Source organism: Mobula birostris, chromosome 5 (genome assembly GCF_030028105.1).
Source record: "Mobula birostris isolate sMobBir1 chromosome 5, sMobBir1.hap1, whole genome shotgun sequence".
NCBI classification, from domain to species: domain Eukaryota; kingdom Metazoa; phylum Chordata; class Chondrichthyes; order Myliobatiformes; family Myliobatidae; genus Mobula; species Mobula birostris.
In genome coordinates, this window is record NC_092374.1 from 9,014,429 (window position 1) to 9,119,446 (window position 105,018).

General features: G+C 43.8%; 1 protein-coding gene across 1 annotated transcript; it reads left to right on the forward strand.

Annotated features, from left to right (window-relative positions):
• Nucleotides 1–22,807: 22,807 nt before the first annotated feature.
• On the forward strand, nucleotides 22,808–81,160 carry LOC140197474 (uncharacterized). The gene is made up of 12 exons (XM_072257435.1): nucleotides 22,808–23,165; nucleotides 26,057–26,419; nucleotides 27,818–28,177; nucleotides 38,561–38,941; nucleotides 41,842–42,204; nucleotides 47,604–47,957; nucleotides 52,040–52,111; nucleotides 61,513–61,602; nucleotides 70,076–70,147; nucleotides 71,701–71,778; nucleotides 77,153–77,224; nucleotides 80,097–81,160. Exons 1-12 carry the CDS (start codon nucleotides 22,808–22,810, stop codon nucleotides 80,156–80,158), a joined length of 2,625 nt encoding a protein of 874 aa, XP_072113536.1. The 3' UTR covers nucleotides 80,159–81,160.
• Nucleotides 81,161–105,018: the final 23,858 nt, after the last annotated feature.

Genomic DNA, 105,018 nt, shown 5'->3' on the forward strand with positions numbered 1-105,018 from the left:
CGGTTTTCATTCCTAAATCCTTTTTTGATTCTCTTGACTCTATTATATCTTCTTATATGTGGAAGAGTAAGCGTTCTAGATTAAATAAAATTCATCTTCAAAATGATAAGATGAATGGAGGATTAGCCTTAACAAATTTTAGATTTTATTTTTTTTATTTTATTTTATTCTTATCTTAGATTTTATCCCCCCTTGTTCAATCCCTTCCGACCTATGTTCGTGACACTTCTCACGCTCTTAAACTTTTCGATGATTTTAAGTTCCCTGGCCCTCACCGCTTTATTTTCACCATGGATGTCCAGTCCCTATATACTTCCATCCCCCATCAGGAAGGTCTCAAAGCTCTCCGCTTCTTTTTGGATTCCAGACCTAATCAGTTCCCCTCTACCACCACTCTGCTCCGTCTAGCGGAATTAGTCCTTACTCTTAATAATTTCTCCTTTAGCTCCTCCCACTTCCTCCAAACTAAAGGTGTAGCTATGGGCACCCGTATGGGTCCTAGCTATGCCTGCCTTTTTGTTGGCTTTGTGGAACAATCTATGTTCCGTGCCTATTCTGGTATCTGTCCCCCACTTTTCCTTCGCTGCATCGACGACTGCATTGGCGCTGCTTCCTGCACGCATGCAGAACTCATTGACTTTATTAACTTTGCCTCCAACTTTCACCCTGCCCTCAAGTTTACCTGGTCCATTTCCGACACCTCCCTCCCCTTTCTAGATCTTTCTGTCTCTGTCTCTGGAGACAGCTTATCCACTGATGTCTACTATAAGCCTACTGAGTCTCACAGCTATCTGGACTATTCCTCTTCTCACCCTGTCTCTTGCAAAAACGCCATCCCCTTCTCGCAATTCCTCCGTCTCCGCCGCATCTGCTCTCAGGATGAGGCTTTTCATTCCAGGACGAGGGAGATGTCTTCCTTTTTTAAAGAAAGGGGCTTCCCTTCTTCCACTATCAACTCTGCTCTTAAACGCATCTCCCCCATTTCACGTACATCTGCTCTCACTCCATCCTCCCGCCACCCCACCAGGAATAGGGTTCCCCTGGTCCTCACCTACCACCCCACCAGCCTCCGGGTCCAACATATTATTCTCCGTAACTTCTACCACCTCCAACGGGATCCCACCACTAAGCATATCTTTCCCTTCCCCCCCCCCCTCTCTGCATTCCGCAGGAATCGCTCCCTACGCAACTCCCTTGTCCATTCGTCCCCCCCCCCCCCCATCCCTCCCCACTGATCTCCCTCCTGGCACTTATCCGTGTAAGCGGAACAAGTGCTACACATGCCCTTACACTTCCTCCCTTACCACCATTCAGGGCCCCAAACAGTCCTTCCAGGTGAGGCAATACTTCACCTGTGAGTCGGCTGGGGTGACATACTGTGTCCAGTGCTCCCGATGTGGCCTTTTATATATTGGCAAGACCCGACGCAGACTGGGAGACCGCTTTGCTGAACATCTGCGCTCTGTCCGCCAGAGAAAGCAGGATCTCCCAGTGGCCACACATTTTAATTCCACATCCCATTCCCATTCTGACATGTCTATCCACGGTCTCCTCTACTGTAAAGATGAAGCCACACTCAGGTTGGAGGAACAACACCTTATATTCCGTCTGGGTAGCCTCCAACCTGATGGCATGAACATTGACTTCTCTAACTTCTGCTAATGCCCCATCTCCTCCTCGTACCCCATCTGTTACTTATTTTTATACACTCTCACTCTCCTTTTTCTCCCTCTGTCCCTCTGAATATACCCCTTACCCATCCTCTGGGTCCCCCCGCCCCTCTTTGTCTTTCTTCCCGGACCTCCTGTCCCATGATCCTCTCGTATCCCTTTTGCCTGTCACCTGTCCAGCTCTTGGCTCCATCCCTCCCCCTCCTGTCTTCTCCTATCATTTTGGATCTCCCCTCCCCCTCCAACTTTCAAATCCCTTACTCACTCTTCCTTCAGTTAGTCCTGACGAAGGGTCTCGGCCTGAAACGTCGACTGCACCTCTTCCTAGAGATGCTGCCTGGCCTGCTGCGTTCACCAGCAACTTTTATGTGTGTTGCTTAGATTTTATTATTGGGCAGTTAATATAAGAAATCTTACATTTTGGTTATACTATATAAATCAAGAGGATTGCCCGATGCAGGTTTTCTTAGAAGCTAATTCTGTTAATAAATTCTCTATTATTTCTCTTCTTGGATCCTCACTTCCTTTATCTTTGAGTAAGTTAACTGATAATCTGGTAGTTAAACACACTATGAGGATTTGGATACAATTCCGAAAATATTTTGGCTTATTGACATCTTCTCTTCCGAGTTCAATTTTTTCTAATTTTTTTTTTAAACTCTCTATGATTGATGTGGCTTTTAAAGAATGGGATAGATTGGAAGAATGGGCAGAGAAGTGGCAAATGAAGTACAATGTTGGAAAGTGTGTGGTTATGCACTTTGGCAGAAAAAATAAACGGGCAGACTATTATTTAATTGGGGAAAGAATTCAAAGTTCTGAGATGCAACAGGACTTGGGGGTCATCGTACAGGATACCCTTAAAGTTAACCTCCAGGTTGAGTCAGTAGTAATGAAGGCGAATGCAATGTTGGCATTCATTTCTAGAGGAATAGAGTATAGGAGCAGGGATGTGATGTTGAAGCTCTGTAAGGCGCTGGTGAGACCTCACTTGGAGTACTGTGGGCAGTTTTGGTCTCCTTATTTAAGAAAGGATGTGCTGATGTTGGAGAGGGTACAGAGAAGATTCACTAGAATGATTCTGGGAATGAGAGGGTTAACATATGAGGAACGATGGTCCGCTCTTGGACTGTATTCCCTGGAGTTTAGAAGAACGAGGGGAGACCTCATAGAAACATTTCAAATGTTAAAAGGCATGGACAGAGCGGATGTGGCAAAGTTGTTTCCCATGATGGGGGAGTCTAGCACGAGAGGGCATGACTTAAGGATTGAAGGGCGCCCATTCAGAACAGAAATGCGAAGAATTTTTTTTACTCAGAGGGTAGTGAATCTATGGAGTTTGTTGCCATGGGCAGCAGTGGAGGCCAAGTCATTGGGTGTATTTAAGGCAGAGATTGATAGGTATCTGAATAGCCAGGGCATCAAAGGTTATGGTGAGAAGGCGGGGGAGTGGGACTAAATAGGAGAATGGGTCAGCTCATGATAAAATGGCGGAGCAGACTCGATGGGCCGAATGGCCTACTTCTGCTCCTTTGTCTTATGGTCTTATGGTCTTATGGATAGATTAGGTATTACACGAGGAAATCTGCAGATGCTGGAATTTCAAGCAACACACATAAAAGTTGCTGGTGAACGCATAAATGCTTTCAGGACTTGCTTGTAGAGGGAACAAGCTTTTTTGTTTGAACAAACATTAACTAAATATAGTTTACCAAAAATTCATTTTTTTCGATATCTACAAATAAGAGATTTTTTTATGGTCTCAAATAAGTACATTTCCTAAAAGTCCTGATAAGAATCTACGAGATGTAACTTTTAATCTGAAACCTTTTTATAATGGATCTCTATCTAATATTTATAATATGCTGTTGGGAATGAGAAGTGTTCCTTTAGATAAAACTAAAAATCTTTGGGAACAGGATTTACAGACTTCAATTTCTGAGGAAACTTGGAATCAAATTTTTAAATTGGTCAACACTTCATCGTTATGTGCCCATCACTCTCTCCTTCAATTTAAAGTGGTCCATAAGACCCATATGACTAAGGATAAGTTGTCTCGTTTTTATTTAGATATATCGCTGTATCGTGATAAATGTAATAATGGAGAACATAAAACATAGAATAGTGCAGCACATTACAGGCCCTTCGGCCCACAATGTTGTGCAAACCCTCAAACCCTGCCTCCCATACAAACCCCAACTTAAGTTCCTCCATATACCTGTCTAGTAGTCTCTTAAACTTCACGACTGTATCTGCCTCTGCCACTGACTCAGGCAGTGCATTCCACGCACCAAACACTTTCTGAGTAAAAAACGTTCCTCTAATATCCCCCTTGAACTTCCCACCCCTTACCTTAAAGCCACGTCCTCTTGTATTGAGCAGTGGTGCCCTGGGGAAGAGGCACTGGCTATCCACTCTATCCATTCCTCTTATTATCTTGTACATCTCTATCATGTCTCCTCTCATCCTCCTTCTCTCCAAAGAGTAAAGCCCTAGCTCCCTTAATCTCCAATCATAATGCATATTCTCTAAACCAGGCAGCATCCTGGTAAATCTCCTCTGTACCCTTTCCAATGCTTCCACATCCTTTCTATAGTGAGGCGACCAGAACTGGACACAGTACTCCAAGTGTGGCCGAACCAGAGTTTTATAGAGCTGCATCATTACATCGCAACTCTTAAACTCCATCCCTCGATTTATGAAAGCTAACACCCCAGAAGCTTTCTTAACTACCCTAACTACCTGTGAGACAACTTTCAGGGATCTGTGGACATGTACCCCGAGATCCCTCTGCTCCTCCACACTACCAAGTATCCTGCCATTTACTTTGTATACTGCCTTGGAGTTTGTCCTTCCAAAGTGTACCACCTCACACTTCTCTGGGTTGAACTCTGTCTGCCACTTCTCAGCCTACTTCTGCATCCTATCAATGTCTCTCTACAATTTTCGACAATCCTCTACAGTATCCACAACACCACCAACCTCTGTGTCGTCTGCAAACTTGCCAACCCACCCTTCTACCCCCACATCCAGGTCGTTAATAAAAATCACGAAAAGTAGAGGTCCCAGAACAGATCCTTATGGGACACCCCTAGTCACAATCTTCCAATCTGAATGTACTTCCTCCACCACAACCCTTTGCCTTCTGCAGGCAAGCCAATTCTAAATCCACCTGGCCAAACTTCCCTGGATCCCATTCCTTCTGACTTTCTGAATAAGCCTACTGTATGGAACCTTGTCAAATGCTTTACTAAAATCCATATAGATCACATCCACTGCACTACCCTCATCTATATGCCTGGTCACCTCCTGAAAGAACTCTATCAGGCTTGTTAGACACGATCTGCCCTTCACAAAACCATGCTGACTGTCCCTGATCAGACCATGATTCTCTAACTGCCCATCAATCCTATCTCTAAGAATCTTTTCGAACAGCTTTCCACCGCAGACGTAAGGCTCACTGGTCTATAATTACCCGGACTATCCCTACTACCTTTTTTGAACAAGGGGCTTCACTCATTCATATGTTTTGGACATGTCCGATTCTTGGAAAATATTGGAAAGAAATATTTCAAACCTTTTCAATGTAAAAATAGTGTAAAAATAGCAATGAATAATACAAAGCAAAAAAAAACTGGAAAAAAATCATGAAGAAGAAAAAAAAATAGAAAAAAAAAACCCTATCCCCCCAAAAATTGAACTAAACAGAATTAGTCAACTAAACTAAAAGACTTGGGCAATACTAACAACTTAAAAATAGGAAAGAAGAAAACCTTAGTGTCGACGACTCCATTCCTCTCAACCAACAGTACAGAGAGATTAAACAAGTTTGGAAATGATCAAATTACATCAAATGAAAATGCTGAATGAATGGCCTCCAAGTTTTTTCAAATTTAATGGAAGGGTCATAAACCGCACTTCTAACTTTTTCCAAATTCAAACACACCATAGTTTGTGAAAACCAATGAAATACAGTAGGAGGATTAATCTCTTTCCAATTCAGCAGAATGGATCTTCTAGCCATTAAAGTAAGAAATGCAATCATCCTACATGATGAAGAGGTTAAATAATTTGAATCTATCATTGGTAATCCAAAGATAGCAGTAATTGGATGAGGTTGTAAGTCTATATTCAAGACCATTGAAATAATGTCAAAAATATCTTTTCAATATTTTTCCAGCAAAGGACATGACCAAAACATGTGAGTTAAAGAAGCTATCTCGAAATGACATCTATCACATATTGGATTAATATAAGGATAATAACGAGATAGTTTATTTTTGGACATATGAGCCCTGTGCACTACTTTAAACTGTATCAATACATGTTTAGCACATACAGAGGATAAATTAACCAATTGAAGAATTTTTTCCCATTTTTCAATTGGTATAATAATCTTAAGTTCTCTTTCCCAGTCAGCTTTAATTTTATTAGAAGCATCAGGACATAAATTCATAATTATATTATATATAATTGCCACAACACTTTTCTGAGAAAGATTTAAATCTAATTTTTTTTCCAAAGTGTCCATTGGATATGGGCATGGAAAATTAGGAGAAACAGTAATTAAAAAGTTTCTAATCTGTAGATATCTAAAAAAGTGAGATCTGGGTAAGTTATATTTATTAGAGAGTTGATCAAAAGACATGAAACAATTATCCAAAAATAAATCACGAAAAGATATTATACCTTTGGTTTTCCAATCAAAGTAAGCTTGATCCATAGTGCAAGGTTGAAAAAGGAAATTAGATATAATGGGACTTGCTAGAATAAATTGATTAAACCCAAAAAATCTCCGAAATTGAAACCATATACGTAAAGTATGCTTAACTATTGGGTTATTCATTTGTTTATACAATTTAGAAGAAGTAAAAGGAAGCGAAGTTCCTAAAACCGAACCCAAGGAAAACCCTTGTAAAGAATCACATTCAAGATTTACCCAATGTGGGTTCAAATATACATCCAAATCTCATAACCAAAATTTTAAATATCGAATATTAATTGCCCAATAATAGAATCTAAAATTTGGGAGGGCAAGTCCCGCCTTTCCTTTTTAGATTTCTGTAAATACCTTTTACCTAACCTAGGATTTTTGTTCTGCCAAATATATGAGGAAATTTTTGAGTCTACATTATCAAAAAAAGATTTTGGGATAAAAATTGGAACTGATTGAAATATATATAAAAATTTGGGCAAAATGATCATCTTAATAGCATTAATCCGACCAATCAAAGACAAGGAGATTGGTGACCATTTAGTAAACAAAAGTTTAATCTGATCAATTAAAGGTAAAAAATTAGCTTTAAATAAATCTTTATATTTTTTCGTAATTGTTATCCCTAAATATATAAATGAATCAGTAACCAATTTAAATGGTAAATGTCCATAAATAGGTACCTGCTTATTTAAAGAGAATAATTCACTCTTATTAAGATTCAATTTGTAACCAGAGAAGTTACTAAATTGAGCCAACAAACCTAGAGTAGCAGGAATTGACTTCTCCGGATTGGAGATGTATAACAACAAATCATCTGCATATAATGATAATTTATGTATTTCGTTTCCACGGGTAATACCAAAAATATTTGGCGAGTCACAGATAGCAATTTCTAAAGGTTCAAGGGCGATATTGAAAAGTAAAGGACTAAGAGGACATCCTTGCCTAGTACCACGAAAAAGACGAAAAAAAGGAGATCTATGATTATTAGTACAAACCGAGGCTGCCGGGGAGTAATATAACAATTTAATCCAAGATAGAAATGTCAAACTAAAATTAAATTTCTCAAGAACATTAAATAAATAAGGCCATTCAACTCTGTCAAAGGCTTTCTCAGCATCTAATGAGATAATACATTCCGGGGTAGTAAGTGAGGGGGTATAAACAATATTCATTAACCTCCTAATATTAAAGGATGAATAATGATTTTTAATAACACCGTTTGATCCATAGGTATAATTTGAGGTAACACCTTCTCCAACCTAGTTGCTAGAATTTTTGAAAAAATTTTTGAGTCTACATTCAAAAGAGATATCAGTCTGTATGATGCACAATCAGTAGGATCTTTATTCTTTTTAAGAATTAGAGAAATAGAGGCTTCATAAAACGATTGTGGTAATTTACCTAAACTGATTGCTTCCTTGAATATTCTAGACAACTTTGGAGAGAGAATGGAGGAAAAGAATTTAAAAAATTCCATTGTGATCCCGTCCAGACCGGGTGCTTTACCAGAATTCAATGATGAGATTGCAGTTATTATTTCTTCCTCTGTAATGGAAGTTTCTAAAGATAAGCAATCTTCGGGTGATAATTTCAGAAAATTCAACTTACTTAAAAAGTCATGCATGAAATTAGAATCATGAGGAGAATCAGAGTGATATAGAGAGGTATAAAATTCTTGAAAGGTTTTGTTTATCCTAGCATGATCAACTGTGAAAGTATCATCATGTTTACGAATCTTATTTCAATTGGTTAGCCAATAATTTACCCGATTTATCACTATGAATATAAAAATCACTTCTAGTTCTCATTAATTGATTTTCAATCGAGGATGTTAATAATAAGCTATGTTCCAATTGAAGTTCAACTCTGTGTTTGTATAGCTCCTTACTGGGAGAAACAGCATATTTTTTATCGATTTCTTTAATTTTATCAACCAACAGAAGTATTTCATTGTTAACACGTCTTTTCAAACCAGCCAAATAGGAAATAATCTGACCACAGATATAAGCTTTAAAAGCATCCCAAACAGTTCCATTGGAAATTTCTTCTGTAGTATTAGCTGAAAGGAAGAAATCAATCTGCTCCTTTATAAACTTGACAAAGTCCGAATCTTGAAGCAAAATAGGGTTAAATCGCCATTGTCTGTTAGTACAAGAGGTGTCCATTAACTTGATGGAAAGTTTCATTGGAGCATGATCTGAAATAGCAATAATGTCGTAATTACAATCAACTACAGATGGAATTAAATAAGAGTCAATAAAAAAAATAATCAATTCGGGAATAAGAACGATGAACATGTGGAAAAAAGAGAATTCTTTATCATTTGGATGTAGAAATTTCCAAATTTCTGAAATCCCAGAATCAAACATAAAAGAGCTAATAAGAGTAGCCGACTTATTCGGTAAAGCTGGACTACCTATGGATCTGTCCAGCATGGGATTCAAACATAAATTAAAGTCACTGCCCATTATCAACATATACTCATTTAAGTTAGGAAAGGAAGTGAATAGGTGTTTAAAAAATTCAGGATAATCCACATTCAGAGCATAAACATTAACCATAGCAAAGTACCCCAGTGATTAACAAAAATCTGCCATTAGGATCTGAGATAATGTCTTGATGAATAAATGTAATTGAGGGATCTATAGAAATTGAAACACCTTTAATTTTGGCTTGAGTGTTTGAATGGTATTGTTATTCTTTCCAAAACTTAAAGAAGCGTTGATTATCCTCTTTCCTTACATGAGTTTCTTGTACAAAAATAATATGAGCATTCAGTCTTTGGAACACTTTGAAAATGTTTTTCCGTTTTATTGCATGGCTTAAACCATTTGTATTCCAAGAGACAAAATTAATAGTATGAGCCATTATTTAAAATCAACCCTTTGGTAAGTAAAGGGTTAACCATAATGTAACCTCATGAAATCGGAAGGGGAATACATGATCAGAGAGGAATCGGAAATCTAGACACTGCGGACATCTTTGTAGTTCTAAATCAGCCCAGTAGAAAACATTTAAAAAGACTACCCCACCCACCAACCCCAAGAACCCCGAACTAAGCTAGAGAAGGCTGAAGAAAGCACTAACTAAAACTAACTCTAACCCCATTTTTGCAGGAGGCAACTCCAAAAATATATGTTATATAGGTGACCCCACGGAGACTAATATATATAAAAACTAAACACTATAGTAAAATAGTCTACATAGTATAATTACTAAAGTATAGAAATAAAAAAATTAGTGTCAATACGTATAATTAAAAAAGAAGAAGGATTATGGGGAGAAGAAACATAAGAACACGGCGTCCCAAAAAGAACAAAGGAGGTTATGCAAAAAGAAAGACAAATCGCCATGTTAATTACACGGAAACCAAAAATAGGAAACATATAACTAAAAATGATTGTCAGATCAAATTGTTAATAATAATAACGAAAAACAAAAAGTTAAAGAAAAAATTAACTAAAAGAAAATGATGTTATTCACAAGAAATAAGTATTCTATATAGGTTATAGAATAGTAACTATAGTAGTAAGCAGAGAACAAAAATCTTGAGCTTCTCAAAAACCTTCATCGTACGGTGGTAGAAGGTTTATTTTTAAAGAAAAACACCAGAGTAAAAAGCTGGTGCTGGAAGCACCGGACACAGATTAAGGGAGGATGTCTGTGTCAGATGGGTAATTATCATCCAAAACGCTCCGAGCGGCAGTTGTAGAGTGGAAAACACGACGAGATCCATCGGGAAGAGAGATTCTGAGTCGTGCAGGATACAATAGTGCCGGTTTGAGATTTTTTTTGATAGCATTCCGACATTAGAGGTTTAAAAGTCAGTTGCTCCTTCATCACTTCGGGACTATAATCTTGAACTATCCTGAAGGAATGCTGGCGATACTTGACCATCCCTTGTCGACGAGCAGTCTGGAGAAGCTGTTCTTTAACATTAACATAATGGAAACGAAGAATAACTGGTCTGGTTTTGGATACAGCCGATGCTGACTTTATCCACAGTATACGATGGGCGCGGTCCTGTAATGGAGGATCGTTGGGAAAAACTGAACCGAACGAATCCTTTAAAAGTTGAGCAAAGAATATTGCAGGGTCTCCAATCTCAACATCCTCGGGTAAACCAATTAAACGTAAGTTTTGTCTTCTCGATCGATTTTCAAGATCGATAACTTTGGATTTAAGGTGTTGGAGTTGTTTAGTAGTCGAAGCTAGATTCTTCTCTAAATTCTCAACTTTTGTATCCGTCTTCTGAGATTTAGTATCCAGTTCAGAAATTTTACCATCGTGTTTTTGAACTTCACAATCCAGGGATTTCAAAGATTCCGTGATTGATTTTAAATCTTCATTAAGGCTTTGGCGATGTTGTTCGAATTGAGCAGATAAACTTTAAGATAATTTTTGCCGTTGTTCCTCCAACTTTTCCTCCAGACACTTCATCATAACCTCGTAAGTTAATTCTGTTTGTTTGGAATCACCTTTCTTCTTTCCTCCGTTCCCGTCAGAGTCTTTCCCATCTTTGGCTTTGGATCTCGTACTCATTTCTTTAAGCTCGAGAGTTACAATTTACAAAAAAAAAATCAATTATTTAGTGAATCAGTAAGATAAAATAAATCTTCTGGTGTAAATAAAGTTGATTAGATCAAGGAGATCATAGGTTAAAAAAGATAACGGGAATGGAGCGAAGCCAGAGACGACCTCACTCCATGAGCGCTCCCTGCAGAATCCGATGTCATGTTTAAATTTAGAGAAGATTCGATGTTCAATCTTTGAATCTAATCAAGACTTTCAAACATTGTGGGGACTTTTTCTGAATTATTTTAAAAACCTTTGATTTGCTGTTAAAGCACACGTGATGACTAACAATCTTTTTTCTTTTTTTCTACTAATCAGCTTCGGTCTTGGTGGGTTAGGTGTTTTATATAATAAAATTATTATTTTTCAGTGTTACGAACTAATTGACTTGTACGAATATAGGGTAAGGAGTCTTTATATGTGATTTAGCTTGATGTATTGACAAATATATTTTTTCCTCTACTTTGTATTCTTATATATAAATTAATAAAAAATATTGGAAAGGAAATGATGAGTAATGTCTTTAGCCAGAGAGTGGTGAATCTGTGGAATTCATTAGCACAGACTGCTGTGGAAGCCAAGTCATTGGGTACATTTAGACCAGATGAACATAAGAGATTGGAGTAGAATGAGGCCATTCCACCCATTGAGTCTGTATTGCAAATTCATGATGGCTGATCCATTTTCCCGCTCAAATCCATTCTCTTTACTTCTCCCTGTAACCTTTCATGCCCTGTCTAATTAATAACCTATGAATTCCACTTAAGTACTCCAAATAACCTGGCTTCCACATCCACTCTGTTTCCTCAGCACTACCTGCCCCTCCGCCTATCTTCATCCTATCTACAAACTTGGCCACCAAGCTATCTATTCCATCATCCGAATCTTTGACACAGTCCCGAAACCGACTCCTGTGGAACAACACTAGTCACTGGGAACCAATCTGAAAAGGCAAGAAGCATTTGCCAAGAACAATTATGGTCAAAGATCATGAAAATCATGCCAGGGTTAAATTCGGGAACATTTCAAGGAGCAGAATTGTAGGGATTTAGGAGTCCTGCTCCACACACCCTTCCGTAGCAGAATCACTCTGCCCAGTTTGAGTATGGAAAGAGGAATCATGCCCAGATGATAAACAGGAAAATACAAGTGTTACATAGTCCACCCGCCCAGTAGAAAAGACCTGTACAGGAAAGCTTTCTCACCTTTGTGTCTTTGACAGGTTCCCATCAGCATGGATGCTGTTTTGATCCAGATAGCGAGTGGTGTGAAATGGCATGGGGTTTGGGGGGGGTGGAGGTGCGGATGGGATGGGGAGGGATCTGCTTTCACATTGAGGATATTCTTGATAAAGAAGAGCTGAACACAAATACGTAATTAATCACCATCTCTTCCAGTGTTACTCCCCAGAAGCCTCCCTCTGAAGTCAGCTGTGTTGTAAACAGTAGTGTGTGGGATCTACTCCGGACTGCATGCTGAGTGGTTGCATCAGAGTTTGGTACAAAGCCTTCAATGCACAGGATCGCAAGAGGCTGCAGAGGGTTCTAGAGTTTACAGGTTCCTTCCCTGCATCGAAGACATCATCTTTAAAATGTTATTTTGCAATCAACGTTTATGTTGCAATCTTTAGTTTACTTTGTATTTGATCATAAATAATGACTAACAACAATTTTGCTTGTTCCTTCCTTAAACTGCAAGGAGTCTTTTTTCCACCGAGCCTGCAAAGAGACCAGTGGTGCTTGAGAGCTTACCGAGAGAAGAGAATGCTATTCTTTCTACTTAGCGCTATTGTCCTGGGTATCTCTGCAATGTGTAAGTATCTTGAAATAAAAAGCAGTGAATGGTTTTTCTGACTGTCTTATCTGTGAAAAGTGTAGGAGCTGGAATGAGTTCGGAGTGGCAACTGAGCAGGTTCAATTATGGGTCTCATGGACACACACAGTCTTTCAGAATCTGTGTTCTGTGTGTGTGTGTGTGTGTGTGTGTGTGTGTGTGTGTGTGTGTGTGTGTGTGTATAAAGGAAAACTTGAAAAATCTAATTAGAATGTAATGGTTGGAGTCACCAAGGCTGAAGCCTGTTCTACAGCAGTTATAATGGGTGACTTCAATCTACATGTAGATTGGGTGAACCAAATTGGTAAGGGTGCTGAGGAAGAGGATTTCTTGGAATGTATGCAGGATGGTTTTTTGAACCAACATGTCGAGGAACCAACTAGAGAGCAGGCTATTCTAGACTGGGTATTGAGCAATGAGGAAGGGTTAATTAGCAAGCTTGTCGTGAGAGGCCCCTTGGGTAAGAGTGACCATAATATGGTGGAATTCTTCATTAAGATGGAGAGTGACATATTTAGTTCAGAAACAAAGGTCCTGAACTTAAAGAAGGGTAACTTTCAAGGTATGAGACATGAATTAGCTAAGATAGACTGGTAAATGACACTTAAAGGATTGACGGTGGATATGCAATGGCAAACACTTAAAGATCGCATGGATGAACTACAACAATTGTTCATCCCAGTTTGGCAAAAGAATAAATCAGGGAAGGTAGTGCGCCTGTGGCTGACAAGGGAAATTAGGGATAGTATCAATTCCAAAGAAGAAGCATACAAATTAGCCAGAAAAAGTAGCTCACCTGAGGACTGGGAGAAATTCAGAGTCCAGAAGAGGAGGGCAAAGGGCTTAATTAGAAAGGGGGACAAAAGATTGAGAGAAAGCTGGCAGGGAAATAAAAACTGACTGTAAAAGCTTTTATAGATATGTGAAAAGAAAAAGATTGGTTAAGACAAATGTAGATCCCGCACAGACAGGAACAGGTGAATTGATTATGGGGAGCAAGGACATGGCAGACCAGTTGAATAACTACTTTGGTTCTGTCTTCACTAAGGAGGACATAAATAATCTCTGGAAATAGTAGGGAACAGAGGGTCCAGTGAGATGGAGGAACTGAGGGAAATACGTGTTAGTAGGGAAGTGGTGTTAGGTAAATTGAAGGGATTAAAGGCAGATAAATCCCCAGGGCCAGATGGTCTGCATCCCAGAGTGCTTGAGGAAGTAGCCCAAGAAATAGTGGATGCATTAGTGATAATTTTTCAAAACTCTTTAGATTCTGGCCTAGTTCCTGAGGATTGGAGGGTGGCTAATGTAACTCCACTTTTTAAAAAAGGAGAGAGAGAGAAACCAGGGAATTATAGACCGGTTAGCCTAACATCGGTGGTGGGGAAACTGCTAGAGTCAGTTATCAAAGATGTGACAACAGCACATTTGGAAAGCGGTGAAATCATCGGACAAAGTCAGCATGGATTTGTGAAAGGAAAATCATGTCTGACGAATCTCATAGAATTTTTTGAGGATGTAACTAGTAGAATGGATGGGGAGAACCAGTGGATGTGGTATATTTGGATTTTCAAAAGGCTTTTGACAAGGTCTCACACAGGAGATTAGTGTGCAAACTTAAAGCACACGGTATTTGGGGTAAGGTATTGATGTGGATAGAGAATTGGTTGGCAGACAGGAAGCAAAGAGTGGGAATAAACGGGACCTTTTCAGAATGGCAGGCAGTGACTAGTGGGGTACCGCAAGGCTCAGTGCTGGGACCCCAGCTGTTTACAATATATATTAATGACTTAGATGAGGGAATTAAATGCAGCATCTCCAAGTTTGCGGATGACACAAAGCTGGGCGGCAGTGTTAGCTGCGAGGAGGATGCTAAGAGGATGCAGGGTGACTTGGATAGGTTAGGTGAGTGGGCAAATTCATGGCAGATGCAATTTAATGTGGATAAATGTGAAGTTATCCACTTTTGTGGCAAAAACAGGAAAACAGATTATTATCTGAATGGTGGCCGATTAGGAAAAGGGGAGGTGCAACGAGACCTGGGTGTCATTATACACCAGTCATTGAAAGTGGGCATGCAGGTACAGCAGGCGGTGAAAAAGGCGAATGGTACGCTGGCATTTATAGCGAGAGGATTTGAGTACAGGAGCAGGGAGGTACTACTGCAGTTGTACAAGGCCTTGGTGAGACCACACCTGGAGTATTGTGTGCAGTTTTGGTCCCCTAATCTGAGGAAAGACATCCTTGCCATAGAGGGAGTACAAAGAAGGTTCACCAGATTGATTCCTGGGACGGCAGGACTTTCATATGATGGAAAGCTGGATGAACTAGGCTTACACTCGTTGGAATTTAGAAGATTGAGGGGGGATCCAATTGAAACGTATAAAATCCTAAAGGGATTGGACAGGCGAGATGCAGGAAGATTGTTCCCGATGTTGGGGAAGTCCAGAACGAGGGGTCACAGTTTGAGGATAAAGGGGAAGCCTTTTAGGACCGAGATTAGGAAAAACTTCTTCACACAGAGAGTGGTGAATCTGTGGAATTCTCTGCCACAGGAAATAGTTGAGGCCAGTTCATTGGCTATATTTAAGAGGGAGTTAGATATGGTCCTTGTGGCTAAAGGGATCAGGGGGTATGGAGGGAAGGCTGGTGCAGGGTTCTGAATTGGATGATCAGCCATGATCATACTGAATGGCGGTGCAGGCTCGAAGGGCCGAATGGCCTACTCCTGCACCTATTTTCTATGTTTCTATGTTTCTGCGCCCTTCGTCTCTGGAGGGAGAGATTTTCTCCCGAGTGGAGTTGTAGGGCGGTGTGATCCTGGCACTGCGAGTGAGAGATTTTGAAGTTGGAACAGACTCTGGGTGATTCCTTCAGGAAAGGGGGTCGTGGCCGGGCGGATTACCAATAGTGTCTCTGATAGAAACGTTCAACACCGGAATTGGTGAGGGCTAAAGGAAGAGGAAATTTCAGTGTGAGGGTCACTGAAGCTGGAAGCACGGGTAGATAAGGTTAAGGAGGCAGACAGGAAACTGGCCTTCATTATCCAGTGCATAGAGTATGAAAGCAGAGAGGTTACGGTACAAATGTATCAACTATTGGGTTAGCCACTTGCTCTGTGTGCACGTCTGATCACAACTGACAGGGAGGACACAATTGTCCCGGAAACGCTGTAGAGGAGACTCAACACTCTGTCTCCTGAGATGGAGCATTGGGTGACATCGTTCAAGTTGAAGTTTGATTACAGTTTACCCATACATAAACACCTCCAAACAGAACAGCATTACTCGGGGGCAAGGTGCGAAACACAGTACCAACACGCTCACACAGCACAAGGCACATATAAGATAGAAAGCACATATAAGATATCAGTAAAATATAGACACTCAAAAAATATATCGTCCAAGACCATGAATGTTGCAGCACTCTCCAGTTGAACACAGTTTAGCTTGTCTTCTGCAGAGCGAACACGAGGGGTTGCTGGTGGTGGGGGGACATTTCTGATTGCAGTTTGGGCGCCGCGCACACAGCCCTCGGCACTCCGGTGGGGCACACGGACTCAAACGCCTCTCTCCTGGGCAGCCGTAAATAGGCGACACCGGGTCTTGTCCTCGCGATGACTGTGGTCACCCAGCTCCCCCGAAAATAAATCACTGAATCGGACTTGCAGCATTCCACTTTAACAATGTCCAGCGGGGTCTTGCGATCACAAGTAAAGCGACAAAGACCGACACTCGCTGTTGGACTGCACACTTTCACGCAGCGACCCCTGCCACCCGGCTCTAACAGCAGGCAGCAGCACGATCCCCATCAGCAGGGAAAACTGCTGAGACGGGGGTCACTGGAGAGACATTGCTGTTGTTAGTGAGGGGACTCAGCGTTCAGTGATTCACTTTTATATCAAAGACAGTAGGAAGAGACGGAGTAAAACCTTTCTCAATATCTGGTGACCGATAGTGAGGTGGGAAAGTGATCTGGGACCCGGCACAGCGAGTCTGCAAAGGGACCGAGAGAGAGGCAGGAGAAGAAGGTACAGATGGATACAGTATAATGAGGGAGAAAGCTGCTTGTTTGAAGAACAGAACAGAATGCAGTGATGCAGCGAGTAAATGCGGGTGTACGGACGGGTCTGGTCTGTTTTTTCCCGGCACAGAGAGGAAATAGAAAGCTGAAAATGTTGGAAAGCCTCAGTCTACGGCATCAGATCGCGAGTGCGCATGTGCCCGATCGACAGCACTGTGGAGAGATTTGGCTGTCGGTTTGAGCTGATTGGGGACTTCAGAAAGGGCAAGACAGTTGAACATGAACCAATCGTCACAGAGGGATCAGAAGTGGAGAGCGAGTGAGCAATCTCAAGTTCTTGGGTGTCAAAATCTGTTAGGATCTAACGCGGGTCCAAAATACCGAGCGATGCAGCAAGACAGTGGCTATATTTCATGAGGAGTTTGAGGAGATTTTGTCTGCCACCTAAGACACAGGAAAACTCCTACAGCTGTACCGCGGAGAGCATTGTGCCTGGCTGATCATTGTCTGGCATGGTGTGGACTGGGCACAGCGTCGAAAGAAGCTACAGAGACTTGTAAAATTAGTCAGCTCCATCTTGTGTATTGGCCTCTGTAGTATCCAAGACATCTTCAAGGAGCGGTGGGTGAGAAAGTTACGCCCATTATGAAGGACGCCCATCATCCAGGACCCGGCCTCTTCTCCATATGACCATATAACAATCACAGCACGGAAACAGGCCATCTCGCCCCTTCTAGTCCATACCGAACGCTTACTCTCATCTAGTTCCACCGACCTGCACTCAGCCCATAACACTCCATTCCTTTCCTGTCCATATAGCTATCCAATTTTACTTTAAATGACAATATCACACCTGCCTCAACCACTTCTGCTGGCAGCTCGTTCCACACAGCTACCACTCTCTGAGTAAAGAAGTTCCACTCATGTTACCCCTAAACTTTTGCCCCCTATCTCTCAACTCATGTCCTCTTGTTTGAATCTCCCCTACTCTCAATGGAAAAAGCCTATCCACGTCAAATCTATCGATCCTCCTCATAATTTTAAATACTTCTATCAAGTCCCCCCTCAACCTTCTACGCTCCAAAGAATAAAGACCCAACTTGTTCAACCTTACTCTGTAACTTAGATGCTAAAATCCAGGTAACATCCCAGTAAATCTTCTCTATACTCTCTCGATTTTGTTGACATCTTTCCTATAATTCGGTGACCAGAACTGTACACAATACTCCAAATTTGGCCTTACCAATGCCTTGTACAATTTTAACATTACATCACAACTCCTATACTGAATGCTCTGATTTATAAAGGCCAGCATACCAAAAGCTTTCTTCACCACCCTATCCACATGAGTTTCCACCTTCAGGGAACTATGCACCATTATTCCTAGATCCCTCAGTTCTACTGCATTCTTCAATACCCTACCATTTACCATGTATGTCCTATTTTGATTAGTCCTACCGAAATGTAGCACCTCACATTTATCAGCATTAAACTCCATCTGCCATCTTTCAGCCCACTCTTCTAACTGGCCTAAATCTCTGTGCAAGCTTTGAAAACCTACTTCATTATCCACAACTCCACCTATCTTAGTATCATCTGCATACTTACTAATCCAATTTACCATCCTATCATCCAGATCATTAATGTATTTGACAAACAACATTGGACCCAGTACACCACAGGTCACCGGCCTCCAATCTGACAAACAGTTATCCACCACCACTCTCTGGCATCTCACATCCAGCCACTGCTGAATCCATTTTACTACTTCAATATTAATACCTAACGATTGAACCTTCCTAACTAACCTTCCATGTGGAACCTTGTCAAAGGCCTTACTGAAGTCCATATAGACAACATCCACCACTTTACCCTCGTCAACGTTTCTAGTAACCTCTATAAAAATTCAACAAGATTTGTCAAACCTGACCTTTCACTCACAAATCTATGATGACTGTTCCTAATCAGACCCTGTCTATCCAGATGATTATATATAACATCTCTAAGAATACTTTCCATCAATTTACCCACCACTGATGTCAAACTCAAAGGTCGATAATTGCTAGATTTATTCTTAGAACCCTTTTTAAACAATGGAACAACATAAGCAATACGCCAATCCTCCGGCACCATCCCCATTTCTCATTCTTTCTGTCAGGAAGGAGGTACAAAAGCCTGAAGGCACACACTCAGAAATTAAGGCACAGCTTTATAAACCCAAATAATCTGATTTTATGAGAATCCAAATCTTTAGCCATTACAGAGAGTAGACATTGATGTTGAATTTACCTCCGAACCCGTACCCGAGAGTCATGGAGTCTTGTCTGTTATGGTACACAACTGACCATGCCAGTTTCTGGAGAGTAGACGCTCTGACTCTCCAGATTATGGCTAGCTTGCATGGCTCCTTTAAAGACTTAGGGCTGCCCTGCCAATTCGTGGCCAAGTATTGGCGCCAGGATTTTAATATTTAAAGAGAACCTGAACTGAGATTCAGTGCTCAATCATCATTTCAACTTTGGACTCTCATCTTGCATCTCGTTTCTAACCCTGTTCTTATCTCAGTCTCATATGATGTGTCGATTCTAGTCTCAGATATTCCAACACAAGGGTCCAAACCATCCTTGCCATGGTCTCTTGTCACAATCTCACTGGGAAACTTACTCTTCACCCCATCAAGTTCATGCAAAAAAATGCACCCACTGACATTACATCTTCATTGATCTCAATTCATTTTCCTCACACTCCCCACAATTCTCCCAGTTTCTATTTCTCACCTACACAAGGGCAGTTTAGAAAAGACAGTTAAATAACAACCCACTTCTTCTGGATTTGTGTGGAGGGTCTGAGTAGAGACACATCATTTCATCATGTTTATTCATTTCCATAGATGCTGCCTGACCTGCTGAGTTCCTCCAGCATTTTGTGAGTGTATGTCTACATCTGCTCCACTGTGTGTAGCCATGTCTTACTGTCAGGTAATTCATTGGAGGGAGCTTCCAGGGAAGTGATGTAAATACGAGGTCTCTCTCTCACCTCAGCTTAGAGCTGTGAGAACCATGGCTCCAGTGAAGAGCTAGCATGGCACAGGCAAGGAGAACCTCCTTGGGTTCACAGCCTCCCTTGTTCTATTTCTCTGCACTTTTGATCTCTCGGAAAGTGACACTGCACAACACTGTCATAATTCAGCCCCCTTTCAACAGGGCAGAGACTCAGGGTGGGCACATAAATCACCCATGATGGAATGATGGAGCAGAGTCGATGGGCCAAATGGTCTAGTTCTGCTCCTGTGCCTTATAGTCTTAGCACAACACTGTCGAGGGGTATACTCCCTGCCACCCGACCACTCGTGTCGATTAATTTATTTGTTACATGTACATCAAAACATACAGTGAAATGTGTCATTTGCGCCAATGACTAACACAGTCGGAGGATGTGCTGGAAGCCGCTTGCACGTAAGGCGTCACTTTACAGTACCAGTGACACAGATTCAGTTCCCACTGCTGCCTGTAAGGAGTTTGTACTTTCTCCCTGTGACCACGTGGGTTTCCTCCCACAGTCCAAAGACCTGCTGGTTAGTGGGTTAGCTGGTCATTGTAAATTGCCCCATGATTAGGCTTGGATTAAATTGGCGGTTTGCTGGGTGCCATGGCTCGAAGGGCCTTTTTTCACGGTATCTCAACAAATAAATAAAAAGTAACGCCATGTCCCAGCGCCAACATGGCATGTTCATAACTCACTAACCCTAACTGGTATGGCTTTGGAGTGTGGAGGGAAACTGGAACACCCAGAGGAAACCCACAGTTTCAGGGTGTTTGAGAGACAGGGTGAATGTACAAGCTCCTGAGAGAAGGAGGCAGGAATTGAATTCTGAACACTCACACTGTGCAGCATTGTGCTAACCACTATGTCACCGTGCTGCCCTTTCAAATCTGCTCTGATGTCAGTCAGTTATACTGGGACGTGGTGAAGTGGCCAAACTGTATTGAGAGAGAAAGAGAGAACATTGGCAGGCCAGGTTCCTGTACAGATGGGAAGTGGAAAATGTTATCTGCAGTCAGAATTCCAAAATCTTGTTGGTGTTGAAAAAAGCTTGTTCTGCTTGCAAGGATGAGAGCCAGATGGGAGATCAGTGGACAGGTGTGAAGGGACAAGGGAGTCACGTGGGAAGTTCTCCATAACTTCCACCATCTCCAACAGGATCCAACCACCAAGCACAGCTTTCACTCCTTCCCACTTTCAGCCTTCCGCAGGATTGCTCCCTATGTGACTCCCTTGTCAATTCATCCCTCCCCACTGATCTCCCTCCTGGCACTTATCATTGCATTGAACTTGCATTGAACCCAGGGGTTCTCTCTTCACCACAGTGGCATCTTCCTCAATCAGTATTACTGTTCAGTCTGTTGTCCTTTTCTCCTTTCTGAACATCTTCCTTCCAGGAATATCGAGTGCCCAGCCCTACCATTACTGTGAAAGATGCTGGTAGTCATTGTTACATCTTGTTTTCACACAGCCATTTCTGCCTTTGACTCACCAGCCCCGCTCAAGAACCTTCTGTCTACACTTGCTTCTCCAGTTACATCTGCCACTCCCAATTCTTTATTCATCTTCATTGTCTTTCTGTTGTCACCTGCCCAATTAGTTCAACCTTTCCCCCACCACATCAGTGACCCTCTCCCTGATACCCGCTCATCTTGCAAGGGTTTCTCCTGCCCCAAAACTGGTCCAACACCCTACAATTAGAGCAGTAACATTTCAAGGAGCCCTCAAGTGTTCTAAAGATCTTTATGGTGGAGCAGATGAGACATAAACACAAATAATCTGATTTTATGAGAATGCAAATCTTTAAACATTCCAGAGAGTAGACACTGATGATAGATTTACCTCCGAACCCATACCCGAGAGTCATGGAGTCTTGTCTGTTATGGTACACAACTGACCATGCCAGTTTCTGGAGAGTAGACACTCTGACTCTCTGGATTATGGCTAGCTTGCATGGCCCCTTTAAAGACTCAGGGCTGCACTGCCAATTGGTGGCCATGTATTGACGCCAGGATTTTAATATTTAAAGAGAACCTGAACAGAGGGTCAGTGCTCAATCACTATTTCAACTTTGGATTCTCATCTTGCATCTCACTGAGAACCCTGTCCTTGTCTCAGCCTCATATCCTGTGTTGATTCTAGTCTCGGATACTCCAGCACAAGGGTCCAAACCATCCTTGGCATGGTCTCTCGTTACAATATTACTGGGAAACTTACTCTTCACCCCATCAAGTTCATGCGAAAAAATGCACCCACTGACATTACATCTTCATTGATCTCAATTCATTTTCCTCACATTCCCCACAATTCTCCCAGTTTCTATTTCTCACCAACACACGGGCGGTTTAGAAAAGTCAGTTAAATAACAACCCACTTCTTCTGGATTTTTGTGGAGGGTCTGAGTAGGAGAAGCATCATTTCATCATGTTTATTCATTTCCATAGATGCTGCCTGACCTGCTGAGTTCCTCCAGCATTTTATGAGTGTATGTCTACATCAGCTCCACTGTGTGTAGCCATGTCTTACTGTCAAGTAATTCATTGGAGGGAGCTTCCAGGGAAGTGATGTAAATACGAGGTCTCTCTCTCACCTCAGCTTAGAGCTGTGAGAACCATGGCTCCAGTGAAGAGCTAGCATGGCCCAGGCAAGGAGAACTTCCTTGGGTTCACAGCCTCCCTTGTTCTATTTCTCTGCGCTTTTGATCTGTTGCAGAGTGACACTGCACAACACTGTCATAATTCAGCCCCCTTTCAACAGGGCAGAGACTCAGGGTGGGCACATAAATCACCCATGATGGAATGATGGAGCAGAGTCGATGGGCCAAATGGTCTAGTTCTGCTCCTGTGCCTTATAGTCTTAGGACATGGGTCCTCTAGTGTCTGTGGCCTCAGCTCAGCATTAATACCACACCTCTGTCTTCACAGCCACTGATAATAATGGATGGACCATGGAAATTCCGGACAAGGTGACAGGGAGAGAAGGGAAGTCCTTGTTTCTGTTTTGCTTTTTCGCTCCCCCTTTCAATGAATACAAGGGGAACATCAGCATCATCTGGAAGAATGCGAAGGGAAACGTGACATTTTTACATTACACCAATTATCCATCAGCACATGGGTTTGAAAATCACATTTGGAACAACAAAGACAGTCGCTACCAAATTCTGGGGAACCCACGGAAGAACGATGCTTCAATAGTCATCAAACAACTGAGGAGCAACGAGAATGGAAAGGGATTCTGTTGTCAAATTGATTTCACAGAAGAATCAACAGGAAAATGTGAAGAAGGTATTCGAACCAAAATAACAGGTGAGGAGCAGAATCATTGCATCTGAATTCTGTTGAAGTAAAGAGATCACTGACCTCCCCCATCACTCAGTGTATTCTCCACCACTCCTGAGATCTGGGTGTCATGAGCAGGGCTGGCAGTTGTTGTCCATTCCTGTGTCTGCTCGGGTACATCAGAGGACAATAGCATGTTGGAATGCACTCACATCTGCAAAAGAGAATTTCAGAAAGAAATTGGGAGGGAGTAAAAATGGGATTTGAAATGTTGGCAGTCAGTATAAAGGACATTCCATAATGATTGACAGGTTTATTGGAAGTAAGAGAATGGCTAAGAAATGAGAAGATTCCTTCAGGGACGTAAAGGGAAACCTGTCAGAGATGAGTTGGGTTCCATGTAAATGAAGACTTCTTATTGGTTTCCACCAGAGGGAATGACATGGAGGGTGGAGAGTTAGGGGAAGAGTACACTGAGCCTTTGGAACATGTCTCTATAAGGAAGGAGGAGATTTCACTTATATATTTTATTTAGCGATAAGGCTCAGAACAGGCCTTTCCTGCCCAAGGAGCCACACCATCCAGCAACACACCTATTTAACACTAGCCTCATCACAGGACAATTTACAGTGACCAACTAGTGTATGAAGCAGTCTGTCTTTGGACTGTGGGAGGAAACAGGAGCCCTGAGGGAAACCCACGTGGTTCGCGGGGAGAATGTACACACCCCTTACCAATGGAGCTGGAATTGAGCTCTGAACTCTGGAACACCCCAAGCTGTAATAGCATCACGCTAACTGCTAGACCTCTATGGTGTTGGCACACATTAACGTGAACAAATCCCCAGGGCCTGATGGGATTTTCTCAGGATGCTATGAAAAGCAAGGGAGAAGACTGAGGCTCCACATTCGTTCCTACATCTTCATGAGAAACACCTGCAGTCCCAAACGGCAGTCGAATAGATAATGCTCTTTCTTTAAACTACACACCACTCAGCCTTACATCAGTAGTCTTGAACTGATGGGAAAAAGTTCTGAGAGACAGCATAAATGTTCACCTGGAAAGGCACGGACTGATAGACACAAGTCAACATGCTTTAGTTCAGTGGAAATGATTTGTTACAAATCCGAGTAATTTGAGCTAAGAAGGCCGATGATGGCAGGGCAGTAAACATGTTTTACATGGACTTGAGCAAAGGTCTAGAACAAGTTACAAACGCTAGTCTAGTACAGAAAGTTAGGGCAGATGGCTTCCAAAGTGTTTTTTTAAATATTTTCTCTTCAGTGATAAGCATGGTAACAGGTCCTTCTGGCTGAATAAGTCTGTTCCACTCAGTTACACCCATGTGGCTAATTAACCTGCTAACCTGTACGTCTATGGACGGTGACTGTGGGAGGAAACTGATACCTTGGTGGAAACTCACACAGTCATGGGGAAAACATACAAACTCCTCACAGATAGCAATGAAATTGAACCCTGGTCCCTGGCACTAATAGCATTACGCTCACCGCTACGCTCTTGTGTTTGGCAAACTGGATCCAAACTTCACTTGTTCGGAGACAGAGTGTAGTGGCTGAGCAAAGTTTTTTGACTGCAAGTCTGTAACCAATGGTGTATCTCAGGGACCAGTGCCTGGACCACTGTTGTTTGTCATACATATTTTATATGTGATTAACTTGGATGAGAATGCAGAAGGATTGTTCAAGAAATTTACTGATCATACTAAACTAGAGGAGCAGTATGTTGTGAGGAATGTCTTGAAAGGGACATAGTTAAGTTGGAAAAATTGGCAGAGCAGTGATAGAAGAACTTAATAACTGTTAGGTAATGCATTCTGCCCCTCGTTCTTCTCTGTCTTCCATGGTCCACTCTCCTCTCCTCGCAGATTCCTTCTTCAGCCCTTTACCTTTTCCACTTATCACCTCACTTCATCCTCCTCCCCACTTCCACCTGGTCTCCTCTATCATCTGCTGACTTTACTCCTTCGCAGACCTGCCTTCTTATTCTGGATTCTACCCCCTTCCGTTCCAGTACTGCTGAAGGATCTTGTCCCAAAACATTGACCGTTTATCTTTTTCAATATGATGCAGCCTGACCTGCTAAGTTCCCTAGGATTTTGTGTGTGCTATTCCAGCATCGAATACAATAAAACTGTATTGTTGTTGCTCAAAGTCAACGAGATTGTGGTGCTGCTCCAGTCCGTGCAAAACACATATTTACAATGTATACAGTATGACTGATTTTTTCAAACATCCCGTACTAGTGATTTCCTTCGTCCACAATGCTCAAAGTCCATTGGCAAGTCAGGGTGAAGCATTTGTCACGTGAACAATGGCCCTCTTCACTCACTCTCTCCCCTCCCTGGCAGAACAAGGAGTTTCTTTGCCTCTAATGCCCCTCCTCTTTCCCTTTGGAGCAAGGAGTGTATTTGCTCCCTATTTTTCCATCCTGGAGAGGATTGGATAAGACAGAGGGAATATGTCTGAAAGGGTGAGAAGGTTTTTGATGAGATCTCTGGTTGGTGAATGAAGGGAGAAAGCTGGAGGGAGAGCACAAAAAGTGGTAGATATTTGAGCTGCAAGATGCCAACCAGAGCTCCAGAGTTACCCAGTAGATCAGGCAGAGGCCGTGTAGAGTACAACTGAACCAATAGAGCAGGAGTGGCCCATCCTGATACAAACCGAGAGAACTAGTTTGCTGAGACAGTTGTATTCACGAACACTCCATCTTGTGCACACATGGCTGAGGTGCTGTTTCCCAAGATTATAATGGGCTTCGTTAGAACAGTGCACGAGCTCAGGGACAGATGAGTCAGAGTAGGAAGTAGATGAAGAATTAAACTCATTAGCAGGGATGAAATATTGTTCAATAAAATGTGGCGAATGCAATAAACTAATCCAGATTGTCCTTACATAAAGATGTCCAAGGTGCCAGATTATCACCAGTGACTGTAAAGGTGGGAGATTCTGCAACACTTCCCTGCAACTTCACACCTCCTGACAAGAAACCCAGTTCCATCGGTATCATCTGGATGAAGGGGAATCTTCCAAATGTATCCATTGTCTTCAATCAGACTCGTTACCGCTCTGCCAACCGACCCTACGCCAACACTGTAAATGAGGGAGATCGATATGAGCTGGTGGGAAACCCAGAGCAGGGAAATGCCTCCATCAAGGTGACGGACCTCAGACTGAACGACAACAGCAAATATTTCTGTCATGTTTGGTTCAAGAATGCCAAAACAACAGTGATTCAGGATGAGACAAGCCTGCAGGTTGAGGGTGAGTAAACATCTATCTCAGCATTCTGGGAACGATATAAACACATTGAACTTTTGTCAGAAGAAATGAGCTTGCAGTGAGGAGCTGGGGCCGAGACTGGCTCAATCCCCTTGGGCTCCATTCCTAGTCCTGGGCTCCCCAACCCCCTCACTCAGTACCGCCCCCAGTGGACAGAGACAGTGGATTCCAATCCAGGATAGGTGGAGCTTCCTGCCACAGGTTTAGAGGTTCAGACACTCATTTGGCTGCTGAATGACCAGACTGGCCTGAGCTATTTACATCTGTGTCTGGTATTAAAGACCCAGAAGCTTCTACAGACAATCACCAATCAGTTTCCACACTTAGAATTTGTCGTCATTCTCCTGATGGGTCTCTCCCATTCTTCACCTTTCCCAGAGCTGAGGGACTTTGTTCCCATGTACTCGAGAATAACGCTCCCCAAGTCACAGCCACAACCCTGGAGTTGTCCCTTGTAACTGATATTGTAATTGGAGGGATCTCCCTCTGCTCTGTCAAGGGTTTCCTGCTGTCCAATCGGCGTTTCAGTTCCCTATTCTGCCACTGAGATTACTGGCGCGGTGTTGCAAGGTCCACAGCCGACCTGGGTAACATTCATCCACCTTCAGCATGAACGGTCACCGTGGGAACCATTACAATCAGGATCCAGTCTGCTTGCTGATGGAATATCTCACTCCAGTTTAGCTTACCACAGTAGTGTAGTGGTTTGCGTGATGCTATTACAGATTGGTGTGTCGGAGTTCAGAGTTCATGTCCAGTGTCCTCCGTAAGAGGTCTGTACGTCCTCCCTGTAGAATGCAAAGGTTTCCTCCAGGTGCCCTGGTTTTCTCCCTCGGGCCAAGATGTACTAATTAGTAGGTTAATTGTCCTGTGATTATGTTTGTGGTAAATTGGGGTTGTCAGGGTTTGCTGGGCGGTATGGCTGGAAGGGTGGAATGGCCTATTCCACACTGTATCTCTAAAATTACGTCTCTACCAAAGGGGGTGTAAGGAGCTCCGACCCTCTGCTCACCTGCAAATCACCCTCAGGCAAGGTGTAGAAGCCGGTTAGTCACCCTAACACCCCCACCCCCCAAATCTGGAGCAGGTGGTGGATGGTCGTACGAGCAGCTGGTGCAGATCACAAACCCTGGCTATTCAAACAATGACACCAAGCAGACAATCTCTGAAGAGTATTGATAATATCAGGGGTCACCCATCTTGTAAAGACACTTCCCAGAAGAAGGCACCTAGGCAGAAAACTTTGTGAAGACCAATCATGATCATGATACCATGATCACCCAGGTCCTGCGACACGTCACATAATGAAGTTGATGTTTTCTAAAATAAAAATTGTCAAAATTTCAATGAATTTAATTTGATTTTCTTTCCTCCCCCAAGTCCCGGCCACCATCCTGAGTCTAACTCTTGTGACTGATGATACTGGAGCCACTCTCGTGTGCAAGGCTGAAGGGAACCCCCCTGCAAACATCACGTGGATTGACCTTGAGAACAGCACACTGCCCATGAGCAGCAGCGAGATGAGAATCACCGGAGATCTGGAGAGTGTGGGAAAGCTGGTGCTGCCCAGGCCGAGAGGGAGCTACCGCTGTGTGGCTGCGAATCAGCACGGAAATGACACCCGCGAGATCCACCTAGCCAAGAAGGGAACAAGTGCTTGGGTGCTGGCTCGCTACATTGTAGTGTCCACTTTGACACTCGTTCATCTGGTTGTTTTTGTTGTCTGGTTTTTGAAGAAAGGTGAGCTGTCCAGTGATTGGTCCATTCTTCCAGGGTCTGGGACATTTCACAGAGGGGGATAGACACAGAGGCCATTCAGTCCCATAACCCAGTTCCACCATAATTGTATGATGGCCCATATCTACTTAACCTTCTGTCAGCCCCCTTTGTTCTGGGCACAAACGCATCGGCTCATTGAAATATACATTCATCGCAATTTATAAATTCTCCCATTAGATGTGGAGAAAGTCCATCTCCAAAGAAAAGAAACAAAATTTATAAGCATGTCCACTTACCTGACTGGGAGGAAGAGCTTCTTGCCCTACTTCTGGATGGACCGGGTCTGGTCTATACTAAGTCCCTTTTGATCTGAAATCTGTGTCACAAATTGAACTGTCACACTTTCTCTCTCTCAGAATTTCTCTCATTCATGCTCTGTCTCTTTTGCTCTCTCTCAGATACATTCTCTCTCTCATTTTCACTCACTCTCACTCTTCCTCGTGCTCTCACTTTCTTGCAGTCTCTCTCTCTCTTTCTCACACACTATCTCTCTGTCTCTTGCTCTCTCTCTCGGGAATGCTTTCTCATGCGTGTATTCTCTGCTACATGCACCACATTCTCTCTCCCTTCAGCCCTTTACTTCCGCCGCCCTTTCGTCCAACTGGCTACGCGCTCCCCAAAGGTCCTTTTATCAATATTGAAACAAGTTTGATGCATGCGAGGCAGCACACAATGCTCTGGAGGAAGTATGCAGGCCAGGCAGCATCTACAGACGGGAATAAACAGTCAATATTTCGGTCTGAGATCCTTCCTCAGGACTGCAAAGGAAAGGGAAAGGCGGTCCGAATAAGAAAGTTGGGGGAGCGGAGGAAGAAATCAGGTGATAGGTGAAACCAGGAGAGGGGGAAGGGAGCGGCATGGGGTGAAGCAAAGAGCTGGGAGAGGGTTAGAAAACCATGGAAGAAAGGAAAGGAGGAGGAGCAGCGGATGGAGATGATTGGCAAATAAGAAGAGAAGGTGTGGGAGGGAAAGAAAAATGGGGAATGGTGAACAAAAGGTGGGGAAAACAATTGCCGAAAGTTCGTGAAATTGATATTCATGTCATCAGGTTGGAGGCTATCCAGACAGAATATAATGTGTTTCTCCTCCAAACTGAGTGTGGCCTCATTGTAGTAGTAGAGGAGGCCATGGACTGACATGTTGAAATGTTAATAGGAAGTAGAATTGAAATGGGTGGCTCCCGGGATATCCTCACTTTTCTGGCAGACAGAGTGTAGGAATTTGGCGAAATTGTCTCCTAATCTATATCGGGTCTCAGTAATATACAGGAGGCCACACCAGGAACAGTAGATGACACCAACTGACTCACGGATGAAGTGCTTCTTAACCTGGAAGATTGTGATTGAGGAGATCTAGGGGCAAACATGCCACTTGTTCTACTTCCAAGGAGAGGTGTCGGTGGGGAGATTGGTCAGGAGAGGTGAGTGGACAAGAGAGTTGTGTAGGGACCGATCTCTGCGGCAAGTGTTTGCGAGAGAAAGATGTGCTTGGTGGTGTGATCCTGTTGGAGATAGTGGAGTTACAGAGAATTATATGCTGGATGCGAAGGCTTGTGGGGTGATAACTGAGGACAAGTGGAACACTATCCCTGGTGTGGCAATGGGAGGATGAGGTGAGGGCAGATGTGCACGAAATGCAAGAGATACAGGAGAGGGCAGCATTGAAGGTGGAGGAAGGGAAGCCCCGTTCTTTGAAGTAGGACATCTCAGTTCTTTCTAGAAGGTAAAGCTTCATCCTGCGATGCAGTGGATACAGAGATCTGAGAAAAGGGAATGGCATTTTTACAAGAGATTGTTTGTGAAGAGGTATAGTCAAGACAGCTGTAAGAAACAATCAGTTTATAAAAGGTATCAGCAGATAGATTGTCTCCAGAGATAGAGAGATTGAGAAAGGGGAAAAAGGTGTCAGAAATAGACCAAGTGAGTTTGAGGGCAGGGTGGAAGTTGGAGCAAAATTCATTAAATTGATGAGTTTAGCATCAGTGCAGGAGGCAGCTCCAATATTATCGTCAATGTAGTATTGGAAGAATTGGAGAGCAGTGCCGGTGTAGGCTTGGAAAATGAACTGTTCCACGTTGCCAATAAAAAGTCAGGTATAGCTGGGACCCATGCAAGTGCTGTGGTTATACCTTGGGTTTGAAAGAAGTGGAGGAGATGAAGGAGAAATTGTTGAAGGCGAGGACCAGCACTGCCAGATGAAGGAGAGTGGCGGTGGAGAGGCACTAGTTGGGTCTGTTGTCCAGAAAGAAATGGAGAGCTTTAAAGTTTTCCTGATGGGAGATAGAAGTATATAGGGACTGGACATGCATACTGAATAAATACATGTGTTCTTTTATAGATATGGAAACATTTGATAAATGTATTTTGTGCCCTAACATTTAACTGTTGTAGTCCTAAGTAAATAGAGTGAAGAGGTGTAAGGAATGCTTGCCTTCATCAGTCAGGACATCGAGTATAAAAGTTAGGTTGGGTCATATTTGTGGTACTGTATGCAGTTATGGTTGCCACACTACAGGAAGTATGTGGAGGCTTTGCACAGAGTGCAGAAGACGTTCACCAGGATGCTGCCTGAATTACAGAGATTGGTTAAACTTTAATTGTTGCTCTGCAGAATCAGAGGCCAAGAGGCAACCTGATAGAAGAATATAGATTTATGACTGGCATTGAATAAGTTGTAAAGTTCTTTTTCCAAGGGTGTACATGACACATATGAGAGTGAGGTGAGAGAAGGAAAGTTTAAAGGAGATTTAGAAGATAAATCTGCAGATGCTGGAAGTCTTGAGGAACACACATAAAGAGCTTGAGAAACTCAGCAGGTCAGTGATAAAGGGAGGAATAAAAAGTTGATGTCTGGGGCTGAGAGCCTTCATCAGGAGGTTTTTTTACACAGACAGTGGCAAGTGCCTGAAGTGCACTGCCAAGATGATGTGGTAGAACCAGACAAGATATGCATTTGGCATAATCATATGGGCACATGAAAAGGCAGGGAATGAGGGAATAGAGAGGTGTTGATCATGTTCTGGCAGATGGGATTGGATTAATTTGGTAATCAGTGTTAGTGGCTCGGTGTTCTTTGTTCTTTTCTAGGGGATCTGCTCTGCACCTTGGAGAAGGTTCAGAGGAGGTTCATGAGAATTGTCCAGAGAATGAAACAGTTAATGTATGATGTCTCTGTGCCTGTACTCACTGGAGTTTAGATTGAGTCCTGATTGTAACCTATCAGATATTGAAAGGCCTAAGTAGAATGGACGGGCAGGGTATGATTTCACTAGTGGGATAATCGAGGACCCAAGGGCAGAGCAGAGCCTCAAAATACAAGGATGACCCTTGAGAACAGAGCCCCTTCCCTTAATAAATTGGAAACCAAACTCATTAGGGAAAAAGCACCAGATTTTTTAGTATTTTTTCCATGATGTATTGGGTAAATTTTATTTTCACGGAGAAATCCATCTTTGTGTACAAGTCAAGAAATACTAGTTTACAAGTGCATGTTTGAAGGGAAAGATGATCCTTCAGTTGCTACTGTTGGGGCTCCAGTTAAAGGAACCGATGTAATTTTCACATTGAACGCCATTCAATGTCATTGGGAACTAGATCTGCTGGGATCTGCTCCCCTACTAGAACTCCCGCACTCCTTTCACTCAAGAACCCGCACCCGTGGTTCACTTAAGCCCCTCTGGACATTTTGTTCATTTAAAGTGACCTTTCGATGCTTACGCAACAGCAAACACTTCCATTGCATACTTGCACGGTAGAATATCCCTCAAACCCCTCCGGACACTTCGTGACCTTATGGAACAGCATCAACAACAAACGCTTACACGGCATACACGGTACTGTTGCGGTTAGGACAACGCTTTACAGCGCCAGCGACACGCGTTCAATTCCCACCACTTGTTCATTCTCCCCATGACCTCAGGGTGTTCCAGTTTACTCCCGCATTCCAAAGACGTACTGGTTAGTAGGTTAACTGGTCACACAGTGTGACTGGACTGCGCGAATTTGGGTCAAAAGCGTCTGTTACCGTGCTGTACCTAGAAAATTAAAATTAAAGTTAAAAATGTAGCATTAGTAACACAGTCAAACGTCTCCAGGGTCCAGACGGGATCTATAGCTGAACTTGGGAATACTGTGAACATACATCTACTGTTGCTTCTGGACACATCTTCAGTGATGTTCCTGGAATCATCGGGTGTTTTGGGTCTTTCAACATCATACACCCTCCTCCAGGTGACCCAGCCGGGGCTGATCAGACCACGTCTCCAGTGTCCAGACGGGTTCGATAGCTAAACTTGGGAATAGATGGTAGTGGATGATTAAATTCAGCAATATTTCAAGGAGCAGTATTGGAGTGGTTGGGAGATTTTGGAGTCCTGCTCCACCCTCGCGTCAGCGGAAGAATCACTGGGCCTTGTTTTGGCGCCGGAAATAGTTGATAAACAAGAAAACAGAAGCATTACACAGCCCACCCACCCACAAGTGAAAACCTCAATAGAAATGTTTTTCACCTTTGTGTCTTTGACAGGTTTCTGTCAGCGTGGAATCTGTGTTGATTCCAGTGTAGCGATGGTGTGAAATCACAAACAGAGCCAGGTAATGGTGAGGGGGATGGGGGGGGGGGGTCGGGTGGAGGGGAAAATCCGCCTTCACATTGAGGACATACTTGATAAAGCAGAGCAGAGCTCAAATACCTGTTTATTCACCATCTCTTCCAGCGTCACGCCACAGGAATCTCGCGGCTGGATCACCAGAGCCACTCCCCCTGAAGTCAGTTGTTCGGTCGGGTTATAAACAGTAGTGTCTCGCATGTACCTTGCGCTGCATGCTGAGCGGTCGCATCATCGGTTGGTATGAAGGCTTCAGGCACAGCATCGCAAGAGGCTGGAGAGTGTTAAAGCGTTAGCCGCTTTCTTCCCAGCATCGAGGCTATCTTCAATGGGCGGTGCCTTGAGGAAGGTGCATCCATGCGGGGGGACATGACCTCTTCGCCTTACCACCATTGTACAGCAGGTCCAGCAGCCTGAAGGCCCACACTTCAATGAGGAACAGCTTCTTCCCCTCCATCATCAGATTGCTGAATTGTCCACGAACGCAAATTTACTTTTCCTCCCTTCTGCAATTTATTTAGTAGTTTTTATGTATTCATGATATTGCCTTGTACTGCTGCCAAAAAACAGAATTTCGGTATCAATATGTGTTGCAATCTTTAGTTTACTTTATATTAGATCATAAGCAATGACTAATAACAATTTGGCTTGCTCCTTCCTGATTTGCCGCACTGAGAATTTTTTAAAACTTTTTCCATTTCGGACATGACTGATGTATGTTATAGACTTGGAATGTTGGTTGTCCATCTGGTGATGCACCGCCGGCAGTTCAACAGCCTTTGTAGCAGCTTTCAGTTCCACACATTACAGGCGCTGTGGACTGGGTCACCGCAGCAAAATGTGTCAAAATGGACTTCCTCATCTGAAGCTAACCATTGATATTGCAAAGCCTCTCAAGTGTTTTTAACCACAAAGTTCAGGAAACTGCAAGGAGTCTTCTTTCCACCAAGCCTGCAAAGAGACCAGTGGTGCTTGAGAGCTTACCGAGAGAAGAGAATGCTATTCTTTCTACTTAGCGCCATTGTCCTGAGTGTCTCTGCAGTGTGTAAGTATCTTGAAATAAAAAGCAGTGAAAGGTTTTTCTGACTGTTTTATCTGTGAAAAGTGTAGGAGCTGGAATGAGTTCGCAGTGGCAACTGAGCAGGTTCAATTATGGGTCTCATGGACACACACAGTCTTTCAGAATCTGTGCTCTGTGTGTGTGTGCGTGTGTCTGTGTGTGTGTGTGAAGGAAAACTTGAAAAATCTAATTAAAATGTAATGGTTGGAGTCACCAAGGCTGAATCCTGTTCTGTACCCCACGTCTCTGGAGGGAGAGATTTTTTCTCGAGTGGAACTGTAGGGCGGTGTGATCCTGGCACTGAGAGTGAGAGATTTTGAAATTGGAACAGATTCTGGGTGATTCCTTCAAGAAAGAGGGTCGGGGCCGGTCGGATTACCAATAGTGTCTCTGATAGGAGCGTTCAACACCGGAATTGGTGAGGGCTAAAGGAAGAGGGAATTTCAGTGTGAGGGTCACTGAAGCTGGAAGCACCGGTAGATAAGGTTAAGGAGGCAGACAGGAAACTGGCCTTCATTATCCAGTGCATAGAGTATGAAAGCAGAGAGGTTACGGTACAAATGTATCAACTATTGGGTTAGCCACTTGCTCTGTGTGCACGTCTGATCACAACTGACAGGGAGGACACAATTGTCCCGGAAACGCTGTAGAGGAGATTCAACACTCTGTCTCCTGAGATGGAGCATTGGGTGACATCGTTCAAGTTGAAGTTTGATTACAGTTTACCCATACATACCCCCGTTAGTTCTGTAATAGTACTGATAACCTTCCCCCACAAACCAAAAACCCCTGGACATTCCCATACAACACGTGTAAAAGAGCCAACGGTTCCGTGTGGGTAAATGAGCAATATGGGTCAGGAACCAGTCCCATTTCATGTCTAATTCTCGGTGTTAAATATGCTCTTTGACAATATTTCAAGTGTATATATCGATCATTTGGGTTTTTCGAAGCACCGGCAACATTATCCCAACAATCACAACACGCTGGAGGAACTCAACAGGTCGGACAGCACCCGTGGAAACGATGAGTCGGCGTATCGAGCCGGAACCACGGATGCTGCTCGACCTGCTGAGTTCCTCCAGCGTGTTGTGAGTGTTGCTTTGACCCCAGCATCTGCAAATTATTTTGTGTTTAGCATTATCACAAATCGCCTCTGTATTTTGTACAGTTGTCTCCCTGTTGCACTCTCATCCCAATGCTTCTGCCATGTCTCCTCAATACGTGTTTCAATAATGCTCTTGACTTCCGCTTTGCTAAGAGGGATCTGGACCTCTATTATAGACGATTTGAGCGATTGTTTAGCTATACTATCCACCTTTTCATTACCCTCCACTGAGCAGGAACCCAAAGAAAGCTTAATTCTACCCGATGTTTGGTCAGTGTATATAACTTGCATAGAATCTCCAATAAAATATCTTGTACACTTTCTGATTTTCTTGATTTGATCGGGGTTAATGCAGATAAACTGTCTGAACAGGTTACAGCCTTTTTGATATTATTTTCTTCTATCCAAGATACTGCACTCAATATTGCTATTAATTCTGTTGTGTACACTGATAAATGGTTTGATGTTCTTTTCCTGATACTAGTTTTGCACTGAGGAATGTAGACTGCAATACCTGTATGGCCAGATCTAGGGTCTTTTGATCCATCCGTAAATATTACAAGTTCATTTCTAATATGCCATTCTTGTAATATCTGTTTGATTCCATAGTTAGACTTTTTTAAACGTTGTTGCAGGTTTTTATCTACTGTATGCATTGTAAAGAGCCATGCAGGAACATCAGATATTGGAACTGTAGGGCTATATTCCATTTCGTGTAGACCATATTTTTGTGTTGCATCCCCAATCCATCCAAAACAATTTTTGAAAAATTTCAAATATACTTTATTCAAAAATAAAGTTATATTCAATTACCCATTCAATGACTGTCAATCCTTTACATATGTTTCCCTTAAGGTCTCTGGATATCCATACTTTTGGTCACCCACGTGGCACTCTGTTGGTTCACCTTAGCACAACACTGTCAAGGGGTATACTCCCTGCGACCCGACCACTCGTGTCGATTAATTTATTTGTTACATGTACATCAAAACATACAGTGAAATGTGTCATTTGCGCCAATGACTAACACAGTCGGAGGATGTGCTGGAAGCCGCTTGCACGTAAGGCGTCACTTTACAGTACCAGTGACACAGATTCAGTTCCCACTGCTGCCTGTAAGGAGTTTGTACTTTCTTCCTGTGACCGTGTGGGTTTCCTCCCACAGTCCAAAGACCTGCTGGTTAGTGGGTTAGTTGGTCATTGTAAGTTGCCCCATGATTAGGCTTGGATTAAATTGGCGGTTTGCTGGGTGCCATGGCTCGAAGGGCCTTTTTTCACGGTATCTCAACAAATAAATAAAAAGTAACGCCATGTCCCAGCACCAACGTGGCATGTTCACAACTCACTAACCCTAACTGGTATGGCTTTGGAGTGTGGAGGGAAACTGGAACACCCAGAGGAAACCCACAGTTTCAGGGTGTTTGAGAGACAGGGTGAATGTACAAACTCCTGAGAGAAGGAGGCAGGAATTGAATTCTGAACACTCACACTGTGCAGCATTGTGCTAACCACTATGTCACCGTGCTGCCCTTTCAAATCTGCTCTGATGTCAGTCAGTTATACTGGGACGTGGTGAAGTGGCCAAACTGTATTGAGAGAGAAAGAGAGAACATTGGCAGGCCAGGTTCCTGTACAGATGGGAAGTGGAAAATGTTATCTGCAGTCAGAATTTCAAAATCTTGTTGGTGTTGAAAAAAGCTTGTTCTGCTTGCAAGGATGAGAGCCAGATGGGAGATCAGTGGACAGGTGTGAAGGGACAAGGGAGTCACGTGGGAAGTTCTCCATAACTTCCACCATCTCCAACAGGATCCGACCACCAAGCACAGCTTTCACTCCTTCCCACTTTCAGCCTTCCGCAGGATTGCTCCCTATGTGACTCCCTTGTCAATTCATCCCTCCCCACTGATCTCCCTCCTGGCACTTATCATTGCATTGAACTTGCATTGAACCCAGGGGTTCTCTCTTCACCACAGTGGCATCTTCCTCAATCAGTATTACTGTTCAGTCTGTTGTCCTTTTCTCCTTTCTGAACATCTTCCTTCCAGGAATATCGAGTGCCCAGCCCTACCATTACTGTGAAAGATGCTGGTAGTCATTGTTACATCCTGTTTTCACACAGCCATTTCTGCCTTTGACTCACCAGCCCCGCTCAAGAACCTTCTGTCTACACTTGCTTCTCCAGTTACATCTGCCACTCCCAATTCTTTATTCATCTTCATTGTCTTTCTGTTGTCACCTGCCCAATTAGTTCAACCTTTCCCCCACCACATCAGTGACCCTCTCCCTGATACCCGCTCATCTTGCAAGGGTTTCTCCTGCCCCAAAACTGGTCCAACACCCTACAATTAGAGCAGTAACATTTCAAGGAGCCCTCAAGTGTTCTAAAGATCTTTATGGTGGAGCAGATGAGACATAAACACAAATAATCCGATTTTATGAGAATGCAAATCTTTAAACATTCCAGAGAGTAGACACTGATGATAAATTTACCTCCGAACCCATACCCGAGAGTCATGGAGTCTTGTCTGTTATGGTACACAACTGACCATGCCAGTTTCTGGAGAGTAGACACTCTGACTCTCTGGATTATGGCTAGCTTGCATGGCCCCTTTAAAGACTCAGGGCTGCACTGCCAATTGGTGGCCATGTATTGACGCCAGGATTTTAATATTTAAAGAGAACCTGAACAGAGGGTCAGTGCTCAATCACTATTTCAACTTTGGATTCTCATCTTGCATCTCACTGAAAACCCTGTCCTTGTCTCAGCCTCATGTCCTGTGTCGATTCTAGTCTCGGATACTCCAGCACAAGGGTCCAAACCATCCTTGGCATGGTCTCTCGTTACAATATTACTGGGAAACTTACTCTTCACCCCATCAAGTTCATGCGAAAAAATGCACCCACTGACATTACTTCTTCATTGATCTCAATTCATTTTCCTCACATTCCCCACAATTCTCCCAGTTTCTATTTCTCACCAACACACGGGCGGTTTAGAAAAGTCAGTTAAATAACAACCCACTTCTTCTGGATTTTTGTGGAGGGTCTGAGTAGGAGAAGCATCATTTCATCATGTTTATTCATTTCCATAGATGCTGCCTGACCTGCTGAGTTCCTCCAGCATTTTATGAGTGTATGTCTACATCAGCTCCACTGTGTGTAGCCATGTCTTACTGTCAAGTAATTCATTGGAGGGAGCTTCCAGGGAAGTGATGTAAATACGAGGTCTCTCTCTCACCTCAGCTTAGAGCTGTGAGAACCATGGCTCCAGTGAAGAGCTAGCATGGCCCAGGCAAGGAGAACCTCCTTGGGTTCACAGCCTCCCTTGTTCTATTTCTCTGCGCTTTTGATCTGTTGCAGAGTGACACTGCACAACACTGTCATAATTCAGCCCCCTTTCAACAGGGCAGAGACTCAGGGTGGGCACATAAATCACCCATGATGGAATGATGGAGCAGAGTCGATGGGCCAAATGGTCTAGATCTGCTCCTGTGTCTTATAGTCTTAGGACATGGTCCTCTAGTGTCTGTGGCCTCAGCTAGCGTTAATACCACATCTCTGTCTTCACAGCCGCTGATAATAATGGATGGACCATGGAGATTCCGGACAAGGTGACAGGGAGAGAAGGGAATTCCTTGTTTCTGTTTTGCTTTTTCACTCCCCCTTTCAATGAATACGAGGGGAACATCAGCATCATTTGGAAGAATGCGAAGGGAAACGTGACATTTTTACATTACACCAATTATCCATCAGCACATGGGTTTGAAAATCACATTTGGAACAACAAAGACAGTCGCTACCAAATTCTGGGGAACCCACGGAAGAACGATGCTTCAATAGTCATCAAACAACTGAGGAGCGACGAGAATGGAAAGGGATTCTGTTGTCAAATTGATTTCACAGAAGAATCAACAGGACAATGTGAAGAAGGTATTCGAACCAAAATAACAGGTGAGGAGCAGAGTCATTGCATCTGAATTCTGTTGAAGTAAAGAGATCACTGACCTCCCCCATCACTCAGTGTATTCTCCACCACTCCTGAGATCTGGGTGTCATGAGCAGGGCTGGCAGTTGTTGTCCATTCCTGTGTCTGCTCGGGTACATCAGAGGACAATAGCATGTTGGAATGCACTCACATCTGCAAAAGAGAATTTCAGAAAGAAATTGGGAAGGAGTAAAAATGGGATTTGAAATGTTGGCAGTCAGTATAAAGGACATTCCATAATGATTGACAGGTTTATTGGAAGTAAGAGAATGGGTAAGAAATGAGAAGATTCCTTCAGGGACGTAAAGGGAAACCTGTTGGAGATGAATTGGGTTCCATGTAAATGAAGACTTCTTATTGGTTTCCACCAGAGGGAATGACATGGAGGGTGGAGAGTTAGGGGAAGAGTACACTGAGCCTTTGGAACATGTCTCTAGAAGGAAGGAGGAGATCTCACTTAAATATTTTATTTAGTAATAAGACTCGGAACAGGCCTTTCCTGCCCAAGGAGATGCACCGTCCAGCAACACACCTATTTAACACTAGCCTCATCACAGGACAATTTACAGTGACCATCTAATGTACTAAGCAGTCTGTCTTTGGACTGTGGGAGGAAACAGGAGCCCTGAGGGAAACCCACGTGGTTCGTGGGGAGAACGTACACACCCCTTACCAATGGAGCTGGAATTGAGCTCTGAACTCTGGAACACCCCAAGCTGTAATAGCATCACGCTATCTGCTAGACATCTATGGTGTTGGCACACATTAACGTGAACAAATCCCCAGGGCCTGATGGGATTTTCTCAGGATGCTATGAAAAGCAAGGGAGAAGACTGAGGCTCCACATTCATTCCTGCATCTTCATGAGAAACACCTGAGGTCCCAAACGGCAGTCGAATAGATAATGCTCTTTCTTTAAACTACACGCCACTCAGCCTTACATCAGTAGTCTTGAACTGATGGGAAAAGTTCTGAGAGACATCATAAATGTTCACCTGGAAAGGCACGGACTGATAAACACAAGTCAACGCGCTTTAGTTCAGGTAAAATGATTTGTTGCAAATCCGAGTAATTTGAGCTAAGAAGGCCGATGATGGCAGGGCAGTAAACATGTTTTACATGGACTTGAGCAAAGGTCTAGAACAAGTTGCAAACGCTAGTCTAGTACAGAAAGTTAGTGCAGATGGCTTCCAAAGTACTTTTTTTTTAATATTTTCTCTTCGGTGATAAGCAAGGTTACAGGCCCTTCTGGCTGAATAAGTCTGTTCCACTCAGTTACACCCATGTGGCCAATTAACCTGCTAACCTGTACATCTATGGACCGTGAATGTGAGAGGAAACTGAAACCATGGTGGAAACACAGTCATGGGGAGAACATACAAACTCCTCACAGATAGCAATGAAATTGAACCCTGGTCCCTGGCACTAATAGCATTACGCTCACCGCTACGCTCTTGTGTTTGGCAAACTGGATCCAAACTTCACTTGTTCGGAGACAGAGTGTAGTGGCTGAGCAAAGTTTTTTGACTGCAAGTCTGTAACCAATGGTGTATCTCAGGGACCAGTGCCTGGACCACTGCTGTTTGTCATACATATTTTATATGTGATTAACTTGGATGAGAATGCAGAAGGATTGATCAAGAAATTTACTGAACATACTGAACTAGTGGAGCAGTATGTCGTGAGGAATGTTGTGAAAGGGACATAGTTAAGTTGGAAAAATTGGCAGAGCAGTGATAAAAGAACTTAATAACTGTTAGGTAATGCATTCTGCCCCTCGTTCTTCCCTGTCTTCCATGGTCCACTCTCCTCTCCTCGCAGATTCCTTCTTCAGCCCCTTACCTTTTCCGCTTATCACCTCACTTCATCCTCCTCCCCACTTCCACCTGGTCTCCTCTATCATCTGCTGATTTTACTCCTTTGCAGACCTGCCTTCTTATCCTGGATTCATCCCCCTCCGTTCCAGTACTGCTGAAGGATCTTGTCCCAAAACATTGACTGTTTATCTTTTTCAATATGATGCAGCCTGACCTGCAAAGTTCCCTAGGATTTTGTGCGTGCTATTCCAGAATCAAATACAATAAAACTGTATTGTTGTTGCTCAAAGTCAACGAGATTGTGGTGCTGCTCCAGTCCGTGCTAAACACATATTTACAATGTATACAGTATGACTGATTTTTTTCAAACATCCCGTATTTGCAGACAACAAGTGATTTTATTCATCCACAATGCTCAAAGTCCATTGGCAAGTCAGGGAGAAGCATTTGTCACGTGAACAATGGCCCTCTTCACTCACTCTCTCCCCTCCCTGGCAGAACAAGGAGTTTCCTTGCCTCTAATGTCCCTCCTCTTTCCCTTTGGAGCAAGGAGTTTATTTGCTCCCTATTTTTCCATCCTGGAGAGGATTGGATAAGACAGAGGGAATATGTCTGAAAGGGTGAGAAGGTTTTTGATGAGATCTCTGGTTGGTGAATGAAGGGAGAAAGCTGGAGGGAGAGCACAAAAAGTGGTAGATATTTGAGCTGCAAGATGCCAACCAGAGCTCCAAGAGTTATCCAGTAGATCAGGCAGTGTCCGTGTAGAGTACGACTGAACTAATAGAGCAGGAGTGGCCCATCCTGATACAAACCGAGAGAACAAGTTTGCTGAGATGGTTGTATTCACGAACACTCCATCTTGTGCACACGTGGCTGAGATGCTGTTTCCCGAGATTATAATGGGCTTCGTTAGAACAGTACACGAGCTCAGGGACAGATGAGTCAGAGTAGGAAGTAGATGAAGAATTAAACTCATTAGCAGGGATGAAATATTGTTCAATAAAATGTGGCGAATGCAATAAACTAATCCAGATTGTCCTTACATAAAGATGTCCAAGGTGCCAGATTATCACCAATGACTGTAAAGGTGGGAGATTCTGCAACACTTCCCTGCAACTTCACACCTCCTGACAAGAAACCCAGTTCCATCGGTATCATCTGGATGAAGGGGAATCTTCCAAATGTATCCATTGTCTTCAATCAGACTCGTTACCACTCTGCCAACCGACCCTACACCAACACTGTAAATGAAGGAGATCGATATGAGCTGGTGGGAAACCCAGAGCAGGGAAACGCCTCCGTCAAAGTGACGAAACTCAGACTGAACGACAACAGCAAATATTTCTGTCATGTTTGGTTCAAGAACGCCAAAACAACAGTGATTCAGGATGAGACGAGCCTGCAGGTTGAGGGTGAGTAAACATCTATCTCAGCATTCTGGGAACGATATAAACACATCGAACTTTTGTCAGAAGGAATGAGCTTCCAGTGAGGAGCTGGGGCCGAGATTGGCTCAATCCCCTTGGGCTCCATTCCTAGTCCTGGGCTCCCCAACCCCCTCACTCAGTACCGCCCCCAGTGGACAGAGACAGTGGATTCCAATCCAGGATAGGTGGAGCTTCCTGCCACAGGGTCAGAGGTTTAGACACTCATTTGGCCGCTGAATGACCAGACTGGCCTGAGCTATTTACATCTGTGTCTGATATTAAAGACCCAGAAGCTTCTACAGACAATCACCAATCAGTTTCCACACTGAGAATTTGTCGTCATTCTCCTGCTGGGTCTCTCCCATTCTTCATCTTTCCCAGAGCTGAGGGACTTTGTTCCCATGCACTCGAGAATAACGCTCCCCAAGTCACAGCCACAACCCTGGAGTTGTCCCTTGTAACTGATACTGTAACTGGAGGGATCTCCCTCTGCTCTGTCAATGGGAACCTCCTGCAAACATCACGTGGATCAATCCTGGGAAGAACTTAACTGCCCCTAAGCAGCAGTGAGGAGAGTCACACAAGACCTCAGACTATGTGAGAGATACTTCACCCCAGGCTGGGTGGAAGCGACAGCAGAATGGCATTGAATGAATACAGGAAAGACTTGAGTCAGATCTACCTACCCAAGGAGAGATTGAGTGCATTGCCCATTCGAGCTGCCACTTACGTGGTCTACTTTCTTGTGATTGTGAAAGATGATAGAAAATCTACAGAGCAGAATGTTGAGTCCATCTGGGTAGAAATTAAGAATAGTAAAGGGAAAAAATGACTGGTGGGTTTTGTCTATAGGCCAATTAATAAGAATATTGCAGTGGCAGAGGTGATTAACCAAGAAATAACTGAGGCTTTTAAGAACGGAATGTCAGTTGACGTGGGGGATTTTAACTTCTACATAGATTGGGTGTGTGGCACATGGCCAAGTGGTTAGGACATTGGGCTCACAATCTGAAGGTCGTGGGTTCGAGTCTCGGCCAAGGCAGCGTGTTGTGCCTTTGAGCAAGGCACTTAACCTCACACTGCTCCAGTCCACCCTGCTGAAAATGGGTACCAGCAACTGCTGGGGGTTATCCTTGCGATAGACTGGCATCCTATCCCAGGAGGGGTGTGGGGAGTCTCATACTCTCAGTCGCTTCACGCCAAGGAAACTGGCATAAGCACTGGTCTGATGGGCCACAAGGCTGGGGACAGACTTTAACTTTTTTGTAGATTGGGTGAATCAGGTTTGTCAAGGAAGCCTTGAGGAGAACTTCATAGAATGCATCCATGATGGCTTTCTTGAGCAGCATATTAGTGAACCTACAAGGGAAAATACTACCTTAGAACTAGTCCTGTGCAATGAAACAGGTTAGATTAACGATCTTGAAGTCGGGGATCCTCTTGGAAAGAGTGATCATAGTATGACTGAATTTCGCATTCAGATGGAGGATGAAATAGTTAGATCTAAAACTAGTGTATTATGCTTGAACAAGGGAAACGACAACGGGATGAGGGAGGAGTTGGCTAATGTGGATTGGGAGCACAGGCTATTTGGTAGGACAGTTGAGGAACAGTGGAATACTTTCAAAGAGATTTTTCACAGTGCTGAACAAACGTATATTCCAATCAAAAGTAAGGACAGTAAGTGTGGGGAAAGCCAGCCTTGGATAACTAAGGAAATAAAAGATAGTATCAAATTAAAAGCTCATGCGTACAAAGTAAGCAACAAAGAACAACTAAACAAGAAATAAGGAAAGGGAAGATAGAGTGTGAAAGTAAATTAGCACAAAATATAAAAGCAATATAAAAACTGTGACCCCTCCTCCAGATGCGATCGATCCTCTGCAGTGAACCCGGCACCCAAGCGAGGGTGGACACACACCGGGTTCCCGCTGACCGTACCTTTCCACCCTGTGCGTTTAAGGCTGATCCCCCGATCAGCCGTCCAAGAGCTTCTCACCGACTTGAGAGAGGCGCACCGCTTCCAGGGTCTCATTACCTCGGGTGTCGTGTGTCCTGCCTTAGCGAACCTGTCCCTTTTTATCCCCCTGCTGGGGTATCGCCTGTCCATCACTTCAGACAGTTCAGGGTTCAAAGGGGGAGCCGCTCCAGACAGCACTCTCTACCGTCCCTTCATTACACATCTCCAGATCGCCTGTCCATCACTTCAAACAGTTCAGGGTTCAAAGGGGGAGCCGATCTTGGCAATACCCAGACTGATGGCTCCTTCATTAACACCTCCACATGCTGCTTCATGTTCCTTATCTCTCCTTCCCCCTGAGGACAGGTGGCAGACCAACTGCTGATGTCACTGATGCTAACCCAGGCCAGCAAACATCTTAATTTTATGTGTATTCTCGTCACAAGGAAGAAAGAGCAAAACATTTAGAAAGGAGTGGTTCCATTAGACAGACGCAGCAGGGATTCAGAAAGGGCAAGTCCTGTTTGACAAACTTACTGGAGTTCTTTGAGGACATAATGAGTGCAGCGGATAGAGGGGAACAGGTGGATGTCATATACTTGTATTTCCAGAAGGCGTTCGATAAGGTGCTGCACAAGTGACTTATAAATAAGATATGGATGCATGGAGTCTGAGGAATTGTATTGGCATGGATAGTGGATTGGTTAACCAATAGAAGGCAGAGAGTTGGTATAAATGGGTGTTTCTCCGGTTGGCAGTCAGTGGTGAGTGGGGTGCCGCAGGGGTCGGTGCTGAGCCTGCAGCTGTTTACCATTTACAATGATGATTTGGAAGAGGGGACTGAGTATAGCATAGCAAAATTTGCTGATGACACTAAACTGAGTGGAAAAGCAAATTGTATAAGTCTGCAGAGGGATTTAGATAGATTGAGTGAGTCTGGCAGATGGAATACAATGCTGGTAAATGCCAGATCATCCACTTTGGAAGGAATAATAGAGGAGCAGATTACTATTTAAATGGTGAAAGATTGCAGCATGCTGTTGTGCAGAGGGACTTGGGAGTGCTTGTTCATGAATCGCAAAAAGTTGGCTTGCAGGTGCAACAGGTTATTAAGAAGGCAAACGGAATGTTGGCCTTCATTGCTAGAGGGATTGGATTCAAGAGCAGGGAGGCCATGCTGCAACTATACAGGGTTCTGGTGAGGCCGCACCTGGAGTACTGTATGCAGTTCTGGTCTCCATACTTGAGAAAGGATATTCTGGCTTTGGAATGAGGAGAGATTGAGTTGCCTGGGATATACTCTCTGGAATTAAGAAGAATGAGCAGGGATCTTACAGAAACAAACAAAATTTTGAAAGAGATAGATAAGATAGAAGTAGCAAAGTTGCTTCCATTGGTAGGTGAGACGAGAACTAGGGGATATTGCCTCAAGATTCAGGGGAAAAGATTTAGGACTGAGATGAGGAGAAACTGTTTTTCCCAGAGAGTGGTGAATCTGTGGAATTCTCTGCCCAGGGAAGCAGTTGAGACTTCTTCACTGAATGTATTTGAGATACAGTTAGATAGATTTTTACATAGTCAGGGAATAGGCAGGTAGGTGGAGCTGAGTTCATGGACAGATCAGCCATGATCTTATTGAATGGTGGAGCAGGCTCGATGGGCCAGATGGCTACTCCTGCTGCTATTTCTTACGTTCTTATGTTTTTTCACTTTCTGGTGGTTGAGCAGAGGTGAACAGCAATGACAAAGGTACAAAATTGTGGGTGTTGATGGGAGTCCTCTGGGGACATTGTCCTCCACTGCTGGTTCTGATGATGTGTGTTGGGTAACATCTCTGTCAGAGGGAAGTGATGGATCATTGCCCAAAAGCTGTGACTGTCTGTCTGTGGGATATGTGGAACATTTCTTGTTTAACTCCGACGCAGAGAACCCGTCCCTCAGCTGCTTTTCCAATACATTTAAAACTGCATTGGTGCTGCTCCCTGCATGTAGACAGAACTCAGAAGCGTCCTTGGTGACACAAAGTTCAAAGTACATTTATTATCAAAGTATGTATGCTATATACAACCCTGAGATTCATCTCCTTACAGAACCCAATAAAAAAAGACAATTAAACATGCAATGTGCAGAACAAAAAAACAAATTGTGCAAGCAATAAAAGTTAGCGATAACATTCAGAATTGAAGGTCACCAAAGTCAATCCACAGACATGAAACCAGTCATCCCTGCAGCCAGTCAGAGTAGGAGTAGGAATGAGATGGAGAATCAAACTCATAGACGGGGATGAAATATTCTTGAATAAAATGTGATTAATACACTCAACTAATCCAGATTGTTCTTACTCTAAACTGTCCAAGATGTCAGTGTATCATCGGTGATTGTATAAAGGCAAGATTCTCCCACACTGCCCTGTTATTTCACACCTCCTGACACAAAACCCAACTCCACCACTATCCTTTGGATGAAGGGGAATCCTCCAAATGTGTGCACTGTCCTCAATCAAACTCATTTCCACTCCATCGACCCTCCCTACACCAATGCTGTAAATGAAGGAGGCCGATATGAGCTGGTGGGAAACCCAGAGCAGGGAAACACCTCCATCAGGGTGACGGACCTCAGACTGAATGACCTCAGCAAATATTTCTGTCATGTTTGGGTCAGGAATTCCACATGGGAGGCAGAGATTCTGGATGAGACAGGACTGCAGGTCATGGGTAAGGAAACAGCTCCATCAGAGTTGTGTAATTGATAAAAACATATTGAACATCCATGAGGAGAAATGAGCTCCCACTGAGAAACTGGGGCTGAGATTGGCTCGATCTCTTGTGGGTTCCAATCTCGGCCCTGCGTTCCCCTCACTCACTACCACCACCAGTGGTAAGGAGACCGTGTTAATTCCATCTCTGAATAGGACCATAAAACATAGGAACAAATTTAGGGCATTCGGCCCATGGAGTCTGCTTCACCACTCCATGATGGCTAATTTATTATCCCTCTCAACCCCATTCTCATGCCTTCTTCCCATAACCTTTGAGAGCCTGACCAATCAAGAACCTATCAACTTCCACCTTATATAGTAGTAATGGGGAACAAGGACTTGGTGTAGAGTCTGAATGAGTATTTTCCATCCACTAGCAGTACGTCCGTACGAGCAGCTGGTGCAGGTCACAAACCCTGGTATTCAAACAATAGCACCAGGCAGACAATCTCTGAAGAGTATTGATAATGTCAGGGGTCACCCATCTTGTAAAGACACTTCCCAGAAGAAAGCACCTCTGCAGAAAACTTTGTGAAGACCAATCATGATCATGATACCATGATCACCCAGGTCCTGCGACACGTCACATAATGAAGTTGATGTTCTCTAAAATAAAAATTGTCAAAATTTCAATGAATTTAATTTGACTTTCTTTCCTCCCCCAAGGCCCGGCCACCATCCTGAGTCTAACTCTTGTGACTGATGATACTGGAGCCACCCTCGTGTGCAAGGCTGAAGGGAACCCCCCTGCAAACATCACGTGGATTGACCTTGAGAACAGCACACTGCCCATGAGCAGCAGCGAGATGAGAGTCACCGGAGATCTGGAGAGTGTGGGAAAGCTGGTGCTGCCCAGGCCGAGAGGGAGCTACCGCTGTGTGGCTGCGAATCAGCACGGAAATGACACCTGTGAGATCCACCTAGCCAAGACGGGAACAAGTGCACTGGCCCTCTCCGTTGCATTGTCCTCTTTAGCAATCATTCTTTTGGTTGTTTTTGTTGTCTGGTTTCTGAAGAAAGGTGAGCAGTCCTATGAATGGTCCATTCTTCCAGGGTCTGGGACATTTCACAAAAGGGGGATGGATACAGAGGCCATTCAGTCCATTAACCCAGTTCCACCAGTATGATGGCTCATATCTATTTTATCTCCTGTCATCCCCCTGGTTCTGAGCACAAGTGCATCAGCTCATGGAAACATCCATTTGTCACAATTTATAAATTCTCCCATTAGGTGTGCAGAGAGTCCAACTCCAAAGGAAAGAAACAAAATGAAAAAGAGTCCACTTACCTCAGTGAGAGGAAGAGCTTCCCTTCCCTCCCTGCCTCTGAATGGACTGGCGCTGGTCCTTAGAAAATCCCTTTTGATCTGAAATTGAAGAGAGGAAATCTTATCTCTCTCTCTCTCTCTGTCTCTCACTCTCTCTCACTCTCTCTAACTCTTGGGCCTGCTCTCTTCCTTCACCCTTCCGTTCCTGCTCCCCGTTAATCTGATTAGCTATGCACTCCACCAAAGCTTCGTTTTTAGATATGGAAGCACGGTTGATGCATTTATTCTTTTTTAGAAATGGAAACTTTTGATAGGTGTTTTCTGTATCCTCACATTTAACCCTTGAGGTCCTAAGTAGATAGAGTGAAGAGGTGTAAGGAATGCTTGCCTTCATCAGTCAGGACATTGAGTAGAAAAGTTAGGTTGGGTCATATTTGGAGAATTGTATGCAGTTTTCCTTGCTACATTACAGGAAGTATGTGGAGGCTTTGTGCAAAGTAGAGAAGAGGTTGCTGCCTGGATTAGAGAGTATTATTTCATAGAGAGGTTGGACAAATTATAATTGTTTCTCCGGAGAATCAGAGGCCAAGGGGCGACCTGATAGAAGTACGTAGAATTATGACTGGCATAGACAGAGTAAGTTTTAAAGTTCTTTTTCCCAGGGCACATGGACATGACACATGTTATAGTGAGGTGAGAAATGAAAAGCTTAAAGGAGATTTAAAAGATAAACATAAGAGATTCTGCAGATGCTGGAAGTCTTGAGGAGCACACACAAAGAGCTGGAGAAACTCAGCAGGTCAGTGAGCAGGAGCGGAATAAAGAGTTGACGTTTGAGGCCGAGACCCTTCACCCAGCGGTTATTTTTGCACAGACTGTTGGAAGTGCCTGAAATGCACTGCCCAGGTGAGTGGCAGAGCCGGACAAGATATGGCATTTGGGGTATTCAGATGGACACATGAAAAGGCAGGGAATGGAGAGATGTAGACTATGTTCAGGCAGATGGGATTGGTTTACTTTGGCATCAGATCAGAATCAGGTTGAATATCATTGTTATACGTCATGAAATTTGTTAACTATACAGTCGTACAATGCAATACGTGATAAATTTAGAAAAAAAGCTGAATTACAGTAAACATATACATGTCTATGAAATAGTTAAGTTAAAATAAGCAGAGCAAAAAAACAGAAATGAAAAGTAGTGAGGTAGTGTTCACGGGTTCAATGTCCAGTCAGAAATCTGATGGCAGAGGGGAAGAAGCTGTTCCTGGCTGACAGAGTACGTGGTTTCAGGTTTCTGTACTTCCTTCCTGACGCTAACAATGAGAAGAGGGCTTGTCCTGGGCGGTGTGGGTCCTCAGTGTTTCCTCAGGCACCACTGCTTGACGATGTCTTCGATACTAAGAGTTCACAGCTCAGAGCTCTTTGTTCTTTTCCAGGGGATCTGTTCTGCACCTTGAAGAGGGTCCAAAGCAGGTTCACGAGTATGTTCCAGTGAATGAAAGGGTTAATGTATGAGGAGCGTTTGATGGCTCTGGGTTTGTAATGACTAGAGTTTAGAAGAATGTGGAGGATCCCATTGAATCCCATCAAATATTGAAAAGCCTTGATGGAGTGGATGTGGAGAGGATGTTTTCAATAATGGGAGTGCCTAGGACCAGACAACACAGCCTCAAATTACAAGGATGACCCTCCAGAACAGAGATGAAGACTAATTTATTTAAACAGAGGGCAGTTAATCTGTGGAATTCTTTACCACAGACGGCTATGGAAGACAAATCATTGGGTACGGTTAAAGCGGAGATTGATAGGTTTTTGACTAGTTTGGGTGTCAAAGGTTATGGGGGCAAGGCAGAGAATGGGGATGAGAGGGTTAATAAATCAGCCGTGAAGGAATGGTAGTGCAGATTTGATGGGCTGAATGGACTATTTCTGCTCCTATCACTTATGGTCTTATGGTCTCTTCAGGTCCAAGTCTCTTCCTAAATCTGTGTAAAACTCCCCTTGTGACTTGCATATAACAAAAGCAGCAATACTTCTAGTTTTCGTAATGCTCTGTTGAGTAAGAGCCAACACACCTTCTTCCCCTCCATGTCCTTCTAGTCATATCCTGCTGTGGTTTCTGCCTGAAGGTTTCAATTCTTTGTTCTTTCTTTGCTCGGGAACTAATCCACGCAAGGTTCAAGTAAATGGGAATATATTGATACTGAGGATGGACAGAAAGTATTGAAGAGGATCTAGTCATAGTCATAGTCATACTTTATTGATCCCAGGGGAATTTGGTTTTCGTTACAGTTGCACCATAAATAATAAATAGTAATAAAACCATAAATAGTTAAATAGTAATATGTAAATTATGCCAGGAAATTATGAAATAAGTCCAGGACCAGCCTATTGGCTCAGGGTGTCTGACCCTCCAAGGGAGGAGTTGCAAAGTTTGATGGCCACAGGCAGGAATGACTTCCTATGACGCTCTGTGCTGCATCTCGGTGGAATGAGTCTCTGGCTGAATGTACTCCTGTGCCCAACCAGTACATTATGTAGTGGATGGGAGACATTGACCAAGATGGCATGCAACTTGGACAGCATCCTCTTTTCAGACACCACTGTCAGAGAGTCCAGTTCCATCCCCACAACATCACTGGCCTTACGAATGAGTTTGTTGATTCTGTTGGTGTCTGCTATCCTCAGCCTGCTGCCCCAGCACACAACAGCAAACATGATCGCACTGGCCACCACAGACTCAGCACAGACAAACTCAATCAATTTGGAATGAACCTCAAGTGGAAAAACTGCAATAGAATATTGAGTATTTTTTCAATGATTTATTGGGAAATATTTATTTTCATAGAGAAATCCATCTTTGTTTACAAGTCAAGAAATATTAATATGCAAGTACATATTAGAGGGAAAAGATGATCCTTCGGTTGCTAGTGTTGGGGCTCCAGTAAGAGAGACTGATGAAATTTTTACATTGACCACCGCTTAATGGTAGTGGGAACCCGATCTGCTGGGATCTGCTCCCCTACCAGAACTCCTGCACTCTTTTCACTCAAGAACCCACACCCATGGATCTTTCTCAGACTCAGCACTCGCTCAAACCCCTCTGGGCACCTTGTTCCTCTAAAGTGACCTTTCTGTCCTTGTGTAACACCATCAACAACAAACACCTGCATTGCACACACAGTAGTGTAGCGGTTAGCACAACCCTTTACAGTGCCAGCGACCCGGGTTCACTTCCCACCACTGTCTGTTCACTCTCCCCATGACCGCATGGGTTTCCTCAAGGGGCTCTGATTTCCTCCTGCATACAGGTTAGTAGGTTAATTGTTCACATGGGTGCAACTGGGCTCGGAAGGGTCTGTTACCATGTCGTATCTCTAAATTTAAAATATAATATTAAAAAATGTGGCATTTGTAACACAGCAAAACATCCCCAGGGTCCTGACAGGATCTATAGCTGACTCACATTCAACATCGGACATGAGCGGATTTTAGGATAGATAGGGCAAAGGGTGGAAGTATCTTTGCAGAGAGAGAGTGGGAGAGGTTTAAAGAGGGAATTCCGGAACTCGGGAGTGAATTGCCAGCAGTGATGGAGGGTTAAATTTGGAACATTTCAAGGAGAAGAATTAGAGGGTGGGGAGACTTAGGAGTCCATTGGGGTTGTCTGAGGCTCGTGCTCCACCCACACTTCAGCAGCAGAACAACCGGGCCCAGTTTGGGTGCCGGAAAGAGGACTCATCCTCAGCTGACAAACAGAAAAACACAAGCGATACACACCCGGTACTGAAAACCTCCACAGAAATGCTCTTTGCCTCTGTGTCTTTGACAGGTTCCCGTCAGCACAGATGCTGTGTTGATTCTGGTGTAGCGAGTGGTGTGAAATCACGAACTGCAGAGCCAGGTAATGGGGCAGGGTCGGGGGTGGGGGGGGCGGTTGGGAGGAACTTGCCGAAGCTCCCTCTTCACATTGAGGACATTCCTGAAACGCAGGGCTGACTGAGCTGGCCTGGTGCCTTCTCTGGCTCCAGACTTCCTTCCCCTATCCTGTCACACCCACTAAATATCTATGCAGCTTGTGTGTTTGTGGGGTGGCAAGGTAGTTTAATGCTATTACAGCATTAACGTCCCGGTCTGAAAGGAGTTTCATGTTCTCCCCATGACCATGTGGGTTTCCTCCAAGTGCTGCAGTTTCCTCCCACAATCCGTGCGGGTTGGTGGGTTAATTGGTCACATTGGTGTAACTGGGCAGCGTGGGGTCTGTTACCATGCTGTACCCCTCTTAAGTAAAAGCATTGAAGGCCTGGCCTACTCAATATCTCATAAACCAGTCTGTGAGTCAGAATCAGGTTTATAGTCAATGACAGGTTTATAATCAAGGTCTACACTACAAGAGCAGGGATGTGATGCTGAGGCTTTATAAGGCACTGGTGAGGCCCCATCTTGAGCATTGTGAACAGTTTTGGGCCCCTTGTCTTAGAAAAGATGTGCTGGCATTGGAGAGGGTCCAGAGGAGGTTCACAAGGATGATTCCAGGGATGAAAGGGTTATCATACGAGAAACGTTTGATGCATCTGGGTCTGTACTCGCTGGAATTCAGAAGGATGAGAGGGGATCTCATTGAAACCTTTCGAATATTGAAAGGCCTAGACAGAGTAGATCTGGAAAGGATGTTTCAAGATTCAAGATTGAAGATTCAAAAAACTTTATTATCATTCTAACCATACATCAGCTCTGCAGGGCAGAATGAGACAGCGTTTCTCAGGAGCAGTGCAATCCTAACATAACAAACGCAGCACTAAATAATAAACATAACAATAAATAGTAAAACACAACAGCCACATGTCAGTTAAAATCAGTTATAAGTGTCTAGTGCAAGTTAAAAGTGTCCAAAGCAGAGTCAGGTAGAGCAGCTATTTAGCAGTCTGACTGCCTGTGGGAGGAAGCTGTTTAGTAGCCTTGTGGTTTTAGTTTTGATGCTCCTGTAACGTTTGCCTGATGGCAGAAGAGCCAACAGTTCATGGAGAGGGTGTGAGGGATCTTTGATGATGTACCGTGTCTTCTGGATTGATCGACTCTGAAAGAGGTCTTGGGCAGAAGGTAGGGAGACCCCAATAACCTTCTCTGCTCCCCTAACCACCCTTCTGCAAGGCTTTTTTGTCGACAGCACTGCAGCTGGAGTACCAGGTTGTGATGCAAAAGGTCAGCACACTCTCAACCATGCCTCTGTAGAATGTAGTTAAGATGTTAGTGGGGAGTGATGCTTTTTTAAGCTTCCTCAGAAAGTGCAATCTCTGCTGGGCCCGTTTCACAATCCCAGTGGTGTTCCTGGACCAGGTGAGATTGTCCGAGATCTGCACCACAAGGAACTTAATGTTTTCCACTCTCCACTGTGGAGCCGCTGATGCTGAGGGGTGTGTGCTCAGGCTGAGACCGTCTGAAATCGACGATCATCTCCTTGGTTTTGGTGACTTTAAGCATCAAGTTATTATCCCTGCACCAGCTCTCTAGGTGTTTGACCTCCCCCCGTACATAGTTTCATCATTTTTGCTGATGAGCCCCCCTACTGTGGCATCGTCTGCAAATTTAATGATCAGGTTCCCCTCCTTGAATCTGGCTGCACAGTCATGTGTTAGCAGTGTAAACAGCAGTGGGCTAAGCACACAGCCTTGTGGGGATCCAGTGCTCAGTGTGATGGAGTCAGAGATGTTCCTGCCAACATGGACTGACTGTGGTCTCTCTGTCAAGAAATCCAGAATCCAGCTGCACATGGTAGTGCTAAGGCTAAGCAGCGACAGTTTCTCCACTAGTCTCTGCGGGATGATGGTATTGAACGCTGAACTGAAATCAATGTACAGGATTCTGGCATAGGTGTCTTTGTTGTCCAAGTGAGAGAGAACTGTGTGCAGTGTGGTGGATATTGCGTCCTCTGTAGAGCGATTTGGACGATAAGCAAACTGTAGAAGATCCAGTGATGAGGGGAGGCTGGCTGTGATATGAGGCTTGACAAGCCGTTCAAAACATTTCGTCACTATGGGGGTCAGGGCAACGGGACGGTAATCATTCAGACAGACTACACCTGATTTCTTTGCTACAGGGTTGATTGTGGAGGTTTTGAAGCATCTGGGGACAATGGCTTGACTAAGGGAGAGGTTGAAAATGTCTGTCAGGACACCTGCTAATACATCAGCACATTCCTTGAGCACACGTCCAGGGATGTTGTTGGAACCTCCGGCTTTTCGTGGGTTGACCCTGGCAAGGGTCCTCCGTGTTTGCTCTGGATCAATGATTGGAGCCGGCTTGTCAGATGGTGGAAAGGGACTGGCTCTCCCCCTTGCTGTAGTGTTTGATGCTTCGAAGCGGGCAAAGAAATTGTTAAGCCTGTCTGGTAGAGAGGTGTTGCTGTCATTAGTTTTCTGCCTGATCTTGTAGTCTGTCAGAGCTTTAATTCCCTGCCACATCCGTCTGGTGTCACCTGTGTCACAGAAGTGTCCATGTATTTTGCCCGCGTAGGCCCTTTTCACTTTCCTGATCCCTAGTGAAAGTGCAGACCTGGCTGAGCGAAGCGCACTCCTGTCCCCCGATCTGCAGGCTGTGTCACGGGCCTTCAGTAGTGAACGCACCTCTGTTGTCATCCATGGCTTTTTATAACCACGTGCAGTGAAGGTTTTCATCACAGTGACATCCTCCGTGCATTTGGCTATGTAGCTGATTACTGCCCCCGCATACTCCTCAATGTCTGTATGATCACCCTAGGAGGCTGCTGTTTTGAATATGTCCCAGTCTGTGTGCAAAAAAGTCTTGTAGTGCTGAGGCTGCTCCTTTTGGCCAGACCCTTATCTCTCTTTTCTCTACTCTCACACGTTTAAGCAGTGGTTTATATGCTGGTGTTAGCATGACAGATATGTGGTCAGAGTGGCCAAGATGGGGGCGGGGAGCTGCTTTGTATGCCTGTGGTGTGTTGGTATAAACCAAGTCCAGTGTGCTGTCTCCCCTGGTTTTGAAATCCACATATTGCCAGAATTTGGGGAACACAGTCTTTAAGCTGGTGTGGTTAAAGTCCCCAGCAATCACCACAAAGCTGTCAGGATGAAGCACCTTCAATTACTCCAAAAGACTGAGGTTTGGTTAAAATACTGAACGGCTTTTATTCGCTGTACAATACGACCTCCACAGTGAGTGTCTGCCCCTGGACTGAGGGGGAGGGGCAAGGCGAACACCTTTATACAGGACTCTGTGGGAGGAGCCACAGGGGCAGTCAGCAGAGGTGTGTGTCCAGACAGGTAACCGAGTTACAACATATATACATGGTTTACCACATTCACCCCTCCTTTTTTTTTAAAAGAGTCCCGCAGGGTGAAGTGACTGACAATATTTACAAGAAGTATATTTACAGGTTAAGTCTATCAGGCGGTCGAGTCCGTCGCTGTGACCTCCGTAGCACCGGCGGTGATTGCACCCTGCGCAGACTTGGCAGTCCCTGGTCATCGTCCTGATCTCCTCAAGGGAGTAAGGCAGGTTCTGGGCTTTCACGAAGTGGAAAAGCCAGGTGACTCCCGGGTGGAAAAGGTCTACATGTAGGGCGTATAGCCGGTCGATCTGCGCGCTGGCACATGTTCCCCGGGATAGGGCATCAGAGGGCTCGTTGAGCTTCCCAGGCCTGTACATGATGTCATAGTTGTAGGTAGAGAGTTCGATTCTCCACCTCAGAATTTTATCATTTTTGATTTTGCTCCGCTGCTGATTATTAAACATGAACGCGACTGAGCGCTGGTCAGTTAGCAGGGTGAACCTTTTGCCGGCAAGATAGTGCCTCCAGTGCCTTATAGCTTCCACTATGGCCTGGGCCTCTTTCTCTACCGCAGAGTGCCGAATTTCAGGGCCTTGAAGGGTACGGGAGAAGAACGCCACTGGTCTTCCTGCCTGGTTGAGTGTAGCAGCCAGCGCAAAGTCGGAGGCGTCACTCTCTACTTGGAAGGGAATGGCCTCATCCTCCGCATGCATTGTTGCTTTGGCAATGTCCCGTTTTATGCGGTTGAAGGCCGTGTGGGCCTCGGCAGAGAGGGGGAATGTGGTGGACTTGACCGGGGGCGGGCCTTGTCTGCATAGTTAGAGACCCATTGGGCGTAATATGAAAAGAAGCCCAGGCACCTTTTGAGGGCTCTGAGGGTATTGGGAAGAGGGAGTTCCAACAGGGGGCGCATACAGTCGGGGTCAGGGCCAATGACTCCATTCTCCACGACACACTCAAGGATAGCAAGTCAGGTGGTCCCAAATGCACACTTGTCCTTGTTATAGGTGAGGTTGAAAGATTTGGCCACTTGGAGAAATTTTTGGAGGTTGTTGTCGTGATCCTGCTGGTCGTGACCGCAGATGGTGATGTTATCCAGATATGGGAACATGGCCTTCAGTTGGCACTGGTCCACCATCTGGTCCATTGCCCTCTGGAAGACAGATACGCCATTCGTGACACCAAAGGGGACGCGCAGGAATTGATAAAGCCTGTCGTCCGCCTCGAAGGCAGTGTAAGGGCGGTCCTCCCGGCGGATGGGGAGCTGATGGTAAGCGGATTTTAGGTCTATGGTCGAGTACACCTTGTACTGTGCTATCTGATTGACCATATCCGCGATGTGGGGTAGAGGGTACGCGTCGAGCTGTGTGAACTTATTGATGGTCTGGCTATAGTTCACGACCATCCTATTCTTCTCCCTGTTCCGAACAACGACCACCTGCGCCCTCCAAGGACTTGTGCTTGCCTCAATGACCCCCTCCCTGAGCAGCCGCTGCACCTCCGACGTAATGAAAGCTCTGTCCCCCGCGCTGTACCTCCTGCTTTTAGTTGCCACGGGTTTACAGTTGGGGGTCAGGTTGGTGAACAGCGGTGGGGGAGGGATCCTGAGGGTGGAGAGGCTGCAAGTGGTGTCGGTAGTGTGGCAGTTGGCATGATGTTGGGTGGGATGTGTGGGTCGGTGTGTGTGTGTGGTCAGTAGCGGGGTACGTGACATATCTCTACAAAACGGGATTTATGACAGTAATTGGCGGGAGAGGCCCATCATACTTCATTGTCACGCTTTTCAGGTGGCTCTGGAAGTCCAACCCCAACAGCACAGGGGCACATAGTTGAGGCAAGACCAGTAACTTAAAGTCCCGCTATTCTGTGCCCTGCACCACTAGCGTCGCTACACAACCCCCCCGGATGTCTGTTGTATGCGACCCGGAGGCCATGGTGACCCTCTGACTTACCAGCCGTATCATGAGTCCACAATGCTGCACCGTGGCCGGGTGGATAAAACTCTCCGTGCTGCCTGTGTCAAACAGGCAGCTTGTCCTGTGCCCCTCCAACAGGATGTCCATCATTGACCTTGCGAGCTGGTGGGGAGCGCTTTGGCCAAGGGTCACGGAAGCCAGGGTGGGGTCGCTGTCTTGGTCCGGCGCGGTGGGGTGGCCCATGAGCACCCGTTGGTCGTAGGCGGTGGGAGGTGGCGCCGACCAAGATGGCTGCCCCCATGTCTCGCACGTGGTGGCAGTGTGCAGGCAAGATGGCGGCCCCCATGTCTCGCACGTGGTGGCAGTGTGCAGGGAAGATGGCGACCCCCACGTCTCGCACGCGGCGCTGCTAGATCCCGCTTGCGGTTTTGACTTACAGACCTTGGCGAAGTGGCCCCTCTTTCCGCAGCTGGAACAGGTAGCTTGTCGGGCCGCGCAGCGTTTCCGGGGGTGCTTCTCCAGTCCGCAGAAGTAGCACTTCGCGGACTCACAACTGGCTGCAGCTGAGGTCGATTCGCCGGCGGGTTGCGGGGTCTGCGGCGCCCACGAGGCCATCGGGGGATCGCGTGCCTGGAGAGCCTCGGAGTTATGCAGAGCGGCCTCCAACGTATCAGCCAGCTCGATCGCCGAACTTAGGGTAAGATTGGCTTTTCCCAGCAGCCGCTGGCGCGCATACACGGACCTGGTCCCCGTGACGAAGGCGTCTCTCACTAGGAGTTCTGCATGCTGCGCCGCCGTCAGCTCCTGGCAATTGTAGACCCGCACGAGTGTCTGTAGGGCCCGGACAAACTCAGCACTCGATTCCCCGGACCGTTGTTGCCGTGTCGCTAAGCGATGCCGAGCATAGAAGCTGTTTATCGGCCGCAGGTATTGTCTTTTGAGTGCGTTCATCGCGCCGTCGCAGTTCGGCTGGTCTCTGATCAGCAAATAAACCCGTGGACTGACCCTGGAGAGTAGAACTCTGTGCTTTGCTACGGGGTCGGTCGCTTTAATCTCCTCTAGATACGCTTCGAAGCAGGCCAGCCAGAGTTCGAAAGCATTTCCAGCTTCGGGTGTTTGCGGATCAAGATCTAATTTGTCTGGTCTCAGAGCCTGTTCCATGTTTCAAAATGTACAGCGAATAAAATTGAAGCACCTTCAATTACTCCAAAAGACTGAGGTTTGGTAAAATACTGAAAGGCTTTTATTCGCTGTACAATACGACCTCCACAGTGAGTGTCTGCCCCCAGACTGAGGGGGAGGGGCAAGGCGAACACCTTTATACAGGACTCTGTGGGAGGAGCCACAGGGGCAGTCAGCAGAGGTGTGTGTCCAGACAGGTAACCGAGTTACAACATATATACATGGTTTACCACACAGGATGTGTTTCCCGTGGTGTGAGAGTCCAGGACAAGAGGGACAGCCTCAGGGTAGAGGGGTGCCCTTTCAAAACAGAGATGTGGAGAAATTTTTTCAGCCAGAGGGTGGTGAATCTGTGGAATTTGTTGCCACGTGCAGCTGTGGAGGCCAGGTCGCTGGGTGTGTTTAAGGCAGAGATTGATAGGTTCTTGATTGGTTATGGGGAGAAGGTCGGGAAGTGGGGTCAAGGAGAAGATTTTAAAAAAAGGGTCACCCATGATTGAATGATTGAGCAGACTCGATGGGCCTTATGGCCAAATTCTGCTCCTGTGTCTTATGGTCTTTTGGTCTTATTGTCAAACAGTACATCATGAAATTGTTTTTGTGGCAGGACAGTATATTACACAGAAAAGTTACAATAAGAAAAAGGAAAATAAATAAGTAGTACTTATCACAAATCTTGGTTACGGGATCACTGACGCCAGGCAGACAACCTCTGAAGAGGATTGATAATGGCTGTGGTCACCTGTTCTGTAAAGACACTCCCCAGTAGAAAACAATGGCTTCTGTAGAAAAAATTTGCTCAGTACAATCATGGTCATGGAAAAACCATGTCATACAACACAACACGTGATGAATGAATGCTACTCATCAAAGTGCTATATAAAGACACACGAGATTCTGCAGATACTGGAAATCCAGAGTAGCACACACAAATGCTGGAGAAACTCAGCAGGTCAGGAGTCCTGACAAAGGGTCTCAGGCCAAAGTGTTGCCTGTTTATTCCTCCCCATAGGTGCTTCCTGACCTGCTGAAAATTTAAGGACACTAAGTTACACCTTCTTACTTTTATGTTGCTTCTTGTCCTCTTCTTGGCCACCACAGCACAATCTCAGCACAAGTGTAGAGTTGGTACCTTCTGGATCAGAAAGAGCACGTCCAACTTTCAATTGTTTTCCTGCAAGTTCAGACTTCATTTATTATCACAGTACATCTATATTACCATGTGCTCCCTTGACATGTTCTCACAGGCATTTATCGGGGAAAAAATTCAAAGTTCAAAGTGAATTTATAATTAGAGTATGTATATATTACCCTGAGATTCATTTTTTTCTGGCCATCACAGTGAGAAACAATAGAATCGGTAAGATCAATGAAAAACGACGCACAAAGACCAACAACCATTACACCAAAAGAAAACAAACTGTGCAAATAGAAAAATAAATAAATAAATAATATTGAGAATAAGAACTGCAGTATCATTGAAAGTGAGTTTATAGGTTATGAAATCAGTGGAATCAAAGTTCAAAGTAAATTATTAAATGTATTATTGAAGTACATATATAGCCCTGAGATTAATTTTCTTGTGGCCGTACTCAATAAATCTATAGAATAATGACCATAACCGAATTAAAGACTGTCCAACTTGGCATTCAACCAGTGTGCAGAAGACAACAAACTGTGCAATTACAAACATAAATAAATAATAATAATAAATAAATAAGCAATAAGAATGGAGAACATGAGATGAAGAGTCCTCGAAAGTGAGTCCACAGGTTGTGGGAACAGTTTAATGATGGGGCAAATGAAGTTGAGTGAAGTTATCCCCAGTTTCAGGGGTAGTAACTCTACCTGAGCCCAGTGGTGTGGGTCGTGATGCTCCTATACTTTCTTACTGTTGGCAGCAGCGAGAAGAGAGCATGTCCTGGGTGGTGGGGGCAATAAGAAATGCAACAGAATTTTACAGAAAAATTACATGTAGTCTGACAAACAACCAGTGTGCAAATGGAGACGACCTGTGCAAATATAATTAATACTGAGAGCATGAGTTACAAAGAATACTTGGAAGTTTGTAGAGGTCGTGAATGAGGTGAATCGGTTGCTATTGATTGCAAGGAATGCACTTCCTGACCTGAATCTTCCTTCGTCTCCGATGGGAGTAGAATTAGAATCAGAATCAGGTTTAATATCACCAGCATATGCTGTAAAATTTGTTAACTTAACAGCAGCCATACAGTGCGATACATGATAATATAGAAAAAAGGTATAGCGATTGCAGTAAGTCTATATATATATAAAACTATATTAATATATAGCTATATTAAAAACAGTGCAAAAACAGAAATAATACAAAAAAAGGTGAGGTATTGTTCATAGGTTCAATGTCCTTCCAGGAATCAGATGGCAGAGCGGAAGAAGCTGTTACTGAGTGTGTGACTCAGGCTTCTGTACCTCCTTCGCAATGGCAACAGTGCGAAGAGGACTTGTCCTGGGTGATGGGGGTCCTTAATAATGGACGGCGACTTTCTGAGGCACCGCTCCTTAAAGATGTCTTGGATACTACGGAGGCTAGTACCCAAGATGGAGCTGACTAATTTTACAACTTTCTGTAGCTTCATTTGATCCTGTGCATTAGTCCCCACACCCCAGAGAGTGATGCAGCCTGTCAAAATTGCCTCCACGGTACATCTGTAGAAGTCTTCAAGTGTTTTAGGTGACAAGCAGAATATCTGCAGAAGATGTTGTCTGCAGATATAACAATGATAACACCTCGCGTAGGGGCTTGGCTAGGGTAGCGCTGGAAAACTTTTGCAGTCATTACTCCAGGATTCACCCCACACCCGATTACTACAGGACAGGAATGGGGCTGGACAGTTTCTCCATTAAAATCCCCGTCTGATATCTTTGTGCCTTTGACAGATTTGCAGCTTGAAAGTGACCCTATTTACAGCATTGTCAATTCAACAGCAGAGGCTACTCCCCAGGTGGCTCCCGCTACAGGACAGAACGGTGAGTGCAATGACCATGATCATCCATATTATCATGCAGAAGGATTTCCGAGAGGGAGAGATTCGGGGAGGGTATTCCATATAATCCTGTAGTTGGCATGCACGGCCACCACAGAATAGTTGAAATAGGGGAAAGCATGTTGGGGAAGGTGGAGATCTCAGGGTTATTGAACTGGGCCAGGTGACAGACAAAAGGGAAGGAAGAGTTTCCATAACGCGTGGAAACAGAAATGTGGGAGAAGTGCAGGACCAGACATTTGGTCCACACTAACAATACAGTAATACCATTTTAAACTGCACATGTCAGCATCCCTCCATTCTCTGCCTCTCTAAACGCCCCTTAAATGTTGGCAAGACACCACTTCCCATGGCTCTGCTCTTCAGGTAATATGTTCCTGTGTCAAAACAAAAATCTTGTCTCATAGCAGTCCTTTAAACATTCTCCCTTTCATCTTAAAGCTATGTTCTCTGGTATTTGGCCTTTCTGTCCTGAGTAAAAGACAAGAGTATCGAGAGCAGGGGTTCTAACCTGGTGTCCACAGACCCGTCGAGAATGGTAGGGGTCCATGGCATAGAAGAAAAGTTGGGAACCCCTGACCTGGAGCAACACACGAGGAACTCAACAGGTCAGGCAGCATCTATGGAAATGACGGCTTGAAATGTCAGTTGTTTATTCCCTTCCATCGAGGCTGCCCGACCTGCTGAGTTCCTCCAGCATCTTGAGTGAGTTGCAACACACATCAAAGTTGCTGGTGAACGCAGCAGGCCAGGCAGCATCTCTAGGAAGAGGTACAGTCGACGTTTCGGGCCGAGACCCTTCGTCAGGACTAACTGAAGGAAGAGCTAGTAAGAGATTTGAAAGTGGGAGGGGGAGGGGGAGATCCAAAATGATAGGAGAAGACAGGAGGGGGAGGGATGGAGCCAAGAGCTGGGCAGGTGATTGGCAAAAGGAATATGAGAGGATCATGGGACAGGAGGCCCAGGGAGAAAGAAAAGGCGGATGGAGAACCCAGAGGATGGGTAAGGGTTATAGTCAGAGGGACAGAGGGAGAAAAAGGAGAGGGAGAGAAAGAATGTGTATATAAATAAATAACGGATGGAGTACTGGGGGAGGAGGGGCATTAGCGGAAGTTAGAGAAGTCAAAGTTCATGCCAGCAGGTTGGAGGCTACCCAGACGGAATATAAGGTGTTGTTTCTCCAACCTGAGTGTGGCTTCATCTTTACAGTAGAGGAGGCCATGGATAGACATGTCAGAATGGGTATGAGACGTGGAATTAAAATGTGAGGCCACTGGGAGATCCTGCTTTCTCTGGCAGACAGAGCGTAGGTGTTCAGCGAAACGATCTTGTGTGAGTTGTTCTGGATTGCCAGCATCTGCAGGATCTCTTCTGTCTCCGACTATCTGCCCTATATATGCCGCTGAATTCAACTTCCTGCACTTAAGACAAAAGGGGGTAATTTCAAAGGAGATGTGAGGGCAGGTTTTTATGGAGGGTGGTGGGTGGTTACGATGTGCTCTCTGGGGTGGTGATAGAGGCAGATACATCAGGGATATTTAGATCAGCACAGGAATGTGAGGAAAATGGAAGCTTATGGATACTATGAAGGGAGAGGAGATTAGTTGGCCATTTGATTACTAATTTAATTGGTTTAGCACAACATTTTCGGCCAAAGTGCCTGTCCCTGTGCTGTACTGTTCCGTGTTCTATCAGGTTGCCCCCCAGCCTTCAATACTCCAAATCATCACACTCTTCAGCAGAGCTACTAGGACTTGATGTTTCAATCCCTATGGTAAGTTGGCACTCTCGATGTCGGCAGTGGGTTTGGAGTGGTGACAAGGAAGGAGGGCAGGTACGTCATCGGAGTCATCAGGTGGGCATCCTCCTTCTTTGATGTTTCGTTGCTAAGCCCAGAGGGCTCAACAGTGCTACCTGGCGTCCCAGATACACCCACTCAGTTCCATACCCTCCTGTCTTCATCTTGCAGCCCAGTTGTTGTCTTTCCTTTTAATACAAATCCAGTTGCTGCTTTTTTCTGCTGCATTTGACAAGGACTTGATTGCTCGTTGGAGGGAGTGACCCCTCACTCCCATCTTCTTCAATAGACTGGTCGTAGATGTAGCAACGAATCCCCTGCATCCCACTTCTACGGGGAAAATCTTGGTCTTCCAGCCATTCTGGGCAGCTTCAGTTGCCAGTTCAGAGTACTCGGTCTTTTTCCTCTCTTAAGCTTCTTCGACACCATCTTCTCATGGTACTGTCAATTCCACAACATATGCCAGCTTGGCTGTTGTGGACCACAGGACCATGTCTGGCCGAAGTGTTGTAGCTGCAATGTCTGGGGGAAACACAAGCTTTCTTTCCAAGTCCACGTCCATTTTCCAATCCCGAGCAACCAGCAGAATGCTTACATCTTTTGATGTTGTATGGTGCTCTGGAGGTTGGTCTGCTGGTACAAATCGTGTGATGTGGACATTTCCTGCCGATGTTTATGGGACAGCATTTGTGGCGTTTCGCCTCTGTTCCAAGATTGATGCCAGCTGTCTGAGTATTTGGTTATGCCGCCAAGCGTACGGCCCCGGGTGAGGCTCGTGGTGCATCCTGTTAAAATGTGTCTTAGTGATGCAGGTGCTTGACAAAGAGAGCAAGCGGGGTCTTCTCCCCACCACTGGTTCAGGTTCTGGGGTGTGGGTAGGAGGTCATAAGTGGCTCTGATGACAAAACTTAGCCGAGATCCCTCCATCTCCCAGATGTCACGCCAGCTAAGTTTCCTCTTTTCCAGGCTCTCCCAATTAGTCCAGTGACCCTGCTTGGTCATTGAGACGGCCCTGGTGTGTCGCTCTGCCTCCTTCTGTCTTCTCTTTTTAAATCTTTTTATTAATTTTCAAAATTATAAACTCAGTAACAATGTTGGTACCAAGAGATTAGAATAATCTTAATCAGCATATACAAAAAGGATTTAAGTAATATAGATATAAAAGACTTCCAAACTCATAATGAAATTAATCATTAAAAAAAGAAATAAAAAGAAAAGATATATATAAACAAAAAAAATCCCCAAAAGAAAAAGAAAAAAAAAACCCTAAAAAAAGAACAAAACAGGGCTAGACCAGTATCTTGTATCAGACATGTTCAGTAATGTCGTCAACTCCGCTGCTCTAATCACATAATCTAAGTTTGAAAAAAAGATTCCGAAAGGCCAGATTACATCATATGAAAATGTTGCATAAAAGGTTTCCAAGTTCCTTCAAATTTAACCGAAGGATCAAAAATATCACTTCTAATTTTTTCTAAATTTAAACATAATATAGTTTGAGAAAACCATTGGAATGTAGTTGGAGGATTGATTTCTTTCCAGTTCAACAAAATAGATCTTCTCGCCATTAAAGTAACAAATGCTGTCATCTGACATGCTGAAGAAGACAAAGATCTATGTTCTACCATTGGCAATCCAAAAATTGCCGTAATAGGATGGGGTTTTAAATCGAAGCATAGAACTGTTGAAATAATATCAAAAATATCTTTCCAATACTTTTCCAAAAGAGGACAAAACCAAAACATATGAGTTAAAGAAGCTACTTCAGAGAGATATCTATCACAAGTAGGGTCCTAAATAAGTAAAATAGTCAGTAGTCACTCTAGTCACTTTAACCAATTTCCTCCGGGATCAATAAAGTATGACTATGACTATGAAAAAAAAGTGGAGAATTTCTATAAGTAGGAACCTGCATATTTAATAGAAAGAGTTCACTGTTACCTAGGTTCAATTTATAACCAGAAAAACTACCAAACTGAGCAAGCAAAGTTAATACTGCCGGAATAGATTTCCCTGGGTTAGAAAAATATAATAGTAGATCATCCACATATAGTGATAATTTATGAGTCTCATTTCCACGGATAATGCCAAATATGTTAGGGGAGTCACGAATGATCCTGTCTTCTCAACTCCTCCACAATGAGTCGTCTCTGCTGCACTGATGTTGCCTTGTGCCATTGAGGAGCCTTTGGGACAAGCCGGAGCCCGGCTCTCCCATGTTGGACTTGGCCAACCACATCCCTGAAGCGAAGAGCAGACTTAGCACTCTGAACAGCTTCAGATGGGGCCCACTTCCTTGCCGTTGCCTCACAGGGGGCTACTGTTCGAATAACAGTATCTTCAGATTCAGTGAGGGTCATGACCAACCTTGCTTTGGTGCATTTGAATTCTTCCACAAGACTTGCAATTGGTAATTCCAGTTTGCCGTTCCCGTACAGTCCAACAGGACTTAAGCATCGTGGAAGTCCAAGCCACTGTTTTACATGCGTCCTGATCATTCTTTTGAGCTTTTCAACCTTGCTGATGGGGATTTCATACACTGTTAAAGGCCACATGAGTCTTGGGAGTACGCTGAACTGGAAGCACCACAGCTTGACAGCCCTGGGAAAAAGCTTCTGACTATCCACATGACCAATGCTTCTCATCATCTTATACACCTCTATCAGGTCACCTCTCATCCTCTGCTGCTCCAAGGAGAAAAGGCCAAGTTCACTCAACCTATTCTCATAAGGTACACTCTCCAATCCAGGCAACATCTTTGTAAATCTCCTCTGCACTCTCTCTATAGTATCCACATCCTTCCTGTAATGAAGTGACCAGAACTGAACACAGTACACCAAGTGGGGAATGACCAGGGTCCTTTATAGCTGCAACATTACCTCTCAGCTCTTAAACTCAATCCCATGATTGATGAAGGCCAATACACCGTATGCCTTCTTAACCACAGAGTCAACCTGCGCAGCAGCTTTGAGTGTCCTATGGACTTGGACCCCAAGATCCCCCTGATCCTACACACTGCCAAGTCTTACCATTAATACTATATTCTGCCATCATATTTGACCTACCAAAATGAACCACCTCACACTTATCTGGGTTGAACTCCATCTGCCACTTTTCAGCCCAGATAAGTGTGAGATAACTCCTATCGATGTCCCACTGTAACCTTTGACAGCCCTCCACACTATCCACAACACTCCCAACCTTTGTGCCATCAGCAAATTTACTAACCCATCCCTCCACTTCCTCATCCAGGTCATTTATAAAACTCATGAAGAGAAGAAGTCCCAGAACAGATCCCTGAGGCACACCACTGGTCACCAACCTCCATGCAGAATATGACCCATCTACAGCCACACTTTGTCTTCTGTGGGGAAGCCAATTCTGGATCCACATAGCAATGTCCCCTTGGATCCCATGCCTCCTTACTTTCTCAATAAGCCTTGCATTTAGTACCTTATCAAATACCTTGCTGAAATCCATATACACTCCATCTACTGCTGTATCTTCATCAATGTGTTTAGTCACAACACAAAAAATTCAATCAGGCTCGTAAGGCATGACCTGCCTTTGACAAAGCCATGCTGACTATTCCTAATCATATTATGCCTCTCCAAATGTTCATAAATCCTGCCTCTCAGGATCTTTTCCATCAACTTACCAACCACTGAGGTAAGACTCACTGGTTTATAATTTCCTGGGCTATCTCTACTCCCTTTCTGGAATAAGGGAACAACATCTGCAACCCTCCAATCCTCTGAATGCTCGCCATCCCCACTGATGATGCAGAGATCGCCAGAGGCTCAGCAATCTCTTCCCTCACCTCCCACAGTAGCCTGAGGTACATCTTGTCCGGTCCTGGAGACTTATCCAACTTGATGCTTTCCAGAAGTTCCAGCACATCCTCTTTCTTGATGTCTATATGCTCAAGCTTTTCAATCCGCTGTAGATCATCCCTACAATTGCCAAGATCCTTTTCCACTGTCACACTTGATTGGTCCTATTCTCTCATGTCTTATCCTCTTGCTCTTCACATACTTGTAGAATGCCTCGGGGTTTTCTTTAATCCTGCTCACTAAGGCCTTCTCATGGCCCCTTCTGGTTCTCCTAATTTCATTCTTCTTGCTAGCCTTAAAATCTTCTAGATTTCTATCATTACCTAGTTTATTGAACTTTTTGTAAGCTTTTCTTTTCTTCTTGACTAGATTTTCAACAGTCTTTGTACATCACAGTTCCTGTACTCTGCCATCCTTTCCCTGTCCCATTGGAAAGTTTCCATGTAGAACGCCACGCAAATATCCCCTGAACATTTACCACATTTCTGCTGTACATTTCCCTGAGAACATCTGTTCCCAATTTATGCTTCCAAGTTCCTGCCTGATAGCGTCATACTTCCCCTTACTTCAATTAAATGCTTTCCTAACTTGTCTGTTCCCGTCCCTCTCCAACGCTGTGGTAAAGGGCATAGAATTGTGATCATTATCTCCAAAATGCTCTCCCACTGAGAGACCTGACACCTGATTAGGTTCATTTCCCAATACCAGATCAAGTACAGCCTGTCCTCTTTCGGGCTTATCTACATATTGTGTCAAGAAACCTTCCTGAACACACCTAACAAACTCCACCCCATCTAAACCCCTCACTCTCGGGAGATGTCAATCAATATTTAGGAAATTAAAATCTCCCACCATGGCAAACCTGTTATTATTACACCTTTCCAGAATCTGTCTCCCTATCTTCTCTTCGGTGTCCCTCTTTCTATGGGGTGGTCTATAAAAAACACCCGGTAGAGTTATTGACCCCTTTCGGTTTCTAACTTCCACCCACAGAGACTCAGTGGACAAACCCTCCATGACTTCTTCCTTTTCTGCAGCCGTGACACTATCTCTGATCAGCAGTGCCACGCCCACACCTCTTTTGCCTCCCTCCCTGTCCTTTCTGAAACATCTAAAACCCAGCATTTTAAGTAACCATTCCTGCCCCGAGCCATCTAAGTCTCTGTAATGGCCACAACATCACAGCTCCAAGTACTGATCCATGCTCTAAGCTCATCCGCTTTATTCATAATACTCCTTGCATTAAATAGACACATCTCAAACCATTGGTCTGAGCACATCCCTTCTCTATCACCTGCCTATTCTCCCTCTCGCACTGTCTACAAGCTTTCTCTATTTGTGAGCCAACCACCCCTTCCTTCAGTTCAGTTCCCAGCCCCCAGCAATTCTAGTTTAAACTCTCCCCAACAGCCTTAGCGAACCTCCCCACCAGGATATTGGTCCCCCTGAGATTCAAGTACAACCCTGTCTCCTCCTGGTTTTCTGCTTCGTCTCACAATCCAAAGACATTAGTGTAGGTTAATTGGTGATTGTAAATTGTCCCGTGGTTAGGCTAGGGTTAAACCGGGGACTGAAGGGTCAGTAGGGCATGTTCCAAGCCGTATCTTAATAAATAAATATTGTCAGATTGAGGTGATTTTTTTCCCCTCTCTCAGATGGTCTAGAGCTTCCCAACCTGCTCTATGGACCCCTTGCTAAATGGTATTGGTCCATGGCATAAAAAAGGTTGGGAACTGCTGGTCTAGGGTCTTTGGGAATCTCTTTCTCAAAGACCAGTGGAAACATAATTTTGAATATCTTTGAACGGGAAGTAGATGGACTCTGGAGTAAAAGAAACCAGAAGATTATGTAAACTGAATTTAAGTTTTGCTGATTTTGAAGGATCCCACCCACCCTGCTCTGGGACTGTTTGTCCCGCTCCCATCAGGGAGGAGGTTACTTGGCATCCGCGCCAGGACCACCAGACTCTAAAACAGTTACTTTCCCCAAGCAGTAAGGCTGATCAACACCTCCACCCACTAACCCACTCCTCCACACCCCCAACCACCACGACTTGATCATTTCCTGTCAGTCACCTTATGTACAAACACTCCTGTGTCTGGTGTCACTTTATGGCAGGGGTTCCCAACCTGGGGTCCACGGACCCATTGGTTAATGCTAGGGATCCATGGCATATAAAAGGTTAATGGTGGGGATCCATTGCATATAAAAGGTTAATGGTGGAGATCCATGGCATATAAAAGATTAATGCTGGGGATCCATGACATATAAAAAGTTAATGATGGGGATCCATGGCATATAAAAAGTTAATGATGGGGATCCATGGCATATAAAAGGTTAATGGTGGCGATCCATGGCATATAAAAGGTTGGGAACCCTTGGTTTATGGACGTACGATCAATCTATGAATATAAGCTATTTTATATTCTTCATCCTAAATAAGAGAAAATCTGCAGATGCTGGAAATCTGAGCAACACACACAAAACGCTGGAGGAACTCAGCAGGCCAGGCAACATCTATGGAAAAAAGTACAGTCGACGTTTCGGGCTGAAACTCTTCAGCAGGACATAGACCCTTTGGCAGACCCTACTGTCCTGCCAATGGGTCTTGGACCAAAATGTCGACTGTGCTCTTTTCTATAGATGCTGCCTGACCTGCTGAGTTCCTCCAGCATTTTGTGTGTGTTGCTCCTTCATCCTATGTGGTTTTTTATGCTGTTTCAGATCTGGAGTAACAATTATTTCATTCTTCTTTACATTTGTGAACTGGAAATGACATTAAACAATCTTGAATCTTAAGTAATAACTGTCTATGCCCTTTCTAGATCCTCAGGAGTCTCTAAACCAGCAGCTCTACAGCAATGCTAACTTTCAAACAGATTCCCAGACGAAGATGGGTAAGCAACGGTGAACATACGGTAGGCGGTAAATCATTGGCCAAATTCCTTCCAAGGATTCTTGCCTCCATGACTTTTCCGTCAGCTTGTTCTGTAGTGTATCCACAGTTGAGCTGAGGTTATGGAATGGAGAGTGGGATAGTAGAGGGGGATGGAGGGTTCTTGGAGCACAGAGAGAGGGTGCTTGGGATAGGGTGAGGGCAGTGTCTGTCATAGATTTAGATTAGATTTGATTATGAGGACACGCAGTCCTCTTTTATTGTCATTTAGTAATGCATGCATTAAGAAATGATACAATATTCCTCCGGTGTGATATCACAGAAAACACAGGACAGACCAAGACTGAAAAACTAACAAAAACCACATAATTATAACATATAGTTACAACAGTGCAACAATACCATAACTTGATGAAGAACAGGCCATGAGCACAGTAAAAAAGTTCAAAGTCTCTCGAAAGTCCCACATCTCATGCAGACGGGAGAAGGAAGAAAACTCTCCCTGCCATGCCTGACCACAGTCCAACTCGGAGTCGTCCGAAAACTTCGAGCTCTGATCAGCCCTCCGACACTGAGTACCGAGCACCATCTCTGCCCAATGCTTTGACCTCAGCCTCGGTCGCCAACAGCAGGCAAAGCCGGGGATTTTGGAGCCTTCCCTCCGGAGATTCTCGATCGCACAGTAGCAGCGGCAGCGAACCAGGCATTTCAGAAATTTCTCCAGATGTTCCTCTGCTCCTCACGTCTGTCTCCATCAAATCAGAATTGTGCTCGGCATCCTACTTACAAATACAATATCATTTCACCAGAGATCTGCGTGAGCTGCGTCGTGTCGCCATCTTCTCCTCCTGCCCAAGAGAAGCAGGGGATAGGGAGCAATCAGAGGGGAGGTGCTGTCCGGACTGCCGATGGGGGGGGGGAGCGGACATTGGTGTCAGGGTGCAATCAAAAGAGGTGGGGAGCCTGTCAGCAGGCAATAGGGGTTACTGTATCAGAAAGAGAGGGACTGTCATGGCAACTGCTGGGTGGAATCAGAGTTTTCGGGAAGGTTTGAAGCATCAGAAGTACAGGGTATTAGAGGGGGATGGTGGGGTTGACAGGACAGGATTTAAGAGGGCTTTCCATACGACTGTGAGATATAGGATCAGAATTTGGACATCCAGCCCATTGAGTCTGTTCCACTATTCAATCATGGCTGATTTATTATCCCCCTCAACTCCATTCTCCTGCCTTCTTCCTGTAACCTTTGATTCCCTTACTAGTCAAGAACCTACCAACATCCAAAGTTGGTCAGCATACTTCAAGTGTGGTCTGACCAATGCCTTATAAAGCCTCAGAATTACATTCTTGCTTTTATATTCCAATCCTCTCAAAATGAATGCTAACATTGAATTTGCCTTCCAGAAATGCGTGGCATTGCGTGACAGGGCACATTCCGTTACATGGCGGGAGACACGAGGCTTCAGAGCAAGGGAATAACAGGCTAGGAGCTGGGGTTGTGGGATCCGTGTAGTGAGAGGGTGAGAAAGTTCATCGACTCTGCATCCTTTCCAGATCCCCAGGAGGATCCCCATCTGCCTGTTTACAGCATCGTGCAGATTCGAAAACATTCCGAAGCAGGGCAGCGGAAAGGTAAGGCGTGTGAAACAGTGGGAGCAGTGAAACACCATTGTCAAAATCAGGTTTATTTTCATTGTCTGTCAAAAAAATGTGTTGTTTTGTGGCAGCAGTGCAGTGCAATGCATAAAAAAGTTACAATAAGAAACAACAGATTCTTAAGATTCGTAAATAGGATGGCACTTTGACGGTTGACCATGACGAGATTAATAAATCCTTTCAAGAATTTTATACCTCCTTATATCAATCAGAATTTCCTGATGACTCCACTATAATGCATGAATTTTTTAAGGAATTGAATATTCCAAAATTATCATCTAATGAACGTTCAAAACTAGACATACCTATTACAGTAGAGGAAATAAAGAATGCTTCTTTTTGATGAACTCAGGTAAAGCACCTGGCCCAGACGGATATACAGTAGAATTTTTAAAAAATGTTTCTCTACTACACTGACTCCTTGGCTATGTAGAGTTTTTAGGGATGCAGTATCTATAGGTAAATTACCACAATCATTTTATTGAGCTTCTATTTCCCTAATTCTCAAAGAAGATAAGAATCCTACTGAATGTGCATCTTATAGGCCTATATCTTTGCTGAAAGTGGATCCTAAGATTTTTTCTAAAATATTGGCAATGAGATTGGAGAATATATTACCTCAAATTATTTCTGCTGATCAGACTGGATTTATTAAAAATGGTTACTCTTCTTTTAATATTAGGAGATTAATGAATATTGTTTATACGCCTTCACCCAGAATTCCAGAATGTGTTATTTCATTGGACACTGAGAAAGCTTTTGACAGAGTTGAATGGACATATTTATTTAACACCCTTGAGAAATTTAATTTTAGTTCGATATTTATATCTTGGATTAAACTGATATATCTCACCCCTTTGGCTTTGGTATTTGCTAATAATCAAAGATCCCCTCTTTTTGAACCAATTTCCCCCGGGATTAATAAAGTATGACTATGACTATGACTATGACTATGACTATTTTTCATCTATTCCGTGGTATTAGGCAGAATTGTCCTATTAGTCCACTACTATTTGATATTGCTTTGGAACCGCTAGCTATTGCTATTCGTGACTGCCCTAATATATTTGGCATCAGCCGTGGAAATGAGACTCATAAATTATCACTATATGCAGATGATGCGCTATTATATATTTCTAAGCCAGGAAAATCTATTCCGGCAGTATTCCTGCTCAGTTTAGTAGATTTTCTGGTTATAAACTGAATCTAGGTAAGAGTGAACTTTTTCCATTAAATATGCAGGTTCCCATTTATAGAAATTCTCCACTTAGAGTGACTACTGACTATTTTACTTATTTAGGAGTTAAAATTACTAAGAGACATATCTATTCAATTTCAACCTTTTACCGTTAATTAACCAGGTTAAACAACTGATCACTAAGTGGTCCCCATTGTCTCTATCATTGATTGGCTGAATCAATGCTATTAAAATGATTATTTTACCTAAATTTTTATATTTATTTCAAGCGATATCAATTTTCATTCCTAAATCCTTTTTTGATACTATTGATTCTAAAATTTCCTCTTATATATGGCAAAAAATCCCAGATTAAGTAAAAAATATTTACAGAAATCCAAGGAAGATGGAGGTTTGGCATTGCCTAACCTAAGATTTTATTATTGGGCAATTAATAGTCGATATTTAATATTTTGGACACAAGATTGGAATATAACTCTAAGCCCACATTGAGTAAACCCTGAAGGGTTTTCGTTAGCTTCCATTTTAGAAACTTCACTTCCTTTTTACTATCTAAATTGAATAAACAAATGCTTAACCCTATAGTTAAACATACATTGCGAATATGGTTTCAATTTCGTAAATTTTCTGGCCTGAATGAATTTACATTATCAAGTCCTATTATAGCTAATTTCTTTTTTCAACCCTCGGTTATGGACCAAGCCTTTTTGATATGGAAAACGAAAGGTATAACATGTTTTCATGATTTATTTCTGGATAACTGTTTTATGTCTTTTGAGCAGTTATCTAAGAAATTTGAATTGCCTAGATCCCATTTTTTTAGATACTTACAAATAAGAAATGTTTTAAATATTACATTGCCTACCTTTCCGACTTCAAATCCGACTGATATCATTGATAAAATTTTAGGTTTAAATCCTTTTCACAAGGGATTAATAGCAGTTATCTATGATATAATTATGAAATTACAGCCAGGTATATCTGATAAAATTAAAAATGAATGGGAGAGGGAACTTCAACTTTGTCTACCTATAGAGAAATGGGATAAAATTTTTCAATTAGTTAGTACTTCTTCTATATGTGCTAAACATACATTAATACAATTTAAAGTGGTGCATAGAGCCCATATGTCCAAAGATAAATTAGCCCATTTTTATTCCCATATAAATCCTATTTGTGATAGATGTCACTCCTTTAACTCATATGTTTTGGTCCTGTCCTCTTTTGGAAAAATATTGGGAAGATATTTTTGATATTATCTCAATAGTTCTATGTTTTGATTTACAACCCCATTTTTGGATTGCCAATGGTAGAACATAGATCTCTGTCTTCTTCAGCCTGTCGGATGATAGCATTTGTTACTTTAATGGCCAGAAGAGCTATTTTATTGAACTGGAAGGAAACCAATCCTCCTACTACATCCCAATGGTTTTCTCAAACTATACTGTATTAAGTTTAAACTTAGAAAAAAATTAGAAGTGATATTTTTGATCCTTCGGTTAAATTTGAAGAAACTTGGAAACCTTTTATGTAACATTTTCATATGAGGTAATTTGACCTTTCTGAATCTTCTTTATTAACTTAAAATATACGAATAGAGGAGCGGAGTTGACGACATTACTGAACGTGTTCGATTCAAGATATTGGTCTAGCCCTGTGTTGTTCTGTTTGCTTTTTTTTTGGGTTTAGTATTCAGTTTTTTTTTCTTTTGGGGGTTTTTCTTTGTTTATATATATATTTTTCTTTTTATTTCTTTTTTCTCTTTATGACTAATTTCATTATGAGCTTGGAAGTCTATTATGCCTATGTTACTTAAAATCTTTTTTGTATATGTTTATTAAGACTATTCCAATCTCTTTGTATCAACATTGTTACTGTGTTTATAATTTTGAAAATTAATAAAAAGATTTAAAAAGAAATATAAAAAATAAATGTTGGGCAAAAAGAGGGCAAAATAGTGATGTAGAGTTCATGGACCATTCAGAAATCTGATGACAGGAGAAAGAAGCTGTTTCTAAATCACTGAGTGCACTGCAGTGCTTCCAAACTAGACAGTGATACTCTCCATGGTGCATTTGTAGAAACTTGCTAAAAGTCAAAGTTCAAAATAAATCTACTATCGAAGTACACATATGTCACCATATACAACCCTGAGACTCGTTTTCTTGCAGGCATACTCAATAACTCCTTAACAGAATTATAAAGCAACTTGGGTTTTCAACCGGTGTGCAAGACAACAAACTGTGCAAACACTAAATGAAAGAAATATATTGATAAGTAAATAAGCAGTAAATATCGAGAACATGAGGTTGTGGGAACATTTCAATCATGGGACAAGTTAAGTTGAATGAAGTTATCTCTTTCGGTTCAAGGGCCTGATGGTGGAGGGTTAATAACTGTTGGTATGAGTCCTGAGTCTCCTTTACCTTCTTCCTAGAGGCAGCAATGAGAAGAGAACATGACCTGGGTAATGGGGGACCATGATGATAGGTGCTGCTCTCCTGCAACAGTGCTGCATATAGATATACTCAGTGGCGGGGAGGGCTTTACCCATGATGAACTGCTACTGCTTATAGGATTTTCCATTCATTGGTAACATACCAAATCTCCTCAAAGTCCTAATGAAATATAGCTGCAGTACTGTGGGTATCTATTGGAGATTCATCTCTTCAGTTGGCTGAACAGCACACCCTTGGCATATTGTCCAGGAACAGCCACACACACTAACAGCACCCACTGGGCGTCCCACCAACCCCCACAATCCAGTGGCCTCAAGGGTTCAAGGTTGACTGAATATGTAGGCAAGGTTAAAGCCAGTAAAGCAGCTACGAGATCAGGACGTGGAGGCCAAAGATCTTGATGTATTTGACCTTCCTCCCACCAGCAAGCAAACAAGGACCAGAGCTGGAAATGTAGCACTGAGGAAGAGGAGGTAAGCAGAATAGGGAAAATGGGTTGCTAGGTCAGGTGAGAGCTGCCAGTCTGGGAGGAATGAGCATGGGGGAGAGTGGACTGTCAATGGGGACTATCAGGGCTGGGGAAAGAAGTGTGAGATGCAGGACAGGAGGGGCTTTCAGGGTGGGGGAAAGGCACTTTCAGAACACAGTCTTCTGATGTAAGGGAGAATATTATAACAGAGGAAATATAAGAATGACTAGTCCACTTTGCCCTTTGAACCTGTTATACCTGTCTGCTGATATTCAACACAGACTGAACCTGGAATTTCCCACTATTGGAAACAGCCTCTCCACATCCACTGTATCTCATCATCATATCAATGTGCTGTGTCGTATGACGTGGGCGATCAGGGTCTTTCACCATGATTGTTTTAGGCAAATTTTTCTACAGAAGCAGTTTGCCATTGGCTTCTTCTGGGCAGTGTCTTTACAAGACGGGTGACCCCAGCCATTATCAATACTCTTCAGAGATTGTCTGCCTGGTGTCAGTGGTCGCATAACCAGGACTTGTGATATACACCGGCTGCTCATACGACCATCCACCACCTGCTCCCATGGTTCCAGGTGCCCCTGATCAGAGGGCTAAGCAGGTGCTACACCTTGTCCAAGGGTGACCTGCAGGCTAGCAGAAAAAAGGAGCACCTTACACCTCCTTTGGTAGAGACGTACCTCCACCCCACTGCCCACCATTCTAACTAGACTTTTCAATATTTAATATGTTTCAATGAGATTCCCTCCTCACTCAGTGAGTACAGACCTTTTGACTTTAATAATAAATAAATAATAATAATAAAAATAAAAAATATTAATAAATCAGAGTCAAAAACCCAAAGTCAATTAAACCCTTTAATTCTCGGAATCATCCTCTCCTATGCCAGCACATCCTTTCTTAAATACGAAGTTCGAAACTGCTCACAATACCCTGTACTCCAAGTATAGTTTGGCCAATGCCTTATAAAGTCTCAGCATTACAGCCTTGCTTTTATAGAGCATAGAACAGCTTTTCATTTCATGGTGCCTGTGCTGACCATGATGCCAACTTCAACTGATCACACCTGCCTACAGACAGCTTTCATCTTTGTTTCATTAGCTCCTAACAGGTCACCTCCCCCGAGGTAGAGACAGGGCAGTTTTAAGGAGGTAATGCAGTGGGGAGGAGATGAGGAAGAATTTTAACTATTTGTGTATTTTGCAGATCCCCACGACTCTCCAAGTCATGGTCTTTACAGTAAAGTCCAATTTCCAATACCCAGACGCACGAAGACAGGTAAGGAAATTAAAATGCGTAGTGAGTGGCAAACTACCAGTGGGCATCCCCTGAGAGTTCCTGTTCCCATCTGGCAGGATTTCATACCAATCAAAGAAGCCACCCATGCTAAACACACTTTTGAATTCAATAAAGGAATTAGTAAAAAAAATATGAGAGTAATCTAGCGAAAAATGTCAAAAAAATGACAAGGGAAAAAACTTGCGAGGACCTGTGCGTCTCTGATATCAAAAACAATGGGAATACGGGAGAGGACTGTAGTTTTTGATGCACCCTAGATCAAGGTCTCGTTGAGGGCTTTTGCTATTGTTTGCATGGTGAGAGGAGGGGTGGTTGTTCGTTACTTGCTGGTGCAAGTGGGGGGGGGGAGAGGGAAGGTCGATGCCTCTGTTGCTGCTTGCGCAACGGAAGAGGGAGGGGGACTTTGGGGTTCTGATATCTCTGTTATTCATTCTTTGGTTTGTTCTGTTTCGTGGACGTTTGCGAAGAGTAAGAATTTCAGGTTGTACAGTGCAATGCATAAAAATTGCTATGTTACAAAAGCAAATAGCGCAAAAGATGAAGGACAAGAATTTACTCGGAGGACCACATCATCAGATAGGTGATAGCATTAGAGCAACAGGCTGCCAAAGGACTGCAACTATATTGTGCAATATGGCAAGTCAGTTTGCAGTGATAAACACATGGCTGATGTTCAACACCTTGGTTTAACTATACATTGCCCTAGGCTGGGCTAGATCTTTACTTAAATATATTGCTGGGCGGCCACACTTTCTACTCATAAACTACTTAACGAGGTAAGAGCCCATGGAATTACGGGAAAGTTATATACATGGATAGAGTGTTGGCTGATTGGCAGGAAACAGAGAGTGGGAATAAAGGGATCCTATTCTGGTTGGCTGCCGGTTACCAGTGGTGTTCCACAGGGAGCCGTGTTGGGGCCGCTTCTTTTTAAATTGTACATCAACGATTTGGATTATAGAATAGATGGCTTTGTGGCTAAGTTTGTTGATGATACGAAGATAGGTGGAGGGGCCGGTAGTGCTGAGGAAATGGAGAGTCTGCAGAGAGACTTGGATAGATTGGAAGAATGGGCAAAGAAGTGGCAAATGAAATACAATGTTGGAAAGTGTATGGTTGGCAGAAGAAATAAACGGGCAGACTATTATTTAAATGGGGAGAGAATTCAAAGTTCTGAGATGCAACGGGACTTGGGAGTCCTCGTACAGGATACCCTTAAGGTTAACCTCCAGGTTCAGTCGGTAGTGAAGAAGGCGAATGCAATGTTGGCATTCATTTCTAGAGGAATAGAGTATAGGAGCAGGGATGTGATGTTGAGGCTCTATAAGGCGCTGGTGAGACCTCACTTGGAATACTGTGGGAAGTTTTGGTCTCCTTATTTAAGAAAGGATGTGCTGACGTTGGAGAGGGTACAGAGAAGATTCACCAGAATGATTCCGGTAATGAGAGGGTTAACTTATGAGGAACGTTTGTCCGCTCTTGGAATGTATTCCTTGGAGGTTAGAAGAATGAGGGGAGACCTCATAGAAACATTTTGAATGTTGAAAGGCATAAACAGAGTGGATGTGGCAAAGTTGTTTCCCATGATGGGGGAGTCTAGTACGAGAGGGCATGACTTAAGGATTGAAGGGCACCCATTCAGAACAGAAATGCGAAGAAAATTTTTTAGTCAGAGGGTGGTGAATCTATGGAATTTGTTGCCACGGGCAGCAGTGGAGGCCAAGTCATTGGGTGTATTTAAGGCAGAGATTGATAGGTATCTGAGTAGCCAGGGCATCAAAGGTTATGGTGAGAAGGCGGGGGAGTGCGACTAAATGGGAGAATGGATCAGCTCACGATAAAATGGCAGAGCAGACTCGATGGGCCAAATGGCCGACTTCTGCTCCTTTGTCTTATGGTCTTATGGTCTAAACTGATCAGTTTATGAGTAGTTCTCAGGAACAGAATCCTACCATAAACCAAGGAGACCTGCAGCAGCATCTCTCAATAACTACATTAAAATCCTAAAATGACTGTAATTCTGAGGCTTTGGTCAGATCACACTGGAGGTATTGTAAAACGCAAACACGGGAAATCAGCAGATGTGGGAATTTCAAGCAACACACATAAAAGTTGCTGGTGAACGCAGCAGGCCAGGCAGCATCTCTAGGAAGAGGTACAGTTGACGTTTCAGGCCAAGACCCTTCGTCAGGACTAACTGAAAGAAGAGCTAGTAAGAGATTGGAAAGTGGGAGGGGGAGGGGGAGATCCAAAATGATAGGAGAAGACAGGAGGGGGAGTGATCCCCTCCTGTGAGCAGTTTGTGAGCAGTTTTAGGCCCCTTATCTCAGAAAGGACATGCTGGCATTGAAAAGGGCCCAGCGGAGGTTCACAAGAATGATCCCAGGAATGAAAGGGTTAATGTGTGAGGAGTGAGGAGATGGCTCTGGGCCTGTACTCACTGAAGTGGGGTGGGGGGGAATCTTATTGAAACCTATCAAATACTGAAAGGCCGAGATAGAGTAGACATGAAGAGGATGCTTCCATTATTGGGAGAGTCTAGGACCAGAGGGCACAGCCTCAAAATACAAAGACATCACTTTAGGACAGAGATGAGGAGGAATTTCTTTCAGCCAGAGTGAATCTGTGGAACTCATTGCCACAGACTGCTGTGGAGGTCGTCACTTAAAGCAGAGGTTAACAGTTCTTGATTAGTAAGGAGGTCAATCCAGAAGGCAGGAAAATGGGGTTGAGAGGGTTAATAAATCAGCCATGATGGAATGGCGGAGCGGACACGAGGGGCCAAATGCCCTGATTATGCTCTTATGTCTTATAGTCCTATGGTTTTAAAACAGAATTGTTTCTCTTTCAGCTGCAATTTATGCAACAGTTGCCCATCCTGATGAACAGTCTTCAGACGTAAGCAATGATTAAACTCTCTGTGAGTGGACCCTTGCCCCTGCTACTTTAGGACAACGTTGAAGGAGTTGCGAATCCTTGGTTGAATTGGAACTCTTGAGACCCAGGACCTCTGTGAGGGCTCCTCGGAAATGAAAATGTCTCTCACTGCGCCAGGATGTCCTAGAACACTTTCTTAGAAGTGATGCACTTCTGAAGTGCAGGCACCATTGTAAGGAAGCGGGTCTCAACCCAAAACGTCAACCATCCCTCTGCCTCCAAAGATGCTGTTCAACTCACAGACGTCCTCCACATTCCGGTGTCCCCAGCCTCCTGTGTCCACGCAGCTGGATTCCACTCAAGAATGGCAATGAGTAAACTGGTGTTGTATGAGGAGTATGTTGTTAATAGTGCTAGACTTCCTGGTGCTAGAGTAAGTTATAGCTTTGAGAATTACACTTACTTTAACATCTCGATAATCTCTGTTTGCTAGTTTTCTTGGTCTTTTCATTCCAATGCCAGATTTGGCTTTGTGACCATCTATATAACTGGGGAGCTACTCAATTGGTTCAGAGAAGTGTTAGAGATCAAGAAGTTATGCTTAGTATAAATGTTTTTTTTTGTTTTCTTTTGGAAAATAGAGAATTAACACAAGTAAAGGGAAAGATTTGGGAAAGGGATAAAAAAATGAAAAAATTAAGTAAATAAGTACATAGGGATTGGATAATTATGTCTGCGGGCAGGAGCAAGCATGAACAAATTAGGATATAAACACCTACAATGGTTGATACATAGGCTTATATACAACATTTTGGACCAGTGGAAATGGTCCAGAAGGGTTATATGGAAACTATTATTACCATTTTTCTTAAAAACTAATTCCATTACTTAGCCTAATAGGTTAGATTTACCACAGTACATAATTATCTACTTAAATGTTTATTTTCCATTTATATCATCTCAATGTGTACTTAAGAATGTATAAATAATTGTAGTTTTATACATATAAAAAAATGGAAAAGGTTATATGTGTGAAAAAAGTACATGATATTTGTGAATTCCTTATCCAAATAAAAATAAGATTAAAAAAAAAGAATTTTGACTAGGTGTACTTGGATATGGAGATATGGTTTTTTTTGTTGGTTATTTTGAGCTTTCAAGGGTGATGGGAGTTGTGGGGGGAGGGAGGGACAGGGGTAAGGGAGTGCTGTTTGGGATCCATTCATTTCTAATTACCGATAGATTTACAAGGTCCAGAAAAGATCAAAAACATTATCATATAGATGATAAAAACTGAGATGGTAAGAGGTCAGGGGGATTTAAATTTTGTTCTGGATACATATTTAGACAGATCTTCCAATCGGAGGGCATTACCATCAAAGGCAAGGAACCTGCTGAAAACATATATAGACAATATGAATCTGTGTGAGATATGGAGACTGATTCAACCCAACAGGGAGAGAGTATTCATTCCACCCTAGAGTTCATAAGGTATATACTCAGATTGACTTTTTCCTCCTTGATGGCAAAATACTGCTGCAGGTCGATAACGTAAGATATCATAATATTGTCATCTCAGACCACAGCCCTGTTACTTTTTCACTGGAGCTGGGTGAGTCGACACAAATACATAGAAATTGGAGGTTTACTCTTCAGCTACTTACAAACCCAAAATTTTGTGAGTATTTAGAATTGCAAATTTTATTGTTTTTTGAGACAAATGATAATAGTGAAACACCCCCAGGACTACTATGGGAAACATTTAAAGCTTATGTTAGAGGATGTATAATTTCTTTTCAGTCTTCCCTAAAGAAACGTAGTGGAGCAGAACAAATAGAACTAGAAGAACAAATACGTAAACTAGACGTGGAGAATGCGCGACAACCATCCGCAGAAAAATACAACAGAATTTCAGCATTAAGATTACAAACTTAACCAAATACTCTCAGAAAGGATGTGCAAAGCCTTTCTGTTTACAAGACAGAATTTCTTTGAATTTGGTGATAGACCGCACAAATTGCTGGCAGGGCAGCTACGCAAATTGGAAAGTGATCGGGCCATTCATAAAATTAAATCAGACTCGGGCACGCCATTGGTGTCACACAAAGACATTAATCAAAGATTCTGTCAGTGTTATGAAAAATTATATACATCTCAATATAATGTACCGACGGGGAGTGTGCACACATTTCTGGGCACTTGTAGGCTACCTTCACGCAATCTGACGGAGTGTCAGACTTTGGAAGCAGAGATTACAAATGACAAAATAGAAAGAACAATAAGATCCCTGAAAAATGGCAAGAGTCCAGGTTCGGATGGAATAGGTAATGAGTTTTATAAGAAGCTTAGTGAGTTATTAGCAACTTATATGGTAAGGATGTACAGAAAGTCATTTGAAACTGGCAGGTTACCCCAAACCCTGAACGAGGCCATTATCACGTTTATTCCAAAGAAGGACAAAGACCCAGAGGAGGTAGGATCTTATAGGCCGATTTCACTGCTAAATTCAGATCAGAAAATTTTGGCTAAAATGCTGGCAAGGAGACTCACTCAGCAGATAAATAAATTGGTACGCTCAGATCAAACAGAGTTTGTCCCTAAAAGGAATTCTTTCTATAACATCAGGCTCCTTCTTAATATAATGCACCCCCTAAGACATCCTAAGAAAGACCTTATAATATTAAGTTTAGATGCATAGAAAGCATTCGACCAAATGGAATGGCAATACCTCTACGAGGTTTTGAAAAAATTTGGAATGGGAGTCAAATTTATAACTTGGATTAAGCTACTGTACAGTAACCCTAGTGCTAAAATACTAACTAATCGGACCCTCTTGGAACCATTCAGTTAGCACAGGGGCACAAGACAGGGCTGTGCATTAAGTCCCTTATTGTTTGCGTTGGCCCTGGAACCACTGGCGGAGACTATACCTTCTCACCCCGAAATTTATGGGTACAATACAGAATATACTATCAACAAAATTTCCCTTTATGTGGACGATGTTTTGTTGTTTGTAGCGAAACCATATATTACTATTCCAGTTTTGCTGGAAATAGTCAATTTATTTGGCACTTTCTCGGGGTATAAGATTAATTGGAGGGAAAGTGAATTTTTCCCGGTCCGAGTAGAAGAACAGGAGGGGCTTAAACAATTTCCATTCAAAATAACCCTTGAGAAGTTTACTTACCTTGGAATTGTAATAACCAAAAGGTATAGTTCTCTATTTGAAGCAAATTTTATCCCTCTAATTGAAAAGATATAAAAGAAAGTAGGATTTTGGAAGACACTTCCAATTTCTTTAGTGGGTAGAGTAAATGCAGTCAAGATGATCTTTCTTCCCCAACTGCTCTTTCTATTTCAGAACCTGCCCCTCTATCTTAACAAAACCTTTTTTAAAGGATTAGATTTGATAATTCTACCTTTTATATGGAATTATAAAGCCCATCGAATTAGGAAAGAACATCTCTGCAAGAATAAGACTAGTGGGGGGCTGACATTACCCAACTTTATTTTTTATTACTGAGCTGTTAACGTTAGCCATATAGCATACTGGATAGATGATACAGTTGTATTTCCCGGATGGCTGGAGATGGAGCATGAGGATTGCCTACCATATTCCATAGGGGCAATCATTATGTCCCCTATTTGGTTAAATAAAGCCTGTTATAGAGGCAATCCCATTATCCATAGCACCATACAGACGTGGAGGCAAATGGGGAAGCATTTGAAACTCAGAACATTTTCTTTTCTTGTACCTATATCAGCGAACCCCTCTTTTATCCCCTCATGTATAGATGGGGCCTTTGATGCATGGTGAGAAATAGGGGTACTTATTGGACACTTACACATACAAGGGATTTTTGCATCATTTTGGCAGCTCCAGGACAAGTTCGGATTGCGAAAGAGTCATTTTTTCAGGTATCTCCAGCTAAGACGCTATATAAGATCACATCCTTTTGGTTTTCAGACGGCAGAACCTGATAAATTAGATAATCATTTAAGATCATGTTTAGGGACAGAACACATCATCGTCTCTCTGTATGATGCCATACAAAACAAGTGTCATACAACAATGGATAATATTAAAAAAGAGTGGGAAAAGGAGTTGGGTACAGCGATAGAGGAGGTTATATGGAATGAGGCTTTGGAGTATGTTAACTCCTGTTCCATCAATGCCAGGCATTGTTTAATACAATTTAAAATCCTACATAGACTTCAAAGTAAGGATTCATAAAATATTCCCAGAGGTGTCCCCAATGTGTGAGGAATGCAAGTCCTCGGAGGCAAATTTGGTACATAGTTATGCTTTATGTCCCAGGATACAAGAGTATTGGGAGCAAATATTTGAGGTCCTATCAAAGGTACTAAAGGTTCAGATAATACCAGACCCCATTTTAATCATTTTTGGAACTTCTGCGAGGGCAAATAAATTCCAGGCTACCCAGCAACAACTCCTGACCTGTGGCATACTTAATGGAAAGAAACTCATACTGATGTTCTGGAAAAAGGAGGAAGCTCCATCACTCAGACAATGGCTGGCTGCATTAATGGATACTCTGCATCTAGAGAGGATAGGATACGTTATCAAGGAATTTGAAAAAATCTGGCAACCATTACTGTTGTATTTAGAAGAGACCGACAGCTGAACTAAGTGTGGGGGGTGCTAGGACCTAAACAGCACATACGAGAGGGGTGAGGGAAGGGTAGGGCTGGGGAGGGGAAAGGAGACGGGGTGGTAGGGTTTCCTTTGCTTTTTGCTTGTTTACTAAACATACATTCATTTGACTTTCATTATGCTGTTCCAAGAAAGAAAAGAAAAAAGAAGCATTGTACTTTAGGACATTGTCGGTTGTGGTTAAGCTGATGTTGCTTCACAATAAAAGCATTTGAAAACCAAGAATGGTAATCAATAGATAACAAGTAAATATTGGGACATTATCTTTCGTGAAATATTCCCCCCACATATGTTCAAGTCATGCAGCCACCACATTGTTGTGAAATTGGAACCCTGTGTGCCTTTTGTGGAAGGAAATGAGGTGTCCCTGCATGAGTTAACACATTCAGCGAAAATAACTCCTTCCTGATATGTGCCTGTGAAATGCTTCAGCAAGCCACTCAGTCCACGTGGGACTGAGTCTGTCCACAGTTAAGTATAGGCCATAAATATAAGCCCACCCGTAATAAGAACAATTCCCTCTGTGTGATATTTTCCTTCACTCCTACCAATCATTGCATTACAAACTTTTAACCGCCCCTAATATTTCAAAGTTCAAAAGTTCAAAGTAAATTGTATTATCAAAGTACATATATGTCACCATATACAACCCTGAGATTCATTTTCTTGTGGGCATACTCAACAAATCTATAGAATAATAAGCAGAAGAGAAACGATGAAAGACCGCGCAACTAGAACATTCAAACAAAGTGCCGAAGAAAACAAACTGTGCAAATTGTCGGCGTTTGGAAGTTCATGGTAGGGAGAGTTTCTCCCTTCTGCCGCTTGCGTTAGATGATAAGTCGATCGGGACTTTGAGACTTTTTTTTACCGTGCCCATGGTCTGCTCTTTATCAAATTATGGTATTGCTTTGCATTTGTATTGTTGTAACTCTATGTTATAATTATGTGGTTTTGTCAATTTTAGTCTTGGTTTGTCCTGTTTTTTTTGTGATATCTTTCTGGAGGAACATTGTATCATTTTTTAATGCATGCATTTCTAAATGACAATAAACAAGGACTGAGTGTCCTCATAATCTAAAAAATACAAAAAAGAAGGAATAATAATAGTAAATAAATAAGCAATAAATATCGAGAACATGAGATGAAGAGCTGTGGGAACATTTCAATGACAGAGCAATTGAAGTTGAGTGAAGTTAACCCTTTTGGTTCAAGAGCCTGATAGCTGAGGGGTAGTAACTGTTCCTGAACCTGGCAGTATACAGGTAGGAAAAGGGCGGCCAAGTGATCAAATTCCCCAAAATGTGGTCAGTATTTGCACCGAGGTCTGCAACCCAAATAGTAGACAAAGCAAAATGATATTTATCGGAGTTAATAATCAGTCCCTGTTGGCTTAAGCACTTGAAAAATGTGTGGAGATGTGATAAGTGTTCAGTTTTGGATGTGCTTCTGACAAGTGTGGTGTCAGGATAAAAAAAAGAAAATCTCAGTCTTTTAACACAGGTTGCTGGAAAGCCTGATTTGCATTTTTCACTCCAAATGCTATGCATAGAAACTCAAATAAGCCAAGCGGGGTTTAACAGCAATTTTGGGAATGTCCTCAGCACAGACAGGCAATTGATGGTAGCCACTGACTAAGTCACTTCAGAAAAAATTATCTTTCCAGCTAAACAGAATCAGAATCAGAACTGGCATGTGTCGTAAAATTTGTTAACTTAGCAGCAGTTCAATGCAATACACAGTATAGACGAAAAAATAATAATAAGTAAATAAACAAATAAAATACAGTACAAATATATTGAATAGATTAAAAATAGTGCAAAAAGCAGAAATAATATATACTAAAAAATGAGGTAGTGTCCAAGGGTTCAATGTCCATTGAGGAATCGGATGGCAGAGGGGAAGAAGCTGTTCCTGAATCGCTGAGTGTGTGACTTCAGGCTTCTGTATCTCCTACCTGATGATAACAGTGAGAAAAGGGCATGCCCTGGGTGCTGGAGGTCCTTAATAATAGAAGCTGCCTTTCTGAGAAACCACTCCTTGAAGATATCCTGGCTACTTTTGTAGGCTAGTACCCAAGATGGAGCTGACTAGATTTACAACCTTCTGCAGCTTCTTTCGGTCCTGTGCAGTAGCCTCCCCCCACCCATACCAAACAGTGACACAGCCTGTCAGAATGCTCTCCATGGTACATCTATAGAAGTTTTTGAGTGTACTTGTTGACATGCCAAATCTCTTCAAATTCCTAATTAAGTATAGTCGATGTCCTGCCTTCTAATACCAATTGTTTGCCATAAATGTGTTGAATATATGGGGGTGGGGGTGCCCTTGTTAAGGAAAAGGTAATTGCCACATGGATGGCAACTACCATTGGGCTTAGCCACCATGTGCAGGGATGAAGCCCAATGGCTATTTAACCTGTGTACGATGCCAAGCATTGCCATTATTAGCAAACTCAGCCTTCACGTTCTTCAGCTTTCCTGAGCCGAGTCTACGTGCACAAGCGTGCATCGGCCAGCCGGTTGTGGAATTGTGGTGCCCAACCCCGTGCTTTGTGACTGCACTGGAAAATTTGGCTTGGTGAGGTTTGGGAATTTGCCCAGCAGGCCAGTAAATTCACATGTGGAGGCACATATGCTAGACAGAGCTGTTGAGGGGGATTTACTGGGAGTAAGTACAGGGTAATGACCCAAAGTCATTTGTAGTTCTTTAGATATACTAACAGTCCTTTGGTGCACAGGAAATCTACGCTGAGCAGAGGCCTAGCAACTTTAGCCAAGATGAAGTCCCATGTATAGCATCATCTACTGAAGCAGAACGTCATTCATCGTGTCCCATAAGTCCAGCTCCTGCTGTTGCTTTGAAACCTGAGCTTTAAGATTGAATAGGATAGAACTTTATTCCCTAGAAGGTAGAAGATTGAGGGGAGATTTGATAGAGGAATACAAAATTATAAGGGTATAGATGGGGTAAATGCAAGCAGGCTTTTTCCACTGAGGTTGGGTGGGATTACAACCAGAGGTCATGGGTTAAGGATGAAAGGTAAAATATTTAATGAGAACAAGAGGGGAAACTTCTTCACTCAGAGGGTGGTGATTGTGTGGAGCGAGCTACTAGTGGCAGATGCAATTTCGATGTGAGAGAAGTTTAAGAAAAGTTTATGGATGGGAGGGGTATGTAGGTGTGGGTGCAGGTTGATTGGACTAGGCAGTATGGACCAGATGGGCCGAAGGGTCTGTTTCTATGCTGTAGCTTTCCAGCAATTGACATTTTGACCCTGAGAAAACGATATAGGCTGTCTGTATGCCTCTCTTTATCTTAAACCTTTGCCAGACCTCCCCCTATTTGTCCAACCTCCTCTTGCTGCACACTCCCTCTAATCTAGGCAGTGTCCTGGTAAACCTCTTCTGCATTCTCTCCAAAGCCTCAACATCCTGCCTTGTCAGCAGGAAGGATATCCTTGCAGCAGAGGGAGTACAACCATTTGACTCCTGTCATGGTGTGGCTCTCCCATGAGGAGAGGTTCAAAGGATATACTTGATAATACACTATTGAGCAAAAGTCTTAAGTGTATATATATATATATATAGCTAGGTGACTAAGACCTTTGTACAGTACTGAATTTGACAATGTGGAGCAGAGAGCGAATTTGTAAATCTTGCAGAAGCAAAGGATGTTGGGAATGGCGCGGGTAGAGCGCCACGGGAGGGGTGTCAGGGAAGGAGTGCAGGGGCGGGGAATGGTGCAGGTGCAGACACACCCAGCCCTACAACACCAGGCAAGCTAATTTGATTCCAAACAATTGGTATATTGACCATGACAGAATATCTCTCTGATGTGCTCTGCTCCCTCCTCTCTCCCTTCCCCTTTTCCCGACCATGATCCCCCTCTCCCTGCCCCCTTCCCACTCTCAGTCCACAATAGAGACTCATATCAGAATCAGGTTTATCATCACTCACATATGTCATGAAATTTTTTGTGGCAGCAGTACAGTGCAATACATAAAATTACAGCATTACTGTTATAGATGAGATCTGAAGTCAAGGGTATGAATGAAAAACAGGCATTGTTTCGCCCTGTCCTTCAGCAAGTGCAAGGATGGAACAGTGATAGGTGTAGTTAGCACCAACAACCATGTGTATATTTTCCTTCATGCACAGCTGTATAAACGCGATAAGCGATACACTTGCCCCTACGTTTCCTTCCTCACCAACATCAGGGCCCCAAACAGCCCTTTCAGGTGAGGCGATACCTCTTCTTCAGGTCTTTCAGGGTCGTACTCTGTATCCGGCCTCCCTTGCGTCAGTTGGACCCAAAGCAGATCGGGGAACCACTTTTGATGAACCTTACCGCCACAAAAGACAGGATCTCCTGGTGGCCCACCATTTCGATTCAACTTCCCATTCCCATTCTGGATGTCAGTCCATGGTTTCCTCTACTGCCCGAAAGAGTCCAAGGTCAGGTTGGAGGAGCAACACCATATATATTCCATTAACATCTATTTCTCTACTCCAGTATGTTTTTCTTCCTTTCCCTTTCTCTCTTTATCCATTCTCCACTTTTCCTCACCTGCCCATCTCCTTCCTCTGGTGCCCTTCCTGCTTCCCTTTCTCCCATTGTCCTCTCTCCTTCAGCCCTTTACCTCCCAGATCCTTACTTATTCCCCCTCACCTGGTCTCACCTACCACCTACCAGCCTGTACTCCTTCTCTTCACCCCACCTTCTTATTCTGGTTCAGCCCCCTTCCTTTCCAGTCCTGATGAAGGGTCTCAGCCCAGATCGCCGACTGTTCCCCTCCATTGATGCTGCCTGGCCTGCTGAGTTCCTCCAGCATTTTATGTACGTGTTACTGGATTTCCAGCAGCTGCAGGATCTCTTGTGCGTATGTGAGCCCATTTGACCACACTGTGTGGTGGCCTCCAGCCACCATTTCACACAGATCCAGCTTCATCTCCAGAAGGCAGGAGCTAAAGGAGGAAGTCAAGTAGCTTTATCACTTCCACTAAATAGCTTGCTATGTGAGATAGTATCTCACCACGCACTGCCGACAGCTTGATCAACAGCACTCTGCTTGTTCTCTGCTTGGAAGGTGTTAGCTTGTTGTGACTGTGACCTAGTTACTGGAGAAGCTGGTGGATATGAAAGTCTTTATTCAAACAGAATTTCTCTTGGAGTTCCTCTCAGTAGAGTCTCCCAAACCCCAAACTCAAAGTACATCACATTCTTATACCCTTAAAATCAAGGGTAATGCAGGTGATTCAATACAATTGCAATGACATAGTTCACTTCAATATTTTGTGTCTGACAAATAGTTCCTTTGAAGTATATATTTACAACGGAAGTACATTGCAATTGATCAGACACCTCTGAAGGTTCAAACACCTTTGCTGAGACAACACACATAAAAGTTGCTGGTGAACGCAGCAGGCCAGGCAGCATCTCTAGGAAGAGGTACAGTCGACGTTTCAGGCTGAGACCTTTCGTCAGGACTAACTGAAGGAAGAGTGAGTAAGGGATTTGAAAGTGGGAGGGGGAGGGGGAGGGGGAGATCCAAAATGATAGGAGAAGACAGGAGGGGGAGGGATGGAGCCAAGAGCTGGACAGGTGATTGGCAAAAGGGATATGAGAGGATCATGGGACAGGAGGTCCGGGGAGAAAGACAAGGGGGGGGGGGACCCAGAGGATGGGCAAGGGGAATATTCAGAGGGACAGAGGGAGGAAAAGGAGAGTGAGAGAAAGAATGTGTGTATAAAAATAAGTAACAGATGGGGTACGAGGGGGAGGTGGGGCATTAGCGGAAGTTAGAGAAGTCGATGTTCATGCCATCAGGTTGGAGGCTACCCAGACGGAATATAAGGTGTTGTTCCTCCAACCTGAGTGTGGTTTGCCCCTTATACCCCTTGCCCATCCTCTGGGTCCCCCCCCCCTTGTTTTTCTTCCCGGACCTCCTGTCCCATGATCCTCTTGTATCCCTTTTGCCAATCACCTGTCCAGCTCTTGGCTCCATTCCTCCCCCTCCTGTCTTCTCCTATCATTTTGGATCTCCCACTCCCCCTCCAACTTTCAAGTCCCTTACTCACTCTTCCTTCAGTTAGTCCTGACGAAGGGTCTTGGCCTGAAACGTCGACTGCACCTCTTCCTAGAGATGCTGCCTGGCCTGCTGTGTTCACCAGCAACTTTTATGTGTGTTGCTTGAATTTCCAGCATCTGCAGACTTCCTGTTGTTTGCTGAGACAAGCTAATTTACACAGATGGTCTAAAAATGTCTGAAGACAGAGAGATAATTCGCCCAAGATAGCTGTTGTGAAGGCTGCATCTACGACGATCTCCCAACTATTCATATCAGACACTTAATGTGCTAAGTGATAACATCAGTGGATTGCAAGCTTCCTTGAACTTGTTAAAATGATGCAAATAACTTAGCCCATAATTGCATGGTTTGCTGATGCATGAGAATATCTCATGGTCACTTCTCTTTGTAAACTAGCTGGCCCCCTGTTGTGTGCTAATTTGTGCCTTGTGCTCCACAAACAGTACTGTTTAGTTTCAAAGCTGTTCCTTTAACTTCAAACTGATCACTGCTTGCAAATTACAATAAGAACTGAAGACTGGTTCTCATTTGAATTAATATCTGATGCATTTATAATTCTATAATTACTCAATAATATCTAACAAGCTCGTGGGACACCACAGAGAAACAAGAGGAGAGCTCTATAGCAAAGAAAGCCTAGCAGCGTCTCTACTTTCTGCGAAGGCTGAGAAAAGTCCATCTTCCACCCCCCGCCCCCATCCTCACCACATTCTACAGAGGTTATATTGAGAGCATCCTGAGCAGCTGCATCACTGCCTGGTTCGGAAATCTCGGATCGCAAGACCCTGCAGCAGATAGTGAGGTCAGCTGAGAAGATCATCGGGGTCTCTCTTCCCGCCATTACAGACATTTACACCACACACTGCATCCGTAAAGCCAACAGCATTGTGAAGGACCCCACGCACCCCTCATACAAACTCTTCTCCCTCCTGCCATCTGGCAAAAGGCACCGAAGCATTCAGGCTCTCACGACCAGACTATGTAACAGTTTCTTCCCACAAGCCATCAAACTCCTCAATACCCAGAGCCTGGCTTGACAACAACCTACTGCCCTCTACTGTGCCTATTGTCTTGTTTATTATTTATTGTAATGCCTGCACTGTGTTGTGCACTTTATGCACTCCTGGATAGGACTGTAGTCTTGCAGTTTTTGTGTTTTTTCTTACGTAGTTCAGTGTAGTTTTTGTATTGTTCATGTAGCACCATGGTCCTGGAAAACGTTGTCTCATCTTTACTATGTTCTGTACCAGCAGTTATGGTTGAAATGACAATAAAAAGTGACTTGACTTGACTTGCGATCTTAAAGGGAGCAAAAGGAGGATTAGTAAGAGAATACTCCAATGAATTGTTAGGAAAGATATTATCCTACAAGAGTAAGAACTCCTCCACACAAGCTTTAAGACTGAACCAGAATCAGGTTTATTATCACCAGCATGTGGCGTGAAATTTGTTAACTTAGCAGCAGCAGTTCAATGTAATACATAATCTAGCAGAGAGAAAAAAATAAAAATAATAATAATAAGCAAACAAGCAAATCAATTACGTATATTGAATAGAATTTTTAAAATGTGCAAACGGTTTCAGACGGTCTCAGCCTGAGCACACACCCCTCAGCATCAGCGGCTCCACAGTGGAGAGAGTGGAAAACATTAAGTTCCTTGTGGTGCAGATCTCGGACAATCTCACCTGGTCCAGGAACACCACTGGGATTGTGAAACGGGCCCAGCAGAGATTGCACTTTCTGAGGAAGCTTAAACAAGCATCCCTCCCCACTAACATCTTAACTACATTCTACCGAGGCGTGGTTGAGAGTGTGCTGACCTTTTGCATCACAACCTGGTACTCCAGCTGCAGTGCTGTTGACAAAAAAACCTTGCAGAAGGGTGGTTAGGGGAGCAGAGAAGGTTATTGGGGTCTCCCTACCTTCTGTCCAAGACCTGTTTCAGAATCGATGCCTCCAGAAGACACGGTACATCATTAAAGACCCCTCACACCCTCTCCATGAACTGTTTGTTCTTCTGCCATCAGGCAAATGTTACAGGAGCATCAAAACTAAAACCACAAGGCTACTAAACAGCTTCCTCCCACAGGCAGTCAGACTGCTAAATAGCTGCTCCACCTGATTCTGCTTTGGACACTTTTAACTTGCACTGGACACTTATAACTTGATTTTAACCGACATGTGGCTGTTGTGTTTTACTATTTATTGTTATACTACTCCTGCACCTATTGTCTATTGTTATGTTTATTATCTAGTGTTGCATTTGTCATGTTATGATTGCACTGCTGCTCGGAAACGCTGTCTCATTCTGCCCTACAGAGCTGATGTACAGTTAGAATGACAATAAAGTTTTTTGAACCTTTGAATCTTTGAAAAGCAGAAATACTGTATATTAAAAGAAAGTGAGTGTCAAAGCTTCAATGTCCATTTAGGAATCGGATGACAGAGGGGAAGAAGCTGTTCCTGAATTACTGTGTCATGGTCCCGTCTGGCAATTCCCCATCTTGCTATTACCTCCTTAATTGGGCCTTAATCCCCTCGTCTGATTTCCAATCGTTCCCACCATTAATTACAGCACACCTGGTTTCCATTAACGAACATAGGATAAAACTCAGGCGGCACAGCCATGCTTTGCCAGTTTGTTGGTTGATTTTAGTGTGAGTAAACCTTGTTTCCTGATTCCTTGGGACTGTTGGTTCTAAGCTCTGCATCATTTCCTGGATACTCTATGTAAGCCTTGTCTCTGTGTTAAGACTCTCCTGGATACTGGTTCCCTGTTTGTGGTAGTGCTAGTGCCTCATGACTCTGCCTCTGTGCCTGTGTCCTGCACTTGGGTTTGTCCTCAGCCTTGTCCTTGCAACATGCTGAGTGTGTGCCTTCTCTCTTCTTCACCTCCTACCTGATGGTAACGGTGAGAAAAGGGCATGCCCTGGGTGCTGGAGGTCCTTAATAATGGATGCTGCCTTTCTGAGACACTGCTCCCTAAAGATGTCCTGGGTACTTTGTAGGCTAGTGCCCAAGATGGAGCTGACTAGATTTCCAACCCTCTGCAGCTTCTTTTGGTTCTGTGCAGTAGCCCCTCCATACCAGTCAGTGATACAGCCTGTCAAAGTGCTGCAATGGGACAATGTTAAAAATTGATGGTGCTCTGGATATGTGTATAGTAGTTATATTATATAGTATACTGTGTATATAGTTGAGATGTGGTGTATATTGAGTTATGTTTATAAATAACCATGGAGGAATGTTGTGCATTTAATATTTCAATATAATTTGAATAATTTTGTATATGCATTAATTAAGCACTTGTTTAAATAATTACTTATGTTTGTAAAAAATATGTTAATTGCTTAAGTCATCATGCTACCATGTGATATGCATGCACCTTGCTTAAAGTAAACTGAGGTTACACCTGTACTTTGGGCTCCTCACACTTTTGAATTAGTTTAATGTTTGAAGTTATAAAACATTACAGCTCTGCATTTAGAGATGTGCTTCTACACACCACTGTTGTAACCCAGTGATGTTGTGAACTTGGATTTTCAGAAGGCTTTTGACAAGGTGCTACATATGAGGCTGCTTAACAAGCTATGAGCCCATGGGACAATTGGAAAGATTCTAGAATTGATAAAGCAGTGACTGATTGACAGGAGGCAAAGAGTGGGAATAAAGGGAGCCTTTTCCGGTTGGCTGCTGGTGACTAGTGGTGTTCCAGAGGAGTCTGTGTTGGGACCAATTCCTTTTACATTATATGTCAATGATTTGGATGATGGAATTGATGGCTTTATTGCAAAGTTTGCAGACCATACAAAAATTAGTGGAGAGGCAGGTAGTTCACCACCCTCTGGGTAAAGAAATTTCTCCCCATCTGTTTTAACTGGATGCCCCTCTATCCTGAGGCTGTGCCCTCTTGTCCTAGACTCCCCCACCATGGGAAACATCCTTTCCACATCTACCCTGTCTAGGCCTTTCAATGTTCGAAAGGTTTCAATAAGGTCCCCCTAATCCTTCTAAATTTCAGTGAGTATAGGTCCAGGGCCATCAAACGGTCCTCATATGATAACCCTTTCATTCTTGTGAAGCTGCTCTGAACCCTCTCCAATGCCAGCACATCTTTTCTTAGATGAGGAGCCCAAAACTGTTCATTACTCACCAGTGCCTTGTAAAGCCTCAGCATCACATCCCTGTTCTTATATGCTAGACCTCTTGAAATTATTGCTAAAATTGTATTTGCCTTCCTCACCACCGACTCAACCTGTGAGTTAACCTTTAGGGTGTTCTGCACAAGGACTCCCAAGTCCCTTTGCATCTCAGATTTTTGGATTTTCTCCCCGCTTAGGAAATAGTCTATACATTTATTTCTTCTACCAAAGTGCATGAACATGCATTTCCAACATTGTATTTCATTTGCCATTTTCTTGCCCATTCTCTCAATCTAAGTCCTTCTGCAGCCTTCCTGTTTCCTCAACACTACCTGTCCCTCCACCAATCTTTGTATCATCTACAAATGTGGCAACAAAGCCATCTATTCTATCATCTAAATAATTGATGTACAGCATAAAAAGTGGTCCCAACACCAACCCCTGCAGAACACCACTAGTCACTGGCAGCCAACCGGAAGAAGATCCTTTTATTCCCACTCACTACCTCCTACCAATTGACCAATGCTCTAACCATGCCAGTAACTTTCCCATAATACCATGGGCTCTTAACTTGGTAAGCAGCCTCGTGTGTGGCACCTTGTCAAAGACCTTCAGAAAATCCAAATATTCAATATTCACCGTATCCCCTTTACCTATCCTACTTGTAATCTCCTCAAAGAATTCCAACAGGCTCTTCTGGCAGGATTTTCCCTGAAGGAAACCATGCTGACTTTGTCCTATCTTGTCCTGTGTCACCAAGTACTCCGTAACCTCATCCTTAACAATTGACTCCAACATCTTTTTGACCACTGAGGTCAGGCTAACTGGTCTATAATTTCTATCCTGCTGACTTCCTCCTTTCTTAGAGTGGAGTGACATTTGCGATTTTCCAGTCCTTCAGAACCATGCCAGAGTCCAATGATTTTTGAAAGATTACTAATGCCTCCACAATCTCTACTGCTACCTCTTTCAGAACCTTAGGGTACAGTTCATCTGGTCCAGGTGACTAATGTACCTTTAGGTCTTTCAGCTTTTTGAGCACTTTCTCCTTTGTAGTAGTAACTGAACTCAATTCTCTTCCCTGCCACCCTTCAACACCTGGCACACTGCTAGTGTCTTCCACAGTGAAGACTGATGCAAAATACTCACTCAGAGCATCTGCCACCTTGTCCCCCATCATTATTTCTCTGGCCTCATTTTCTAGTGCTCTTATGTCCACTCTCATCTTTATTTTATTTTTTTATATACTTGAAAAAGCTTTTTCTATACACCTTGATATTGCTTGCTAGCTTGTTTTCCTATTTCATTTTTTTCCTCCTAATGATTCTTCTAGTTGTTTTGTGTAGGTTTTTAAAAGCTTCCCAATCATCCATCTTCCTGCTCATTCATCTTCCTGCTCATTTTTGCCTTGTATGCCCTCTCTTTTACTTTTACATTAGCTTTGACTTCACTTGTCAGCCACAGTTATACTATTTTGCCATTTGAGTATTTCTTTGTTTTTGGAATACATCTATCCTGCACCTTCCTTGTTTTTCCCAGAAACTCACACTGTTGCTGCTCTGCTGACATCTCTGCCAGCAGCTCCTTCCAATTTACTTTGGCCAACTCCTCTCTCATACCACTGTAATTTCCTTTACTCCACTGAAATGCTGCTACATCAGACATTACTTTCTCACTATCAAATTTCAAGTTTACCTTAAGCTCCCTAATCTCCTCTGGTTCATTACATAACACCCAATCCAGTATAGCTGTTCACCTAGTACACTCAATGACAAACTGCTCTGAAAAGCCATCTCTTAGGCATTCAACAAACTCACTCTCGAGATCCAATACCAACCTGATTTTCCCAATCTACCTGCATGTTAAAATCTCACATGACTATCATAATATTGCCCTTTTGACATGCCTTTTCTATTTTCCTTTGTAATCTGTGGTCCACATTCTAGCTATTGTTTGGATGCCTGTGTATAACCGCCCCTTGCAGTTTCTTAAATCAGCCCACAAAGATTCAACATCTCCCAATCCTCTGTCACATCTTTCTAATGATTTGATGTCATTGTTTACCAGCAGAGCCACGCCACCCCCTCTGCCTACCTTCCTATCCCTCTGATACAATGTGTAATACAACAGGGCCACAGGAGGCAGACAAGTGGGTCACGGTTAGGAGGGGGAAGGGGAAGAGTCAGGTAATAGAGTACCCCAGTGGCTGTGCCCCTTGACAATAGGTACTCCTGTTTGAGTACTGTTTGGGGGGGGGGACAGCTTACCCGGGGGAAGCGACAGTGGCCGTGCCTCCGGCACGGAGTCCGGCCCTGTAGCTCAGAAGGGTAGGGAAAGCAAGAGGAGAGCAGTTGTAATAGGGGACTCAATAGTAAGGGGGTCAGATAGGTGATTCTGTGGACGCAGTCCAGAGACCAGGATGGTAGTTTGCCTCCCTAGTGCCAGGGTCTGGGATATTTCTGATCGTGTCCAAGATACCCTGAAGTGGGAGGGTGAGGAGCCAGAGGTTGTGGTACATATAGGTACCAATGACATAGGTAGGAAAAGGGAAGAGGTCCTGAAAGGAGAATATAGGGAGTTGAGAAAAAGGACCGCAAAGGTAGTAATCTTGGGATTACTGCCTGTGCCACGCGACAGTGAGAGTAGGAATGGAATGAGGTGGAGGATAAATGCGTGGCTGAGGGATTGGAGCAGGGGGCAGGGATTCAAGTTTTTGGATCATTGGGACCTCTTTTGGCACAGGTGTGACCTGTACAAAAAGGACGGGTTACACTTGAATCCTAGGGGGACCAATATCCTGGCGGGGAGATTGGCGAAGGCTACTGCGGTGACTTTAAACTAGAATGGTTGGGGGGTGGGAATCAAATTAAAGAGACTAGGAGAGAGGAGGTTAGTTCACAACAGGGGGATGGGAACCAGTGCAGAGAAACAGGGGTGTAAAATGAGGGTAGAAGCAAAAAGTAGTAAGGTGAAAAGTAAAAGTGGCAGGCCGGCAAATCCAGGGCAAAAATCAAAAAGGGCCACTTTTCAATATAATTGTATAAGGGCTAAGTGTTGTAAAAGTGAGCCTGAAGGTTTTGTATGTCAATGCAAGGAGTATTCATAACAAGGTGGATGAATTAAAAGTGCAGATTGTTATTAATGAATATGATATAGTTGGGATCACAGAGACATGGCTCCAGGGTGACCAAGGATGGGAGCTCAACATTCAGGGAAATTCAATATTCAGGATGGATAGACATGAAAGAAAAGGAGGTCGGGTTAGAGAGGAGATTAACACAATAGAAAGGAAGGACATTAGCTGGGAGGATGTGGAATCGATATGGGTAGAGCTGCATAATGCTAAGGGGCAGAAAACACTGGTGGGAGTTGTGTACAGGCCACCTAACAGTAGTAGTGAGGTTGGGGATGGTATTAAACAGGAAATTAGAAATGTGTGCAATAAAGGAACAGCAGTTATAATGGATGACTTCAATCTACATATAGATTGGGGGAACCAAATTGCTAAAGGTGCTGAGGAAGAGGATTTCTTGGAATGTATGCGGGATGGTTTTTTGAACCAACATGTCGAGGAACCAACCAGAGAGCAGGCTATTCTAGACTGGGTATTGAGCAATGAGGAAGGGTTAATTAGCAATCTTGTTGTGAGAGGCCCCTTGGGTAAGAGTGACCATAATATGGTGAAATTCTTCATTAAAATGGAGACTGACATAGTTAATTCAGAAACAAGGGTTCTGAACTTAAAGAAGGGTAACTTTGAAGGTATGAGAGGTGAATTAGCTAAGATAGACTGGCAAATGACACTTAAAGGGTTGAGGTGGATATGCAATGGCAAGCATTTAAAGATCGCATGGATGAACTACAACAATTGTTCATCCCAGTTTGGCAAAAGAATAAATCGGGGAAGGTAGTGCACCTGTGGCTGATAAGGGAAATTAGGGATAGCATCAATTCCAAAGAAGAAGCATACAAATTAGCCAGAAACAGTGGCTCACCTGAGGACTGGGAGAAATTCAGAGTTCAGCAGAGGAGGGCAAAGGGCTTAATTAGAAAGGGAGACAAAAGATTGAGAGAAAGCTGGCAGGGAACATAAAAACTGACTGTAAAAGCTTTTATAGATATGTGAAAAGAAAAAGATTGGTTAAGACAAATGTAGGTCCCGTACAGACAGGAACAGGTGAATTGATTATGGGGAGCAAGGACATGGCAGACCAATTGAATAAACACTAAGGAGGACATAAATAATCTTCCGGAAATAGTAGAGGACAGAGGGTCCAGTGAGATGGAGGAACTGAGCGAAATAATGTTAGTGGGGAAGTGGTGTTAGGTAAATTGAAGGGATTAAAGGCAAATAAATCCCCAGGGCCAGATGGTCTGCATCCCAGAGTGCTTAAGGAAGTAGCCCAAGAAATAGTGGATGCATTAGTGATAATTTTTCAAAACTCTTTAGATTCTGGACTAGTTCCTGAGGATTGGAGGGTGGCTAATGTAACCCCACTTTTTAAAATAAGGAGGGAAAGAGAAACTGGGGAATTATAGACCGGTTAGCCTAATATTGGTGGTGGGAAAATGCTAGAGTCAGTTATCAAAGATGTGATAACAGCACACTTGGAAAGCGGTGAAATCATCGGCAAAGTCAGCATGGATTTGTGAAAGGAAAATCATGTCTGACGAATCTCATAGAATTTTTTGAGGATGTAACTAGTAGAGTGGATAGGGGAGAACCAGTGGATGTGGTATATTTGGATTTTCAAAAGGCTTTTGACAAGGTCCCACACAGGAGATTAGTGTGCAAACTTAAAGCACATGGTGTTGGGGGTAAGGTATTGATGTGGATAGAGAATTGGTTGGCAGACAGGAAACAGAGTGGGAATAAACGGGACCTATTCAGAATGGCAGGCAGTGACTAGCGGGGTACCGCAAGGCTCAGTGCTGGGACCCCAGTTGTTTACAATATATATTAATGACTTAGATGAGGGAATTAAATGCAGCATCTCCAAGTTTGCGGATGACACGAAGCTGGGTGGCAGTGTTAGCTGTGAGGAGGATGCTAAGAGGATGCAGGGTGACTTGGATAGGTTAGGTGAGTGGGCAAGTTCATGGCAGATGCAATTTAATGTGGATAAATGTGAGGTTATCCACTTTGGTGACAAAAACAGGAAAACAGATTATTATCTGAATGGTGGCTGATTAGGAAAAGGGGAGGTGCAATGAGACCTGGGTGTCATTATACACCAGTCATTGAAAGTGGGCATGCAGGTACAGCAGGCGGTGAAAAAGGCAAATGGTATGCTGGCATTCATAGCAAGAGGATTCAAGTACAGGAGCAGGGAGGTACTACTGCAGTTGTACAAGGCCTTGGTGAGACCAGACCTGGAGTATTGTGTGCAGCTTTGGTCCCCTAATCTGAGGAAAGACATCTTTGCCATAGAGGGAGTACAAAGAAGGTTCACCAGATTGATTTCTGGGATGGCAGGACTTTCATATGATGAAAGATTGGATCAACTAGGCTTATACTTGTTGGAATTTAGAAGATTGAGGGGGGAATCTTATTGAAATGTATAAAAGCCTAAAGGGATTGGGCAGGCTAGATACAGGAAGATTGTTCCTGATGTTGGGGAAGTCCAGAACGAGGGGTCACAGTTTGAGGATAGAGGGGAAGCCTTTTAGGACCGAGATGAGGAAAAACTTCTTCACACAGAGAGTGGTGAATCTGTGGAATTCTCTGCCACAGGAAACAGTTGAGGCCAGTTCATTGGCTATATTTAAGAGGGAGTTAGATATGGCCCTTGTGGCTAAAGGGATCAGGGGGTATGGAGGGAAGGCTGGTACAGGGTTCTGAGTTGGATGATCAGCCATGATCATACTGAATGGTGGTGCAGGCTTGAAGGGCTGAATGGCCTACTCCTGCACCTATTTTCTATGTTTCTATGTAACCTGGGACATTCAGCTCCCAACTACAACCATCCTTCAGCATGATTCAGTGTTGGCCACAACATCATACCTGACAATCTGTAATCGTGCAACAAGATCATCCACCTTAGTTTTTATACTCTGCATTGAGATATAACACTTTGACCCTCTTTGATTCAATATCCCTAACGTACTGATACTCACCATGTTGGCTGCGACTATGTCCCATCATCTGCTTGCCTTTCCTAACAGTCTGACTGTACACTATCTTTTTTTAACCGTCCACCCTATCCTGAGTCCCATCACTCTGGTTCCCGCCCCCCTGCCAAATTAGCTTAAACTCTCCCAACAGCTCTAACAAACCTGCCCACAAGGATATTGGCCCCCCTCAGGTTCAGGTGCAACCCGTCACTTTTGAACAGGTCACACCTCCCCAGGAGAGATCCCAATGATCCAACAATCTGAAGTCCTGCCCGCCGCAGCAGCTTTTCCGTCACGCACGTATCTGCCAAATCAATAACACACACAAAATTCTGGAGGAACTCAGCAGACCAGGCAGCATCTAGGAAAAGAGTACAGTCCATGTATTGGGCCAAAACCCTTGTTGGTTATCTGCCAAATCATCCTGCTTCTACCCTCACCGGTGCGTGACAGTTAGAAATCCAGAAGTTACTACCCCAGAGATCCTGCTTCTCAGCTTTTTGCCTAACTCTCTAAACTCTCTCTTCAGAACCTCTTTACTTTTCCTTCCTCTCACTGGTTTTCTGGTGTCTTCCCCCTTCCTCTCTGGCCCTGATGAAGGGTCTCAGCCCGAAACGTCGACAGTTTATTCATTTCCATGGATGCTGCCTGACCTGCTGAGTTCCCCTAGACTAGACTCAGAGAAGCTGGCAACCATGTAGGCTGAGATTTCCGACATGGAAAGACTTGGCATTCTATGCCAGTCGAATAGCCTCTGGGCTTCACCCCTCCATATGGTCTTGAAGTCCGGTGGTGGTTGCCACCCCTGTGGTGATTACCAATGTCCTAACAAGGCCACCACCCACAAATGTTAACTGGTCCCATGCACTCAAGACTTTTCAGCACGTTTGGTCGGAAAGTTAATATTTCCAAAGTTGATCTAGATAGAGGCTACCATCAGGTGCCTATCTGCTCGGAGGATATTCCCAAAACAGCTGTGATAACCTCATGTCCTTTTTGAGTTTCAGCACATGACTGAAAGATGCAGCACAGACTTTCCAACGGCTGATGGACTCTGTATTAAAAGACTTAGATTTTCTCTTTGTTTACCTGGATGACATACTTGTCCAAATCCGAACATGTATCCCATCTCTGCATACTTTGAGTGCTTAAGCCAACACGGACTGATTATTAACCCTGCTAAATGCAAGCTTGGGTTGCCACCCAGTGACTTTCTCAGCCGTCACAACCCCGCAGAAAGTGCGAAACCCCTCCCATCAAAGGTTGTGGCTATTATGGATTTCCCACCACACTACAGGAGTTTTTAGGCATGGTGAATTTCTATCACCGCTTCATGCCGCAAGCTGCTGAACTTTATGCTCCCCTTGTATAGTGTGCTTAAAGACAGTACCTCTGATCGCTGCTTGACCAGTCAGCAGATATGACCAGGGCATTTAATGATAACAAACGAGCTCTTTCTAATGCGACCCTACTGGTGTACCCGCTCCCCAACACAGCCACAGCCATTACCACTGAAGCTTCAGACTATGCTGTGGGTGCTGTGCACCAACAGTTGGTCAGAGATGTGTGACACTCACCTGCCGCCTTCAGCTGGCAGCTCCCAACCCCAAAAGGAAGAACTGCACGTTTGGACCGTGAGCTTCTCAGACTCTATCTGGCTGTCCACTAATTTTGTTTTCTTCTAGAAGGTCGTCATTTCACTGCGTTCATTGACTACAAACCCTTCGTGCATGTGATGGCAAAAATATCAGATCCTTGGTCTGCATGGCAGCAATGCCATCTGACCGACATATCGGAGTTCACAACTAGTATACAACACACCAAGGGGAAAAATAATGCCGTGGCTGATTACCTGTCACGGCCGGTCGTTGAGGCCGTACACAAGGGGTTGACTATGCCGGAACTGCAGCCAACCAAGTTACTGATCCAGAGGGCCAGGCTTACCGAACAGCAGTCACGGGCCTGTGCTTGTCTGGCATTAAGTTCAGGGAAGCTGGGGTTTCTTTCCTGTGCAATGTCTCAACCGGTCACCCTCACCCCACTGGGCCCACAAACCGGAGATGGACTGTTTTCAACTCCATACATGGTCTCTCGCATTCTGGCCGGAAGGTCTCACAGAAAATGGTTGCACCAAGGTTTGTTTGGCATGGCCTCGGAAAAGACGTATGTGTGGGGTGCCAGCGGGAAAAGACTAAAGTCATGTTGAGGCACCATTGGCATTTTTTGAGGTCCCTGAGTGACACTTTGAACATGTCAATGTGGACATTATAGGTCCTCTTCTGCCAAGATCCCCCCCCCACCCCAGTCTCAAGTGGTGTCACGCACCTCCTTACTGTGGTGGACTATACCACCAGGCAGCCAGAGGTCATATCCCTCGCATCGACCTGGGTTGCTTGGTCTGGCATCTCATCTGATATTTCCTCTGACTGCAGCCCCCAGTTCATTTCAGATTTCTGGGCTGTGATGGCCCAGAGCCTCGGCATTGGGCTACATCACACCACAGCGTATCACCTGCAGTCCAATGGCCCGTGTGAACGGTTTCACCACTCCTCAATGGCTGCTCTGAGGGCTTCCCTGACAGATGAGTGTTGGCATGATCGTCTCCCATGAGTCCTGCTGGGGCTCAGAACCATTCAAAAAGAGGGCCTGCAGTTGTCTGCAGCTGAGTTGCTAAAGAGGCAGCAGTTATGAGTGCCAGGTGATTTCATTCCTGATGTCATGTCCAACTGGTCGGTCTCAACAGTGTTTCACCCTCCTCAGTAAATTCAATTCCTTTGCACTTCATAGAAACCTAGAAAACATACCATCGGCCCACAAAGCTGTGCAGAGCATGTCCCTACCTTAGAACTACCTAGGCTTACCCATAGCCCTCTATTTTTCTAAGCTCCATGTAGCCATCCAGGAGTCTCTTAAAAGACCCTATCGTATCCACCTCCACCACAGTCACCGGCAGCCCATTCCACGCACTCACCACTCTCTGCGTCAAAAACTTACCCCTGACGTCTCCTCTGTTCCTACCTTCCATCATGGCGTACAGCACCCTTGGGCTCCTGTTGACCTACATTCTGCCTCGTTCACTTCCATCCACCATGCTGCACACCAACATCCCCTTAGGCCCCCTTACGATGGCCCGTTCCAAAATTTCACAAGGGAGAAAAGACTTTCTGTCCTAGATAAGAGGGGTAAACGCAAACGTATTTCAGAGATCACCTCAAACTGGCCCACCAAGATTTGGAGGATCCCGCTGCCATGCCCCTGGTGTCATGTGAGCGTGTCAACGCCCCTCGACACCTCCGTTACTCCACCCATGGAACATAGCACCCAAGCTGGGTGGCTCTTTCCAGTTCTGGACAGGCTCACAATGCCGGTTTTAGTGAATTCTTGGGTGGGTGGGGGGTTCCTGTATAGCTGAGGGAAATGTACATAATTCTCAAAAACCAACATCGAGTTGGGGTTTCACTTTAAGAGGCTGGTCTGACGTGATGATGTTTTTACGTTTTTACTGCACTTTTGTGTGTAGGTTTGGGAGTTCAATAAAATGTGTTACAGGTTTCATTAAACATAAAACGCCTCACTTTGTTTTGTTTGCGAAAACCAACGCATACTTTATCACACTACTGTGTACTAGTGCGCCTCGGTAAAGTAAACACGAAATAAGACTCGCATCTCTCAGCTCTCTTGCTTTCCTTTTGAAGGGGTGAGGGGCAGGTAAATAGGGGTATAGACTAAGAACAATGATTAATTAATGATCAATCACCTTGTGGGCACCTTAGCTTACTGTTTCGGACAGTCTAAAAGAAGCTTTACCCAGCAACCGGTGACGTACTAGTCATTGTTCTCTAAAGATAGGCAAAGGCTCAAACAGGGAACTAT

Coding starts and splice junctions, on each gene's coding strand:
- LOC140197474 (XM_072257435.1), top strand. CDS start 22,808: ATGGAAATTCCGGACAAGGTGACAGGGAGAGAAGGGAAGTCCTTGTTT. Junction 70,148..71,700: donor AGATTCCCAGACGAAGATGG/GTAAGCAACGGT, acceptor CATCCTTTCCAG/ATCCCCAGGAGGATCCCCAT. Junction 71,779..77,152: donor CGAAGCAGGGCAGCGGAAAG/GTAAGGCGTGTG, acceptor TGTATTTTGCAG/ATCCCCACGACTCTCCAAGT.